A 114,386-nucleotide genomic window follows, 5' to 3' on the forward strand; every position below is an offset into this window, starting at 1 on the left:
TTGGTGAATGGCATGACCCTTATATAAAATATTAAACCCCAAATTTTGGAAGTGGTAATCTTGAAAATGACAGCTTGGAAGCTGTGTTCTCAACAGTCCCATCTGCTCATGGCCAAGCAGAGCACGCATGGAGAAAAAGAAATTGTGAATTTTGGATCTCATTAAGGGTCTGCATGAACGAAGAGGGTTTTTTAGAGCGCACGTAAGCTGACCACTTGTGCGCCTTCAGATACACTCCAGTGGCACTGCTGTTGCTTTCCACCAGCCTGCTACAGGCAGAAAGCAGTGCTGTCTCAGCTGAATAATTAGAGACAGTCCTATGGGCCACATGGCCTGTGAGTGCTTGAGAGATGAGGATGTCCTATGGGCTTTATGACCCTTGGGTGCTTGAGAGGTGAGGAGATCCTGTGGTCCATATGGATCTTGGGTTCTTGAGAGGTGAGGAGATCCTGTGGTCCACATGGATCTTGGGCGCTTGAGGGGTGAGACAGACATTAACATGTCTGTTAATGAGCCCATCTGTGGGGTACCTCTTGGAGTTGTGGTGGTTGATCTTTGTCCAGGGGAAGTGTGAGCTTTTGATGGCTTTGCAGTCCTTTGCAGAAGGAAGGCTGCCAACGTGGGTTTCTTCCTTCAGACTGATGCGGCAGCAAGCTAGAGTAAACTGGACAGAATTAGAGGTTACGATATTCTCAGATCAAGCAGAGCAAGGGTAGGTTAGTGTGGTAATGAAGTTCATGGCATCGTTGGGGCTCAGGTGATGCTGTCTAGGAACACTGGCTATCTCCAGGAAGGCAGCGCCAAAATTACCAGTTGATGGTCCTCGATGTTACTGCCATCGCAATGGAGTTAAGTTTTACTTCATTAAAATAGCTCTTCCAGTTGCACACTCTCCCATTTCTATATTTAAATTATCCTTGATGCAGCATTCCATTTAGACCACTGGAGAACACCCTTTGAAAACGGCAGTAGTTATGGAACTGTGGTTTGTTTTTCTTATTTATTAGATGATAATAGTCTAATAATGGCCTTTATAGCTTTCTAGAAAAACACATTTTAATTTCTGATGATGTGTTCATGTAGAAGATGTGCGAGGTGGTGAACTAGGCACTAAGAAGGTAATATGAGACGTGGATTTTTATAATGCATCTACTAAGAGGAACGTGGCACTAGCCTCTATTATTTACTGTAAGTGTATTCCTTGCAAATAATTTTTTTTTAAAGTAGGGTATTAATTATTCTAATGATTCTCTGCCAACACATAGCAGTGTGCAAACAAATAGTGCATTGACGCCACAAAGCCTACCTGATTTTAAGCGCCCGTTTAAATAACTTAATATGTTTTTCTTCTCTATATATTTTTGAGAAGACTGTGAGCCTGCCCAGGCCATATTTGTGTTGTAAAACAGACTTTATTGCCCCGTTTCCCCAAAGGAATAAATAAAGTGACCTAAAACTTGTGCCTGTGTGTGCGCGCGTGCATGTGCGTGTTCTTGATCTGCTGTGCTGACCGAAGGTTTGCAAAGGGATGCTTCGTGCAACATGAACTGGGTGCTAAAATTACTAATACGCAGCTGAGAGGTGTAAGCTGGTACGTAGCTGCCCAAAGAGGCGCTGAACAAGGAGGTAAAGTTACTCGTTATAGGGAAAACAGTGCAACTCATGTTGCGGCAGGATTTGGGTTTGTCTCGCCGTGTGAATTTTTGTCACTAGCTCTTTGTTTGTTTTTTAATTTAAGAAAGGACTGAAAAAGTGACATAAGCATATGTGTACATGCTGTGTTTAAAGCCAGCAATCACTGACTGCCAGTACAAATCTGCTCTGATGGCTTGGGGGAGAAGTAAATTGTAGGGAGAGTAAAGCTATTTTTGACCAGCTATTTGAGCAGCATGCTTTGCTTTAATATTTATTTTTTTTTTTTTAATGACCGAGCTGGTAGTTAATCATGACCACTCTGCAGTTAAACAGAAAATTTGAGGATGGTTTCCAGCAGTAGTACTGGTAAGCATAGGTGCAGGTGTTAATGTCAAAACAGCTTTGCGATAGCTGGGGCGAGAGTGTATGAGCAGATGAAGAGAGAAGAAATTGCTGGTGGGAAACCTGGTGTGTTTTCTGGCAGAGGCACAAATTCTGCACCCCACACCTGCCCGGCACCAGGCAGGGGCTGGCAGGGCTCTTGCTCCTGTTGGGGGACGTAAAATGGATGTATCCTGTTGCTGTTCTATGTCACCACGTCACGCCTCTGCTGCACACGTTGCTCTCCTCCTACAAAACAAGGAGGCTGGACAAATAACATCTCCAGGCAGGTCGGGCTGTGTAATTGGGTGGACATGGTGGGGCTGTCGGGCTGGAGCCAGCCAGCTGTGTGGTTTTGTAGCTGGGACAGCCAGACCGTGTACGCAGGCTGGTCCAGCTCCTTGCCTCCGCTTTGTAGGAGAAGATGGAAGCGGATGGAGCCATCTGTTTGCTAAAGACTGTTGTAAGGAAACATCCAGTGGCTGCATAGAGCTGTCTGGTGAGACATGATGTGGGAAGTGTCCTAGTCTTACAACTGAGCTCTTGCAGTAGGAGCTGGAGCATGGAACTAGGATGATGGCACGTGAAGTGGGACAGGGAACTGGGTTTTTTGGCTCTTTTTATGCGTTTTTTTTGGGGGGATTTTTGCAGTTCATATGAACTCAGCTTTGCTGGTAAGCTTCATCCGTAGTCAGAGTGCCTTATGTTAACAGCAGGCTGGTATAGCCCATGTGTGTATATCTATATATATGTGTGTATATCTATATATGTGTGTGTGTGTGTGTATATCTATGTGTGTGTGTGTGTGTGTGTGTATATCTCCGGGGAGATCTTATAACAGCCTTCCAGTACCTAAAGGGGGCCTACAAGAAAGCTGGAGAGGGACTTTTTACAAGGGTGTGTAGTGATAAGACAAGGTGCAATGGCTTTAAACTGAGAGAGGGTAGATTTAGATTAGATATAAGAAATAATTTTTTTACAGTGAGGGTGGTGAGGCACTGGAACAGGTTGCCCAGAGAAGTTGTGGATGCCTCATTCCTGGAAGTGTTCAAGGCCAGGTTGGATGAGGGTTTGAGCAACCTGATCTAGTGGAAGGTGTCCCTGCCCATGGCAGGGGTCGTTGGAACTAGGTGATCTTTAAGGTCCCCTTCCAATCCAAACCATTCTATGATTCTATATATAGATATACACACCACGTCTTTAGAGTGGTTTTGTTGGCCTGTACTTCTGGTACAGTTACATTGGCCAAAGCTGTAGGTGCAGTGAAGCTCTAACATGGTCACACACACCAGCAGACAAAACAGCTGTTAACATCACATAGTTTCCTAGATGACCCCTTTTAAAACTCCATGAGGAAGAAGATGCTTTTTGTTAGTGTAATGCCTCTAAAGCATGGGTAGCCTGTTAGACTGTGCGTTCTGAGACAGTTTTTAATAGATTCTCCTGGTTTTGCTGGGATAGAATCAGAGAATCAGTTTTCTGTTCAGAAAAGAGACGTTTCTAAAGCAAGCTGCATTTTTAAGACGACTGCAGCACCCGAGTCAATGAGAACAAAGTTGATGAGACACTTTGGTTTAGTCTGTAGCCAGCCATGGTATGCAAGTATCCATAGCCATCAAGGACTTTTCAACTTATTTTTGCTAGTGACCCAGATGTCCAAGAACCTGGGGGGGAGCGTGGCCAGGGTGATTGACACCTGAATTGGCAAATGGCTATTCCATAGCATGTAACGTCATAGAATCATAGAATCATAGAATGGTTTGGGTTGGAAGGGACCTCAGAGATTATCTAGTTCCAACCTCCCTGCTATGGGCAGGGACACCCTCCACTACACCAGGTTGCCCAAAGCCTTATCCAACCTGGCCTTGAACACTTCCAGGGATGGGGCATCTACAACTTCTCTGCGCAACCTGTTCCAGTGCCTCACCACCCTCTGAATGAAAAATTTCTTCCTTATATCTAATCTATAGATATAAGGAATCTATAGATATAGATATAGATATGAGTCATACTCACTATAAATTGGAAAGTTTTTTGGGGATGGCTCTCTTCCTGGATGAGAAGGTCCCTGGAGGATCTCATCCATCGTTCTGCTCCCGAGGCCTGTTGTCTCTTCTCTGGGATTGTGGTTTCAGAATTTTCCTGCTCTGGAATCACTAGCTGGGAATGGGCTGGACATTGGTCAAGGGGTGGTGAGCAATTGCACCATACATAGCTTGTCTGTATATAATATTATTATTAACATTATTATTATTTTCCATTTTATTTCAATTATTAATAGTTCTTATCTCAACCCGTACGTCTTCCTTCCTTTTCCCAATTCCTCTTTTTGAGCAGGAAGGGGTCATTGGGTAATAGAACCGCTGACTGTTGTTCGCCCTGGATACAGGCTAAACGTAGACATAGATATAATGTTCTGTATATTTTTTTCATTTAGGGAAAAGTTCGAAGGAAGTGGTCAGCCATTATTGCTGTAACAGGTCTGAGCTGCCACACCAGTGATGGTCCCTTCCCGCTGAGAGCTGGTCCTACTACCCTCTGCTCTGTGGGAGAGCCCAGCTTAGAGCTGCAAGCCCTTGCAGTTGGGGAAAGAAGGCTTTTTGGACCTGGGCAGCTCCACAGGACCTAGCTGAACCCATGGGCTGACCACATCTTTCCCTGGTGGAAACAAGAGGCGATACTGGGGAACGAATGTGACTTCTAGGGGGTTGTAAAGACTTTGTTTGCACTGAGACCACAACTTCACTTTAGGCTGATTCAAGTTTTGTGACTTATTTTTCAGTCTTTGGGCACCAGAGGCAAACACTTCTATAGGGTCAATTTACAATGTAGTGACTATAACTGAAGAGTTAATGTGGGAGCTACCTGTTAAGGTCTTTTCATATTTCATATGTTGACATCAAAATAGCCATTATTTCTCTGTCCAGATTGGCGTTTTAGGATAGATACAGCAGTTCCCAAGTGTGTACCGTAAGTTCTGGTTATAAACTGGGAGCAGTTGACACATGCTTGTGAGATTACTGGAGGGCTCGTGTTGGACCTTGGCTCTCATCAGTGACTACAGTATTCTTGCACAGCGTGGGGATGGTACAGCCCTGCGTTTGGGTTTGGTGGGCTGCCACTGAACGTGATTTTGAAGATTTGCATTGACTTGTGACGGTGTCCTTTGTTGCAGACCAATAAAGCTAAATGGGTCCAGTCACTGGAATGACTCCAGATAAGAAAGCTGAAACGCCAGGAGCTAAAAAAGCTGCAGGACTACGGCAGTGTCATGGGATGGGAAGCTTGCCCGATGCAGGTGATGCCGGCAGGCCGAAGGCCACTGTGGTGGACAGAGATTCAGCAGATGACGAGCTCACAAATTTGAACTGGCTGCACGAAAGTACTAACCTTCTAACAAACTTCAGCCTCGGAAGCCAGGGTCTTCCAATCGTTAGCCCCTTATATGACATTGAGGGCGACAGCGTGCCGTCCTTCTCGCCATCCTGCTACCAGAACCCTGAGAAAAAATCCTCCTCTTCCAAACCCCCTTACACTTTCAGCCTTCTCATTTACATGGCGATCGAGCATTCCCCCAACAAGAGCTTGCCAGTCAGAGAAATCTACAGCTGGATCCTGGAGCGCTTCCCCTACTTCGCCACGGCACCCACCGGCTGGAAGAACTCGGTCCGACACAACCTCTCCTTGAACAAGTGTTTCCGAAAGGTGGAGAGAAGCCATGGCAAGGTGAGACCTGGAGGGAGGGAGGTGGATCAAGGTTGAAATTCAGGGGGAAATGGAGAAGAGTCTTGTTCTAAAGGACTTTTTGTTTTGTTTTGTTTTGTTTTGTTTTGTTTTTTCCCCTCCATGTCCTCTAACAATTTATTTTTGACTGGAGATGATTTGGAAATGTCACTTCTGACAAGTCACAGGATGGCAAAAGTCTCTTGGTTTCGTTATTTTCCACACCAGTACAAGGCAGTCCTTGAGCTAGCTGTACCTAGGGCTAGCTGTAGTGCATCCTTTTTAAAGCTGACTAACTATTGCAAAGGATCCTGTTTCCATTTAGTTATAATTTTGTTAGTCTGCAATACCCAGCCTGAAATTTCAGACATCTGTCTTAGGATGTCTTTTTGCTGAAGCTTCTTAAACTGATCGTCTCTCAATTTTCCCCATGCTGAAATTTCGGTGTGTGTTCCTCCTCCTCTGCTTTTCCAGCACGGCCATGGCTACGACTGCACTGGGAAGCAGAAGAGATCGTGGGATGCCAAGCAGCTTCCCTGCTGGGCTAGCATGGGTGTTGCCTGTTCGGGTGCAGATGCGGTCTTCTTTCTGCAAGGCGCAGGCACGCTGTATCTACGTGGCTGAGTGTTTCTCAGTCTAATAGCTGAATATTAAACTGACTGTCTCACTTGCGATCTCCTTTTACACTTAGCACAGCTCTCGCTTTCCCAAAACCATCTTAATTCCTGTGTTTAATATGCTGTATTGCTTTAACCGCTGTCATAACGTAACAGCATGTGTCTCTGCATGGTGCAGAAACCAGCTTCACTTCTTAAAGTCAAGGATACTCTCTTCTGTAAAAATTCGTTCTTCTTCTGACTTGTATGATTTTACTAGTGACTTCCTTCCACCCTCTGTCATTTCTCATCCCATTTCTCAAAGAGCCGGATCTGACTTAAATAAACCAACAAACCACATACCAAAAGTCAGCAAACAAATCCCGGAGCCCTATGTTTGGAGGTCACCCTAAGTGGTAACAGGTTTGTTATCAGAAATGCGTGCAATGCCTGGCGTGCTTGACAGCCTCTCGCTGTAGATAGAGGTCCTGGAGCTGAGCGGGCATCGGGAAGGACTGCCTTATACTGGTGTGGAAAAATAACAGAAAATAGGGGGAATGGAAGAAAACTGTTTGCCAAAGTTCAGCTTACATCTTAACATAAGCTGTAGTATTAGAGCAGCATTGAGGCTGTTACTGCTCTCAGGAATGGAACGCGGTTGGCATGGACAAGGCCTGCTCTGGCTGAGCAGAACATAAAATATCCTTGAAATGGGAAGTAGAGTGGTACGGAGGTACCACGGCTCATCCCTGTTGTCAGGGATAGAGAGGGACTGGCAAAGATAACCGCGTAGCTGCCATCAAGGAAGATGGATCACAACTGCTGCCTCAGCAATGATGGTGAACTCATGTCCTGAAGCTGAACTTTGCTCATTATAATGTCATTATAATACCAAAACACATCGCCATCTGAAAAGCTGCCCGCCTCCAGGCTGCGACCACCCCTCACTGAGCATGCGCTCTGAAATTCTTCTAGTCTGTAGCTTTAAACCAAAGCGAGGAAAATTTATACCCATCCTAACAAAGGTATGTGTGACTAGAGTCGTTCAAGCTCCACTGAAAGTTGAAAAAACAGTATAAAAATGACTTAAGAGAAGGAGGGTGTTGGAGGAAGACCTCTATTAGAATGTCTGGGACCAGCTGATAGACTGGACCTCTCTTCTCCCCCCCATAGGGATGGCTGTTGGGTAAGAGCTCTGTGTTATGCGCGCTTAGTCACTAACATCTTGCCAGCTATTCAGAAGTATCCCTCATCAGTTCTGTTTATATATTGTTCCAAACCTGGTTGTGCAGTCAGTATCTTCTCACCGGCTGTCTTTGAACCTTTATCCCATCGTGAACATCTGTAATAAAATTTGTTTATCTATAAACATAAGTTTCCAGAAACTCCATTAATTGATACAGAGAATATAAGGGATTTGTCCCAGTGTCGCTGCCTGTGAGGGTCCCTGAATAGGTTAGGTGATCACCCTCCGACCTAGCGGAGGGATTTGTCCAGAGGGATTTGTCCCGGTGACGCTGTTAGTGTAAGACTGACAGGCCGGTCAAATTGCAAAGGGTTCGAGGAAACCCCCCTTCTCCTTAAACAGGGTGTGGGTCAGGTATAAGGGTTTTGTTTTTCTTGGGAAAATGGCAGGCTGGTCAAATTGCAAAGGGTTCGAGGTGGCCCCCCCTTTCTGTCCTCTGTCGGCACAATATCGAGTCTTACCGTGGCAGCTGGTAGGACTGAGTGTCAGCGCTTCTCAATATTCCTGCTTGTACATTAGGTTGTTAGGGTGGTGTTTTCCCAAGCAGCAGCTTTGCCCTGAAAAAAAAATTTCTTTTTACTGCTGTGTTACAGTTATAAGTTACAGCTGAGACCTGCCGAGTGTTAGGACGGGCTTTTAATGTGGCTCCAGGTGCTGTCACGGAGTAACGGAGACACTGCAAGCTGTGCCTGTGAGAAGGATGGGGACCTGAGCCGCGACTGCATGCTGCCGTGGTGGCAAAGGTGCTCTTAAAGGACTGGGTGGCTCTGTCTGGGAAGGGAGGCATGAGTTTTGGAAGAAGTGGGGCAGGGGAGGGAGATCTAAATCAGTGTACGAGTTCCTGCTGTCTGTGGATCCACCCTTTAAAGCTCAGCCGTTTCCAGCCTGGAAACTCTCACTTTTGGGAGTTAACCAGTCAAACCTCGTGTCTTGGCGTGTGGGCGGCAGGAGCTTGAGACTGCCCAGTCCTCTGCTCACCTTACCCTTAACCGTGGTATTTTTGGGCTCAGAGCAGCTGAAGGAAAGCCAGAGGATGGCTTCCTGCTAGATGTGACACCTCTAGCAGGAAAAACAAAACTTGAGTAGTCACCACCGCTACCAGTAAGGTGATGCTGATGTGCTCTGTCAGCATTTTCCCAAGGCTCTAGAGACACCACAACTCTAACTCTTAAGAACAGAAACTACATTTACCAAAAAAACCCCACCCCATAAAAGCCCCTCCCGAAACTTTGCTGAAGCTTCCCCCTTTCCAACACACAGTAGTTAAATCTTTACCCTTTGCCCTGTTTAGAAAAGGACCAGCTGAGGGTACCGCTCCAAATTCTTTCTGCGAAATAAGTCAGTGACACATGCAGACTCCTTGGGGGATGATGGGAATGCTGCAGACCCCTTTGGATGAGGTCCTCAGGGGTCATCACTTGCAGCGAGCGGCCGTAGGTTGCAAGCTTGTCTTGCTGATTATGTTGCCTGTAACCATGCGCTAACAATGCCTCTGGGTGCTTCTCCGAGAGGGCAAGGTAATTTTGTATTTTCTCCCATTTTTTCTTTGTTAATGGCATTTTTATTGTGTCTCCAAGGGAACACATAGTCAGCTTTCTTCTACCCTGAGTGCCCGTGGAAGCAGAGGTGCCTATGGCATGTTGCGTGAGAGGAGCATGTCCTTTTTTGTAACGTAAGGGTAAGAAGGGTTTTAAAGCCCTTCAAATGAATCCAGGCTCTCGTATTGGAAAAGTACAAATGTCTGACAGGAGGGGAGGGTCTGTGCCCACCCCCCATCCCAGGGCAGGCTGTTTTCTGACACCTCCCTGGCTGTTGCTGTTGGCCATCAGCTACAAAATCATCTCGTGGAGCTCTGGCAGCAAAAGTAGGAAGAGTCCTTCTTCATGTTTGCCATAACACTAATGTTTTGGTTTGGGCTTCACGTTTCGAAGTGAATCTCCTGATTTTTTCCCCCCTTACCCACATGAGCTGGCGTTGCAGGGCATTTTTGGGACCCGTGAACTGGATTCATTTTGGCTGATGTGCATCTGGAAGAAGCTCTGCAGGACCATGCTTGCTGTGCCCTGACCTGCTCCCAGGCGTTGTCCGCAAGACCCTGCCGTAGCAGATCTGGTGTAAAAAAACCTCTGAGGCAAATGCAGGTGATCCCCTGGCACCATCTCTTATGCTTGGTGGAGCTGTTTCCACCAGCTGCGCCACACCGTGCTGCAGACGTGGCTGTGGATGGTCATTCTGTTTGCACTATATAGAATCATAGAATGGTTTGGGTTGGAAGGGACCTCAAAGATCACCTAGTTCCCACCCCCCTCTCATGGGCAGGGACACCCTCCACTACACCAGGTTGCTCAAAGCCTCATCCAACGTGGCCTTGAACATATCCATATCAGCCGGCCAAATACCTTTACCCTGCCTGTCGCAGCAGGCTGTGGGCATTCGGGAGTCTGGGGTGGCGTTCAGCAGAGTGAGGGAAGGCTGTCCTTGCTTGAATCGCTGAAAAATATTGCACGTTGTGGTTTTCTTTTAATGAGTCAAAGGGCGCTGAAGGGAATTTTAAGTGCTTTGAGATGTCTTATGTGCCAGCACTGCAGTCGAGAGGAGGAACTTCTCATGCCATGGAAACAGGGTGTATGTATGGCAAATCTCTGCTAAAATATCCGTTACCCTTTCTGTATGCACATATTGTGATGCTGCCGTATCTAAGTGGCCTGTCAAGCTTTACACCAGGTGACAGACTTACGAGCTGAAATACCCTTTCTTATTAGAGTTGCAGTTGAGCTCATGTCCACAGTCATCCAGACAGACGAGATTTCACTGGTTCCTGGTAATGATGGTTGGTAGCTGGAGCTGATGGAAAGCAAGGAGACAGTGCTGGAGCTGGTCCCTGGGACACCTGCTTGCCTTCCAGCATACCCACGGTGGCCCTAGTGCCCCTGAAGATGTATGTGGAGGTGTGATTGTGGGCTAGCAATCCTCAGAAGGTATTGCTAATGCTCTTTGCATCTTAAGTACTGTCACACAGCCGTGGGGTTGAGGGGAGAGAGGTCTACAGCGGGATATTGCTTTATTTGAGGGAGCAGTGTCTGATGTACAGCATGGGAGGACCTGAAGTGAAAAGCGGTTTGGAGTTGGAATCCCTGAAGAATCTCCCTGCTCTTTGCTAGACTTGTTTTTACAATCATGGGTTTGGGGATTTTTTTAGTAATTGATACCGCTGGGGAAAAAAGGTGCGAGGAGGCAGGAGTGGCATCTGTGTCAAGCATCGATTTGGCATTCCACTGCTCACGTGGATGTGGGCCTGCCACTGCCTCCTTTGGAGGTCGAGGAGGGACAGGGCTTGAATATCTTCCAACAGATCTCCCTTCTTCTTGGTAGATATGTGCTTTAGGGTTTTTTTTCCCTTCTTTTAGGGTTTGTCTTTTTTTTTTTTGACAGGAGATGATGGTAAACAATCTGCGTGGCTATTCAGATATTTAGGCAAAGAGCAGGTCTCATCTACAAGCCTGTAGAGATAGGAGAGAGATGTCTGTTAGCTGATAAACCTCTTGGTGAATATACAATGTACCTCCATACAAAGGCACAATATTTTCTGGTGGCTCACCTAGCTCAAGTGGAAGCAGCTGGTGAGAACTGTCCATACCTGATGGAGCCAGGGCTCATGGAGGGCTTTCTGCAGCTGGTCTGGTCATACTCGGTGGTCATACTTCACTGCTAGCAGAGGAGGGACTGTGGTGTAGTGGTGGTAAAAGTAAAGGACAAGGCTGCATCATGGGGGGCATCTTGTTTCCAACTCATGTTGCTGTAATCAAGCCCCAAAATGCTGGGGGCTGGAAACTGACAGTTGTTATGAAATAGTCCAGTGCTTCAAAATGCAGGAATTGTTTTCTTTCCTAGTTTTCTTTATTTGGCTAGATAAAATCCTGAAAGTCAAATGAGAAATGTTAGAAAGGTGCAGAAGAGATGATAGTCAGATCAAAAAATCATCTCAGAACTATTTAACTGCCCGCTCGTTTTGAGATGGAGAGTCAAAGCAGTCGGGTGGCTGCTCTGAATTGGCTCTGGAGGGACGTTTCAGTAGATGGTAAATAAAAGCTACATCTACATTTCAGCTAGCACATCAACAGTTGCCCCATTGTTGACATGAAATAGTAACCCCCGAAGGCAGTTTAACGTTTGGGATCGCCTAGGCTTTGCCTCTGCTAGGAGAAACGGCATAGTCTGTTTTTTGTTGCTGTGGTTAGACTGCTGGTTTGTTTCAAAGCTGGATGTATCTGTGTTTTCCGGGGTTTTCAGCTCCAGTTGTGTGCGGCTTTGCCCCAACGCGTGGCACTAACCTCAGGCCTGTGTTGGCTTTCCGCTGTGTGTCTTTGCTAGGCAGCAGATGTGAGCTCAAGGGTGCCCACAAGCAGCCCCATGGGCATCATCTCTTTTGCCCAATGTCTGCTTTTAGTACAAATAAGAGTGGGTGGAACTGTGGTTTCGCTTTACACCTAACCCAGTCTTACTACCCAAAGAAGTCATCACCCTGTTTATCGCCTCTTGCATTGGACTGAGTGTCTGCGTGGCTTCAGGATGTGCCTCGGATCAGCTCTCGCTGTTGCAATACTCACCCAAAATATTATCAGGGCAGCAAGCTGGTCGGAGTAAGTGGCTAGGAAGATGAAAGAAGGAAACTAACCCCATTCTGGCTGCATCCCACAGATAGAAAGATCTTCGCGTTCAGGTGTAGAGCTGCCCCATCCTTCTGCCATGTGCATGACCACCCCTGTCACATCTGTTTCCCCTGGAAAACTCTGGCGCCACTAACCTGTAGAGCTGTTAGCTGATCTATCAGATCAGTGATTATAGAATTGTTTTAATTTTTCCTGTTTAATTTTCCTCTTTATGTTGCAAGAACTATCAGGCTTGAAAAACAGTTTCTTTCTTTATATAGCAAATATATGAAGAAACCCTTGAGGGGAGCAGGAGGTGCTTTATCTTGCTTAACTTTTGGCATATCAAATGTAATATCAAGAGTGGCTAGCACAGCAGTGCTTACATCATTGGGTGCATCAAAAATACGTAAATTAGGTCTTCAGATTTTGAAAAAGTGGGAGTAATCCATTTTGTAGCTGGGCATCCGGCAAGTTGTTCTGACAGGGTGGTGTAAAGTTGAATGAGCGTGTGGCTATATCTAAGCAAAGAGAAAGGCACTTTGGTTTCTTACTTAGAAACCTGTTAATCAACAGGCTGCTGATCAATTCACTGGTGCCTGGACAGACACTTGAATTTGCAGCTGTCTTTAACAAGTGTATAAATAAGGTTTACAGCTTTTAGTGGAGGAACACGAATGGAAATGGAGCTTTAGAGGAGGGGCTTTGGAGATACTACCCAAGCCGCAAGACTGGTGCTTCCATACCGTGTAACGAGGGTCTCGGGACCATGCACTCAGTTTGGGAGCATCCGCTTTCCATGCAGGCGATGGAGCTGCCTGGGGATGATGTACATCAGCTGCACAGCGGTGGATGCCTACACCATTGCACTGTGAAGCGTTTTGGGAATATTAAATTAGAAATGATTTTAACAGCCTGGACCCTGGATGTTCTAATTTGCCGTACTTCCTTCTTGCAGGTGAACGGAAAAGGTTCATTATGGTGTGTTGATCCAGAACATAAACCTTATCTTGTCCAAGCACTGAAAAAGCAGCCTTTTCCTGCAGCACTTGCATTTTATACTCCGCCGGCGTCACCACCAAGGTAGGTGAATTTTCTCATCCGAGTTCGGCACGTGGTTACATTACTCCAAAGGAAATGCCCATGCGGATGTTGATGTGCTGTTACTGGCTGCTGCCCGAGGGAAGAATTTGAGTGAGGCTTAGATGAGACCGGCTAGGCAAGGTGGGGAGATGTAATGAGCTCAGGCTTCCCAGACAGCAGATCTGGGGTTCGTGCCCTAGTCGTCTTCGTAACTGTGGGAGAGTTCAAAAGAAGGAGGTGGAGGTTGTGGTGAGTGCTTACTGGTGAGCCCTGTTTTTCTGGAGGGCAGGCAGTCCCAGGAGCTGGAGCAAAATCCTCCTTCAAGCACAGTTCACCGGGACTGATTTAGGGTGCCTGGTGCTGTTAGCTTGGAAAGAAGAGTGTGTCTTCTCCTGTAAGTCACTCTCTTGTCTGTATATAAAATGTATATATTCTAGGCTGTTGTCAAAAACAATCAACCCTTCTATGATCTGAAGTGCTTAGAGAGGCTGGACTGAGTGTTTTTCTCCAAGGCTGTTGAAAGCATTTTGCAGCAGGGATGGGAAGAACAGCCTTTACCATAAACATACTCTGAGGTGGAGGATGCAAGGCTTCTGAAATCAGGGCTTCCTCGTCTGACACGTTTTAAGATTAGGCAATAGATTTTTGAGAATTGGAAGTCAACGTCATGTCTCCTCAGTAGAGGAAGAGGAGTGGCAGCTGGGTCAGCCTGTAGAGGTGGGACGGAGAGGAGCAGAGCGCAACGCGTTGCTGTTGGTGAGCTCAGTTGTTAGGCAGGCACATGGCCAGTTTATCTAGTTCAACAAAGAATTTGGGTGAGATGAGAGATAATTAAGGTCTCTGTACATTGCCCTATGCCTTAACCTTGCTGTGAGGAGTTTCTATAACAAACGGGATGAACTGGCATTACTGGAGCAGAATGTAAAACTGATAATGTTGAGCAGTCATCTGTAAGGATCCAATAGATGTTGACCCCCTGTGCAAGCCTTAGCTGTCTGGCAGCGGCTGAAGGCATGGCCTGGGCTCTTCTAGGTGGGCTTGTAACCTACGAGGTGTAAAAGTGGTTTCTGACTTTCCAGCCCTCTTGAGCCATAAAGGGTCATCTCGGATTTGAATGAGCCGGGCAGAAGTGTCCTGTTTTCCAGCTTCGTGTTGGAATGGGAGCATTACTAAAGCAACCCTGAAGCATTTAAGTATTAAGAAATAGTGGAATTGGAAAGTATGAGATGGCTGGTGGTACTGTCAGGCTTTGTTTTATGGGAACGAAGATTGTTGAAACTACTGTAATTAGACTCCAGACGATAATGTTTTTACAGGTATTAATGTTTCTATGTAAGGGCATGGACTTCTGTTTTTCAGTACAGCTTGAGTGAAGATTCAGTCCTTGGAAGCTCTGTTAACACCCTGTCTGTGTTAACACAGTCAAACTTTACAATCTAGCGAATAATACAGATGGGAAGGGACCTCTGGATGTTGTCTATCTCGCCAGAGGAGCAGAGGATTAAGACAGACTCAGCCTAGAGCAGGTTGTTCAGAGCCTTGACCAGTTAAGCTTTTAATGTCTCCAAGGTGTTCAAGATTAGTCCAATGATACAAGCATTGAAGTATGATTTACCTGGCTGGTATAAATCCAACGCACGGAAATTAGGTGTAGGGAAGGAGAGATTTTATCTGAACGCTAAAGTACTCACAAGATCAGGACTTCAGTTTGAAGCTGTTGTTTTCAGTAGGTTTTTTTTCCTTCACTGAAGGACTAGTCACACTTGCCAACAATCACAGTTACAGGGAAATCCTGGTCCTAATGAAGCCACATGGCAAGATTCCTGCTGACTTCAATACGTGAAGGATTTTGCAGTGCTTGTATTTATAAGGACAACAAAATAAAACCAGCATTTTAAGATACTTGACTTCTCCCTAATGAAAGGTGAATTACTTTCCTTTACTGATAAAAAACCCCAACATTTTTATGACTCAGTCATACACAGAAAACCAGAAATTATTTTCCCTTCCATGTTTCAAAATTCTTGGATTAGATTTAAATTCTAGCCTAATTTTGGGGAAATTAGGCCAGAGTTAGGCAGTCTTGTGTGTGGAGAGAAAGAGAAAGCCCAGAGGTGCAGCTGGAGAGAGGCTGGAAGAACTGTCCAAATTTATCTTCAGAGTGATGCTAGAATTCGACTGCGAGAGTCTCTGAATTTTTCTGTGGGAGGGCTTGTGTTCATAATTATTTTACATTGTGTTCACTGGGATTATACCTATCATTCAGCAGCATTTTAAAATAAAATTTAAGGTGTTAGCTTTGAGCAGGAGCTTTCCAAAACTGTAATCTGTGTCTAGTTACACTGAAACCTCTATTATCATAGATGATTGGCATGACTGGTGCGTTATATTCCTGCACAGCTTGTTCAACAAGTCGGTGCAAGGCCCCGAGCTGCATTCTGTTTCTAGTACTATGTGTATTATGCCCCTAGGCTCTGGGGACTGCCATGGTCCTCACTTTGCAAATACCTTATGCCTATACGTAGCTTTTCTTAATCAATACTAAGCATTAATTTGCTGTAGGAAGGCTCTATGTGGATATGATACTTGAAGGAATTGAGCTGAAACAAAGCTGGTCCTTACCTGCCCTGTTGCTCCTGGGCTCTAAGTGTCCCTATATAAGCTAATGTTTTGTTCATGTGTATGTTTTACTTACTAAACAATATGTGTCTTTGCTTGAAATCCAGCCTTTAGGCAGGTACATAAAATCCGTAGAAGTTAGTATCTCTTGCCAACAAGACTTTTATTTAGTGTGTGTGTTTTGAGGTGTTTTCCAAATGCTGGTGATGGTTTATAGTGCTACGTGGACCATCAACCAATGTGTCGAGCCATCTACTGAGGGCAATAGAAATTGTTTGTCCACCAAACTGTAGTGTGTGGGTTGGTTTTGTTTTTACCTTTCTATGATGGCAATATGGTGTCTGCTGTGCTTTGTACAAATCGCTTGGTTAATTAGGGCTTGGCTTTGACCCGTTGAATTTCTTTTCAGTAGGTCAGCGTCCCCTCACTACCTAACTTCAGTCCTGCAGCAGAATCATGGCCGATCTCTCAAAGGTAAACATTTAATTTTCTTTCGCTCTGCTCCCCTGGTTTTAGTCGCAAGCATGTACCGAAGCCCAGCTGATGTTGTGTGTGGACCAGCTCTGAAGGGCCTACTAGGTTGTGAAAAAAAATGATGTAGTAGAACACATGCTCATTGTACGGGCCACTTGTCTATTACGTTTAAATCCATAAGATGAATTTCAAGATGTAATAGGGGCCATCTTGTTGTGCCAGCAAGGTATTTAGCAGACACATCACTCCTAAAAAATTACCTCCATAAAGAATTAATAGTTCAGTAGAAAACCAGTCTGAAAGCTACATATCTCTACAGTAGTTTTATTAGTTACCAAGAACTGAGAGCAAAAGGCAGTAATATTTAATGTACAAAACTTGGGCATGTGGCCAGAGAAGTGCCTTACAGTTGGTTGTTCAGTACAGGTGGGTGAGACAGCATGACGGGATTTGTGGGGAAACTGGAGTGACGAGTGTACTGCAGATGAGTATTTCACAGCTGCGTTGTGCATTTCACTCACTTGCCAAAAAGTTGGGCACAAGCTGTTGTTACTGCCAGTGTAGTTATGCAGGAAGACCCAAGTTTTGGATATTAACCCAGATAACAGAATAAGCCTCATGACGTCTGTTTAGTTTAAGGTATCACCTTAGAAGTTGCAAAATGTTCGTTTTAACTCTTGGGAGAGAGGAGTAGGATGCATTTAATTTATGGACTCAGAATACAGATCTCGATAGCGTAGGCTGCAGTGCTGCTTCTCAACCAAGTATATCCCTCTATGTTTCCTGCACAAGTAATGAAGTATATGCAGGAGAAAACAAGTCATGTCCACAACCAAAAGCTTTTATGTTGTATAAATGTTATTTTAACTGCAGTCACCAAAACTTGGTGGAGAAAGATTGGATTGGACCATGCTCAGGATGTTACTGTGGATGAGTGATCTCTTCTAGCCATGGCAGGAACTCAGTAGCACAACACATTTCCCTGTCTAGCAAGTTAAACATAGTTGTCTGTAGATGATGTTTCAGAAGGTGCCTGTCCCTCTCTGGTTGTCCCTGCAGTAGCCTGCACTGCTGTTGAGGCAGATGTTCTGCACTTGTGGACCTGCCCGAGGGCTGGGTGCTGGCAGCAGGATGCAAGCTGAGCAGGGGATGGCGACGTAGCTATGCTTGGGCTTTTGTAGCAGGGGCAAACCCAAAGCGGTATTGCTACTGAGAAAGAACATAGGCTTGGAGAGGGGGGTTGCTGTTTATTTTCACGGAATCCCTGCTGAAGTGCAGCATTGCTGTCTTTCTGGTGTCCCCTTCCTCATCCCACTGGGATGTACCTATTCTTACAGGTTTGAATGATTGTTAAAGTAACAAGGACTTGGCCAGAATTCTGTCCTATGGATTTCCACTATTTGCTTTCCACAAGGAAAAACAGCCAGCCAGGTTCAGATTAAAAAAAAAAAAGGAGTGAATTTAAGATGGAAATCCGTTTTTCAACGACAGTCAAATGCAAATGGAAGTAGCAACAACTGTTGAACAGAAGATGGTTACTTCATTTTCCCATATAGAATCATAGAATGGTTCATATGTACTTTCTAAAAAATTTTCTTTGTTTTAAAACATTTTAGTAGGCCTTGGTACCAGAAGGGAGCTAGATAGCATGCTAGGATATCACAGCATTGCTTTTGAAGAAGCCTGTTGAGTACAGGTCTTGTTCCTCAGCAATAAAACTTAATCCACCAAAGGCTTGTCCTTGTCAAAAAGAAAAAAAAAATAAAAAAGGACTGAAAAGTGAGTCATGTTCGATTTTTAAAGGGCTGATTCCAAGAAAAAGTGAGCATGTGTTACTTTGTTGTAGAGAATGGTTGTTGAAGCTCTCTCAGATGATAATTGCCATGCATCCAGACAGAGGTTCTATGGTGGTACCTGGCTGGCAAAGCAGCATCCTTGGCTGGCTGGCTGCTGCAGGGCTGCTACATCTGGGATTCTCAGGGCTTCTTAGAGAAAAATCTCCCTTCTCTGAATGATTTTGCTGGTGTGTCCCGTGCCAGGTTTGGAGATTAGCAGTCTGATGCTAAATATTCCAGTTTGCTACACCGGAAATGCCCAAATAATGACGTATATCTGCTCTCATTGAATTTCTGCATCTCTGTGAACCTGGTCAGCATCTCCCTGGCATTAGAGGCAAGCCATTAATGTTCCCGGGGTTGCACAGGGCAACTGTTGTACAGATGAAAGAATTCCTTGTAATAAGATGCTTCCTCAGCCATTCTGCTGGGGAAGCATAAATTTGGGAAATACTGCTCCATGGAGGAGAGCAATCGCAAAGGAAGCCAAAGCACGTTAACGGTGGCACAGAGCACTGCTAAGAAGTTGCTGCAGAAGTGTCTCTCCTATTTCTTTGGGGGTACTAACATGCAGAAATGCTCTTTGCAGGTAGTAATTCTGTGTTGCATTAATGCTTCCAATTGCTTGTCATTTTGACAAGATGATGCTTATATACCCACATCATATGTTAAAATAAACTGTCTGTGATAGCAGATACGGAATGGGAATATTTCACTTTCTGATTATGTAGAGTGGAGGAAAGTAACATCAATGCTTTTTTTCTTTCTTTTTGTCAATTGGGTACATATGACTTGTAAATTCAGGGGTTCTATTGCTGCCAAAGACAGACAAAACAGAATAAAAAAATAATCTCTTGAGTGCAATGGGATAGACCTTAAAGTATGCTGGTTTTAAAATGACAGAAAGTGAAAACAAGGGGAATATGTATGTTTTATAACCTGTGTTGGAAACAGCAGATCAGTGCCCTTGGCATATTGGTACAACATTCCCAAGGTGACCCAAATTTCAACTTGGCCAGGGATGAAGTTAAGAGCAGTTAAATAAGATAAGGAAGCCAAACTGACAATTCTGCAGTCCTCCCTCCCACTATTAACCCTCCCCTCAAATTCAGTAGCAGTTAATGCATATGATGGGACGGGGGAAGAAATGCTATCAAAAATTACATTGCTGATGTTTCACTTCAGCAACTCCCACCCCAATTCCAGTTCAGCCCATTCTGCTCACTGCCAGCACCTTCCACATGTGGTCTTCCAGCTCCACTTCTCCACTCACCACTCATATGTACATGCATACATATATATATGTACACCTCAGATGCGGTCTTTTGCTCGGACACACACAGGTTCTTGCAAGAGCTCACCGTCTCTTTGCTCCTCTTGGGCCTGATTAGTCCACCATATATATATTTAGTCTTACATATTTCTGTCCTGTATAAGGAAAGGAATATATAACCTGTCTCTCCTTCATCCGTAGCTGAATTGAGCAAAGGAAGACCTTGAATTTCCTCTATGGAGCGTGTCCTGAAATGAGCAAGAAAGGCGTACTTGTTTCTTTTTCTTTTCATCTGATTCTGGTTAGCAATGTCACTCTTTGCCATAAAATCCTCAAGATGCCCTTTTTGAGGTGTAAGGAATCCACTCCATGCAGCGAAGGATGGTGTTGAACAGCAGTGCTTTTCACCGTAGCCAAAAGCAACGCGGTTCACCTAAACCTTTTAAAGAGCCTACGTATTATTTAGATCCCCGTGCTTTCTAGATCGAGCTGTCCAGCACCCTCTCCCCCGCTATTGTCTCAATTTCTCCCGTTTGACTTGCTGTTAGTGTGAAAAATACTGCTGTAGGAGAGAGGTGTGCCGAATTAGTGCTGCGTTAATGGGCGCATTCGTTCCTCAGCCTTGCTTACTCGCATCACCAGGGCCCGTATGAAGCTGCTGAGATGCTTTGCTGTGCTGTACGCGTAGTCGTTCTCTCCCAACCGGTACAAAGAAAAGCCACTTGTTGATGAGCATAGCAACAGCGTCGTCATACGAATGTCTAATTAATGTAGCTGATTCTTGGCTTCAGCTTTGGTAAGTGCAATGTGAGAATTCAGCTGTTGAATATCATACTTAAGATATGAGACTCTTCTGTAACCGTAGTGCGCTGTATGAGAGCCGTGGTCTGTCTGAATTCGTACACTTTTTTTTTCCTCCCTGCTCTTCATTGTAGGCCAATATATGCAGATATATATTCTTGCAGATATATGTTCTAGGGACCTCGTTTCGTTAGGTGTACCTGAGATGTAACCTTTTGCTGCTTCTCCTTCACAGAATCCGATATTGATGCTGCTACTGCAATGATGCTGTTAAATACTTCCATTCAACAAGGGATGTTGGACTGTAAGCATAAGCCATTTTACTCTGTTTCTCTTCTCTACCCAGTAGCTAAATGTTTTCTCTGTAAAGTTTCAGGAAATGAGTGTGGTCTAGTTTCCAAATAGTAAGAGCAGTCAGGAAGCAATTCTGGTTTGATTATTCTCTCTGCTAGCATTACAGAGTTTTCTAGAACCACCCTTCTTTTTTTTTTTTTCCCCAGTTACTTTTGTTTTTTTTTCTGCAAAATTCTTCCCCTGCCCATTCTGTGCTAGATGGTAAGAAGACTTTCTTAGCTACTCCTCTGTTTCTCCAGCTCTTAGTTGTGATTAGCTGAAAACCATTGTCCTCTGTGGATGACAGTAAACACGCACAAGATATTACGGCTCTTAAATGCTCATGTTCTGCTCACTCTGCAGTCAGCCAGCCATAGCGTGCTCATTTTGCAGGTGATCTCATTGGAGTATTTGCTTACTGACAGGTCTTGTTTTTAATAGGTGAGAAACCTCAGCCTCTGAAGACACCCAAGAAGAGGAGTTACGGCAGCGCATTCAATCCTCCCAGTTCCATAAATTTGCAGGAGAATGATTCTGCGGCCATCAATATCGATCCGAAGGAGGATCACAACTACAGTGCCAGCAGCATGGGTTCCCAGCGCTGCGCATCTAGGTCCAGCGTGTCTTCCTTGTCCTCCCTTGATGAGGTGTATGAATTTATCTCCAAGACCAGCCACGACGGAAGTGATGGCAGTGAAGGATTCCACAGCGAAGTGGATACAGACGTTGACTATGAAGATGATCCTCTTGCAGACAGTGGCTATGCATCACAACCTTGTGTAGATACCTCTGAGGAAAGCCAGCCTAGCAACAAAGCACTTGAGGAGTTATGTCAAGAAATTGATGAGGAGTTGAAAGAAGCCGCGGGGTCTCTGCTCCACCTTGCTGGCATCCAAACGTGCTTGAGTTCCTTAATAAGTACTGCAAAGACCCACTGTCACAAGCAAAGGAAAAAATAGTATGTTTGTCAGTGTTGAATATATACATATATTTTTTTTAATTGTGGCAATACTCTTCTACTTTTACCCTTCACAAGGGAGATCAAAGCCATAAGAGGACTCATTGCTTTTTTTATTTTTGGCGCTAACTGTAATTTAGCCATTTATTTTTAAATCACTGCCTGAAAAGAAAAAAAGTTATTTAAACTTCTCAAATTAGAAGAGATGCATGACTTGTGAAAACCTGAAAGCATACTTCTTAATCATCACTTTTTATTTTTTTTTTCTTTTTAATAGTTGATTTTATTTTTTTTCCCAGAGATATATTTGTTCAGATGCACATTGTGGATCATATTTACGTCTCTGCTGACCCCATCTGCAGAGGTGAATTTTGCCATGTCTAAGGGCTCTGACTTCCATGTAAAGGATTGAAAAGAAGGAGAAAAAAGAAACGAGGGTAAAAAAATGGTCCTGGCCTTGGTTGCCTCCTCCCACTCATCCTCTCTTCGCTCTTCTGAGAAAGATCCCGTGGAAACGCTGGTGAAGCAGCTCCGAGTGGCTGCAGTTTTCATCCCATCTGACATAGCGGCTGAAAACCTGTAGCACTCCAGGACCTGCTTTTAGCAAGATGCTAAGTACCCCCTGGAAGAGTGGGGATAAGGAGTAGCTGAGGTGGGCACCACCCACAGTTTTGGTTTGTTTTTTTTTTCCTTCTTCTCCCAAATCTGCTGTGTGCAGGTCAGATTCCTGAAGGAAAATGGGGGAGGGGAGGGGGTCATCTTAAGACGTATTGTCTTTTTTTTATTTTTTTTGAGATGTGTGTGTCCTTCTCATGCAGATGCAGGCATGCATACATGCACCTTGGACGTATCCAACAGTGGAAGCTGCCACCTGCCAAGTTTGATGTTGTCCTCGTGTTACCACCACGGTTGAATATGTGGTAGCTGCATAGCTGCGTAGTCCTGTGACGTCTACCCTTCTGCTCCCCTGTACTGATTCGGGAGGCAAAAAGGAACCCAACAGTTGATGGTGGTGACAACATGGAGGAGGTGGAGGCTTTAGCTGGCTAGGTGGTGAATGGCTGCTGAAAAGGGAACGACTTGACCCCTAATCTGAGACAAAATGGAATGGCGTCCTTTTGGATCAGTGAACCCTGAATTACTTTTGGAGTTTTTGCCCCTTACCCCCAACGCTCATTGTTTTTTGTCTCATGGGCTGTCTGGACCTTTTGTCTCCCAGATCACTGTGCCTTGTGCTGTGTGAGTCCTATCAGCCTCCTGCTGCATATGGGGTATCTAACAGGCAAGGCCAGGCTTTAGCCTTTGGATGTACATCGTAGCTCAGGAGGACCTCTCTGTTTCGGGAAGAAATTCCTTCACAATTCATTTTTGCAATAAAAGAATCTCTTTATAGTTCCCAGACATCCTTTGGCCAAAAATGTTTTAGTGGTATGGTGAACTTCTTTCATCTTTTTTTTTTTTTTTCCTTCTAAAATCAGTGGTGGTTGCTTACATCTTGTAGATTATGCCTTTTTTTTTTTTTTTTTAAGTTTTCTGTTCCAAAATAGGTAAGCAGTCAGAGTGGGTTTAACAGTACTGTAAGTATAAGGATGCCTTAAGTATGTTGCAGAATCATATACAACTATCAAAGGTCATCTTTCCTGTTTCCAAAAGGCAGCATGATGTGCCATAAATGTTCTCGCTAACACGTGAAGCTATTGCTTCTAGCAGGTGTTGGGCAACCTGACTGAAAATTAGGAGCAGAGCCACCTAGGAAACCAATGTCCACTGTTTTGGTTGTTGAAAACAGCGCTGGATTGAGCCAAAAGTTAACTTTTCCCTAACGGGGTATTTTTCTGCCTATTTGGAGGCCTTTCTTCGATCAGTGTGGTTTTTTGGTTTTGTTTTTCTTTTTTTTTTCCTCATTTCTCAGTCTTTTCATGAATACTGCCATAAACTGTCTACTTTAAATATGAACACAGCCATGCTGCTGAAGGTCTGTTGCTCTGAGGGCCTGTTCTAGTGCCTCTTGAAGACAACAGTGGTGCTCCCGCTGACATAATGGCTGTTGGATCAAGCCTGAAGTATTTGAGGTTCTTTCTGTTTTGGAATTTAAAGCCAACATTCTTTTTTTTTTAAAGCACAAACACTAGGAAAAAAGTGGTGGTGGTTTGTTTTTTTTTTTCCTTTTTCCAATATTTCAGTTTTAAGCATGATTTGTTTTATTTCTTGAAAGGGAAGAAAAATACTCTACTGCATCCCTGCTTTGTGTGAACACCCATTAGCCTACACCCATAGCAGGGCAACATGTGTGCAGACCTGTATGTCTTCTGGATATCACAAGTGGTGCATTAGCCAATTAGATCTGATACTGGATGTGTTACTGATGGATCATAGGGGTAAAACTCGCTATTTAAAGGAAAATTAAGACGCAGTGGTTGTTAGGATTTTGGGATGTGGAGATGTGAATGCTTGGTGGAACCGCTTTTTGCTTGCGGGTTGCTTTTGTACCTTGGATGGTAAAACTGTGAAGGGCAGAGTTTGTGTCAATGCAAAAGTGAGGATTCAGCCACACAAATTTTGTTAGCAGTCTGGGATTTTGCTCGGTGCCGTGATTTCAGTTGCACGCTGTTGAAGAGGGGTGCTGCCTGGCTCCCGCTGAAGGTGGTTGCACCTTTTCTGTAGCTTCCAGTGAACGCTGGATCAAGGTCCAAGCGTTCTGGAAACTGCAGTCATAGTCGGCTCCGTGGTTTGGTTCTGTTCTGAATCATTTTTTTGCCTTGGATAAAATTTGAGAAGGTTAATACTTACTAGGAGTGTGGCTGTGCCACTGTTAGCCCTGAAGTTGGTGATAATGACTTCAGCATTTCTGAAGGGATGGGCTTGGGATGCTAACAATGCATTTAATTACCATATGCAATGAGCAATAAAACCATACTAATGAGAAGTTAACATTGAAAGCTGCGTCCATCCTTACAGCTTTCAGCCTGGGAGAACTGGAATTGTGGAAAAAGAGAAGCAATTGCAGGCTTTCCCCGGGACACAGAGCGGTGTGGCAGGGCCACATTCTTCATGCTTTGCTGTCTTCCCTCTCTCCTTCTGAAGGAGCAGGCAGCTGATCTGTGCCCCTGACCTATTCCACCATGTTGTCCCATGCCTCTGCCCGCGTGTTTTGGCAGGCAAAGGCCGCCAGCTCAGTTGCGGAGCACTCCTCTTGGTAGTGGGAGAACAGCTGCCCTTCCATTCGCTTTTGTACCTAGCATTGGGTTTGGGTTTGTTTGGCACCTCAGTTAGAGACCCTGGTGTATATAGTATAAATGGAGTATAATTAAAAGTTATTTTGATTGTTGGGTTTATTTTTTTTTTAGTGACATATGTAAGATGTTCATGCCAATGGTTGACTCACTATATTTTGGCAAGAAAAGTATTAATGAAACACATTCAATACTTTAAATACAGTGAAGTGGTGTATGAGACTCATGTACAAGGGAGGCTGCTCTGTTCAGGATAAATCTGATGTGAATACTGTACAAACCTGTATTGGCCTTTCAGATTCCAATATTAAATTACTGCTTTTGCAAAAGTCACATCAAACGTTTTAAAATCCAACTGTAAAATGGAAGTTGTGTGGTTTGCAACTTTTCATCAGCCTGGAAAGTAAGTACGAGCTTTGGTTAGAGCAGAATACGCTCATACACGTTAATAATGGTGTAGTCAAAATATTTATTGAAAAGAAAAGGTAGAATATTTTAAATGTTGCACCTGCCATTATATCTTAAAGCACATTCTTCACACCTCACTGCCAGTGCCATTATCAAGTCTGTTTTATAAATGTACATTTCTTCAAACTAAAAAGTGCATAATTAAAAGTATTATGTTACTGCCATATAGTGATACAGAACATTTTATAATTGCCAATTCATTGTAACTATTATTTATTTAAAAGTGAATTGTAAGAATGCTTTCTGATCAAATGAACCAGAGTTGTTTTAAAAACGTTCCCATTAGCTTGTTTCTAAGGTAGCATAAGCAATGTCCTTGGGTTTGTTTAGAATAATTTTGCCAGTAGGTGACCAATTCTAACCCTTTTCCTCCGGTTTAGTCCTTTACCCGTTTTAAAGACGATTTACAGAAGTTTAGTTTTTTGTATGCTAATCTCTGTTAATTAAAATGTTTATAAAGTTTATTTTTACCAAAGAGATGCAATTCATTATGACAAAATATTGCAGAATAAACTTTGTTTTATAACATTTGTGACTTTTCTGCCCACATTTTTCATTCAGATGATCAAAGGGGCTTTTCTAAAATAAACAGCATTGCAAACAGAAAGCGCTGTGTTCTCTCTTTATCTACAGACCCTGGTCTCAGATGATGCTCCAAGTCCTCTGCCTTGCCATTAAAGTCTCTTCCACAAGACTAGGCTAGTGTAAAATGCCAAATGTGTAATTCATTGTAGGTCTTGGCTTGATTAAATCTGTTGCATGCATGTGCAAGTCATCTGTACAGTAACAGAACCCTATCAATCCATTGTAGGATTTGCTTACAGTCAGGTTCCTCCGTAGCTGGCCCATAATATTTGAAAGCATCTTATAAAGGCCAAGATTTCACCCTTTAAACCTGGAAGTCGAGGTATGTTGTGACATCTTGGAAATAGCTGAAATGCTACTGCATACCTTTAGCCTTCCTGTGCAAAACATTCGTTTAAACAGAAATAAATCTTTTTCTGATGAAACATCTATGATTATTTACAGTCCTGTATCCGTATCGTTGAGGCTAAGTTGCTTTATATGATACTCAAAAGATCAACAGCGTAGTACAGGACAGGTTATGTAAAAATGCGTCCCTGGATAAAGCTGCATAGGTCTTGTTTGGTATTTTTTCAGTATTTACTTTTCTTTAGATATGATTTACGGCATCTGTCGGGTCTTTATAAATAAGGCCTTATGGAAAGCACACAGGTGGGAACATCCCCCTCTTCATTAGCAGGAATTAAATACTCCCCATCCCACTTTCCACTTGTCTCAGCTTGCTGCGCCCAGGCCAGCTTTCCCCTCAAGTGCACACACATGTGTGTGCCCTTCCAGTGCCTGAGACACAGAAGTACCAGAGGGAAACAAGATATGACGTGATGCTTATCTCTCTTAGAAGCAGGCATTGGTCCATCTCATCTGTTTTTATTTTTTCCACCTACTAGTATCACTGGATTAAGTTTCCTCCGTAGGATCTGATGGAAATACAGTTTTGTTTGCAATACTTTAAGTGATCTGGTAGATTTTAACAAAGACCTGCCTTCATCACCGCATCAAATAATACTTAAATCACAAACTACAGAATGTATGTGCACTATTAATATCTTTGATTTAGTGTTCATCTTAACATACTGAGCAGAGAACAACTGCTCTAATTAGTTTGGACAAAATCACAGCTATGTATCATATGTTAATGATATATTTCTAATTGTTATTCACTATATTGTGTTAAGAGAGCCTTAAGTTCGTTGTTAAATTTCCCAAGAGTGTTTTTCTCTGGTACGACTTTGCTGGAAATTACCCTCTGCATGGAGCCACAACTCTCGAAATAAAACATTAACTGAAGCAATTACCCACTTACACCAGCTGTATTTTAAGAACATTTGTTGAGGAAATACTAAATAAATTAGATTTATTTTGCAAAAATGGCTGTCTAAATTTGACACAGAACATGGTTGTATTTGACACAGATCTTGATTTCCAGATACCTCGAAGTCTTCTTTGTTTGAGCAGTCTGAGTAAACAGACGATCTGGCGTGCTTAGAGGTAATCACACATGAGTATTAGTCTAGCAATGTTCCTGTGAACTTTCCCAGCCTATTTGGACATAGAAACTCTCTTCCCTGTTTCTACCTGCGAGAGTTCTTGCACCAGAGACGGCAAAGCAATACCGCCTCTGCTCGAATTTTTGAGTCTTCAGATCAGCTGGGTTTCTTGTTCTCCATTTTCTTCCAGAAGGCTCTCCTAAAAGCTACTTGCTCTTACAGTTATAAACTAAGATTATTAACTACCCTTTGCCAGTGGTAGTTTAAACAGCTCTTCATTAAACATCGGAGTGTTTGTTTTCCTATTGCATCAGTACAAAAGCAATCATTTCCCTCCTTAGGCTCTTGACTTATTAAACAAACCAAGATTATTTGGTTTCTGTTTGGAAGACATGATCTTCATTCCTCTTAACAACTTTTCTGTACATCAGTTCCAGTTTGAATTCAGCCTGCTGGCACGTGCATGAGAAGAGCTATACTCTTGTTCAGTGCTGGTGCTTTTTGTAACCTGCCGTAATACCTTCCCTGACTTTGAAGCACCACTCTTGCCTGGTATGTCCTGGGCTTGTCATGGCCTTTACCACAGCCATATACAGTCGACTAATCCAGTTATCAACCAGTATGTCTATGCCTTTGTTCTCTTCCTATCCCTGCCAAACGGTGAGACCTCAGTTGGCAGAAAAAGTTGGTAGTTCATGACCTGGAGCTGGATTTAGTGAGAACTGGCCTGATCCTGACTCTTCGTGATCTCTCATGGTAACCTTCCTGCTCACCAGGAACTCCTTGTTGGCACAGCCTGTCCAAATAAAGGAAGAATGACAAGATTTTTCAGCCATGATATAAATTTCATCAATGCATGTTGCCATTCAGCTCATTTTGCTGTTACCTACAGGGTTGGATTTTTCGGTTTAAAACAATGAAGATAGATCAAAAGTGTCTTTACCACATGTCTTAGTAGGAGACGCTACGTTTGCGATCATCACACTTCATTGGAGTCATTGGAATGATTACCCTCAACCAAGCACTCGTCTGTGCACTTTTCAATGTTCAGATAAGGACATCTAGTTTCTTAAAACTAGGTATGTTTAGCTAAGTGTTGCTATTATGTTGGTTGCCATAGTCTCCATTTCCACAGTATCTTGATTTTCCAAGCCCTAATGGGCAGCATACTAGATTGGACTGAATACCTAATTTCTGTATCCATTCTGAAGACGCTGGTGGCTGTTAAGCACTTGAGTATTTTCATGTCTAGAGAGGCAGGTTGGTCCCTATCAGACTGACCTCAGAAGCACTGATGTACTTACGTGCTTTGCAGTTGGCAGGCAGGTGTTCAGAAAAATCTCTGTAGGTGCCTATATCAACCTTTACACAGCATCACATTTAAAAATAGATTTCATGCCTCTAAGGCTTATTTTATTTAATTAACTCGGTGTCTTGGCTTCTTACTAAGATCCAGTAGGTTCCCAGTTGTTTTAAATGCTAAAATTAGCTCAAGAAACTAAATTTTCAGTTGTTTTAAGTAAGAGTACCTTTTATTCTCTCTCATAAGCTTTGTGCGTGTTTTCTGAACTGCTGGTGGAGGTTTCCATGCTCTGAATACACAGTCGGACCTCTGCAAATTACAGGCATTTTGCTTTTCTTTTGGCTGGGAGTAATTTGAAAAGATTAAAAATCCACCTGTTGAGTTTCGCTACGGTGCGCTGGCCGAGATGACCTGCTGTTTCGCGTAGAGCCTGTGAGCCCTTCCGTGGGGCTGGTAAGGCGTAGGCAGAGCTGAGCCATTTCGAAAGAAAAGATGTTTCCTTAAATCTCCGAGTGGCTACACAAATCTGGGTATTAACTTGAGTGCGATTGTGCTGTATGCTACCTTAAAAAAAAATGATGCTGCCGTCCTGCATGATGTCACCTTGACCCAATCATAACCCATTTTCTGTGAGCATAACGTTAACTCCCCAGAGAAGCATCCGCTGAGTGACAGCAGCATCCCATGCAGCCGTTGCTAAGCGACAAGATTCGGCTTTCAGCAGGATCTAATTTTAAAGTATTTAACCCTAGATCTGTCAAGGCTCATTATTTCCGATGTGGTTGTTAATCCCTACTTGTTGGTGTCCAACTTCATAAATACCCTGTTTCTGGTAGTGTTGCTGTTTTATTTACCGTATATAGTGGCTCATAACGAGGAGAAGCATAAGCACCCCAGGTAGATCTTGATACCAAATTTCATTCTAGTCCTGATCTATACACAGAAATTTGGGATGCAATGAGAGGTGGAAAATAGTGCATTGTCATCCTGTGAATCTTCCTTTCTTTACTGGCTTGCACCTACTTTCTCTCTAAGGAATGCTGGTTTTCAAATGAATGAATGCTTATAGATGGGTAGCTGGCAATAAAAATTAAGCTTTAGTATTTAATTTTTAGTAATATTATGTGCCCTAGCTGAATTTCATCTTCTTACCTAAAACCATTCCCATAAACTGCTGTCATTTTGAAATTTAGGATTTTTTTTTTTTTTATACTGGAAAACTTTTAACTCTTTTAAAACATTACATAGAATATTTATTGTGATGTTCCATTGAGTATTTTTTTAAAAAATAGTTTGCTACATTTTATTTCTTTCTAAAGTGTAGAGGCCTGGAAGTCTAGTCCCATATTTTTTTTTAAAAAAGAAAACATTTCTGACCAACTGTGTCATTCCTTGATTAATTACTACACGTCGCTGTAAGTGCACTCAAGTTCACTACTAGCTTGTTAAAGGTATGTGATATTTCACTCAGTTGCAGCAATGCTGCTTTTACTGGTCAATATCATAACCACATACAAAAAAAACCCCACACACACTCAGAACTGGCCAAAAAAATCCCCCATAAAATGTAGTAAAATAAAAAAAAATTAGACGATTCGTATTTTTAAAAATGCTAATACAGTCCATCTCAGCCTCGTAATCGCCCCTAAGATTCTTCCTCTTCCCATTGTTAGGATTCAAACCCGACACCGCGTTGTTCCTCACGCTGTTTCTCCTTTCCAGTTCATACTAATCCGCAAAGACAAACCTGTCTCCACTGAAGCACTTTTCCCAGCAGCAGTCAATTTGATCATAATACTCCCCTGCTGCCTTTCGATCCTCCCAGGGTGTCCCCCCTTCCACTGCTTCGAGTTCACGTTTCCCACTGCCGGGTTTGTGATGTACAAGTAACTGTTTATCGCCTTCTCCTTCTGCACGGCATTTTGTGCCTTCTACCCGAGCTCTGCCAATGATGAACCCTGCCCCACGTCTCCTCCATCCCTCTTCTTTTCCATAACAGTCTTTATACACCAAAGACCTGGCTTTATCTTATTCCAAAAGTCCAAATTATTTTTGGAGGTGCCACAATCTTTTTAAAATGAAAAAATCATTTACAAAAAAATCTTGATTAACAGGAACAATTCTGATTAAAATGTTTCCAGAACTACTGGTAAATCTTCCAGGCCTCTCTCCTGTCTCTGCTCATGTGTCTATCTCCGGAGATTTGAGAAAATTAAGACAAACCCAAGCCATCTTTGCTGCAGGTAACAGCTCCTGGTTTATTGATGTTACTTGCACGGGCAAGTCAGGACTTCTTTCAAAGGCCTGCAAGTCTGTGTCCACAACTGGTGTACGTGAAAGAGCATCCACTCCTCACTGTACCATCTTTATAACGCTCCTTCTCAATTCAGCCTTTTGTCTCTCTCTATAAAAACAGCTAATTTGTCTCTTGGGGTCTAATGCACACTGCTTTTATTTTTCTTTCTCCAGCAAATGTGCAGGACTGTAGAATCTGAGTGCAGACAGTCTTAGCTGGGAAGCATTTCCCAACTATGGCCCCTGCAAGTGTGAAGACAAGAAAAGCAGGAAAGAGGCGGCAGAAGATGCGTAGACCTTCAACAAAAGATGGCAGGGCTAAGCAAGATGTTTCATTTTCCTGGAAGAGGGGAAATTCCACATTCCAAAAAAATCAAAGAAACAGAAACTTTCTCAACTGTTACTAAGTTCTGCTGTTTTATGGAATGAGTATCAGTAAGGATTTGCTGTGAAGATACAGAAGTTGCTGCTGTTGCACCAAGGGCTGGTACGTGTAGTACCTGAGTGGAATGTGAGCTGCAAAGTCAACTCTGAATTATCACAGGCAGCTGCCTGCTCAGTTTTTCCATCTTCTTGTTCTCAGCAATTTCTTTGTACACAAAGGCACCACTCCCCCATCCATGCACACACCCTATAGATGACTCAAGCCATTTATCCTATGGGCTGGGAAGGGACGTGAGAGACAGAGAGACTTGTTTTCGTTTCTATTTTTAAATGCTATGGAAACATCGAAATTATGATAATGACGACTACAAATAATTAAACTGTTCTGTGAAGTATCTGTATATGCATATACTTTTTTTTTGAGTACTTGGCTTTTTTTTTATTTTATCAGAACAATCAGAGTTTGAAAGAGGTGAAAGGTTACATATAATAAATGGTTTGTTACAGAGTCACCATGAGAAATAATGAGCGCGTATCGTGAGCACATATCCTGCTGTTCATACTTGCCGTTGCTAAGATAACAGAAACAAAACACCAGTTTAGGGTGTTTGCAGCTTCCGAGGATGTGGTTATGCGTTGCTTGTGATAGTCTGATGACTAAAAATGGCTCCCCTCCAATCATTTTTGAATTTTTTCTGGATCTTAGAAACCCTTTTGTTGTGAATACTTGAGCATGTAAGTGATGACAATGAAGCTTATTTTCCCAAAGCACAGAAAACATCGTGGATGATCCAAAATATATTCTTTGTTTATTTCTCTACCTGCACCTATTCACAGGGTATATGAGTACATGTTCTGACTAATCAAACAGAGAGGAAGGCACTATTTGAGGAGGGAAGGGAGGATAAAAGAGCTTGAAAATAGAGCATAGCAAAACAATCACTGCAATTCTTAAACAAATTATTTGTCTTGAGACAGCATCTAAAATTCAACGCTTGTTACACCAGCTGCTGAGCACAGACATAAGAAAAGGACAGCCTCTGTTCCACTGTGTATCCCTTGCTCTCCATTCTCCCCCATGAAAGCCAACAAGACAAGCAACAATGCGATGACCCTTGTAAGGGATTTCTTTGCTCAACACGTCATGTTTTAGCTTTCATTAAGTTCCGCTGCCGTAACACGTACTTATATTCATGTGGATGGATTTGCAGAAGGTAGTGTTTTGGGGGTCCTGTAGCAACCACCCCACACTGCTTGGCATTCCGCTCACTTGACTTCTCTCACTCTGAACTTCTGATGACAGGATCAGTCCTTTGCAATTACATACTGAGTCACTGACAAGGAAGCATTAGGACACCACGCTGCAGCAACACGCATTGTCTGCCTCTCCGGTGCAGTGACTGGAAAGCCTTGCTCTCTAGGGAGAGATGAGTATTAAGAAAGTGCTTGTGAGGAAACAGCACAATAAAGACATTTTTTCACAGTTGAAAATAGGGGAAGTAACACTGCAGCTGCAATGACAAATCAAAAAGACCAATCTGAGAATTTCCTATAAGAAAGTTAAAAAAAAAAACAAAAAAAAAAAACAAAACCAAAAAATAAGCCATATAACTTTTGTTACCTGCATGTTTGGGGAACTTTGACTCAAAGCTATTCACCAAGTACCACCATGAAATGGTGATAAATTACAACATTATATGTTCCTAACATTACAGCGAATCCAGAAGAAACTGGGTAAGAGACAGGACCACTTTAAAATACAAAAGGCTGGCTTGATGCTTAAAATACAATGAAGTAGAGTTGTTCTGATGAGCCTAGAAATCCTGCAGTCAGCTCTCAGCTTTACAGCCTTCAAGCAGTAAAAGCACCCATCTTTTGATTCACTCCATCCGCTTGTGTTTTAAGAAACTGGCATTACCTCCTATGATAAATGCTCTACGTATTGTACATTTGGATTTTGCATTCTGGATGGACAGATGCAGGCAAATAAATTCTGTGTTCCTCCACCCTGAATGCTAGCTGCCCAGTCAGGAACACCGTTGTTGTCAGTGGGAAAGCAATTCATTCTGCTACAACTAGGCACTGTAATTCCCTCAGCTCCCTTTCCCAGCTTTCAGCTGTGAAACCTCTCTGCCAGCATTCACTGCACCAGACATAAAGAGAAAAATTTTATCACAAAAGCATCTTTGAACACAGCACAAACCAGGACTACTGTATTTTGCAAAGTATGTTCAAAGCATTTCAATCTAACATTTCATGAAAGACATATCCTAGAAAATGCAAACCTAAAAACACAGGCTTAGAATCAACTGTAATATTCCAGTATAAAATTTACTGCACGGACATGTGAGGACATACCATGCCAGGTATGTTGCTGTTAACCCTGGTTTGCTGAATGGCAATTGCAAACTCCCTTTACTTCATCCAGAACTTCTGTAACAAATACAAAATGGAGTGGAAGGAGTAGTCTATCATGGCTCTAAAGTTAAAAACTAGAGCTTCCTTATCTCTTATTCCAGTATTGCTATTTAAGCTCTTCTGGTCATGCAGAACAGCAGCAAGATCATTTTGATGAATATTGACAATAAGTATTTTGCTTTTTTTCCCCTTTCAGACTTCCTAAAAGTGTGCAATTTCTGTTCTTGGCAATACGGATCAGTGACCTGTCCTCCAACATTAAGACTTGCTGTGGAGACACAAATATATTCACTAATCTGGCCACCATATTTAGTGCTTGCCAACTCCACCACCATGATAAGCAAAAGAATAGCACACACCATCGAAGCCTCAAGACTAGGGAAAAGGATTAGCTTTCATTACAGTCACCTATATCTACTCCTACTTAAGGGACACAAAGAGAAAAGGAGGTACGAAAAGGATGATTTAGTATCTCTAGCACTACCTGCTACCGAGGAAAGGCTATGAAGATACCATCCTGAAATCAAGTGGAAAAACTGATACCATGGAAACTGAACAAAAATAATAATTTGCTGTTACATCTCTACCCTAGACCAGGAAGCCCTTAACCTGCAGATCACCAGAGCTGAGCATATACTGGTTAAGCATCATCACATTTTTGCCTTATTATTCTTTCCCTTACACATCTGTTTCCAGTTATTTCGAGAAACAAAATCCTGCATTGGCTGGATATCTGGCAGGACCAAATACACCTATTATGACGTCTTCAGATTCTGCTTAAAGAGCGCTGATGGTGTACACACATTTAAACGCTCAGCAAATCTGAGGATAAAGAAGAAGAAAATGGAAGATAATTAGCACAGTCTAAGCGATCTCTAAAGGAGGATCCCTGAATGGTGGAGAAGCTGAAAGGCGGCTCTGACACAAAGGGACCTACAGGTTGGGGGCAGCAGAGAAGGGCCCTCCGCGGGAACCCCAGGGTGCAGATTCTCAAACTGACCCCCAGACTGCGGAATTCCAGTTTCTGCAACCTGAGAGCAGACCGGTAGCACTGCAGTAACGATGTACCCGCGTCCCCCTTCGTTAGGAGCTACGGCAGGTTAGGAGCCACTGGAGGTTGGATGCGGGAGGGAAAGCCACGTGCTGCTGACGACTCATCCCCTCCCTGCCGGGCGAACCGCGGCAAATTACCGAACTGCCTTTTCTTTCACCCCTTCGCCCGTGCATCCGCAAAAAACGCGTTCGCCTCCGTTTCTGCGGGCGTTACACGCACCCGCCGCACGCCAGGGGAGCCGGCCCTCCAGCAACCGCCCTCAAACATCGCCGTCGCAACCGGGCTGACCTCCGCCGCCCGGGGCGACCGCCCCGCGCCGCCGCCGCTCTCCCGGTGCCGCAGGCCCGGGACCGGCGCTCCCCCTAGCGGCAGCCCCGCCTCGGCCGAGGATCCGCAGCCCCGCCTCGGCCGAGGAACCGCAGCACCGGCCCGGCGCTCTGCCCGCGTCGCCATCCGCCGACATGTCCCCCCGCCCCCGCCTGCCGCCCGGGCGGTCGCCGGTGCCGCGCGCGGACGATGCTTTTTGGGCGGGGCGGAGCCCCGTAGCCTCGGGGCCGCGCGGGGCCCGGCGGCTGTTACTATGGCAACAGAGGAGGCGGGGATGGCCTCATTGGCATCACGTGGCCCGGCCCCCCCCCCCGTGCGACCCCGCCCTTCTCCGTGCCGCCATCTTGGAAGTTGCGTCAAGATGGTGGCGCCGGCGACTTAAGCTCCGCCCTCCTCGCCCCGGCGTGCGGGCTGACGTCGTGACGTTTCGCGTTCCCGCCGCTTGAACCCGGAAGTGCGTCTTGCCGTCGCGGCTGTGCGGGGCCGGCGGCTGCGTTAGCGCCGAGCCGGCGGCGGGGGGATGGCGGCCGCCGCGGAGCTGCAGGGGAAGTACCAGAAGCTGGCTCAGGAGTACTCCAAGGTACCGGGCGCCCGTCCCCGGTGCTCCGCGAGCGGCGGCCGCCGCCCTCCCGGTGGTGCCGCCCCTCCCCAGCCGCTCCCTCAGAGGAGGGGGCCTTCCCCGCTCGGCCCGCGGAGCCTGCCCTGCCCGGGGGGGCCGGCTGCGCTGCCCCGGTGGGGCGGCGGGGCCCTGGGCTCTCCCGGCTGGCTGGGCTGCCCTCGGCGCTGAGCTCCCGCCGGAGCGGGGGGCTGGGCAGGACGGGAACGCCCGTGTTATGGTAGCTTGAAGCGTTTGGGGCGCGAAGGCTGCGTGGTCTGGAGATGAAGGAAAACTCGGGCGGACAGAGGAGATGCGAGGTGGCAGGTGCCGGGGAAATTCCCGAGTGCGGGCTGGGCGTGCTGGCTTGGGGAGCAGAGTGGTCTGGTTTGTCAAACATCCGTAAGGACAAATGATGGGTTCAGCTGTGCCAAGGGAGTGAAACCAGCAGTGCTTTCCCTTGGTTCTCCGCTTCCCAGTCAGGTGTGAGCGTTTGTTGAGGTCTTGGTCTTGTGTCTTACCTGTAGACTCTGTTTGCTTTGGCTGGTGGACGTGGGAGTTCAGTGGTGTTAGTGGTGCTTGCAGTGGTGTTGCAAGTCTTGGAAGTGAGGACGCTTGATTCCACACTTGCCTTGTGGTCTGTTCCCATTCTTCAGGTACCTTAGGTTTCCTTTGCTTCTTATTTCTGTTGCTGCTTAGCAGAGTGTTTCCAAAGTCTTGTGGCCCGTAGCAGAGAATGCCTTGTCTTTCCAAGGTGCTTGAAATGATTTCTTGAATGGTCGAGCATTGCTTAATGCAAAACTCTGTTATTGTTTCCTCACTAAAAGGAGGAGGAGACCGTTGGTCTTGAATGGCGTAGCTCTTCAATAGCCTTGGAAAAGAAAGCCAGCACTTTATCTTTGTGTAGCCCAGTGTCAGAGTGTTTGGCACAAGGCACTCGACTGTATTTGACACCTTTCCCTAGGTTATAGAACGAGGCCTCTTTAAATACTATTCTTTGTGCAATTGCTATAAAAAACCTCTACAGAATCTAAATTGTTCGCAGGTGTTATTTTTTAATGCTTCCACAAAACCATTTTAAGAAAACTGAATGCATTTTGGAGCCTTGTAGGTCACAGAGTTTGTATTTCTTGTTGCCTTCTGCAGTGGCTCTGCTATACCTTGAAGATTAAAAATGGCTCAGAATAAGGTAATTGAGGGACTTTGCTGCTTGATTCCTGAATGAAACTTTGCAACATGGACCTTTTGGCTATAGCTTCTGGAAGTTCCACCTGCTGGATCCTCTTTCTTTTAGTATCGTGGTGTCCAAAAGCTTTCTTTGAACTTCATCTTGCAACTTTCAGCCTGTGATGTTTCATTGGTTATTTGTGGGAACTGTTTTTTGGTCTTATCCCACTTCTTGTGCAACATCTCCAAAGCCTTGTGGGATCCCCTTTGCAGAAAACTCTTCTTTTTGTGCAAACGATGGGTGGTTCAATTGACTGTTTGTTGTGCGCAGGTGGAAATGGAGAGTAGCCCTGGGAAACCGTTTGCCTGTTCACTTAATCATGTTGTGGAAACTGAGGAGAGAGGTAGACAAGAGCTTGATGACTTGACTCATGAAGTGCTGAGGGAGGTACCTGCTGAAGGATTGCATTCCCTCTCAGTTCACAGAGCAGTCCAGAAGAAGGATGTGTGTTTTCAGACTCTCTTCTTCCTCTCAAGTTGAAACTCCTGGCTTTCTCACACAACTCTGATGGAAGTAGTAGTAGTCCAAAGGCTCTTTCAACTTGTGACAGCCTTTGGTGTATCACGACTGAGCTAGTTCACTCTGCATTTCCTCGCTGCACCTGATGTGTTCCTGCATTAGTAGCTGTGGCAGAAAAAAGGCGTAGAAAACTACTACGCTGCTTTTTTTTTTTTTTTTTTTTTTTTGCTAGGGACACCCTGTGCTTGGAAGCCTTTCTGTGCTGCTCTTGCAATTTTCTTCTTATGCCTTTGTGATGCCTGAGCAGCACAGTGGGAATACTGCAGGGGAAAAGCCTGTGCTTAACAATGTCAACTGACTTTTGACCTTTCGAAGTAAATATATCGAGTCATCAGACTGAAAAGATTAGCTGTTGCTGTTTTATGTTGGATCTTGCCTTTTGCATCTGCCAGAGGTATTCCCAAACACTGTGCAAACCCTTTAATTTATATCTGCAACGGCTGGACTCAAACATGTCAAACAAATGAAAACTGCCATTGAAGAAACCAGGATTCAAGCAATTATCAGGGAAGGGAAGGATGGAACTGTCGGTATCCTCATTGCTGCAGGGTAGAGGTACTCTGTGAAGTGACTGGGAAATAGGTTTCTTGAGTATCACTTCCCACCGCAGTTATTTTAGCTCAGATTTGTGAACTACATAAGTCTTAGAGGGCTTTTTCTTCTGTGCTTTTTATGTGTCTTCACAAAGTGTTTGTCAAGCTGTCTTTGGATCATCTGCCGCTATGGGTAACAAATATTTTTGCATTAGAGTATAGTTAAGCTCTTCTTGAGTTGATACAGATTTTGACTTTATTGTGAGCCCTGCTTATGTTCCAGAACCAGTCATGAGCAGTCTTGGGGAAAAGAGAGGAGACAGAAATAGCATTGAATACGAGTAAGAACTTGGTCAGTCAAGGAAGAAGTTGTAACTTTTCCATATTTGTTCACTGCTCTTCAAACCTTATCTATATTTAAGTAACTAATCCTCCGAGATACTTATAATTCTTATGAATATTCAGATGGTAAACTAACTTCTTGTTTCTTGGCAATTCAGGAGATGAATTGCATGCTTTTTTCAACCTGGAACCACCACTCTCTACCTGAACAGAATGCTTTAAAAAGCATGCACATCTGGTGCTCTCATAAGAGAATATAATGCTTTATACACATTCTAATGAATGGCTTTTATTTATTTCTTTGTCTTGCATAGTTATTGACATCTCTTATTTTTCAGCTTCGAGCTCAGAACCAAGTACTGAAAAAAGGGGTTGTAGATGAGCAAGCAAACTCTGCTTCTCTGAAGGTAATCTCTCAAAATTGCTTGTGTCAGATGTATTAAGCTGTGACAAAATAGATAAATGAGAGTATTTTTTTACTCAAGATGTCGTGATTAAAAGAATAAAGAAGGAACTTGATTTAGTAAAAGAGTTTCTATGTGCAACTGTTCTTCATTGTTCTCTACAGGTGCTGACTTTGTAAAAGTGGAAGATTGCTTCTTGATGATTTAATTCTGTACTTATAGAATGAAGTTCTTACTTCAGGGTGATCTGTGGGCACCTTAAGAAAGTGAAATCCGTTTTTTAGTTTAAAAGAAATAACTTTCTGCCTCTTCAGTGTTCAAATAATGAAGAAAGCCATTTTTTTTAATGTGTTGTCTTTTTTTTTAATGTTATACTTCTTATTAAAGGCATGTGTGAGGGTAAGTGTGAAAGTTCTAACATTAAACTTTTTGGTCATTCAGGAGCAACTGAAGATGAAGGATCAATCACTGAGAAAACTGCAACAAGAAATGGACAGCTTGACCTTTCGAAATCAGCAGCTTGCCAAGCGCGTGGAGTTGCTTCAAGATGAACTTGCGTTAAGTGAAGCGAGGGGCAAGAAGAACAAGGTATGTGCTAAAAGCAAAAAAACTCGCTTAGCAGATGTCTGCTCCCCACCTGTCAATGTCTTATCCTCATTTCTAGCAGCAGTTGCTTTGTGTTGAGGGTCGAGCTGTATGTTTTTGTCAGAACTTGTGTTATTGACTGATGTTGGTGAAAATACTCACAAAACAGATATTGATACGTATAATATATGCGAAGTAGTTCTGTGCTCTTCTTTCTAGTGCATCAGCTAACTGATACTGAATCGTTATCTCCCTTTCCAGATATTTAATAAATGTTCAAAAAGCTGAGGAAGATCTTGCAGATCTGTGATTAATCTACTGCTATGAAGAAAACTTGCTGCTCCTCACTTCCTATCCCTGCCTCCTTGCTTTGTAACTTTGATGTTGATGGTTAACTCTTCAGTCTATGATTGTAGCTTTTCTAGTCGACTTGTAGATAAATCTTGTCAAATGCTTTGAAACCTAAATTTTTAGCTAGTATTTCTTATGTCACGTCAAAATGACAGAATAATTTCAGTACTGAGACCTTTTCTGTGCCCAAATGCTTCCTGATTAAACCTGTTCTTCCTGATTAATACCATGTTCTGTCTAAGATCATCCGTGTCTTCTGTAACTAACGTCAGAATTCCAGGGGTGACGGGTCTGAACTTCAATAATTCTCAAGCATCCTTTGCTCCCTTCCTCTTAAGAGGAAACCCCTCTTAATTACTGTCATCTTTTCTTTTTGATTAGCTCCCAAAATGCTGTAGCTCTCAAGACTGAGATTAAAGACACTGTCCAACTGACTGGTGATATGATCATCTTCCTTACTTTTTCCCTAAACTCTTCTGCATTTTTTTGCTATTCAGTTCCTTGACAAGCACAGTACTTCTGATTTACATTATTCATGCACCATAGTAGATTGTTCTTCAAAATGCAGTTTGACCCTCTCTTCTTTTATTTCATGTAATGTAACTTATTGCTTCACTAGACATGTTCCTGAATTTTGAGGGACCTCAGTGTGCCTTGAGTAGCTGTGCAAACCTTTGCTGCTGAATTTCTTTCCTTTTTGGCTGTCAGAATGCACAGTTCTGTGTTTTTGTTTTGTTTGCCTTTTTTTTAAGTGTTTTTACTACCTTTTGAATAAATTCCCTTTAGTTTTAGCTATGGAGCCTCCCTGAATACATACGTTGTATTGAACATAGAATCATAGAATGGTTAGGGTTGGAAGGGACCTCAAAGATCATCTAGTTCCAACTCCCCTGCCATGGGCAGGGATGCCCTCCACTACACCAGGTTGCTCAAAGCCTCATCCAGCCTGGCCTTGAACACTTGAACATACCCCTACTAAATTCCATGTCACTCTTATTTCAGAGACTTGCCATTGAGGGACTATGTAAATTGCATCTAAAACTATTTAGATTAAGGTTTGGATAGATGATCTGTGTCAGACTGCAGTCCTTTTAGAAGGTGGAGAACATATGTTCGTATCTCAGGTGTTGCAGTTCATAGGCTGGCATCAAATGCAGAGGTGGCCTAGCTGTCCCAGGCATCTCTAGTTCAGTGTTATGTTTAAATGTAAACAGTCTCCTTTTTGTTTATTGGTGGTACTACCTTTGTTCAGTAGTGTGGTAGAGCAGAGAAGCAGTGTGAGATTCACTGGTGGTCTCTGAGTGTTTTGTACAAAATGGGTGAAAAACAAGGAAACAGTTGGCAGAGGGATGTCTGTATTCTCAGGGTAGCTGGCGGACAGCAAAGACCTGTCTTTTTCAGTGGCACCTTGTGCTACAGCCTGCCATGGGATAGTGCCCTTTCAGTGACTATTCCTGATTCCTGCTGAGACCAGACCAGCTTACACCTGCACACTTAATGGAGATAGATACACCTTACGCACAGCTCCCAAACCCAATGAGCTCGTGTGCGTAGGGCTTCATATCACCGACTGCGTGGAATCGGACAAGATTCAAAGGATGTCAAATGGACACCTGCCCATACAAGCCATTTCGTGTGTGTGTGGATGTGGCACCTGAGAATGAGTCTCTATTGAATCAGCATTCTACCACTGTACAGTAACAATGGTGTGAAGGAAAAAGCACTTTTAGGCTTGTGCTGTGTGCAATATGCATACTGTTTGATATATTAGTCAACATAAGTAAGATAAGTTCTCATGTGACTCTGTTGGGGAATGAGTGATGGGAAGTGTTTTCAGATACTTGGGGATATCCACAGAGACTTGGAGATAATGAACATGTTTTCTTTCTTTCAGAAAAGTGCAGAATCCTCATCTCAGTTGAGTCAAGAGCAGAAAAGTGTCTTCAATGAAGATCTTCAGAAGAAGATTGAAGAGAATGAACGACTGCATATACTCGTGAGTTAAACGCTTTTAGCCTTTCTTTTTGATTCAGAGAACTAGTCACACAGAGAGAAAATAAAATGCCATTTGAAAACTATGGGTTTAGAACCTTAGCTGTATGCAAAACAGATTAAATTGGTTAGCTTCTTTGTAAAGGTGTTCACTGGGCAAATGAGAAGGTATTTTGACTTCAGATTTTTAAGACATTATGAGGAATAACTCAAAATACATGTGTTTTCTCATTTAGATTTTTAACTTTTGGTGACACTTAACTACTCTACTGAAAATAGCCGTATAGTTGGTACTGAGTGGAAATTTCTTTTTAGTTCAGTAATTGTTTCAGAATTGCCTTAAACCTTAAAATATTTTCTGCAAGTTGCCGTAATTAAGTCAGGAATTACTTTACTGAAATGGAATGTGTTTCACTTTGGTTTAGAGAACTTGAGAAAAACCTTATGGCTCAAGTTTAATATTTTAGGTGTCTACTATTAATCGCCAATCTATTTAAAGAATGCTTGATACTATGAAATTTTAATGAACACAAAGTACTTTGTTCCTATATCTTTTATTTGTAAATATCAACATAAAACTTCTATTTGCCTGAGAACTAGTACTTGTTATTAACCTGGACTGGCTAAGTAAATTGTTGTAACTGATGGGACTAGATTCTGGAGTGAAATGAAGCTTTTGTATGAGCTCTGCTTTTCCTCTTCTAGTTCTTTGAAGCAGATGAGCAGCACAAACGTTTAGAAGCCGAGCTGAGAACGAGACTTGAGGTTTTGGAAACTGATGCTGCCCAGCATCAGGCTGTGGTGAACAGTTTAACGAAGAAATACACGGACACTATAGAAAAGCTGCAGAATGATAAAGCCAAATTAGAAGTAAGGAGTTTTTCTCTTACTTTCAAGTTTGAAAAGTTTTGAAATGAAATGTCTTGCTGTGTCAGTACTTACATTGTGAGATTATCTTCTTGCATAAAGATCAAGTCTCAGACACTAGAAAGAGAAGCAAAGGACTGTAGGCTTCGAACTGAAGAATGGTAAGTGTTTTTATTTAATATAATGAAAAATTGATATAAAGAAATAACTGCTATAAAGATTAACTGGATTATTTTTAGAGAATAATACATTAAAAAAGGGAATTAAGAAAAAAAGACTTTGATAAAACTCAAGAAACTGAGCAACAGCACATTAACATCAAGAACGTGCAGGTCAGACCCCTTTTCCTTCTGCTGAGTACGTAACTAGACAATCAATTCCACAGATTCAACTTGTAGTAAGAGCAGTTTTGTCACCAAGCTCTTTTACATAGCTATCAAGTTGATGAAAACTTGAATTTATTTGTAATGGAATGCTATAAAAAAAATAAACTACTGAACTTGTATGAGACAAAGATAGGTGAATTTTCACAAAGCTTGGTTAAGGTATGCTGAGACAACTGGCTGAAAAGAGTTTCAAAAATCCTCCTCCACCTGAAAAGCTCCTTGAACAATTGTTTTTGCTTCAGCTATAACACACTCAGCTAGAATATTTGGAAATTTTTGTTGGAGAGACTGTAGTGCTAGTTTTGGAATACCTTTCTTGTCTTGAAGACAAGTTGTAGAAAATGGGAAGTAGTTGAGGACTGTGGGCCAAACCAAATTAGGATGCACTTTTCTGATAATTTTTAAGGTGCATTTTTTAAAGCGTGCAGTATAGATCTTTAATGTAACGGGCTAAATGCATAGTGAATGATCAGATGAAGAGTTCCTTCTTTCAAATGGTAACCTTGAAGTATGTATTTTAATTATTTTGATAGATGCGAGGGTACTTGAATTCCAGTAACTCTTATCCAATATAGGTCAGGGTTTCACTAAGAATGACTTGCAAAAGAAGATAAAGCTGTTTTGCTGCCATTTGCTTTTTTGTGCTGTTTGAAAAACAGTGTAGTCTTAATCTGCCACTGTTCGTTTCAGGGCTTATCTGTCATGTTCTATGATGACTGAGTAATTAACATTATTGTAAGAAATTATCCCTACCATTTAAGAAGGGAGGCTTTCTTAAATAATAAAGCCTGACGCTTCTTTATTTTAAACACTGAAATCAGTGTTTCATGAACACACGACCAGAAGATGTCTTTGAGAGCATTGCTCTTCTGTTTTCGCAACACTTTCAGGGGAAGGGATCCATTTGCCTCTGACACCCACGCTTTATTCAGGAAAGCCAGGGCATATGAGACTTGACATCCGTCATGCCTTGAAAATTAAAGGGCAGAATGTAAACTGAAACATATCAAACTACTCGTTTGCCATTCCTTTATAGTACTAAAAGGAAACATCCGTACTTTCGCAATTTGTCTTTGAGTTGATTTTCTGTCATGCCCAATGTTGCTGTGGTTCATGCTGTACAGTTTCTATGCAGTTTTGGAGCTGCTTTTCAAGAAAAATGTTTGTTAATATGCATAAACTACTTATTGGCCAGTTTCTTCGTATCCTACTTGTCTATTTTAGATTCTTTTTCCTTCCTAGTTCTGATAAATCTCCATACATCAGATGTTTTTGTAAAAAAAAAAAAAAAAAAAAAAAAAAAAAAAAGTGGGGTGGGGAACCTGTCACTTTGACACCTTCCCCCCACCCTTCACTGTATGTGCAGGAGTTCTAGATGTCAAACAGGAAGCAAAACAGTGAAGAATTTGGGGGCCTAAGTTGGGTAAGGTGTGGAATTTGGTCTGAATCAATATGCCGTAATCTTTGTTGACATATGTATGTAATGCTGGAATATGTTACTGTTCATCTCAAGAATCTATGCTTAGGTTTACATCTATATACACGATGAAATGCAAGTGAAGCAGATATAGAGAAAAAGTGCTTGAGAATGCACCAGAAATATAATTGCCAAGTCTTGTGGGAATGGGCTGTATCATAGCAGTGTTTAAATGGAGCTTTGGAAAGCTCGTGAGGTATTTCTAATAGTGATGGGACACAGATAACAGAGTTATCGACAGCTCACTACTTGCATAGTTGCATCAGGTATATAGTAACTAATTTAAAGGCCTTTTGCATTCCCATTCCAATTCCAGTAGAAAGAATACCTTCTTATAGCTTATACAATAATTGCAGAATTGGAAAGTAATGTAAAAATTAACTCTGAAGTAAGCTGAGCTTCTCAAGAACTTAAGATTTACAACAGTTTATTGCATCTTTCACTGCATTTGTTACAGGTTAAAATACAATGTCATATATTAAATATGACATAAAGGAGGAAAAATTATTCCTGCTGTCTTATTTCTATCCGACTTCTAGAAAGAGACACCTGTACACTCAAGGGATGCTTATGGTGAGATAAGGTGGTGGTGATACAGATTAAATTTTAAAGGTTTACAATGTGTGTGTGTGTGGTTTTTCGTTTGTCTTTCTATTATTTAGCCAGCAACAGTTAAAGAATCTTCAAGCAGCTTTGGGCAGTAGACTGGAAGAATCTCTATGCATAATCAATGAAAAAGTACCTTTTAATGACACAAGTACGTATTGCCTTGGTCTGAGTTTCTCGTTTAATTTTGGATATCCATCTGGAGGAAGTACTACTTATGAGTTAAAATGTATTAGCTGTAAGAAGTGTTGGACATAGGAACTTGGAGGTAATTGTAATAAGCATTCATAATACTTGTCACAATCTTGTTTAGTGATCTTAAAATAATCAAGTTTTTTATATATATGTGTAATGAAAATTAAAACTTTTGAAGGTTTTGAGTAATTGGCTCAATTGGCACTTGTCTTAAGTGTTGACAATATTGTAAAAGATGAAGGAACACTGTCAATTTACTGGTTTCTGCACAAAGATTTCTTTAGTCACTCATCTCAGCATTATTTTTGGCAGAGTGTATTCAAGAGTTATAGTAAGTTAAGATGGGGATGAACTAGTGGATGCAGAGATGTTGACTTAATGAGGCATTGCATCAGTAATGGTCTACACTTCCCACTGTTAGTGGGAAGTCTGTCAGTGTGCCTCATGTCTGATCAGAAAACATGCAGGCAAGTTCTTAGCTGTGGTTTGCCTCAGACTTGTTCATCTTTTCAGGGAAAAAACCCTCTTTGAATTTGGGGACTTTTACCTGAAGCATCCACTTTTAATTTCTCTTCGTTTCCAACTGCTACTAGATAAACTGAAGAAGTGCAGAGGATACCATGAAGTTGGGAGTGCTCAGCCTTTGCATTGCTTTGGTACAAGAATCATAGAATGGCATAGGCTGGAAGGGACCTTAGAGATCATCTAATCCAACCTCCCTGTCATGGGCAGGCATGCCTCTCAACTAGATCACATTACTCAAGGCTCTGTCCAGCTTAGCCTTGAACACCTCCAGGGAGGGGGCATCGACAACTTCTCTGGGCAATTTATTCCAAAGTATTACCACCCTCCTACTGAAGAATTTCTTCCTAAGATCTAATTTAAATCTGTTCTCCTTCAACTTAAACCCAATTCCACTTGTCCTATCAGTGGACACTCTTGTAAAAAGTCCCTCCCCAGCCTTCCTGTAGGTTCCCTTCAGGTATTGGAAGGCAGCTATTAGGTCCCCCCAAAGTCTTCTCTTTTCAAGGCTGAACAATCCCAGCTCCCGCAACCTGTCCTCGTAGCAGAGGTGCTCCAGCCTCTGGATCATCTTTGTGGCCCTCCTCTGAACACGCTCCAACAAATCTGTCTCTCTTATGGTGGGGACACCAGAACTGGCTGCAGTATTCGAAGTGGGGTCTCACAAGAGCAGAGTAAAGGGGGAGAATCACCTCTCTGGACCTGCTGACCACGATTCTCTTGATACATCCCAGGATGCGGTTGGCCTTCTGGGCCGCATGAGTGCACTGCCAGCTCATGTTGAGCTTCTCATCTATAAACACTCCCAAATCCTTCTCCAGATCAGTGCTGTGTACTGGGTGTTTTTGTAAATAACTTGAACACGAGGTTGTACTTGGGCGGGCAGCAGTCTGTGCTCTTTTGGCAGTGAGACTAGGAGGACCTGGAATGTTGAAAAAGCTGAAGGTGGTGGAGAAGGAACAGAGAAGAGAAAACAGGCTGTTGAATTTCTGTTAGGTTTTATTGGTAGGTTTTACATTTTTCATTCAGTTTAAAACTTTGATGACAATGTTTTGAATAGCCTTAGGTTCTCTAAAAGCTGGTCTGGCGGTGTGCTGCAGGGGTAAGCCTTCCAAGTGCTCCACTGGGTTGCCAATCCAGTGAATCTTGGCTTTGAAACACTGGATCATCTTCACTTTAGGAAATGTTGAGTCTCATACAGCGCGTTATGCTTAGGTGTTGGTGCCTCGAGTTGACATCCTTTCCACTTCTTTCCCCCTTATGAAGATCACTTTGCCTGGCATCTCCTGCCTATTTATACTTCCCTGGCTTCTTTACCTGTAAAAAAAAAAAAAATCAGCTGGTTATTGTTGTGGTGAGAGCTTAAATGCAAATGATTTGTTTGTCTGCTCACTCAGCTGCCATAGCATAATGTTTTTGCTTGCGTGGAAAACACTCCAAATAGCCGACAGATCTTTAGTGGTAGAAGAATGAGGAGAAAGTCAGGAAATGTTTGTCTGCTGTGGATTCCAACTGTCTTCCTATAGGCTCTGTACTTGGTTTTAAGTGTACCTAGCAGCTGGCTTCAGTTTCAGGAACAATCGAATGATGTTGACTGCTAAGCATGATTTTGAGAGTAGAAAGAAAACAACTTTTCTGAAGCATTTCCTTACAAGTAGGATGTGGTAATTTTGGACAGAGGTGTTGTTTTTTGTTCTGAATGCAACTACCTCTTCCCATGTGTTACTTGCCGAATGTGAATGATACAAAAGGAGTAAGAAACTGTAAATTTTCTTTACGTGTAAATTTTAAATTAAAGTGGTTATTGTATTTAATTGAGGACGGATGTGATCCCTTTTAAATCTATAAGACTTTGTAAGCTATTCTCTAGTACAAATATCCCTCTACCTCTTTATAAATTGTTCCTGCTTGTAGTTGAATAATAATTCTTGTTGCTCTGTAACTGGAACAGAATTCTGAAATATGTGGCAGGTCCATACCATTCTAAATTATCAACAAATCAAGTACATGCAGGAGTTGGTGGTTTTTGTTTGTTTTGGTTTTCTTTTTTAATGTGCAAGCCATTTAAAAATACTTTCATCTTATTTGACAGTCCCTGGAATATAATTGAAATTCGAAGACAATCTTGAATTCTTTAAGATTCTTAAGAATCTTAAAATCTTTAAAAGATTTTTACTCTTGTTAGTGGTGTATACTGTTCTTTTGAGCAAGAGGATTTTCCTCTTACTGATCAAATCCGGGGTGTTTCAGATGGTTAAGTTTGATTTACAATCTGAGGCAAGCGTGGAAGTACTTTCTCTCCACCTAGTCGTAGTAGCGGTTCTTAAGGGAGGGTGTTGCGGCCTACTTTATTGAAGCCAATTAATTAATCTTTTTAATTAATGTTACTTAAAGGAACTGTAACATTACTGCAATGAAATTTTATATTTTTTTAAAAATCGCTGTTTACCAACAAGGGTCTCTTAATAAACCCCACGATTTACTATGTGCGTATAACTCAATTTTTGTCCTGTAGGATGTAATCGATACAATGCTCTGAATGTACCATTGCACAACAGAAGATACCAGGTAAGCACTTTTTGTGGCTTCATATGCAATTTTCTACACAGATACTGATAAAACAGTTGTTTTAGTGACCCGAGATGGCAGAAGACAGCCTATCTTACTACTGTCATGATGTTCCAAGAGAATTTCTGTCCACAGAGCCTCTCTGCTTTTCAAAAGGTAGTCTATACTGCTCTTAGGTTGAGGAGTCAAGTTGTCTGCTCACCTCACTTCACTAGAGCTAGTCATTGCCTACTGGCTGGTGATCACTGTAGGTCTCAACTCAGGCCTGCCTTTCTGAAAAGAATGGCAAAAACGTTTAATGTTTGTTTCTTGTTAAAGTTATACTAAATATTTTTTTACTATGCCAACCGCAGTAAGTCAGGACTTTACATGTCATTTTAAAATTTGGTCAAAACTACCTTAGTTTAAAGGTCTTAAGCTTTTTGTTGGGGAAAAAAAGTAGTTTTGGTATCTTAAATTCCTTTGCCCTCCAACTGAGCTTCTTCAGTCACATCACTTGAGCCTCAAAGAACGTTTGCACTTTAACTTGGTCATCAGTGTGTATGCTAAACTACCACATTAGTTAATGTTACTTGTCGCTAGCAATAAGGAATAAATAATGTATGTTTGAGAACTCTGCATGGTTCACTCACATTTTATGGGATACTTCTTGCCAAAACACCTCTTACTTGAATCCAAATCACCCTTACTAATTTAAATATTATTTTTAAAAAAGGAACAGTTTCCATTCATTACTGTAATTTTGACAATTTCCTTGGGAATGTGGTTTATTCAGTATTCAAAAAGGAGCATTAGTTTTCTGTCAGTAGCTAAATATATTAAGGCTTTTTGCAGTAGTAAACCAGGTATCTTGTTGCAGTCAGTATTTCCCTGGCCTTCATGGATAGAGCTCCATCCACTGCGCTTAGTGTTTTTTCTCTTTTCTTCTATGATATGCCTCAGACCTTCAAGTTGGTGCTTTCAGACATTCAGATGCCACTGTAGAAAGATTTCAAATAGCTGCCTTCTCCTTCAGAAGTGCCTATAAAGAGACCTTGTTCGTAATATGCCTGCTGTGAGAACAGGTGACCTGCTGCCCATTTTTTTTGATGGAAGTGTAGTCTTAAATCAGCCTGTTGCTGAGTACTGAGAAAAATCTGAATAACTATGTGGAGAGTTTCTCCCTCTCCTGTTTTCTGCTAGCACTATGTCAGCCAGCCTCATGCTTCAAGATCTGCAGTCTTGAAAATGTTCCAGAACAGATTTTTATGCCTGCCTTTGCCAGTGGATGCAAAATGCTAGTGTATTAGCACAGGCTGCAGTATAAAGTACAGCAAAACAGTAATATTGTCTGTTTTCCTCCCTTGCATAGCTAATTAACATACACAAACTGAGTGTGATGACTGAATTAATTACTCACCATTGTCCCTGATCCATAGTCAAGTGATTTAACTTGATTTAGCACTTCATTGAGACATTAGGAATACATCTCTGAAGGAGAAATTATTCTTGGCTGAAATGTGACTTTAATCTTATTCTCTCCTCCATAAATCACAACAGAGTGTGGATTTCTTCCCTGTTACCTTTGCTTTTTCAGAATGTTCCTTTTTGGATTAAGTTCTTGGATACCTCCGTACTTCACTAAACCCACAGAATAGCCTTATTCATAAGCAGCAGCTTGGTTCTGTCCAGGTGGGAGAATAAGAATTGAGTGTTACTGATTAGAGAAGCAGACACCTTTTATTCTAGGAGAAAACCTAATTGGTTTTCACTAGTTACAGTTAAGTTTTCTTACAACCAAGTAAGAAGCGAGAAGAACTGAGCCGTTGTTAGCAACTGGTCTGTTGACCTCTACAAATCTTAATTTCAAAGATGGTTTCTGTAATTGTACTATTAACCTCTAAGTGTTCTTGTGGCCTGTAGTTTGAGAAATGCAGCAAAGGCAAAGCATCATCTGTTGTATGAAATAAAAACGTACTTTGTCATCAAAGAAAAACACGCCCTTTTAAGTGTCATTGTAGTTTATTCACAAACTGTAAAAATGACGTTAAAGGTAAATGCTGTTCATTTATGCATGTTCGCAAAAATGTTCATCCCAAATGTGTTTTGGGATGAACTGGTAACAAGAAAGAAATGGTTGATAGCAATTTCTTGTATCCATTCAGTCACAATTTTCTTTCTTATTTAAATAGGTACATACCAAATATAATGACTTTATAACTTTCTTTACAGCTAAAGTTGCGAGACCTTGCTGGCCAGGCACTAGCTTTTGTTCAAGAACTTGTAACAGCTCTTCTGAACTTCCATACATACACTGAGCAGAAGGTACAGATCTTTCCTATTGATTCTGCAACAGACACTATATCACCGTTAAATCAGAAGGTAAAGCTTACAGATTTCAGCTACAAGTATATTCAATTATGTAGACTTTTATGAGTGAATAATGTCATGCAAACTTCTACCAGCTTTACTGGAATGCTATGAGTGTGTTCCTAGAGGCAGCCTCTCATGCCTGAGAAGTCTGCTCTGTTGGGTGAATTCTCTGAATGTGCTCTGCTACAAGAGCAATATGACAGTCAAGTCAAAGATTTTGGTACTAAATAAAGGGCATTTGTCAAAAGTTCAGCTAATTATTTTAAAATAAACAAGTATTGCACTGCTAAATAGCTGATTGTCTTAGTTAAGGCACTGGAACATGGGAGATGTTGAGACAGAAGGTTTTGTGTTTAACTGTGATGTGAAATGAACTGCATGGAGAGTAGGCTTATGAAGGAGAGAACTTGGACCCTGTTCCGTTGTCAAAAAACCAACTTTATAATCGGATTTTGTGCTCTTTGTGTAAAGATCTTTCCTGTAAGTGTTCTGAAACCTTTAAGTTTGTAAGCACATTGAAATTATTACAAGAAACATGACCTGGCTCTTTCCTTGGAACTCCATGGGAAGACTTTTCTGAGAGCATCCTTCAGAGCTGTTAAGCTGCATCTCTTGACTTTTTCCGTGCTTCATGGCATAGAAAGAAAAGAACTTTGTGCACAAGGATTTGTGTGGTGATGCATATATGTATGCTTTGGAATAAAATTGCTTGAACATCAGTTGTTGACTTCATAGTTCAAGTGGATCTATGTGCATTTAAGTTGCTGGATGACTATCTTCTGATTCAGACTGCAGTTTCAATTTAGTAGCTTGTAGGGCTCATACTTAAGCTACTGAGATGGACATGTTTTGCGCTCATCAAACAGCTGCAATGCATGTAGTGGCAACATTAATGATCACAAAACTTTGCTGTTCTTGGGAAGACCTCCCTTAATCTCTTTGCAGGCAACAAATATGCTTGTGAATATGTTTTTCCGCTAGAGAAATCCCACTCTATTTACCATCTCAGTTGTTTCAACTATTTGAATCAAAAATACACTTTTACAGAGGTTCAGCATAGATCTTAGTTTGAGAACAGCATTTTCTTGCTCCTGCCACCAGTTGTACTCAAAATGGCACATCCTTCTTGTAAAAAAAACATAAAGCTTTGTCATCTTCCAAATTCTTCGAGGCAGGAACTGTGTCTCCTTGTTTGTGGCCCAGTGTGGTGACTGGATTCTACAGACACTACTGCAGTTTACACAAAGGGAGTAAAATCAGGGTTCTTAGACATCACTTCTCATGCATTTTTTTCCTTAATATCCTAGTTAACACTTCGTTGCTTTTCAGTGGAGAAGTGCTTTCACACAGCTGAAATGTGCAGCTTAATCAGAATTGTAATTTGATTCTCCTTTTCTGATAACTGACTCTGATTCAGTAGTTCAGGCTTTGTTTGTTGTCATAATTATGCCACTTGTAGTCTGCCCCATTGTGTATTCATGACCTAATTGCCTCAGTGCACTCCACCTCTCAGGGCTTTGGCAGTGACTTTCCAGCAGTGAAGCATCTTTTATCACTCACTGAAACTGCTGTTGCTCCTGTATTTTTGACTAATTTATCTGTTTGCTTGGCAAGTGTTCTCAGTGTGATCTTACTTCCTCCACTGAGTAGTTCAAAAATCTCCCCTTAGTGTGGTACAGAAATGAGGCAAGCGTCAGGTAGTGGCTTGGCACACTTGCACTGATTTATTTTTCCCCAACTTCAGGTCTTGTCTGGCGCTTTCGAGCTATTTTCCCCACCAGACACTCAAAGTAGATGTGGACAATTCCCTTCCAGGTTCAAGTATTCCTTTTCTCTTTAAGTATTGGATTGCTGGGTTCTGCTGGGTCTTCAGCATTGTGCCGGATAACTCCAGTCCCCTCTCTTGCAACACAAGTCAGGAGCATTCTGCATGTGTTATTTCTTCCTCCTTAGATTTAGGAATTTTCCCTAATTCCATCAAGATTTGTGCATGCATGAATGAGAGCTTGGAATCTCTCTTTTCTTGTTAACACTGTGCTACTGCACTGTAATAATGCAAGAAAAAATTAAATTTTCTCATACCCTATTTGCCTGGGATCTTTAGCTACTATTGTGGTATAAATAATCAAAGGTGAAGGTATCTTTCTGTGGGAGTAAAATAAGAAACAAGATCACTTTTGACTACCTATGTCAATCTGTGGAGAAAGGTTTTTGTAATACTGCGGTATGAAAATTGAAAGCTGTTGGTATTGTTTTGTTTTGATTGTGTGTAAAAGTAAACACCTTTGTTCTCAGGCATACTTTTTTTCTGAAGGCAAAATTAGCCATAGAATTTACTTAAGCAATTTTTAGCAGTCTGGCAGTTCTGTGAGGCCAAAGTTTCATAATTGCCCAAACCTGTCATAGTTCTTGAAAGTAAGAATTCTGCCTTTGATTAGCTACTGCTCCATGCTTTGCATTTGCGTAAGTGTGCTTTGACCCATGTTGAAAACTGGACTGGATATAGACAAGGATTAAAACTGATCTCTTGCTCTCAGTTTTAACTCAGTTTAGTTCTTCAATGCTTTGCACAGCTGTGCAAATGTTTGTGCTGATGCACAGAACAAGGACTGATAGGTAAACAACAGCTGGGAGGAAGGTAGGGTAGTTATTCTGGTGGCTTAATGGTGCATGGATCTAGCCTTAATTTGATGGAGTTGAGCAAGGAATGCAAGAACGTTTAAACTTACAAAGCAGGGGTTTGGTGTGCTGTGCATGGCAGTTAGTGAGATAGGGTGCTGTGGCAAAGCCCTAGGTGCAGTTTTGCTGGGACTTCTATTGTAGCCTTCACTTTCCCTCAAGGTGTGTGTGTGTCCTGTAGAAGAGGTTGCTGTGCCTCACTTGACAGTTATATCTTGTTGTTGGCGTCCTGGGGATCATTTAAGATGACAGGTGCTTTGCTAAAGTGGACCGCTCACTTTTTAACTTGAAGCAGTTTGCAAGAGCCTTCAGCAAGCACCATTTTAAAATCTCTCTGTACGCAGTTCTCGCAGTATCTTCATGAAAACGCTTCGTACGTTCGCCCTCTGGAGGAAGGAATGCTCCACTTGTTTGAGAGTATTACAGAAGATACTGTGACAGTCCTGGTGAGTTTTCCTTTTTTTCAGTCTTGAAAAAGGCTTTTACAGAGCAAACGTACTTATGTGTTGTTTTTCCTTCTAGGAAACAGCTGTGAAATTGAAGGCCTTCTCAGAACATTTAGCTTCCTACTTATGCTTTTTAAGAAAGATTCTTCCTTATCAGTTAAAAAGGTACTTTTGATTTGATAGATCAACTTAAAGGGGCACTAAGTGTCAGGCTGACAGCATTGTCAAATCTACAACTCAAATATTAAGTCAGCCCTTAAAGCACTCTGGCTTAAAAGGCAGAACTTTTCTTTTTGCTTGCGGATTTTTGAGCCTTTAGGTTATGCGTGTTGTTTTCCTGCTGGGCATTAGAGCTAAACCCATGTATTTTAAAGCCTTTTTTCCCCTGCTCGCAAGTGAGACTTTAATGAAAGCTGCAGAGGTTTTTAATGTTTCTTAATGCTATTCAATAGCATTGATACTCTTCAGGTTTGATAGACTGAAACTGTTGATTTCTTGAGCCTGTCTGAAGACTATTTATCATGCACTAAATATAACAGCATAGTAAAACTCAGCAGAGTGCATATCCCTTCTGTAGTGAACCCACTCTGTTCTTCAGAGGGTTGAAGGGAGGTGAATTATTAATGCAAAGGACTGCTGAAAAAGAGGCTTTGGATTAAGGAAGAAGCTTGTTTTATGCCTTTTTTTGTACCTGTTATCCTGCTTCTTGGGAAGCAAAAGGCAAATTGTATGTAGTGGAGGAAAGAGTCTTTAAACTGATGCAATCAATTCCTTGCTGTGAGTGTAAACCATTCCTGGCTTGTGACTGAAGCTCCTAAGAGTAGGAATTGTACATGCATGCGGTAGTTTTCATGTATTGCTGAATTACTCTGATACGTTAACCTTTCTATAATACATTTCTAGTCTATTGTTGTATTGGACTGGAGGTGTAGAGAACACTAGTTATATACTCCAAAACTAATGTATTTGTTTTTTTAAGATAATTGTTCACTTTTTTTAAAAAAATAATTCATATATTCCTAGTTTGGAAGAAGAGTGTGAGTCTTCTCTTTGCACAGCTGCTCTAAGAGCTAGAAATATGGAGCTGCACAGAGACATGAAAAGGTTGACTGCAGTCTTTGAGAAGCTACATACATATGTTAGTCTTCTTGCATTACCAAGTAAGTTCCAGTTTTGGCTCCGTTGGTTACATTGTGATTGGAAAGTATAGTTTTCCTTTCAGACCAGTTTAGAAAAAAAACAAGAACACCCAAACAAAAAAAACCACACAAAAACCAAACACCAAACAAACAAAACAAAAAAAAAACAGCCAACAACAAAAAATACACATAAAAATTCCCACTTCCGTGGTAGCGAAAAACAAGGTTAACACTACTCCTTAGGTACGGTTTAAACTATGGGTCAACTGAGTTCTGCAATATATTCTGTCATAGTGGACCCTCTTTGATTGGGGCTGGGAGACCAAGTGTGCTGTAGAGTGTATCTTTAATGCACTGCACTATCCCTCCTGGAGAGTCATGGGCATGGTGCAGGCCTGGAAATTACCAAGCAGTCACATGTACCACATTCTGGATAGTTATAGTTAACCACAGAGGGGAAGAAATGACTGTAGGGTTTTTATAGTGTGATTGACAGTATGTCTTTTGTCATCTCTTAATCATTAAATTGTTAATAAACTGCATTTTATTACTAATTATCACTTCCAGCTCCTCCTGTTCATAAAATCATTAAACTACAACTCACAACTCTCATGATAATGACTAAATAAAATCAGGTAAAACCTTTGTGTGTATGTGTGTGGGGAAACTATCTCCAAATGCATACTTTAAATAAGAGGAAACAGTCTTGTATAGCTTCAGGTTATTTCAGTCTTCACTCTTTAGAAAGACCCAGATGGTTCTTCCTACAGCAGTGAGCATGTAAATCTTTCTGTATGTGTAATTGCTTTTTGAGACAGAAACAGTTGATATTTGTAAAACCTGAATAAAGTTTAGGAAACTTGGAAGTCTTTTACCTGCCTACTCTGGCAAAATTTTTTATATGTGTGTATATATATATACACACATACATGTTTGAAGGAGAAATTTAAGTAAATTAATCTCTTATGATTCTCATTCTCTGTGCAAATATTTCTAGTAGGTTGAAATTGGATTATTTTCAAAGCTAACTCTCTTCATTCATGGGCAAATCCTAGTATTGTTTTTTTTCCTTTCTGTGTGGTACTCATAGGTACAAAACCAGAAGGACTTCTTAGGACAAATTACAACTTGGTGTTTACAAACATTGCTGCAAGTCTTCATGGATTTCATGATGTTTTAAAAGGTGAGAGTACAGGAATATCGTTCTCTTTCCGCTCTGCTTCTTTCTGTTTAACACAGCACGCATGTATTCTCTCTGTAACCGTGCTGAAAGTGTAATATGTGATTAATCTAGTTTGTTTTGCCTTTAGAAACTAAGAAACTAAACCTACTAACTACTTGTTTTGGAATTGCATGCTTGTTTTTCACTCCTCCGTTCTGTTAGCTTTGTTCTTCTAAGTTGCTGGAATATTTCATTGTGGTGCTCTAGATCTTCCTGAGCAGTATCGCTTTACTTTTTGAACTTCATTGCTCTAGTGGAACTAGCACACAGAATGGAATGCCATTAAATGTACATATTTTCCTATGCCTTTTGACCTATACCTGCCTTTAACATGGAATTTTTCCTTATTATTTTTAGGTTGATTACTATTTTTATCATGAATATATAACCAAAGCTTAGAGAAGTCTGTCTTCTTTTTGAAACATAACTTCCTTAATGAAAATAGCTTACCTTCCCTTTGTCCGAAGAACATGAATACGTTATGTTTGCAGTGAAGCACTGTTTGGTTAAAACTCGGAGTTTCAAAACGGAAGTATCTGTATATCCTTGAATTTCTGTACCATGTAGCTGTTCCCAGGGAGAAAATAATCCGTATAGGTGAATTGTTTTAATACTAGTCAGCTGTTTAAACATTAAGCTTTTATAATTTTAAGCAAAATTGGGTTTTTTTGTTTCTTTTAGGAATAACATTAATAGCACAGGCCCATTTTGTAGAATCTCTGTTCTAAATAAAGAAAAACTGTATTAGAGATTTTTACCTCAAACAAAATGAGACACTAAACCAAGAGGTTTGTAGCATAGATTAGATAAGTTCAGTGATAAATACCTTCTACCTCTTAATATAGTCACTATAACATAAAATCAACCCAACTTATACTTTAACAAAAGAAATATAGAAAATAGAAGTACTGAAGAAAACTGTCAGTAGAATTCATTAGCTAGCAACAGATATGTTGTGCCTAACATCTCACATTCCCATACTCCAGAATGCTTGATTTTATCACTTCTCCCTTCCTTCCCAGCCCAAACTAATTTCCGACTGCTTAAGCTTGCTACAATTTATAATTTCTAATGGTGATTACCTGGGATTTCTCTATTCTGTAGCAGTAATACTTTATTGTAAAATATGTGCAAAGTGTTCACTTGTCAAATAAGTAATTATTTTTAATTAGGCCAAGTTGAGAATGTTTGTTCTTACGTGATAAATACTTGAGTCATTAGATTTTGGTGCTGTTGAAATTAATTAGTGTATTTAAGCTAAGATAATAAGTGTATTTAAGTCACTATTGTAAGTGACTTTCAAAAAGTTTGGTGGGTGTGGTGTGTGTTTTGTTCGTCTTTTTTTCTACTCCCTCTCTGAAGATTGTTCTGTTAATTTTGCCTGAAATAATATTACAATATAGGAAGTAGCATTCTAAACTTCTAGTAGTCTTTTAGATTTGCTCTGACAGAATTAGAATACTCTTCCCTTTTAAGTCAGATACGCTGAACACTCAGATACTGAACATGACTGAAAATTCTACTTTTAAGTGTCCTCATGTAAACATTTGGAAATGGAAAGTATACTTGTGAAATGAAATGCTAGTTCAATGTGAGCTGCGGTCTCCTATATAGCTATGATTTTTGGGGATACAGAGAACACTTAAATATAGACATTTATTCTGCCTTGTGTAACAGGCATAATGTCTGTCCTTAATGATCACAAGCAGTTGTCTAAGGCCTTACCTCTTCTTACTGAAGAGCTAAGAGTATCAGGACTAAAGTTTTACACAACTTGGAGGGGAGAAGCATTTGAAGCCTGAGGTCATAAGCTGAATTTGAAAATGGTTGCTGAAATAGACAAAAATTGTAATTTGGCATAAATGTTTTTTCTTTTTCTAGATATTTCCAAGCACTACAGTCAGAAAGCTACTTTAGAGCAAGATGTTCCAACTGCTACACAGAAACTCGTAACTACAAATGACTGTATTTTATCCTCTGTTGTGGCTTTAACAAATGGAGTGGGCAAGGTAATGGATATTTTTCTTTCAATATAATGCTCTAACTTGTACAAGTTTAAAAAAAAAAAAATCGTAGTTGAATGATTTGGAAAATCTTTGTGCTTCTGATTATTAACAAGCTATAGCATCAGGTTTGTTCTAAGATATTTTCAGGCTGCAAGTTTAAAAACAACTGAATGGGTGATAAAAGTAGATACTGTGAAGAGCATGCTTTGTGTTAGTAAGGTCTAAGTTATGTGAAAGAGCCTGTAGCTTGTTTGAAATTTTTGTTGTGAGTACCAGTTTTGCTAAGTACTTGTCTTTCTCTTGAAAGAGCAATTGCTCTGATGAATCTTTCTGGTCAACTTAATTCAAAAAGTGGCTTTTCTTGATGTGCCTAGATTGCCTCGTTCTTTAGCAACAACTTGGATCACTTCACTACTTCATTGAGCTATGGCCCTAAAGGAGGAACAGAGTTCATCAGCCCTCTTTCAGCTGAGTGTATGCTGCAGTACAAGAAAAAGGCGGTCGCTTACATGAAGTCTTTGAAGAAGGTTTGTTCAGCTAGCATGCTTGTACAGAGAAAGCACAGTTCTGTTGATAGCTGGTTATGCCAAAGAGAATACAAACTAAGCATTTTCAGTATTTGGAATGGATGAGATTCTCTGAAAGAGAATCTTTGGCTGAGGAAATGGAACCCTTACAGCAATAATGCTATTGAAAAATTTAGACAGCATAGTTGCTGTCACGACTGAGGGTATGTGCCAGTTTTGCCATTACCCATTTCCACTAATTATTTCTGTGCCAAGACTCCAAGGAGAAGAGGGTAGTGGCATATTAAAATTTCCTTCCATGTTCACCAGGAATATGGAACGAATGACATCATATTCTTACACTTGTATTCACTGAAAGACAGTGGAGAGCATCAGAAAAAAAAAACAAAGCAGGTATACTGGAGAAAATGTGCTGAACCAAAGGGTTGAACACTACCAGATCTCCCTTTTGTCTCCATTAAAATTAACAATTAAGTGATGGTGTGCTTAACAGTTATTAACTCACTTTACTGCAATGTTTGTAAAGTGGACCTTAAAATGTGTTTGATCGTTAATTAACATCTGGAGTTTTCTGAGCACTTTTTAATCAGGTGTGCATTTTGGGGTGGTGTTTTTGTGAGCTCAAGCATTTTTTTCGAAAGACTAGTAAACACTTGAAAGGTGTTTTTCTTCCTTTTACTAAAGTAAGGAGGGCAATAAGAAAATAGAATACATATTCTGATGTACTGTGAAACATGTTTTGAGGTTTCTTTTATCCTTCTGCAGCCTTATGCAGATTCAGTGCCTTATGAAGAGGCTTTAGCCAATCGTAGAGTTCTTCTGAGTTCCACAGAAAGTAGAGAAGGTCTTGCACAACAGGTATTCTGGTATAAATTTTATTAACATGTATGATAGTGTATTTTATAAAGGTAAAATAGTATCAAGTAGTCTCCACATATTTACATGTGTAGTTGTTTGTACATATATATGCATATACTGGAGCTTTAAAATTAGACTCTAGATGTCTGTCTTGAAGAGTTTTGAAAGTAAAACTTACCCTTGCTAGGCTGAGTTATCCAAGACTTGTTCTCCTGTGGTTATAAGAGACAGGCAATTTTTAATAATTCAAATAAATGCAAAAGAAAGACAAGAATAAGGCATACTGAAGTATACATTTCTAATGCTATGTACTGTTTTGAGTGCTTTTTTTGGCCTATGCAGGATTTATTAGCACTGGTTAAGAACAATGATTGTTCTTTTCAGTTAGTCATTAATAGAATACAGTTTATCATTATTGCAGTGTGCATATTTTTTTTTTCCTGGAAGGTGAGGCAGGGGGAGATTAAATGGTATTTAAAAGGCCTACACAGTTTGCCCATATCCTCATATGAATGAGACTAACTGATTAATACTAAAACTTCTTTATTAGCTTGAATGCTTAGACTGTGCTTGAGTCACCATCATTGAACTCTTACAGAAGAAAGGCTTCAGTGGCTTCTTTTGTAGTGGCCAATATTCAAAGTGTATTAGTAGAGATGAGATGAATTTCAACAGAAGCGTGTGGAGTGATATGATGTGTACTGTTCCATAGTTAATTTCTTATCTGGACAAGTGGCTTGTTCTGTCTGTGTGAGGTGGAGCAGCTGGGAGGGGAGAGATTGTTTGTCTTTGTATCATAGAACAAGACAATGCTAGTGTCAGGCGCACATCTTTCAGGTTTTCATAAAATTCTTCCCTGCTTTGATTTTTCATCTAATAGGATGTTGCCAGTTCTATGAGCTGTAACTTTGTGATGCGTATTTCAGACTAATTAAATAACGGTCATTTTTGGCACGTGACCACAGTTAAGCGTACAGCTGGAATCAGTAGTTGTTGACCTGCTGCATTATTTGTTAGCTCACTTAAGTCATAGTTTAAAATAACACTGTCTTTAAATGTTTCCTTTGTGTGGCTTTTTTCCCTTGTGTTCAGTAACCTGGACTGTAAACTTTCCCTCTTACAGGTCCAGCAGAGTTTGGAGAAAATTGCAAAACTTGAACAAGAAAAAGAACACTGGATGTTGGAGGCCCAGCTAGCTAAAATAAAGCTAGAGAAAGAAAACCAAAAACTGAAGAACTCTCTTAGTGGACATTTAGCTGAAACCGTACAAGAGCATTCTGTTTTGCCAAATGTAGCTGACCAAAAGGAGACCACAGAAAAGAGGGAACCTATTAAGAGTACTAGTCTGGTAAGTGAGCTTTTTCCTTCAATAAAGAAAAATCCACTTTATTTACTAGTAGTACTGTTTGATCAGTGAAACACTAATAATGAAACCTTTTGACTGTGGTGAAATGCAGTCACATTTGGGCTCCTTGTATTTGGAAAGCTGCTTGCTAATGCTTTCTGCAGAGTTTGGAATTTCTTGGATTTTGAGACTTTTTTCACTGTCTTTAGTATCATGGAGATGTTTTTGTAGTTCTGTACTTGTATGACTGAGAAGGAAATAATAGATGCTTAACTTCTATATTTTTCTGATTCTGTAGTTAAGAAGCCTTGCAAGTAGTATATATCTCAGGTTGCCTCTGAGTTTCCAATACTTTTTTCATCTCCAAGTACACTAAAGCAAATGGAAGTAGGTAGTTAATATTTTTAAATGAGCTATAGGATTTACTACAGGTCAGTTTACTATAGCTAATTTTAACTTGAAGCTATTCAAGCTTTCAGTGTTCTCTGGAGTGCTTGTATGTAGCCTTCATAGATGCGTACAACTTGGGTTCAGCAACTGCTTTGTATATGACATACATCTGTCTTTGCTCTTCTATGTTAGTAAATGGCTTTTTCCTGTTTATTACTAGTATTTAAAAGGGCTTGGCCTTTCCTTTGAATTTCCACTTCTGAAGTGGTATTAACAGGGATGTCATCTGTAAGACATAATCAGTCTACTCAGCTCAGCACTCAATAGAATTCTTTTTTTTTCTCTTTTTATTCCTGCCCACTTTCCTGCTCTAGGATAAAAATGACCAGTGGATGGTTTTGAAATCCCCAGTTTTGAAGTAAACTGGCATCTCAAGTTTGATCCTGTATTTAATCTGTTAGGAGTTTGAAGAGAAGGGCTTTTTCTGGCCACAATGCTTAATGTAACTCACAGGTCAACATATTGCATGAATATTTCCCATAAACCTAAATCTCTAGTTCTGTTGAGACCAGAAAAAAAACCCTGTGATTCTCTAGGAAGATATTCTTTCATGAAACTAGTTATTGGCATACACCCTCTGCTGGAGTTCTGTCAGTGCTTCACACGGAGATGTCAGTGTAATTTACTAGTCAAAGTGGGAAGAAAAGAATTCAGAAGGGACTCAAGAAATCCAAGTTGGCTTTCTTTGCTCTTAAACATGAAAAGTAATGTTTCAGTGTACTAACGTACCTCTGAGTTAGTGTCATGTAGTCAAGCAGTTGCATGATCGTACGAGCGAGCTGCATCTTGCTGCTTTAATTGCGTTTTCCCTGTGTACGTCTTAAGGCAAAGGGTATGTTGGAGAGCTCATGTCAGCTTTAATTCCACTCAAGGCGTTTGTGTATATTATCATCCTTGTTTATGTTACAAGTGGAAGTACTTAAATTTGGTTTTAGCTTTAACTATTGCAAGATTTTTTTGATTTAAAGTCCTATGCCTGAAGCTGAAATGACTTGCAGCTATGGTATCTATTTTTGTAGTTCTCGCTTAAGTGTATTTTCTTCCTTGTTCCAGATTGGAATGTTGACTGTAACTACTGATAATGAAAAGGTAATCTGTTTTAAACATTGTCAAAGTACATCTGGTAAATACTTCAATTCTGATTCTGTTAAACTTATTCCAGAGGTCTAATTACCAAGAATACTGTAGTGTAATGGCATGAGTCACCCATGTAGTCTCTATACTGTATGTTCAAGTTTGAAATGCATGTATTTTGTAATTTTCTTCTTCTTAGTCAACTGTTATCTTTTATTCATGTAAGCAATTTGGAGTGGTGTGAGCTGTGGTCCAGGTCTGCTCTCTGTAATTTGAGGAAAGCATTGGTCTGTTTGTATTTCAGTAACCCTAACTGCATACCAAGCCTCAGTTCTTAACTGTTGAGGGAAGGGTTCAAGCTGCAAAAGAGTCACTGACTGTAGTGCCTGGTGTTGAACACTGAAGTACAGTCTTTCCCAATCCAGAGGTCACACCAAAAGAAACTTTGAACCAGCTGTCACTATATGTTAACTCTTTATTTAGCACTGCTATAGTGTAACGCTTGCCCCAACAGAAACTTAGCAGAGTCAGTGCTTTCCCTGTTCTGATACTGCAGGGAACCGATGTGTATTTTAGCTTGCACCTTGTTTTCTTCTGAAGGTATGATTAACAAGGGAGTGGAGGCCAGATAATAACTGATAAGAGTTCTTAAAAGCTACCGCATAGTGCTGAATTTGAAGGTAATGACAAGTCATGTGAAAGCTGCCTTTAGTGGGTTACTCTGTAACTTATAGTAAACTGGCAAGTTGTGGTTTTGGTTTGGTTTTTTTTTCTTTAAAAAGTTAAAATGTCTAAAGAAGCTTCTAGAGCATGCAACACTAGAAATAGTTCTGACTGTTGTGAGCTTCTGAAATTTAGTTATGCAAAGGAATTCTTCCTTGTTGGGAAAAGCCAGTAAGTTTTTTTATGTCGGTGTAAGCAGTCTACTTCTGCAGTGGATTTACATCTTTATCAGATGTAAAATCAAGCTAACTTCTTGTATCTTCAGTCAGTTCTTTGTCCTTTAAGGAAGTCTGACATTAAGAGTCATCATCAGAGTGACCTGCTGTAATTTGTCTATTGTGTTTGGGGAGTTTAATGCTTTTGGGTAGAGCAGCCAGGCCTCAGGAGGGAAGGAGTTAAATCAGTACAGAGGACAATGTTGTGATGCAAGTATTCAGTCTACTAAACGTAAATATCTGTCTGCTTAAATTTTTGCTATACCAGGCTCCAGATGTCGAGTCTCGTGAAGACCTGATAAAAAACCACTATATGGCAAGGATAGCAGAACTTACGTCTCATCTGCAGCTTGCTGACAGCAAATCAGTACACTTTCATGCTGAGGTGAGAATGCAGGCAGTGTATATACTGAAAACAGTAAATCTCTTTTTAAACTTTCCACAGGCAAGTGTTGTGACAGTGAGTTTAAATTATGGAACATAATGTTTCATAAAAATCTGTTCCTAGAATACGTTTTTTGGCTGTGGTCTAGTATGCATAAAAATGGATACTGTACAAAGACTTTTTAAAAATATATCCTTTGGTAGCCTTGTCTTGAGTGGATTAAGAAGTCTAATGTGTGTCATTTATAGCTTTGTTCATATAAGCTGAAGCAGCTGGCTTTAGTTACCAAGCTAGTTTTGACTTAATCTTGAGGTGATATTGATGTCATTCAAAAGTATTTTGAGTGTATCATGAAGTGATGAAAACAGCTCTCCTGAGAAACTGGTTCTTAGGCATAAGTTGTAGTTAACTTCAAGAATTTACGGAACGATTCATTGTATCTGAAGTTTCCTGTTTTCATTTCAAATGATGAGGTAATTTTTCCTGAAAGTAGTGGCCATTTCGATTTGTGTAATTAACTGATATGGAGTAGACCAAAGCTTCAGGCTGACAGAGCAGATCATCTTAAATATTTTTTTAATGGCAGATGACATAGTATGGAGGAACCATCTTTGATATTTGAGCAATGAATGAAGCGAGTTTCATTTCCTAGTAATTATGTGAAAAATATGATATTTAGAGGATTGGCAATATAGTAATTGTGTAAAATTAAACAAAAAATTAGTGTTGACTATTATGTTACCTTAGCATTTAAAAATGTGCACAAGGTCTAACTAAGTTTCTTGAAATGTAAGGATTACAGAAAGATGGAAACACCCAAAGCGATCAGTTAAAGATAGTGCAAGGCAATACTCTGGAACTAACTTTCCTTCCTTCTACCTTCCCTGTTCTGTTCTGATTGACAGTGTCGAGCACTTGCCAAAAGACTGTCTTTAGCAGAGAAGTCCAAGGAATCACTCACGGAAGAGTTGAAACTAGCCAGTCAAAACATTAGTAGATTACAGGCAAGTAAAATGTTACATACTGTAATAGATGCATTTTTTAATTGTGTGTAAGGGGAAAATGGAAAAGGAAAATTACAACCATGGAGCGTGGTCATGCCTTTACTAGGTCCTTAGTTATGTGATGTAAAAACTCTAATGGTACGTAAAGAAGAGACTTAAATAATACACTTCAAATCCCAGGTATAAGGTGGAAGTGGAGCATGCTTGCAAGGAAAATATTATAGTAGCCAAGTCTGTGTTATAGCACATTTGATGTCAAGGCTTTTTATGAAAATGTTTTTTGTTTTTTTAATGTCAAAAGGTGTGGTTGTGTGACAGGTTTCAGATGACACACTGAATACTTAATCCTTTCTAGCACCTGGGACTGAAAGTCTTAGAAATGCCAGGGTGTTTTTTAAAGAGACGGATAGCTTAATATCAAGCAAAAATAACTTTGGGGTAATCTTTAAGAAGCTGTTGTTAACAATAGATAATAAAGTCTTACGCAACATGTCTTGTGAATGTCCTGTCCCTTTGTGCTCCCTGGGAAAGGAGCCAATCATAAAGCATATATAAATATAAATTCGTAAATGCCTTCATGTTTTCTTTATATTTAGTTAATATTTTTATTGCTCACCTCTCGGAGATGGTGAGTGCCTAAAATGCTCCATAGAGGCAGTGAATATAATGATACACACTTAGAAAAATTGTTCATAAACACAAAGTGCTCTTTTGAGTTGTTCCTTTAACAAATTCCACGCTCAATATCGAACTCAGCACGAGGTGTTCATCTCCAATTACATCTTAAACTTCCTAAGAAAAGATAGCAGGCGCTCCATTTGTGTGTTTAGTAGTCTGTGTAATATTGAACCATAGAATTGTTTAGGTTGGAGTGGTCCTCTGAAGGTAATCTGGTCCCCTCCTTTGGTCAGAGCAGAGAAAGTTCAGATCAAGCTGTTGAATTGGGAGTTTCCTGTACAGCCACGCTGGCTTTCTGCTACAGTTGCTCCGCTTCCTTAGCATTGGACTGTTCTCTGCTCTGTCCTTGATCATTCAGCTTTCCTGAGCCCCTTTAAATTTCAGGGCAGTTTTACCTGGGATCTTGCCAAGCAGACCTTGAAAAAGCCAAAATTTACTCTTCTTAAATCGAGGGTTGCTGTAATTCTACTATTCATCTTGCTTACTTCTCTCAAGATCTTAAATTCCACTAACTCATGGTTGCTGCAGACAAGGCTACCATTGGCTTTCACATCCCTGACCAGCTTTTCCTTATTTGTGAGTAACAGGTCTAGCAGAGAGCATCTCTTAGGCCTATTGATCACTGGTATCAAAAAGTTCTTTACCACACTCAAGAGAACTGAATTGCTTGTGTTCCACCTCATTGCTCTTCCAGGAGATGTCAGAGTAGTTAAAATCCTTCATGAGGATCCAGGGTCTGGGGTTGAGAGATTTTTTTTTTTAATCTGCTTGTAGCAGTTGCCTGCTATACCACCCTAGTTTTTTCCCCTCTGATCCCTACCTATGAGACCTTAGTTGTCTTCCGATCACTCCTTCATGTAAAGCATGATTTCTCATCTTCTATCCTGTCCTTCCTAAAGTGTCTGTATCCCTTCATTGCTGCGTTCTAGTCATCCCACCATGGCTGTCTAATCCCAGAGGGATCATAGCTCTGCAACTGCATGTGAGTTGCTGATTCCTTCAGCTTTGTACGCCATGGATGTCCATGTAGATGCTGTGCTCTGACCTAATAAACTTTACTTGTTTCTTGACTGGAAGCAATGTTGGAAGACTTAGCTGTTAGTCTTTTATGTAAGCCATAAAAATTTATGAAAGAAACAGAGCAAAAATAAGGGGAACAGACCATGCATGAGACTTCAGGTAAAAGAAAATTAGCTATTGACTTCCTTTCCTAAAGTGATTTTTTTTTTTTTTTTTTCCCCGGTGGTTTGCCTTAATTACAGTAAGCTACACTCTTGATGCTGAATAAGTGGAGACAGAAGTTGACTGCTTTGCCAGTTGTTGCTAATATTCAGCAAAGGCTGCTGGTTGTTTTTCTCCCTTAGGATGAATTGATGACCACCAAGAGAAGTTATGAGGATCAGTTAAGTATGATGAGTGACCATCTCTGCAGTATGAATGAAACCTTAACTAAACAGAGGGAAGAAATTGATACACTCAAGATGACTAGTAAGGTAAGTTGCCCGGTGTTGGCATTAGGCACTGGCTGCAGTTTGGAGGTCTGTGGGTTGTATTTGGCATTCCTGCAGTACTACTACCCTTTGACAAGCCAGTTCACAAGCTATAGTTCTTACTCTCAGCCAATTGGAAAGAGAACCCCAGATGTGGTCCTGCACGCTTGAGTGAAGAAAAAATTCTTGCAAAACATACATGTGGGGAAGAACAAAGACTTCATGTCACTGCTTCAAAATAGGCTTTCAAAGTGTACCCTCTGATGGGAGATCAGCACCTTTTTTTGTTTATACATGGTGAAAATGGAACTATTTGCAAATCCAGCTAGTGATACTGGGTGTTTATGATTAACTTATTAATAGGAGTGTCCTTTCCGTGCTCCTCTCTCAGCTGCAGCATACTCTTCTTGGCAGCTGTTCTTCATCTCTGTTTTATTGTGATATTCTAGCTTGTCTGTCTCTCATATGTAGGAATGAAAAGGTTGCCACTTACATCCTTCTGTGAACTTAAAGTGCACACTTAAATTCTTTTCTAAGGAAGGAGTCTACCCTCTTATCAGAAACAAGCTTTTCATTTAACGATGAAAAATACAGAAGTCTGCTGTTTTGAGCACTCAGTGATTAAACCATGGTATATCTTACTCTGATGGTTCTAGGGAGGAGCAGGTGTTTGTTGTGAAGGCCTTTACCCTTCACTTGTCTGGCTGTGAAACTAATAAACTAGCATTATTCTCCTTAACTGTGGAATGCATAGAAGCAGGCTTCACTGGAGAGTTAAAAAAAAAAATGTGGATTTTTTTTTTTTTTTTTTTAAGGTCCCATGATGATGATTTTTATTTTGTAGTGTACACTCTTGCCCCTACATGTAGAACTGTTTTTCTTCAGATGTGAGTGTTTTGACTTGGCATTTTAATCTTAAAAATTACATTTTGGTGTATAAGCTCTTGTGTTTTTTAGAGGGAAGCTCTTGGCTGCATACTGACCACAACACTTCATGTTCTTATGAAATGTTTTCTGGAATTTTTCACTTGTCATGCTTTTAAGACAAAGTGGTACTCGCTCTGTAAGGAGGTAGTTCAGAATCTCACAACAGCAGACACAGGTTTTCAAATGTTAGGAAATGTAGAAGGCGATTCAGTTGAAATCAAAATGGTATAGTTAAAGCCGTTATCACTTGGAGGGAGTTGGTGGTTAGCTTAAAAACAAATGTTGTCGTAAGGAAATAGGAAGACGGAGAATTGCCAGCAAGTAGCTATTGCCCAAAGTTTATTTTAAACTACGTTTGCTTTGAGGAACTGTTGCAAGTCAAATGTGAGTTGGCTAGCTGTAGAACAAATTCTTTTCTAAAGTAGGAATAGTCTGTATAGAATCATAGAATTACATAGGCTGGAAGGGACCTCAGAGATCATCTAATCCAACCTCCCTGTCATGGGCAGGGACGCCTCTCAACTAGACCAGGCTACTCAAGGCTCTGTCCAACCTGGTCTTGAACACCTCCAGGGAGGGGGCATCCACAACTTCTCTGGGCAATTTATTCCAAAGTCTCACCACCCTCATACTGAAGACTTTCTTCCTAAGATCTAATTTAAATCTGTTCTCCTTCAACTTAAACCCATTTCCCCTTGTCCTATCAGTGGACACTCTTGTAAAAAGTTCCTCCCCAGCCTTCCTGTAGGTTCCCTGCAGGTATTGGAAGGCAGCTATTAGGTCCCCCCCAAAGTCTTCTCTTTTCAAGGCTGAACAATCCCAGCTGCCGCAACCTGTCCTCGTAGCAGAGGTGCTCCAGCCTCTGGATCATCTTTGTGGCCCTCCTCTGAACATGCTCCTACAGATATATGTCTCTCTTATGGTGGGGACACCAGAACTGGACACAGTATTCGAGTATAGACCAAGTTAAAGTTCAATTTGTTTTGGAACACAGCAATAGGGTGGGGGATTGATTTTAATTAGGCAATTGTCCTGTAAGGTTTATATTTGAAATACCACTTAAGGGTGAATTATGATTCGATTTGCCTTCACTACCCTTACAATGCTAGTCGTGTTAATACAATTGAGTGTCTTGGGACATAACTCCAATGTTTCTTCTCTATAGGCTTCAACTGAAGTAAAGTGTTGTGCTTGTTTGAAATATCTGGTGCTTTCCTTTGTTATGCCTGTAAAGAGAGAGGGATTTTCAGAGCAAGCAGTTAAAAGCTTCCATTATTAAAAGCCTATGGACTGTTTATTTTCAGTTTGACTGTTCTTCCTTGTTTACTGTAGGCATAAATTATCAGACGTCAAGATTTGTTATCTGTCTGGATTTTCTTACCTGAATTATATGTTCTCTTCACTTGTTTCTTGTTGCAGGGAAATTCTAAAAAGAACAAAAATCGATAGCTTACAGCTAATCAACTCTCTTCAGAAGCTGCAGCTGCACAGGATGCAGATAGTGAACGTTCATTGTCCAATTCCTGTTTGTTCCAGGAAGCAGAGGGTCTAGTAAAAACTGATTTGGTGCTGTAAATGGCTTTAAAATATTTAGAACTTGTAACAGATAAAACGGAATTTAATGTTGGCTCTAAACCAGGAAATAAATATACACTCTGTGGATAATTTATATAGTAATTATCTTCAGTTTTTACTGTGCACTTTTTAAAACCAGGTTTTAATTTCATGTAATAACTTCAGATTTTGTATCTTTTCAAATATGATCATGGATTAACAAATTTGGATCAGTGCAGTAGTTGTCCGTTTTTGAGTTATATGGTAAATTGTCAATGTGTATGTTCCTTTACCCCTTAATAACAGTTTAAAAATTAGTTTTGAGACTTTTTTGGCCATGCAAACTGTGCAGTTACTGTAAGTGTATTATTCCTGTTCTCAGCCCTTTTTAATTAATTGGAATTGTGGCTTTAAATGATTTCTATAAATTCACACAAGTAAACGGGATCATAATTTTATTTTAGACTGCAATAGTGGAAAATTTTGCTGCCTGTATTTGGCACTTTGAATTTTAAAGTGAAGAGCACAAATAGCTGAATTGGGATACTTCTATGAAATTGCTTTAAGCCCTTACTTAGGCGTTTTGTTTACATGTATATGTATATATATTGGTTGAAATAGCTGTTTAAAGCTAGAGGAAATTGTGGTTGTAATTTGCCCCAAAAGAGTGAACAGTATGTGTGTAGAATAGATCAGATTACTGTGCTCTCTGACAGTAAAGAATGTGAAATATGTAGAAGATTTAAACACTGAATTTGCAAAAAGTGTTCATGGAATTAAGTCCTGATGTGATGGATTCACTGGGGGGGGGGATGCACATGGCTTTTCCTGTGTTTTGGGAAGTTTGTGAACTTTAGACCTACTAAGGAATATTTTTTTTGAAGTGAAGTCTAATACCACAAGTTTTCACAGCATTGATTTTTTTTAAAAAAATTTTGTTTGTCTGATGCTGTGCTGCTCCACACTTTACACTGATCTTCTGTTCGGTAATTTGCATTACAGCACTTACTTGTCCCATGAGGGTTTACTCTGATATCAACTGTGTCGATATGTATTATTAGTATGTAATAATAAAATCAACTACGCAAAACCGACTTGACTTTTCTTCTTAATTCTGCTTATACCCAGGTTGCACAGTGTGATATTGTGGTGAGATGTTAACAGCTATTCCTGGCGAGGTGAGCTTCAGTAATTGGACCAGTCTGTCTACTCTTAGTAGTGCTTCTTTTTGAGCCAGGCTGCATTTCTGTACCTACTGCTGCAGTGTGCGAAGTATACAGTCCATGTTAGCGTTTCTCACCTTCTTGTCTGCTCAAAAGCAAACAAGCTTCAGATCTCTATCGATCGCAACTGTGGAACTCTTCTGATACAGTTTTTCCTTTTAATGACAAAATGGATGTGGTGATGAAACTGAAGAGGAGGGAGAGGATACGGGCAGAGCCCGCATGATTTCTTACTAGCATCATGTTGAATTAAAAACTACATGGTGGTGTTGATGAGGGCTGGGAGGTGTTTGCTTTCTCTAACCATTTTATTGAAGCAGATAGAATCATAGAATGGTTTAGGTTGGAAGGGACCTCAAAGATCATCTAGTTCCAACCCCCCTGCCATGGGCAGGGACACCCTCCAATACACCAGGTTGCTCAAAGCCTCATCCAACCTGGCCTTAAACACCTCCAGGGATGGGGCATCCACAACTTCTCTGGGCAACCTGTTCCAGTGCCTCACCACCCTCGGAGTGAAAAATTTCTTCCTTATACCTAATCTAAATCTCCCCTCTTTCAGTTTCAATCCGTTGCCCCTTGTCCTATCACTACATGCCCTTGTAAAAAGTCCCTCTCCAGCTTTCCTGTAGGCTTCCTACTAGAAGTACTAGAAGGCTGCAATAAGATCACCCTGGAGCCTTCTCTTCTCCAGGCTGAACAGTCCCAGCTCTCTCAGCCTGTCTTCATAGCAGAGGTGCTCGAGCCCTCGGATCATCTTTGTGGCCCTTCTCTGGAGTCAACCGGCTAGCTTGTGCTTATCTGCTATTAAAAAGCTGAAGCCTATCTTCAACATTGGAGTGAGGAATTAATCTTTGAGACAAAGTTTTCCAGAAATATGAATTTGAACTACATATGAAACAATCTGCAGATTATTATAGAATGCACAAAGTTTGGGCAAAGAAATTATACTAATACTGGAATTAATGCTCAGAGATTTACAGTGTGAATACTTGACTTCCTAGTTGATTAATCAGGAAACTAATGACAAACTTTTGTAAAATAGGAAAAATCTCTATTAAAATATGATGTAAAACCAGGGTTAAAGAAAAATCCTAATGCCAGTTAATTTTTTTTAATGGACACTTAATTGTAACACAAGTTTTTAAAGCATTTTTAGAGTGCTTAATTTCTTCATAATGTTAGGCACCTCATGGATAATCTGTCATACTAATGAAGTGACCAATTCAGGTAACAGCACTGTTTCCTGTTAATGGTTTTAATAACTAGGTCTTAAAAAATTCTTTCTGAACTCTGTTTTAAACCTATACTAACACTTCCAAAGATTTCAGAATTTTTAACTATCCTAGATTTCTGAAAATGCATCCCCAGTATCTATTCTGCGTGTTCAAAATAAATACTTGATATAACCAAAAAGGAATTTAATTTCAAGATCACCCTCTTAAGAACTACCACTTCATGAGTTTTGGAAGTGCCCAAGAAGCACCGAATACATTGGCAATTTTAAAAAGCCTGGAGCTCTTAGAGGTCAGAGATTTCCCTGCCTGAGAGATTAATTTCTAAACCAGTAGTCTTAGGCTGACATCATTGTAAGCTGCCCAAGGGTGTTATCTCGTTGGTCTCATTGTTATATATATATATATAATTATACACCTGTGATTTAAATACTGATCATCTCAAGTGTTGATTTAAAAATGCTGTGTGTCATGTCTTTTGCTGATTCCTTCAGGTGCATTCTTAACCAGGTTAATTTTTCCACTTATACTGGTGCCAGGAACTTCACACCAGATGTGACCTAGTGGGTGCTCAAAGCAGAGCATCAGTATCAAAACGGAAACACTTTGCTTTCCAATCTTTGTTGAAATGCATTGGCTATTTACAATCTTTTTTTACCAAGCCGGCTTCACTTCTAATTTGTACTTGTAATCCTGTTGGTCTTTGTATTCTACCTTCCCTCACTGACAGATGAGTGAAATTTTTGGTGGGGAATGGTCTTTGGTCCAGCATGTTTCCTTGATGCTGACTTTGGGCGCAGCAGCGACCTGTCACTGTTCAGCAGTGCTCACTACACCTCTGAAGAACAGATTTGCTCTGACATCCAAGGCATCAGTTGCAAACAGGAAAGGAAATAAACTTTTTATCCACGTCACCTATCATGAGACTAGAGAAGTTTACTGGCTTGGTTGAGCAATGTGAATGTTTGGTTGGTGTTTTTATATATATGTCCAACAATACCTTAAACTTTGGAGAACCATCTGGCCTTGTAAACTGGGCAAACCTGTTGTTCTTTCATACAGTATGTATCTAAGGTAATTTGAGAGCACTATCTTAGCAACAACAGGGTCATAATAAAAATACAGCTTAGTGCAGTAAAAAATTGTAATTGCTACCAGAGTTCTGATTACTTCCTCCCACAAAGGCTAGATGCTGGTCTATTAAGGCTGCTTGTTCTTACTCTGCTTTTTTTTCTTCTTTTACTACTTGCAGTATTACTCAGCAGTGAATTAAAACCATGTTTGTTTAGAAGAGGCCGTGTTTGCCCTAATTCCTGCATATTTCTTTTAATGAGAGAGCTAGAAACTTGCTTTAACTATAATTGTGTCTGCAGAACTGCTAGCTTTGGTTACAGACGGGGACAGAGAAGAACTTTTTGGGGACCTTTATAAACCAAGGCCTGATTTGGGCTATGAAATCCACCACATGGAAACTTGCCTGGGGGCAGTTCTCATTGTCTGCCTCTGCTGTGTGTGTAGGCAGCTTTAGACATGTCAATGCTCATTCAGAATCACTCGGCTTCTTACGGAAGCTTCCAGTGCGAATACTTGCATGGCTGCAATACCAAGGTTACGCAGCTGAGCTGCAAAATAAGAAGGGTATGATTCTCGTTGGGCTTAATTTGCATGGCAAGCTACCATGCTAACAGCCCTACAAGAATATTCGTTTCAAACTTTTTATGTATGAAATTGCTGGGATAACAGTAGAAATCATACTTTATCTGTACTAGTTTTAATTCCAGTTCACCCTGTAGGTCCAAAACTTTATAAACTGATGAGATCTTAACTAATGAAGTAGCCTTTGAAATCCAGGCCTGGTGTCAAAATCGTGTTTATGGTCTCCCACAAACAACACAGCTTGGTCCTGAGAAGAGTTAAAACTACAAAATTAAAGAGTCCAGGTAATTTCCAGTCACTTTAAGCACTATGGATTCTTTCACAAATTGTCTTGGAAGCTAGTCTGTGGTGGCATGTAGCTTCTTGCAAATTTCCTCCATATAAAGTTCATTGGTTCTGAAATGAGTATGGAGGGACCTTCAATCATCACACACACCCCTTTCTACTACCAAAGGAATCTTCATCCTTGTCTGCCCTCCCCCTAAAGCTTCAAATTACCTTCTCCGACTTGAAGACTTCCATTTGTGCTTGAAGAGTAAGCATGGTACACTTTATTCAAGAAAGATGATCTTTCAAATTGTCAGTCTTTTGCTGGTTTTGGGCAAGTAAACCCTATAAAATACTCTTACACTTAAATGTAAAGGCTAAATCGTAGAATTGTTTTCCGCCTGAAATCGGCGAGGTGAGACCTGTAGTTCTTATGCAGCGAAAGGTTTGCTTGTGTGAGGCTGGATCCAGCCCTATGTTAGTTATTTCATTCAGTGGATGTACATCCACTCCTTTCTTTCTCCCAAAGGAAATCTGGCAGCTTGTCTGTTCCAGAGGCTGTGAAATATTGACAGATTTCAAAACTAAATGTGTCAGCCTCCCTGACAAACAGTCAGTCAAAGGGCAGATGCGTTCCTATCGCTTTCAAACCAGCCAGCAACCAGCTAGAGAGAAACTGGCTCCATGAAATAAGAGCTGCAACAAGTTGTTTCCCAAAGTGCCGCCTGTGAACATGCATTAATGTTGGAGGCTGCACCTCAAGCATGCTCTGCCGCCTCCAGAAAAGGAAGAAAAGTATCAGACCTGTGAGGCTGCAAGTCTTTTCTTTATGCCACAAAACCCCGTGCTGGTGGTCATTTGACCGGCTCTGGAATCGCACATCAAACTGCAGTGGGGCTTATGTTAATATGAGTTATGAGCTTGAAAAGTCTGAACTGAGAGCTTCAGTGCAGTGTCATTAACTTCAGTCTTGGGCATAAGGAACAGCTCTACTACTGGAACTGGTGCTGCACCCCGTACGTGCCTTCTACTTGGTGACTTCCAAATTGCGTATAGCATGTGCAATGTCAGACACAGCAAATACTCACCTTGGAGGGCAAGAATCAATTTTACTAGCATTTTTTTTTGAGATCTGGAAAGTCTGCTCTATTTTCAGTCCAAACAAATAGACACAAACAACTTTCTGTTAGATTATTGGTCTAGCCCAGGAGGTCGATTGCATTTGAAGCCGCCAAGCACTCAATCTCTCACAAAAGGAACACAACAAGTATGCTAAATCTCTATAACCAATTTATATGTAGTGAATATGCTAAACTTGTGAGGGGTTTTTTTAATAGCAATAGTACTAAGTGAAAAATTAATTTATTAAATGAGAGAGAAGAATTTGACTCTTGCATTTTGGTTTGAACTCTCAGTGAAGATGGACTTTGCCTTTTAGCAACAAATTTCTGCAAAGTAGTAGAGCAAAGAGTTAAAATTTTAAGTCTAGAAACAAATGCTCTTCTGTCTCCAGTTAAGAATATTTGGTTCTAGTAAGATATGAACTGACAGGTTTCACTTTTGACAAAAGTCAAAACCAGTAAACATTTTATAAAAAGGGTAATATACTGCAAATCATGTTAAGATTAGCATAATCAGCAACATAAACCGACTTTGTTAGTGTTGTAAAATATTGAATGAGTTTAGTAACTGCCTGTAGCAATATATAATACTGTATCTTTATGTGAAATGCTCTTCAAACTGTATTTACAGTAGAAATAATAGTTCTAATTTGTTCTGCATATGCTATTCATTTAATTTATATTAAGGACTTTTAAATCTCAGTATCAGTTAGATCCCCCCCACTGCTGTTTGAGTTTGCGTTGCACGGAATTATTTTGGAGGAAGCACAAATGGTGGCAGAATTTACTGGTGAATAAGTGTCTTATTGAAAATTCATACACTTGTCTCAGCAAAGGAAAAATACGATCTATTTGTACAAATGCTGACCTTGATAAGGAGATACAAGAAATGAGTACCTTTCCAACTTAACTTAAAAATCATTAGAAAGGGCTAATGCGAAAGGTAATGGGCAAAAAGATGCATTGGATGTTGTGAAGGAGTACATAAGTCTGAAAGATTCATTTTGGAGTATGTAGAAATTAGAAAGTATTTCTCATTTCCTGGCTTTTTGGTGAAACAGGAGGTATTGATCCTCCAGTTCCCTCTGCCAAGAGGATGAGTGTGTCCTGGAACAAGGCAGAAGACTCACTGGGATAAAATTCCAGAGGGAAGAAGTTGGGATCAGGTTCTGGCATCTCCAGGGCTATGTGCTGGGATGAGGGTGGCATGCTGAGCTACCTGACCCTCTGCTTGCCAGGGCTGCTGCTTTATGATCTGAGACTGGAGGCCTTGGGCTGGCAGTGCTGAAGAAACACGTTTAAAGAGAGAAAAATTTCGCGTTACAGATTAAATTATGGTGAAAAAATTCCAGGCTATCAGAAGAGAAGACCACTACCCTTTCTCTCCTCTCTCCTGTCTATGTAGGAGATCCTCAAATCCTTCCTCTGTGAACCATTGCTGTCCCTTACACGTTATTGAGATGGAAACATGAACAACAGCAAGATTGCATCAGAAGCTGGCAGGTAACAAGCCCTCAGGTGAAATTATGTATTATCAATGTAAATTCATTAGGGGCATAATTTTAACAGCCAGTGTCTTACCTGGTTTGAAATGATAAACACTCATGAACGAAGACTCGGCTAACTATGTTGGGCACTGGATTTATTTATTTTTTTAAATTAAGATAATAAAGATCGAATTTTTTTAAACCAAGAATGGCCATTTTTTTTCCTAGTGCAATTCTTGTAATGGCATTAAGCTTACAGAGGAATTTATTTGTAGGGAAAACTGCATTGAACAGTTCTATTGCAAATGCAGACAGCCAGAGCCTGAACAGTATTTCCCATGTATGAAGCAAAGAAGTAGCATTGCTTAATTGCCAGAGAAAACATAAGAAAACTTTTCAGAGAAGATAAGCAGGACAAATGAAAGCAATTTACAAAAGCACATCGCTCCTTATTCTCTTTAAAATACAAGGGAAAGTTCAACAACACTGAAAAGCAGTGGAGCTAAAATGGATGGATGAGGCTTTACGAAGAATTTTGGATGCATTACACAAGGAACTGGAGCTATCATGGCTGTAAATGAGCTATCGCTGCCATCAATAGCTCTTCGTGTGGGCAGTCTGAGTATCTGCAGTCCCTGGCCACTCTGCTCCATGCCCCTGGCAACGCTCTAGAGGGTTTTATAGGTGGTTTCCCTCTCTTCCTCTTCATCCTACCCGTTCTATCTACGTGTTATGTTGTTTAGGAGCAGATTTTCTGTGTGGTACCATGTTAACTCTGGTAGATGCACTCTAAAGATGCCCAGCGTAACAGATTAGAAGGAATTTCTATTACTTAAGATAATATGATTGTATTATCCTGTTGGTAATTAAGCCATTTTCCAAGCCTTGTGCTATTTGTCTTTGGAGGAACTCCTATCTCCAGAGGATCTTTGAAGCATGAGGTAACCTATCTTCTCTTGGAGCTGGGAGGTGTTTGCCCTGAGGAGGCTCTGCAGAGGGTGAACAGAGGGCAAGACTTGGCCTGGACTTGGTCTTCCCACATTGCAGCTTGGTCTTTCCATAGATGGTCTGTTTTTTAGAAAGGCTTGGCAATTTTGATGTCCTATCTTGAAGAAAAAGAAGTGATGCTTTACTGAGATCGGCAGGGTGCTGTGGGAAATGCTGTCCTTCAGCGTCGACAGAAATCTTTCTGTCTTTTCAGAGCCATGGGTCATCCCATCTCACGCTATTGACTTTACTGGAGCCTGGCTCAACATAATTTCCAGAAAAGCCTGTCTGCTTTTGCATGACTTTCTGACAACATGTAAAACAGTCTCACGAGCTTCTCACCCCATGAAAAGTCAGCCTTGGCTCACCTCAGTCATGTGGTGGAGTCTTGTATCCTCACCAGAGGCTGTCAACATGCTTCCTCCAAGCCTGTTCCCCAAGAGGTCCCCATTGCCATAAAATCTCTCAGTCTTTCAGTATCTTGCGCTTCCTCACCCCTCTTTGACTTTAACGCATATTCTCTTACTTTTGAGGACAATAGTAACAGATTTTTCTGGCTGGTTCTCCACTCATAAAGTTCTTTCCCAACAGTTGAATCTCATCTTCAGTAAAGCACAGGTACTTTTTTTTTTTTCCTTTAGGTGTTCCTTTCCAAGGGCATGAACATTTGGACACCAAGAAATCCTTTGCATTTTTTTGAGAGTACCCTTTCGGAGATAGGAAGATTGGCACTCCAGAGAAGGAAATGGCTACCCTTACACAATCTAGAAAATCACGCTGGCTTAAGATCTTATAAGAAACCAACAAATTTATATATCCAATATAAGCTAAATGGCTGTGGAGCTCTACCCAGGCTTTCCAGCCAGCTCAGCGCTGCCAGAGAGACATCTAGGAAGGCTGGATGACTGAAGAGGGTCATCCTGCATTCCTTGTCCTCATTAGAGGTGTGAGGCTCCTCCAGAGGAAATTCCTTTGGAGGAGAAGTCAGCTTAGGAAGCAACAAATTGAAGCTCTTCCCAGGAAGTGGTGTCTTTTGTGCTCTCTCCTTTGGGCCATCAAAGACATTTTCTATCCCTATTCTTGTCCATCTTCATAGGATCTTAGAATTACTTAGGTTGGCAGAGACCTTGAAGATCGAGTCCAACTGTTAGCATTGCCAAATCCACCACTAAACCATGTCCCTCAGTGCCATGTCTAGACCTCTTTTAAATACCTCCAGGGATGGTGACTCCACCACTTCCCTGGACAGCCTGTTCTAGTGCTTGAAAACCCTTTCCATGAAGAAATTTTTCCTAATACCCAATCTAAACCTCCCCTAGTGCAAACTGAGGCCATTTCCTCTCATCCTATTGCTTGTTACATGGGAGAAGAGACCTACACCCGCCTCGCTACAACTTCCTTTCAGGTAGTTGTAGAGAGGGAGGAAGTCTTCCCTCAGTCTCCTTTTCTCCAGACTAAACAACTCCAGTTCCCTCAGCCACTCTTCATAAGACTCTAGACCCTTCACCAGCTTTGTTGCTCTTCTTTGGACAGGCAAATTCATTTCCTTTCCTCTCGTCTGGTTGAGGAATGAGCACTTGCCCTCTCCTAACTTTAAGAAGGGAAGGACAGGTCTATCGGTGCCCTATAGACATAGTTATGACCAAACACACACACAAAATTGCTTTAACTGTATTTCCTAGTAAGAAACTTCCCTCAGCTCCTGTTACCACTAAAATGAAATCTTGTTTTCATCAGGCATTTTCTTCCTTTCTTTCTGCGTTTCATAGGCTTCACAGCTGCTTGAGCAACCTCCTTACTTCTCATTCACATGAAAATCAAATTAATACACTTGAAGAGTACCGCAACACTGTTTTAAGTGAAGAGCTTGGTAGTATTTAACGCATATACAATCATAGAATGGGTTGGGTTGGAAGGGACCTCAAAGATCATCTAGTTCCAACCCCCCTGCCATGGGCAGGGACACCCTCCAATATACCAGGTTGCTCAAAGCCTCATCCAACCTGGCCTTGAACACCTCCAGGGATGGGGCATCCACAACTTCTTTGGGCAACCTGTTCCAGTGCCTCACCACCCTCAGAGTGAAGAATTTCTTTCTTATATCTAATCTAAATCTGCCCTCTTTCAGTTTAAAGCCATTGCCCCTTGTCCTATCACTAGATGCCCTTGTAAAAAGTCCTTCTCTAGTTTTCCTGTAGGCCCCCTTTAGGTAGTGGAAGGCTGCTAGAAGGTCTCCCCAGAGCCTTCTCCAGGCTGAACAGCCCCAACTCTCTCAGCCTGTCTTCGTAGGAGAGGTGCTCCAGCCCTCGGATCATCTTCGTGGCCCTCCTCTGGACCCGTTCCAGCAGCTCCATGTCCTTCTTGTGTTGGGGACTCCGGAGCTGAACGCAGTACTTACTGCAGGTGGGGTCTCACGCCCCCAGAATTTGCACGCGTGTCACTTATCATTAATAAAAGTCGGTGAAAATCAGCCCTGAGGATGTCATATGGTATTATGGGAATTATAACACGGGAGAAAAATTGGGGGCGGGGGCGGGGCGGGGCGGCGGGGCGGGGCTAAGCCCCGCCCCGCCGCCCGCCCCGCCGCCGCCCCCCGCCCGGCCGGTGTCTGCCGCTGCCTCTGCCGGCGGCGGGCGGTCCCCCACGGCGGCGACTCGCGGGTAAGGATCGGGCCCCGGCGGCGGCGGGGGGGTGGGTGGTGGTGGTGGTGGTGGTGTGTGGAGGGGCGGATGTCGGCCGGCTCTGCCCCGGGGGAGGCTGCTCCCGGGGACCGGAGCGGTGGCAGCGGGTCCCCGGGGCGCGGAAGGGGCTCCGTTAAAAGTGGAATTTTCCTGGTAGTGGAGGCGCAGACAGAAGTCCTGGCTTGAACGGGCCGGTGATGGGGCTGCTTTGTTTTGGGTTTGAGAAGAGGATTTAAAAAAATAATAATATTTAGCTCCTTTTTCTTTTTATCTTTTCGGGTTTTTTATCTTTTTCTTTTAATCTTTTTTCCAATATGTTTTTCTTTTTTTTCCTCTTTTTTCTTTGCTCTTTTCTCTTTTTCCTCTTTAACTTTTTTCTTTTTTACTTTTATCTCTTTTTCCTTTTTTCTTTCTCTTTTTTCTTTTTCTTTTATTCTTTTTCTTTCTTTTTGTTTTCTTTTTCTTTCCTGTCTTTCTTTTTTCTTTTCCTGTTTTTCTTTTTTTCCCCTGGTTTTTTTTTTTTTTTTTTTTTTTTTTCCTTTTTGTTTTCCTTTTTTTCCCTTTTTTTTTCCCCGTTTTTCTTTTCTTTTTTTTCCTTTTCTTTTCCTTTTTTCTTTTTTATTTTTCCCTTTTCTTTCCTTTTTTCTTTTTTTTTCTTTTTTTTTTTCTTTCTCCTTTTTAAAATGTAAAGTAGAAATGGTGAAAATTGTATGGCTTGCGTGGGGTAGTCGGGACTTTGAACCACTGCGGAAATCAATGGGGTTTGGTGTCAGGCATCCTGCAGGATCAAGTTCTCATGACTTCTGCCTTGTTAGGGAGGAGACTGAGGCGAGCAAGAAGTTTTTTTTTATTTAATACTTGAAGTGAAATGAATTCCTGGAGCCTTTCTCATGTTTTCTAGTGGTTCAGCTGATGATGTTAAACTATGTGTGTAGGCTCACAGCGTTTGCAGTCATTGCTGCAGAAATCCCTCCTGCACATACAGCAAGGCGCAGAGCTTTGGGAAAACAACCGGAGCAGATGCAGAAGGATGTGCTGCACAGGGGCTGAAGTGATTAGGCTGCACTTACCATATATTCCCTTAGAGCAAAGCCTAGAGATGGTATTTCAAGCCTATCGTAGATGAGAAAGAATACAGAAAGTTTTCACTTTCTGGTTTTAAATAAGTACTGACTGAAGGAGTGACTTTCAGTAAGTTTGGGGGTTTCTTTTGAAAGATGTAGGTGTTCTGATACATGTGGCAAATAAGAGCACTGCTGAAGTGTGCTAGGAAAAATGCTGACTAAGGTGTTTTATGGGAGCCCAGTGAAAGTTAAATTAACCAATCTACACATACCTTCCCCGATGGGGATATTTTTCCTCTGAGGTGGAGCACGCTAGAAACTCTCACTGATTTCTCCGCAAGCAGGGCTTAAACTTTTTTGGGGAGAGTGCTAATGACTGTCTGGGGAAGAGGCAGCAGAAGTTTTGGAGCCTGAGGCTCTTAAACACGAACTATTCATTTTGCTCTTAACTCATTTTTCCCTATCTGGAGGCTGAGACTCTGCTACGTCTGCAAGAGGAAAGGAAAAAAGGTAGCTGAAGACAAAACATTGAGTTGCCTGGTTTAGTGCACTGAAAGCACACCTGCAGCGAGAAAATATTACAAGAAAAGATAAGCTGCTTTCTTGACTATATGTATGAGCAGAGGAGAGCTTAGCACTGCACTCTGTAAGTAAATGCAGTCAAGCACAGAAGTAGTTTGTACAACAGAGAGCGTGGCTGGAGATTATACTTAACTGATGTTGGAGTGGTAAATCGCACCACTGGGAAATTCCGCCCGGAGGCAGGGATGAGGTTCTTGTTTCATGCTCAGATTCGATTATTCTCCTTCTCCTCATCTGCTTCTGCACAGGTAAAGAATGTTATTTTCTATCACTTCAAAAATTATTGGATTCGTAGGCTTAATGGCCCAGCTTTTTGATATCGCTGCCCAAATCCAGATCTCTAAGTAGCAAATTAATGTCAACTTCTAAGTTTTTCTGTGTGTGAATGTTAACTCCAACATGAAAGGCACCCAATTACATTAATAGTGATGCACTATCATGGACAGTGTTTTTTACTTCTTCATGTTTTGGTAAACAAGATTCCTCTAGACCACCACTCTTTCTGATGTTTTTCATTGGTGTAAGTATGAGCTGAAGTCTTTTGCTTCAGAAAGCCAGGCTGCCCACATGCCTATCTTAAAAAGCTTTTGGAGAGGAACCCAAAAGAGGCTTTTTTGGGTGACTGCGTTATGAATTGTACTTTGTGACGTGACTGTCATCAGTGGCTATTAAAAATACCTCTATCCAAATAAACAAAGAAGGAATAAGTTGTGACTCTTTCTCGTTAGTGCTGGTATTCTTACAAGGCTTTAGGGCAGGGAGAACGGGAGTATCCTGAAGTTGAGGCGAGAGTTGGTCTGTCAGAAGACATTACTAATAGCTGTCAGGCAGTACTTTTCATGTTTAGAAGAGCTCTGCAAATCTTACATCATCTGTTAATCTCCAGGAAGGTACTTGGTGCTTGTTTACTGGGCACTAAAGCATGAGGTAGATTTAAATGTGGATTTAAAAGCTGACTCTGAATCAAAAAAAAAAAAAAGCGAGTGTATTCTGTTGTACAGTGACTGTGCTAAATATAGTATTTTCATAAAAATCCTTAATTTTTATTATTCACTGCAGAGATGAGTGGCAGGAGTTTTTGCAGGGTACTTTTGTGCCATGTATTCTTTGTGGCATTTCATCCATAGCTTCCCTTGGACACTGCAAACACTAGCAGAGGACCAGGTTTAAATTTCTTTCTGACCATGACCGTGAGCCAAAAGCATTCAGGCCAGGTTTTTCCTTTTTTTCTTTTTTTTTTTTTTTTTTATCCAGAGGCTGCTTAATCCTAAAAAAAAAAAGAAAAAAGCCTGTTGATTTTACAGAATTGGAACAGCCACCCGTAACTGCATTTCTGCTGCTTGGTGGCATATTATAAATCTCTTGCCTCTGCTCAGGGGGAGGAGAGAGGGAGGGGTTTGGGATGTTAAATTTCTTGCCAGAGCCCTCTGCAGCGCTGCCGTGACCAGGATACTTTTGTGGGATGTTTGTGTGTTCCTATTAATAACATGTTTCCTAAACATAGTTAAAAATTGCTTCAGTAGATGCAGTAACATTCCATTAACTTAGTGACCCGCAGAAGTACTGTAAATAAAAATAGATTTGTTTTCCTCTCTCTTCCAGGCCAGAGCACTATGCTGAGGGCTTGTTGGCTTATTTTTTTTTTTTTAATTAAAAAACCCACTCAACCTTCTGTACAGTGAAATGTCAGCTAGTGTCAATAAACAGTTTACATGAGACTCTTCTGCAACTGTCCATTGGCTCTCCGGAATCTGCCTACGGAGCGTAAGTTATGCCGTCACTATGGTGATGCTGAAGAGGAGTGTGATTCAGAGAGGATAAAGCAGGACTGGCTGGGTAAACTGAATGGGAGCGGGAACAGAAGCACCTTTCAGGGGTGCACCCCCGCTACTCCCCGCAGCTCGACAGGCCGGCAGCCTCCGCCTCTGCCTGCCCCATCCTTCTTCTAATCGGGGGGTTTCATGTGTAGGAAGAAGAAGGGCCCTGTGGAGAGGTGTGTTGTATACATGAGAGGAACACGTGTATACACGGAGAAGTGAATTAAAAATGATTTACATATCTTGTTTAACCAGATAATAGGGGGAAATTAAGTGCAAGAGCACGGAGAAGTCAATCAAAAGCCAGTCTCCAGCTACAAACTGTTTAAGGATCACAGGCTTGCAACCAGCATTTTCTAACATTAAAAAAAAAAGTTTTTCCCAGTCCACAGCTACATGTAAATATTTGCTTTCAGGAAGATGCAATCACATCTTGTGCACAAATGATGTGTCTTAGAAGGCACAGGAAGGAAGGAAGAGAATGAAAACTCTGAGTCATTAACATTGATTTGATCTTGCTTTTATTATTTCTTCTAGGAAAAGAGAGTTTTCTTCTGTTAAAGATGTTTGGTGCAACATTTTGTGGTTTAATTCGAGTTAGTAGAAACGTTCCTGCTGCTTTTGATAGCAGATTCCATCCTCTTGAGGTTTTTCTTGACCATCCTCTATTTGCCAGCAAATGGGGCATGATCATGGGTACACCACGTGCTGCCTCCTCAGTTACCAACCTGCAGTCCAGAGATCACAGAATCATAGAATGGTTTAGGTTGGAAGGGACCTCAAAGATCATCTAGTTCCAACCTCCCTGCCATGGGCAGGGACACCTTCCACTAGACCAGATTGCTCAAAGCCTCATCCAGCTTGGCCTTAAACACCTCCAGGGATGAGGCATCCACAACTTCTCTGGGCAACCTGTTCCAGTGCCTCAATACCCTCAGAGTGAAGAATTTCTTCCTTATAGCCAATCTAAATTTCCCCTCTTTCAGTTTAAAGCCATTGCTCCTTATCTATCATTACACACCCTGGTAAAAAGTCCCTCTCCAGCTTTCTTGTAGGCAATCTTAGTACCTTTAGGTACTGGAAGGCTGCTATAAGATCACCTTGGAGCCTTCTCTTCTCCAGGCTGAACAGCCCCAACTCTCTCAGCCTGTCTCCATATGAGAGGTGCTCCAGCCCTTGGATCATCTTCGTGGCCCTCCTCTGGACTCGCTCCAGCAGCTCCATGTCCTTCTTATGTTGGAGGCTCCAGAGTGGAACATAGTAGTCCAGGTGGGGTCTCATGAGAGCAGAGTAGAGGGACAGAATCACCTCCCTCAATATTCTGGGCACATTTCTTTGGATGCAGCCAGGATGCGGTTGGATTTCTGGGCTGCCAGCGCACATTGCTGGCTCATGTTGAGCTTCTCATCAACCAGCACTCCCAAGTCCTTTTCCTCTGGTTTGCTCTCAATGCCCAGCCTGTATTTGTGCTTGGGATTGCCCTGACCCATGTGCAGGACCTTGCTCAGAAGCACATGCTATCAGACATACATTACTTTGACCTGGCACAGTCTGTCACCTTCTGAAACAGGGAATCCACCCTGTGAACAGGAAAATGCTGGATGTTTGAGGCAGGACACTTTTCTGAGTCTCTTCTGGAGGAACTGACTGAGGAGTTAGAACTGATGGACCCGAGAAAGATGCTTAGACTTGGGTTGAGTACTGGTGTTTGCCATTCTTGTGGTTAGACCATATGATACACCAGAGATAAGAGCCTTTTGTTGTCGCTTTTGTTACCTTTTTCTTTTTTAAATAACAGATTATAGGTGTACCTGTTTCTGGTACCACTATAATTATTCAGAGTTGGTGGTGTGATACCAGATGTGATTGCATCTTCTTGAAACAAAATAGTTATATGTAGCTGTGGATTGGGAAAACTTTTTTTTTTTTTTTTAAGTGTTACAAAGTTCTGATTGCAAGCCTGTGATCCTTAAATGGTTTGTAGCTGGAGATTGGCTTTTGATTGACTTCTCTGTGCTGTTGCATTTATTGATTTGTATGTTTTGTAATATGTCTGCATCCTGGCTAAGTCACAGCAAGCAGTGTAGGAACTGCTGCATGTAACTTTATAGTTCCCTTCTGGTGAGTGAGATGGCCTTAGGGTAAGAGGAATACTATTGGGTTTTGCAGCTCAGTGCTTGGCTGTGTGCACTGATGGAGAAACTCTTGAGTAAATTCCAAGAGTGGCTTCAGGTCTCCATTCCGGGATCTTTCCCAATGACACTTAAATTAGCTTTCTATATGTTTGTTTTATCCCATGCCAAAAGTGACATTTGTGATAGTAAACTCTGCAAAAAAAGCCTGGAGAGGAATGGTGGTGCAGATCCCAGGTGACTGTGTTGCAGTGATTTATGAAAATCTCTCAGTTCCTCTAGAAAGCATCTTTGGCATGTCCCTGTGAAATCCTATGGGCACTTCCACTGAAAACGTTGTCTCTAGGCTTAAAGCCTTGATTTCTGTTCCCAACTAAGAAAATTGTGAAGGAGCAAGCTGGTCTGACTCACCTGCGGTGGTGTGACCGCTGCAGTGGGATGAAGGAGGGTGTGGGAATCAAGGCTTACAGTAGATGGGGAAATGGGTTGAAGCTGACCATGTTACACACAAGATCAGTCATGCATGCTGGTTTGTTGTCTTTTTGAGGCAGCTTTGAAATGACTTCACCTCTGAGTGTTAGCGAAGGTCTCCTAGAATGGATCTAGGTGCGAAAAGGAGTTTATTTACAGTGCATAGCTGCTGAGGTTTGGGTGATTATTCCATGGTGGAGATGGGAATTGTTTTGAAAAGCCACGCTAAATTTTCATGGAAACTGGAAGGTCCTCACTGTCTGGCCTCCTTCTGTTGTGAGCAAGAAGAGCTACCTTTTTGAGGAAGACCCCCTTCAACCACAGCCCAGCAGGCTAGAACAGTTATTAGGGATGTGAATCTGGAAAGTAAGCGTTGCCTCTGCTCGGGAATGTACTGTGATGTGTTGTGCTGATGCCCTTAAAAACGTTAATTTTTTCACGCTTGCGCACGCAAGTGCCAACCAGTTTGTTTGTAACTTCGCCTTTGAGTCAAGGCAGAGGCGAGTAATAGCGCGGGGCGTTGGCACGAGTTACGCCTGCCTTTGCTCTGGGGACGTGCGCGCTGTCAAAAGCTGAACGCTTTTAATTCCTCCAGCTCTGGGGGCCAAGAGTAAGGAATTCCAAATTAAACAGATTAGCCGCAAGCTCCGAACTTCTCCCAGCTGTGCCCATGCCCCAGCGAGCGAGCAATGTAAACACAAGTTCACATTACACTTTGAAGTCGGTGTATGTTTTTGACTGTTACACCAGTTCCCTATTTTCTAAAAGTAATGAAATGAGTAATGCAGTGGGAGACTTAATCTCTGTATATATCCCAAATACAAGCGAGAGCCAAGAAATTCCTATTTCTTGTCAGTTTTGCCTTTTGCTTATGTTTATTTCAGAGGTATAAGTTGGTGAACTGTTTTTTTTTTTTTGGTCTAGGAGATATCAAGCAGAGTTAAATGAAAGTGCAGCCATATGTAGTCTCAAAAAGAAATTTGAGGCAAATCAACATAAATCAAGCAGTATTTTATGTAGAAGGTATTCTTCGAGTTTTTTGCATAGTTAAGTAATAAACAAAACAGTGAGACAAAGAATATGGTTGTAAAATGCAGAGATAAATCTGCCATATTTTACTTGGATATCACAAGGGCTTACAAACATTTAGAGTATTTTATATACCATATGTGCTTTATTGCTTAAACTGCAGAGAATTTGTACTTTCCTGTGAGACTGTTACACTTTATGGCAAAACGCTTGAAGAATTGCCTACATATTTATACAAGAAACGGTAACAACTCATATGGTATCGTTACGGGACAGCTTTGCCACAGTGTGCAGAGTTTTGCCTTAAATTCCTGTATAGCCTATGTGCAACGGATGACGTTGTTCCTGGAAATATAATTGATGTGTAGTAGTGTGTAGGGTCCATAGTCATTCTGGAAGCGTGGAAACATAATGTCCAAGCGTTGTCCACAAATGAAGTAGCTTGTGTGAAGAGCTCAGCTTGTTTTGAAGGGATTATTTAATTGTTTTGTCACATTGCGTGTAGGTAAATCTGCTTTTTTTGAGCTTGAAACAATCTGTGAGGTTGATATCTGCCCAGTAAGACCCCACCATGAAAGCGGCACATGTAAGATACATGCCCAGATGTTACAAAGAGAATTTAGAGGATGTGTAGCTTAATAGTTTTGAAGCCACAGTGGCCTTTGGAGCTAGAGGCAATAAGGAATGTATTTATAAAATTATGCTTTTCTGTGTATATTGGAATGTGAGTACTGCCTATTAAACATTGCGCTTACTTGCCTTATGCTTAGCAGAAGGGAGGCGTTTCCCTGCCATTCCCCATTAGATGACTCCATGCTCCTCCAGTATCTAAAAAAAGTGTTTAAATCCAGAGGGACGTGCTTGAGGGTTTTGGTGCCAAACGTTGGGGAATACCCTGGGAGTGAGATGCTCGAGGGGTTCGGTCACACACTCCGCTAGTTCAGATGCCGCGGAGGAGGCGATGCAAGGCCGTTCCATCAGGGTGGTGGGGGACGTTGCTGGGTGACACGCCAGCACCCTCAGCTAGCTGAGGATCAAGCCGTATCTGGATTAGAAGTACCCAAGTCAACACCTCTAATTGCACCTTGGAGCGAGGAGGAAGTTATTATTACTTTTTGATTGTAGGGAGAGATAACAATATCCCCCAGCAAGGCACAAAAGTTGAACAGTTTTTCCGCTGCAGATTGGATCTGGGATTTTCGAAGCAACAAAGGACCCAGTAATAGCTACAGCCTATAAAATCTCTCCATAATAGGATAGGATTTCTCTTCCTTACATCCTCGAGGTATTAAAATGAAGAAATTAAGCTGCTACTACTGGTGAGGGACTGAGTTAATCTGCGAAATGGGAAGATTGTTTTCAGGCAGAAGAGGATGGATTGAGATGAGTCGCAGCTTTTGGGTTCACTGGAATTAATGCATTTAGGATCAACTGTTATTTCAGCCAGCTTTTTTGTTTGCAATTTCAGTATTCTAAAAATGGTATTTCCTGTCACATATCTGAACGAGATACCACACGTGCTTGTAATTTAAATGTTACTGGCTGCATAACATATGTGGTAGTAGAGATCAATGGCATCTTGTATTGTTTTACTCTTACTCAAAATGTTTGGGTTATGTTTACATGGGTCCTGTGGGATCTTTTTGGAGTCAAAATACATCTATCCTAAAGCCTGAGTTTATTGCCGTTTCACAGAAGAGTGTCCTAATTTTTAAGGAGGAATTGGGAGCACTTTTTAGAACAATAAAGAACTCGAGAGAAAAGATTAATTTATGGTGCTGTGCAGATGTAAAAGCATCAGAGAATGAGCTACCTAAAGTAGCATGAGACTATAAATGTTTTTTTTTCTTTTAAATACTAGATGAATGATGCTGCCCATAACACATGAGAGGGTGCATTTCCTTTTATTAGCATGACATTATAAAACCAGCTTTTAAAGATCCATACACTTGGATTTTTTCCCTCCATTCCTAGTAGTCAGTTTTGGGGCTCAGTGAGCAATAGTAGGGGAACTGCTGTCTGTTCAACACTTACTTCTTGCATGTGTGTTTTTGTTAACATCATTATTATTTTTTTCAAAAAACACATTTCTGGGAAAGTAATGAAAGGTGAAAGCTATAGCCTCTGACAGATATGTGAAGAGTATTGTAACTACAGATGAGAGCTCCATCTGCCAAAGTAATTTGCTTCATAGACATTTATTGACTGAAGTTGAATATTTGGCAGGTGAATGTCAAACATCTTTTGTTTTGTAAGGAAAAAAACCTGCCGAATAATCTGTAACATCACGTTTTAAAACGTGAATAGCAACAGATGTTGGAGAAAAAAAAATCAACATCTGGAAACAATAAAGGATGCTGAAAAACTAATGAGAAAGGGAAACAGGCTGCAGAATGTGTTCTTTACTGTAAACAACATATGCATTACTTATGTTCCCATTTAATGTTTTCTCTTTCACGTGTTTTGCGATTTGCCCCTTCGGCGTGGCTGCGGTCATACCGAATAGCTGTGCCTTGTCGGGCTGCTGGACTCGCCGTCCTTTCCGCTGAGCTCCGTGCCGTACCCCTGCACCATCCCCGGAACGCCGCCGGAGAGAAAGGCATCCTCTCCCCGCACTCAGCGTGGTTTTCTCTCTTGCCTGCTGTCCCTTATCTCTTGTAAATGCCAGAGGAGTTTTATACCGGCAGCCTTTGAGGCTGCTTCCTAATGCTCTGTCTTTACCAGCGTGCCCCACAGTCCTGGCTGTTAGAGAAAGAACCACCACGCTCCGAGTTAGCCTCGCGTAGGCTGTCGTTAACAAATGAGGCTTATTGAGATGAAAAAAGGTCTGAAACTTTGAAATTTCCTGGTCTAGAAATAATCTATCTGTACTGCTGAACGAGGAGTGTCGGCAACCAGAGGGAAAGGAGGAGAAGGGTGTGGAATGGGAGGAAAAAAACGATGACCAAATCGGAGACCAAATAGCTGTGATTTTTCTTTCCATTGCTACACTTTATTTGATGAAGTGATTGTGTGGGTGAAGGACACACTGGTAGTTGTGTGTGTCTGAGCGATGACAGTCATTTGTAACTTGTTTGCTCCTTTTCTCTCTCTCCCTTTGTAAGTGGAGAGGAGAGCGCTTATAAAATAACTAGCATAGCGCAAATATTTTTACTGAACAAGAAGGTCGAGAGTTCAAAAAATAATGAAGGACCAGAGTTGTTATCCATTGCGAGCTCTTGTTTGCTCGGCCACGGAGCGAGCAGGCTGTGCCACAGGTTATGGTGCTTTTCTAACAGCTATAAACTGGCCAAGGAATAATGGGGAAACGATAAAAATACTGAGTGGTAGCGTGAGATTTCACTTGGCTGAACTTTGGCATCTCTAGAAACGCGCTGTTCTCTAAACACTACAGATAAAGAATGGCTTTGTGGTTACGCGATTATCTGCTATTGTGCCATGCAATTAACAAACGGCCTAACTATGGCTGTCTGGGCATGAAGGGGAATGGCTTTGTTATCTAACCTTAATTAACAGAGTAATGTGTGTGCAGGTGGTTTTGTCTGTATGAACTCTGCCTGCCTTGTGCTTTCAGGCAAACGTGAATATGTTCTGACATAACAATAACAACTTTTTTCAAATGCATGATGTTTATCTGTGCCCTGCGGTGCTTCATTGTACTCGATTCCTCCTCAGTCATTAGTGATTATTGCTCGTTCCTTCATCAGTCAGGAGCAGTGGGGAGGAAAAACTTTGGGGATGACATCTCTGGCATGTGGATGTAGCGAGCATTTATGTTCCAGTGCACGATTTAAAACCATGAAGGCAAGATTATTATTTACTGGTAGCAGTCCTGCTCTGAGGACATCTAGCCGACCCCTTTACCAAAGATGCTTTGTTTGCTAAAATGTAGTTAATTAATTGGTTTAAAGACCTGTACTTTTTCCAGGCCGCCAGCCAATTCAGTGCTTAGCAGATACATTTCTTGTTGCTTGGCCTTGACTTGCGTTTCACCAGTGTTTTATCTCTGGTGGACACTCGTAGTCTACCCTTCAACAGAGATGTATTGCTCATCCTTAGGAGCAGCTCCTTTTTATAAATAAAGCCTAATGCTTTTCTACCTGGCCTCTAGCTTTGCTCTGATGTGTCCAGTCCCTAAGAGCATAAGTCAGAGTTGAAGGAACTGACATGAAGCGATTCCTGCCCAGGTCTGGAAAGCGTCTGAGAGCAGTCTGCGCATCCCACTCCTGGCAGGAGGCACCTCCGATAGCAGCATGGAGAGGGTGATGAGTCACGAGCAAGTTCTGGTGGCTGCAATACACTCCCTGCCACCTTTCGCCTGGGGATGCTCGTGTAACTGCCCTGTTGCCTGTGCCCATCGCGCAAGGGGAGCATCTGCCTGCTAACGACGTCAGGAACTGGCCACTCATTGCACACATTGTCTTGGTGGGATGGGTGGCCCCGATGGCTGTAGTATGTGTACCTTTGCTATCAGCACTGAGTTGCTACAGCTCTTCAACAATGAAAAAAATATCCTCCCACATCCTCCTAATTTTGTTCTTGGAAACAGCTGCACCATTCTGAGTAAAACACTGTTTTGTTTAATGGTGGGATGGAGGGGAAACCTCATCTGGAGCAGAGGCTAGTGCAGAAAATCTGTGTTCACGTTACAAGCTACAGATAAGTGGTGTAGTAGGAAGTATTATGCAAGTGGTCCTATACAGCTGTGGGACTTCCTGCTTTCTCTGATCTAGAGGCTGCATACATCAGATGTTCTGAAGAGCCCATAAAGCTTAGATCTCCCTTAGATCCCCAGCCGGGGAGAGTGGTGGGGATTCATGGGGAGTTTGTCTGTTTCTACATGGCTGTTTCAGATTATACATGTAAAATACAAAGTACACTGGATTTGTGAACTGCAGGCACATTTTAGGCTTTGTGTCGTTTTAATTTTATAAAGGTTGGGTTTCTTCGTTTTGTCTTTCGAGAGAATTTATTTCCCTTCATGTCTGTTGTTTCTTCGTAGATGGTTTGCGGGTGATACATGTGCAAGTGCCTCACGTTTCTCCTACAAGATGTGTTCCACAAATCCAGCAAATTGGGTCACCTTCGATGACGAGCCGCTCTTCCAGTCGCCTCAGAAATCAATTGATAATCAGAGTAGTTGTAAAGCAAATGGCCTTAAACTGAATCTGTCTAGTGTGCACGAGTCTTCAAGTAGGTCATCTTCTACAGGCAGCACTCCACTCTCGTCTCCTGTAGTTGACTTCTACCTAAGTCCTGGACCCCCCAGCAACTCTCCACTTACTACACCTACCAGAGACTACCCAGGAAGTCCGTGCATCCCAAAGCCTGGGATTCACATGCTTTATCCCATCCCTGAATGGCCATCAAATGTTAACCTTCTTCCATCAGCTGGGATTTGCTCATCCCTAGCCTCACAGAAACTGAGCAGCCTTCCTTTGAACACCTTGCCTAATGACCAACCGGTTAAGACTTCGGTCTCCAAATCAACAGGCGAAGGGAGCCCTAATCTACCAGGAAGGTGTGAGGACTTCGGAGAGTCGCCGTTGGCACTGGAACGCTTCCCGTACTTCCAGAGTGACTGTGCTTTTTCCAGTCCTTTTTGGAAGGAAGGATGCTCGCTCAGCATGTCACCGGCTAATGTTAGCACGCACAGGAAGGACAAAGCGCTCGACAGGAGTGTCTGTCCTCCTAAAGACAAAGAAACTTGCCATGATCAGAAGAGCCTTAACCAGGGCTCCTTCAGCTACATCTGCGAGAGGCTTGAACACCTGCAAGCTGATAGCTGCGACGCCGCGGGAAGCCCACCCATCTCCAGCACTCACATGTGGCACAAGCTCTCCCCCGCCATCCCATGCAGCCTCTTCAGGAGCCGGAAAGCAGATGGGTGGCCGTTCATGCTGAGGATTCCCGAAAAGAAGAACATGATGTCGTCTCGGCAATGGGGCCCTATTTACCTTAGTGTCCTAGCTGGAGGTGTACTGCAGATGTATTACGAAAAGGGCCTGGAGAAACCTTTCAGGGAATTCCAGCTGCAGCCACACTGTAAGCTGTCCGAACCCAAATTAGAGAGCTATAATGTCTCGGGAAAAATACATACTGTGAAGATCGAATGCGTGTCTTACACAGAGAAAAGGAGATATCATCCCAAAGTAGAAGTGATCCATGAGCCAGAGGTTGAGCAAATGTTAAAGCTGGGCACCACGGATTATAATGACTTCACCGATTTCCTTGTAACAGTTGAGGAAGAGCTTATGAAACTTCCTACCATTTCTAGACAAAAGAGGATTATGAAGAGCAAGAAATGACTCTGGAAATAGTGGATAACTTCTGGGGGAAAGTCACTAAGGCAGAAGGAAAACTCGTAGAAAGTGCCGTCATCACGCACGTTTACTGCTTGTGTTTTGTGAACGGAAGTGCTGACTGCTTTCTAACCCTGAATGACCTGGAGCTCCAGAAGAGGGACAAACGTTACTTCGAGAAGGAGGAGGAGAATAAATGGATCGATATTCTTGATTGCCAGTTCCATAACTGTGTCAAAGCACAGGAATTTGAGCAATCGCGAATTATTAAGTTTACACCTCCAGATGCCTGTAGGCTGGAACTGATGCGTTTCAGGACACCCTATAATGGCCCAAACCTTCCCTTTTCTGTGAAGGCTCTGGTAGTCGTTCAGGGGGCATACGTTGAACTTCAGGCTTTTATAAACATGTCTTCAACTGCTCCGATTCCAACACGTTTACCCTCCGTGAAATACTGTGAAAACGTTATGATACGCTTTCCCGTTCCCACGCAGTGGGTCAAAGCACTTTGGACCATGAACCTCCAAAGGCAGAAGTCCCTAAAAGCAAAAATGAATAGGAGAGCGTGCCTTGGCTCTTTACACGAGATTGAATCCGATCCCGTAATACAAGTCTCGGTTGGAACAGCAAAATACGAGAGTGCCTACAGGGCTGTTGTGTGGAAGATAGACAGGCTTCCAGATAAAAACTCAAGTAAATAATTTGTGCTATAAAATGATGGGCTGAGGTGCATACCTTCACTGTTTTTATGCTTGTGTACCTCCATCAGCTTCCGTAGTTTGGGTTTTCATTTGTGTGGTGGTATTGGTAGAAGCTGGAGTAACCTTTTGCGACAAAGAGAATATAGCCTTTTTTTATAAAGCATGTTCTCCTAACTTGTTCAATGGAGGCAGATGTATTATTGTCAGTAATTGTAAGAGGGTGGTATCGTGGAAGTGGATCTTATCATTCTGAGTAAACCTCAAATCCATAGTAAGAAAGAGCGAAAGGTTTATGCTTTACACACGCCAGCTAAGCAACGGTGGGATGGGAAGCAAACACCAGTACGTGGAATTATTTCACCACCCAGTATCACACAGTTAATAGAAAAGTTGGTATTGTAACTGTTGGCGCCTTGGCTTTCTAGCATCATTTAAGAAACCATAGATGTGACACATAACTGGAAGGTATTGTGGTCAAAGTTGCTGTAGCAAGTTGAGTGTGTTTTGCAAAAGCTGTTATCTATTACCTCCTTTGTGCGTTTGTGTGTTTAGATTGTATGTTTGTGGCAATAACTGCACTGACAAAAAATACCTCTCACTTCATTCCTTCTTCTCTCTGGTGGTACCTCACTAAAAACTTGCAGGAATAAACCCAGCTAAATTTATAGTCATGCATGTGGGAGTTGTTAATTTCCCACTAAGTGAAATAGTTAATTTACCTTAGTTTAATGGAGAAAATAAGATTTTTTGGGGGGAAGGAAAATACAAATATATGGTTCTAAAACTCCAATTCTTAGTTACGTTACCAGATTCATAGCCCTATATAGCACTTTTCTAAAGGCATAAAAATTCTTGAGGAATATATTATCCTCTTTCAAGTTCTGTAGAGTGAAAGCACTTGATCCTTTCCTTGGATATGCACCATGTGTATTTGAGGCTTTGGGGATCTGTGTAAGACAAGCGCATCTTTTAAAACATTTTGCCTAAAATATCTGTAAAATCTGTACTTTTAAGAAGGGAGTAAGTGGTAACAAACAGATTGGGCTAGTCTTGTAGTATCTTAACAGTCTGGACTAACTACCTCTTTAAAATGTCCAGAAGAGATTTAATCTCCTCAAGTCCTAGTTTCAGGTATGCTAGTACTAAGTTGACATAACCACTCACTGGTTCTGATGGCTAGAAGTGTGTGCAGGCTAGAAGTGTGTGCAGGCAAGAGTTCTCATTCAAAAATTATTAAAAAAAGAGTAAAGGCAAAACTTCTGAGGATATTTTTTTTTTCCCTAATTTTTCACTAATTGTAAGTTATATTTAATCTGACCTGCTGTTTAGGTAATTACGACTTTTTTTGTTTTTACAGTTTCATGTTTGAATTCTCATTGATATTTCAGTGACAGAAAGAACAGATTGACAGAAAAACTGAAGCAGGAGCAAATGAAAAGGGAATATTATCCCAAGCCTATATATGAACTAGATTGCTTTTGGAAAACAGCATTTGAAAGCATCCGACATTAACATGCTAATGTGGCAGTTGTGAGAGGATGAATTATCACATGGCTACTGGCAGGCTAGGGCCAGTATTTTTACTAACGGTGCTGCATGGAATTACTGGCCGCTTTTTCATGCAGTCTGGGTCTTGCTCGGGCGATGCGGTCTCTCAAACCTTGAGCAATTTTGCCTTCCAATTTCTATCGATGCGCACCGCGGGAGGAACAGCACAAACGCCGCTGTGGTCAGATTCAGAAATGACATCGCGTTAACGCCATCTCTGGTTTTCCCCTTCTTGTGCTTTGGAAAAAGCTGTGGTAGGCTTGCACCTGTAGCTAATGCCATATGGTTCCTCTTGAATTGGCTGAGCCCTGCCTTTTTCACACAGCTTGTTATTTGGATATCTTTCGTTCTGCTGGGAGAGGATGCTGGTGGCTGCCAAGCAATGGGCAGCGGGAGAGCAGAGGAGACGCATCGGCAGACGGACCAGCACAAGGCAGGGAGCCAAGCCAGAATTAATGATATGGGGAGAGAAATGACAGAGAGAGGGAAGATAAGGGGAGGACAGAAGGGAAGAGTCAGATAGATTGGAAATGGACAGGCAAGGCAGAGGAGTTGATGGGGGAGACATGGGAGAACCGGTGGGTGGAAGAAGATTCTTCAGGTCTTCAAAATCTGTAGATGGGTGTGTCATGCACCCTGGGCTTCAAGGGTTCTCACTGTGCTGCTGTGGCCCATTTGTTTTCCCGAGGCTTATGGGACTGAGTGTTTGGGTAGCTTTTAATATTCTTTGCTATTAATGCAGGTTTGCTTTTGCAAAATCAAGTCAGCAATTTAGTCAGGCAATTTTAAAGATTACCAGTCTTCCGAAGTCTTTAATTCCCTGCAGTTCATTCACCTTAAGATTTGATGCGCACAATTAACTTTGGATTTATGTTATTTGAAAGTAAGAACTGTTTTTTTGTGGCATTCTACAGCTTTATATTATTTTCTACCAGTAGCTTAATCTTTTGACATTTGAATAATTCCTCTGGCTGAGATCTGCAAAATCATTTGTATCCCTGAAACGTTCATGCATTTGAAAAAACGTTTTGGTAGTAATACTGCCCAGTCAAATTTTAAACTTCTCTATCAAGTTTTCTGTACACAGTTAAGAGTTTAAAAATAGAGCTGTCCCAAGGCATGCCAAAAATCTGGAGGCAGTCAAACTAATAGAAATATGTAAACTTTCATAATACATTTACCGCAGGGAGAAAAATGCTGAGGCTTTTGCTTTCAAAAAGCCTTGTCCAAGGCTTCTTAAAAGAAAAAAGAAAAAAAAAAAACAGAAAGGGGAAAGGAAAGGTTGCCTACAGTTATATTGTGACTCAATTTATAGACATCAAAATATGTTAGTATCCACTGGATTCTACTAAAGTGCTTCCTTGGAAGAGTGCTGGCCAAGTGAAGCCTATGTGAGCTGTGAGATACCTCAGATTTGTAAAAGCTGCTTATGCTTATTCCAATGTGTAAATGGAGGTTTTGGAGCCAGAGTGTTAACATTATTTAAAAAATAATGTAGACTTTGAAGGGTTGATTCAATGAAATCTCTGTAAATTGAGCCTATGTTTGTGAAATCAGAGCATTTTATAAGGAAATGTAGAACACTTTATGATTTCAGCGCTGCATTGGGGCCAGTCTTTGCACTGGAGAAACTGTATGCACCCATATCGCCCAGGGAGCTGGGGAGAGACTAGACTTCAAAACGCTGTGTTTTAATCTCTTGCTGTGTAAATTTGTGCCCTGTGGTGTTTCCTGCTAGGACATCTCCATCCTTAGGCCGTTGTGTAAAGCAACTGTTCTTCAGCTGATTGTTTCTCCTTTTCTTCTGCATCACGGAGCCACACTGAGGAAGCAGTGATTAAGCAACACAGAGAGATGGAGGCAGGGGAGCTAGTGGCTGCTGGCAGCCTTTAGCATCTGAGTGTGGACTCAATCGTGGGAGGTGATGTGGCTCCCAGCAACCTTCAACTGCTGCTTCTTTTGTTTTCTAAACTGCCTAGGTGGAAGCTCCAAGCCCTGACTTTGTTAGGTTGGCTCCATCCCTGTCCAGTCACCTCCTTCTGGCATCAGCACCATTGCAAACGGCTCCTTGATGGTGGTACCTTCCCACTCCCCTGTTTCCTATGCATTTCTCCTAGAAGGTTGAATAAATGCACCTATTTAGACACAGCTGCAGGAGCCGTTAACTTCTAACAATCCTAATGTAAATCTATTCTTACTAATCGTTGATGTTTTCATGTTCAAATAAGACTTTTAGAACTAGACCTAGTTCAGCAAAAATAAGATTACTACTTAACTAAAATAACCAGCAGTTTTTTTTGGCCTAAACTGCTTGGCTCCAGGAGCCTTTCTCAGATCAAGGTTACTTGAATGCTACTCATACAGGTGAATAAGGGATGAATAGTGTGAGTAAAGGCAGCAAAGTTAGATTATTAATTGTTTGTGAAGTGCTATGTGAATGCTAAATGGTAGTTTGAATCTAGCTTCATAATTTTACTGCTTTGTTTGTTTGTTTTGGCTTTTTCGTTGTTATTCTTCAGTGAAAGAGAGCAAGAATTTGAAATATTTTTAGGAAATAAGAGCCAAATTTTCAGATGTAACATGGGAAGGACTTATGTCTCTGAATTCACAAAAGTCTTAACAAGTTGCCTAGACACCTAAACCCCAGAGCGTCTGTCTCCTGAGTTAGCTAGTAAAGCTCAATTATCTCCCCAAATTATGTGGTTGCCTTTCAGGAGTGATTTGATTCCATCAAGCCAGACGGCCGTGTCTCCGCAATGCCCGATGGGCCACGTTTTGAATAACTGGGCTCGCATCTGAATATGTCATCTTAGCTTCCACTGGGCAACTGTACAGACTTACACTATGCCTGCTTCATCCAACGTGTCTTTCCACACTAAAGCTTTTCTCTTTTCTGACTGACATCTTGCTTATTCAGCATTACAGGTTTTTTCCTGCAAAAGGATATTGTACATGCAGCCTCTCTTTCTTCTTCTAACTCCAGTGTAATACAAGGCCTGGGAAACAATATTTTCATGGAGCAGACATGACAAGGACTGGCCAGTTTTAGGTTAAAACTAAGGCAGTGGTCACTGTCTTCCAAAGTGTTGATTGATCACTTTGTTGTCTGACAGCCAATGGGAAGAAGTTGCTCCACGCTCCTACCACAGCCCAGCAGTGGTCAGAGGAACTTCTCTGCAAGTGAAGTGGTGAGTACGTCCTTCTGACAGTGATGTTGATACAGGAGGTGGATGGGCTGGGAGAACCTTGTGTTTTGGGAGTAAGTAAAAGGGTCCAGTGGAGGCTGGTCCAGAGGACCTAGGGCAGTAGCCTTACCCAGATCCCAAAACTATCATCTCTGCCTTTGCAGGTTACCATCTAGGGGAAAGAAAGGATCCCAGAACTCATTGGATCTCAACACCAAAACCACCTTATGGGTATGGGTTAGCTGGAATATAAATACAGTGAATTTTTTTAAGTGCTATATGGTACTGAACCACAACTGTGCCATGTCTAACACAGGATCCTTTAGCCGCAGGCCAAGAGGAATGGCCCATTTATGCCTGGGCTCAAGTGAACATCTACCATCCAACATTTACCATACCTGACCAGGAAAATTCCAAGCAGTGGTTCTTTCAGGATTCCCTTTCTCAGAAGACAAAATAATTTTCCAGACAATTCCCATTGCTACTTGTTTCTCCATAGGCCTCCCTTCCACAACAGGAAGATGCTGAATTTGATCTCCAAAAGCCCTTAGATCTACACCCTTTTCCTACTACCACAAATGGACTCCACACAAGATGCTACTGCTCTTGGACAAACCCATTCTCCTCAGATCCTTGGTCAACCATAGCCCCAGAAGAAGAGCAAGATGCTTTTCTAGCTGGGGCATGATGTGCCATCTTAGTATTGCAACCGCTGCTTGAAGGATCCTTCACTTGTGGCTGACATCGTGCACTCTGCGCATCCCAACCCAGCAAATAGCACAAAGACCAGATCAAGTAAGCGAGTTGCCAAGCTGCGTCCTGGCACCACCCCTGGAGAGTGGAGTAGGTCCTAGGAGCCATGAGGAGCACAGCTTGGGTGAGTTGTGGTACCACAGATGGGATGACGTCTCACAGTTTGGCTGTGGAATGGGGTGCTACTTCTTGTCTCCTTCTCCACTGGTGTTGCTGACACCACAGCTGTTGCTGGGATGATGGCAGATTCAAGGATGGAGAGGCCCACCCTAACAGGGGGCTCGTTCCACCATGCCCAGGCAGTCTGGAAGAGGGACCATGGAACAAGAGAGCGTTAATGTAGGACAAATGGGCTTGGACACAGCAAGAGATGACCAGCAGCAGATCATGGACAAGAACCACATCACAGAGTTATACAGATCCGCCTGTCACTGTGTACATCAGCGACGAAGTGCCAACTCCTTTTCACTCTTGTTTAGTCCTCCTCCAACTTCCCTCTCAAGGAGCTGACAAGTGGTTGTAATATTTGGTTGCACACTCCTCTATTTCAGTAATAAAGTCCCTAATGTTACAGTTTTCCTGTCTCTGTGTATTGTATTACTGTCCTGAGACTTCAGCCACACGCCGCCTGCCCCTGCCATTGCGCTCCTTTGCCCAAGACCTTTACGAGCTTGCAGACTGGGTATCATCTTTGTGCTTTAGTGCCTTGAAGGACCCTGTCCTCCTGCTCAGAGGTGTGAGTAATGTCTCGCACGTGCCAGTAGCACTGATTTAGCACAAACCACAGTCAGCATCTCCTACTCCCCGTGACGCCAGCCTTGCCGTGTAGCTGTGTGGGTGAGTCTGAGCCCGACTCATGTGCAAGTGAACTAAGCAGTAGGCTTTTACATAAAAAGGAGGTGACAGTATTGCTGCTTTTGGTCATGTGTGGTGGTTTTCGTTTTTAACGCGTGTAAAGCGTTGTGCCTGGACTGCTGCGGCAAGCGGATTGCAAAGTCTGCAAGGAGGGGTGAGGTTTTTCCATCTGATCTCTCCAGCCTGTCCTGCTCGGTTTGGTTTCCCTCTCTGTATGCCGGCTGTGGTGATGGGCATTGCTGGGCACCTACTTCTCCCCACTCACCTTAAAAGTGCTATTGTACTGGGCGTATTTAGGGGAGCTTCGTTTCCAAAGGTCAAGACCTACACACTAGTTGCAGTGATCCCTACCAGTCTCTTCTATGGATCTGCCCTTGCGTTTATGAGTGCAAGCTGTATTACCCCTTCTTACAATTTCTGTAACTGGTTCCTCAAAAGCATGTATTAGAGCTGTGCTTTGGTAGAAGGAAGCAGTGAGTCCCATGTGGGGAATGCTTGCAGGCTCTCCATCATGATACACATTTCTTTAAAGACACCTAGAAGACTTCACGGCCAGTGTTGGATACTCTTTTACCGTGCAGGACTCTAGCTGTTGTGTTTACAGCATTGTTTTCTGAAATCCAGTAAGGTTTTATATGAATGTTACAAGTACTTATGTAAAAAAGCAGCTTTTAGGGTAAGGATTGAATGTGATGTACTGCTGGAAGCAAGCCTGCAGGGGATGCTTGTAAATCAACCACAAATAGAGTCCAGATGGTGAAGGAATGCACTTGCCCAGTGACATGCCCTTGTCTGAAGTGGTGGCTGTAAATGCTGCTGTGTTTCTGTGTGCGTGCCTTTGGGGTCAGCTGAATGGAGAGGAACGCTTGCAGTCAGCAAACAGCTTTTTAAGCTGCTGATTGTTGTTGTTGTTGTTATTAAATGTGGAAAAAAGAAGAGGGAAGAAAGAGTTGGGGACCTCTCCCATCTGAAGTTTAGGGGCTGGTAATCCAAAGGACACTTCCTATTCCTTTCTCCCATCCCTTACCTTTTCTTCCAGGCAATCAAGTTTTAACTGTGCTGTTGAGTGTAACAGCAAGGAGAGGAAGGGAATTATTAATTATACTAATTATATAATTAGTCGAAAGGAAAACAAAATAAGTGTTTTAGTGAGTATGACTACGACAAGCATGAATTTCATGCTCTTTAAGCCTTGATTTTTAGGGACCCATTGACTTTATGCCAGACTGAAATCTAGAGGACAAGTTATTGAATTAGACTTTGTTCTGGTGAAGTCAGAGACAAGTGTGACAGAACTCTGCTCATCAAACTGCTCAAACATAAGTTATCTCTTAAAATCAGAATTGACTTGGGCAAGCTGTGAGGCAGGTTGCAGGGAAAACCTGCAGACCAGAGGATATACCCAGCCCAAGGCTCCCAGGAGCACCAGAGATGCAGCTTTTTTTTTATTTATTTTTGCCTTATGAAATGCCCATGAGCCTGTGGATGTGGAGTGTTATAGTGACTTTTCCCACTGGATGGATAAAGCTCAGTGCATGTTAACTCCGTCTTCAGTATTTCCTTCATTCTGATATGAAATTGATTCCTGCCACCGGAGAAAGCCAGTGCATAAAGAATGGGACATTTTTGCCTGAGCTTTGAGATGCCATTCAGTATAAAGGACGAAAACCAAATATAAGCTGCCAGGCTTGCCTTTGACAAAATACGGCTCATCCTTTCTCTGCTGCCTTTTTTGCCTGCAGCCAAATTGTAGTTAGTTGTCTATGCTGATGCTTAAAATCCTGGAGAGGAGGGGAAATGCAGAATTACTAGTTTTTGCCCTGAAGAATTTGGAGAGACAGCTGTGATACAAAGGATTCCTTTCTGTATTATACTGCTTTCTTGCACACAGTGAGCCTGCTGACCTTGGGTTTTTTTTGGAAAGCAGGTTCTCCACCCTGGTGTTCCTGTGTGCCAGGAGGAGGAGAAATGCTTTCCCCTTACTATTGCTACACATAAGAAATGTGAAAGCAAGTGATCCCTAGGATCCAAGGCTGGATTAAAGTAATTTAGAATATGCTGCAGTACAAGGGCAGTCCTCCATGACTCTGCTTTATAACATGACAGTTATTTTAGTAATACTTTCGTTTGGAAGAAATCAAGTGTGTTCTTTTCCCGTAACAAAACCAAGCTAGAAAGGGAGTCCAGGTAGCCCTTATCCTGGCAGCTGGGATATATCTTGTCTGAGCAGCACTCTGAGCTGCGCCTTTATCTTCCTGCCGTAGACATACTGTAATAAATGATGTTACACAAGATAGCTGTAGTACTTGAAAGAAACACTCCAGTAAAATTCCTACAGCAGAGAGCTCTGGAAAGGGTGGTAGACACGGGGAGGCATCTCTGCCTTGGCTAAGCTGGGGCCTTCCAATTTTATTTTTCTATCAGAGAAAGAAATGTATTTTAAAGGAGAAGTGAGATTCTTCCCTAATAGTCTGAATTTAGCAACCAATCCCTACGTTTGTAATATTCTTCTCTTAACCAGAAGCTGGAATGATCTGGTAAATCTTGTGCGAATTAATTTGTGGAACTGCAATGATTGTGAAAAGTGTGCTGAAGCAGGGAAAAAATGAGTTAGGGACCTCCTTATGCCCAAGTAGCAAAAGATCATAGAATAATCTTGTATCGTAATGAGAGCTCTGCATTAATAAAAGATGGAGCTGTGCTATCTTGCCAGTAGATTAACCTTGCACTGTAAACGAAGAAAAGATAATTAACTGGTGGTGTTTGCTTTTTCCTCTTTTCCAAGGTTCAGATCATCCACACAGCCTGTCTTACAAACTGGAACTTGGGTCAGACCAGGAAATACCGTCTGACTGGTATCCATTTGCTACTGTCCAGTTCGTCGTTCATGATACCTGCGCCTCAGGAACAGAAGTCAAGTCACTGGGCATAGAGAGCGATGTGCAGCCCCAGAAACACGTGGTTCAGAAAGCTTTTTACAATTGCCAGGTATTTTCAGGGCTATATTTTCAGTGTTTTCCTCCTCTTCTTCCTCCCTGCTCCTCCACGCAGTGTTTGCAAGGCGAATGGGCTTTATATTCTAAACATATCTTGCATGCACTTGTGATAATGACTTTGAGCAAAAGAATCATTAAAAAATAATTCCTTGTCTGATCAAAGAGGATGCTGAAAAACAGAGCTGCAAATGCACCGTTGTTTTTCCTTAGCTGAACTATTTTTAGAAGTAGTGGTTTTGAAATCAGTTGGGTCTGGAAATGTTTTGATTCTGTGTCAAAGCTTTTGTTCAGGCCATTGCTGCAGTTCACACTTTGCAGTTCACACTTTCAGTGCCCAATTATTTGATAATTCTACCTGTGTTCTTTTTGTGTTTGTTTTCTAACTACAGGTTGAAATTGAAAAGAAGTGGATTAGGCTTGATGGAGAAGATCCAGATAAGGCTGGCAACTGCCTGATGCAGTAAATGAGGACAAGCAGCACTGTCATAGGATATTCGTAGGAATTAATTTACATAGGAAATTCTATTGTTAGAAGAAGCGCAGTGACCTAGTTTGGGACAAACACGGTCATTGAATTTTTTTCTTTTTTTAGTGCTTTTGGGTTTGATTCTGCAAATCAGTGCTGGCTTGACTGGCCTGCGTTCAAGTAAACTTCCTGTCATGGGAATAGTGGTATGAGTAAGGTCTCCTTGTAAAGCGTTGCAGGATGTGAGCACTTAATTGAGTGATCGTATATATTATTTTCCTGTTCGTATCTATGACTTGGGAATGATCTCATACTCCATATTGAAACCTAATGGCACTACTCAAAGAGTTCATGTCACTTGGACATACAATATTCAGCAATAAAAACTGCCAGAGCACTTATGTGCAGACCAGCATCTGTGCAAGGTCCAGCAAGAGCAATTACATTTTTTAGTGGTGTTTGAAAACCGAAGTCCCCCATGTTTCTGCTCCCTCCATATATGTGAACAGAACAAGTCATAATATTATTCTCGACAAGAGCCTCAATTAATGAGTTGGAAACTGGGTGATTTCATTAGTAAAATGGGAAAAGTTCCTCCGCAATAATATTCTTCTTTTTTTTTGTGGCTGCGAGCGTTTCCTCCCCAGCACTTTATAGGTTTGCTCAGAGTAATCTCTTGGGCAAAAAACCATATGGCAGATGTGATTGAAATTTCTGTGCCAGCATTAGACAAATCTTTTTCACTACCGCAGCAAGCAAGACAAGGGGCGGATCCTGAGCAAGCGTAAATCAGTCCAGGCCCATTTCATTTGATGAAGCTTTGAGAATTTACACCAGCGGAGGGTTTTCCCCAGAAGCTGAAGAAATGGCTGGTTGCTGCCGTTTGCTGTAGGTCTCCTTTAGGATCCAAGTTCCAGATGTTGGCTTGGAAACTGCAGGAGCTGTTGCATTGAGTAATTTTTAAGATAGAGGGCATGTCTTTCCATGCATGGGAAGGGACATGTTTTCATGCTGCTGGCTCTAAAGGCAGCATTTTCTGGGGGGAAAGAAGGCAGGAATAGACTATTGCAAGGGAAGTGGAGCTGTGACGCTTCAGCAGGCAGCTTCAGCTACTAAACCCGCATCAATGTGTTAACTGTATTTTCAACAAATTATTGGCATGTAGGGAAAGGTTTTAATGCTTCCCCTCAGTCATTATCCGCTTTATTATTTTCTGCAGGCTGTAATTTCAAGTCTGAAAAAATCTGATAAATTAAAAAAAATGCTCCTGATACTTTTTTTTTTTTTTTCTGTGCTGCAGTTTTCCTTAAATTATCCTTACTTCAAACTGAAATTAGTGGAGAACAAAAATATAGTAATGCACTAAGGCTCACTTTATATTTTGTCCCAGCTTGTAACTGTTTATATGAACACTGTGTGGAAATCCAGATAAATGTTATTCCCCAAAAGTAGAAATATGTGGGATATACACTGAGAAAATTGCCAGTCTGAGGAAACAGAAGGCCATAATATGAATCTAGTTCATGACAATAAACTTTTCCCCCCATTTGGAAGCTGAGAATGAAATGAGTAGTAGATTCTATAGTAAGTCCTGAGGGCAGGTTTTTTATGGGTATTGCATTGCCAAAGCCCCAAATAGACTATTATGGTATTTTGGCTTCTCTATATATCCCTTTTTATTAGCAGATTATATTATTATAAATCTAAGCAAGTGTTTGAGTGTAGTAGTGATCCAAATATGTCTCAGCTGTTGCGTCCTCCATCCGTGTTTTGACTTGAGAAGCCATTAGCACCTTCGAGTCATGTTTGGTTTGTTTTGTTCATATTTAATTTTGGTTTATGTATCTCTCAGCTGAACTAAGGGGCACGGTGTACGCTAGGGCAAAACATTTATACTTAGCATCACGGCAGCGCTCTGGAATTTGCTGAAGTCCCTGGTTATGCTAGAGCTACAGTATCTGTTAACCTCTTTGCTCAGCAAGGTAGAGGAAGCGAAATGCATGTTGCAGATACCTGCACTAAGCTTTGTCTGAGGCTGACTTGTTTTGATTGACGTTAACACAGCTAATTCAATAAATCTGTTAGCAATGGTTGTTGTCCAAACCCTTTCTTGCCCAGCTGGCCCATATTTTTCTGTTTTTAAGGGGACAGCCAGGCTGTTTTTAAGGGGACAGCCAGGCTGTTCTGGGACTCTTTCACCTTAGCATCCCCATTTGCAGCGTTCCTCTCCTGGGCACCAGGTATGGTGGTGTTACGGGTCCTGCAGAAGCCACGGATCCTTTTCTGCTGTCAGGTGTCTGCTGTATCTTGGGACGTGTTGAAGAAACCTGTGTAGCTTTGACCCCTCAAGAGATGAGCTATTGTTTTGGATAGCCCAAGTGATGAACAGCCTCATTACAAGTCTTCTTTCCTGCTAGCGAGTCTGTATTACATCTGGTATGATGCAAGATCATTCAGTCTTACTGAACTCGTTAATGTAAAAAGGTCAAGCTACAGCTTTATCTATGCTGCAGACTCTTGGATTTCCATCTGAGGCCTGCAAGTCTTGCCATTAACTTTAATCGGAATTGGATCAGGATCACAGGGAATTAATTCCACAGAAATATTGCCACACTGAAAGAAAGTTGCTCTGGTTAATGCATGGCTTTCAGTTTAAACCTGACAATTAGTGCAGCCTAAGGCTGAGTAATTACCCTGTTCAGTCTCAAACTGATGTTTGTATGCCTTGCTGTCAGAATACTTAAAAATAGGCTGCAGTTTAATGAAAGAAAGTTTGGGTTGTCTGACTTTTTCCCTCCCATCAAATTCTAACTTCCTATTCTATCGCAACATGCTAAAGCAGAAACACCCTGGCTTCCCCTTTCTCATACATCTGCATTCTCTGATGTCCCCTGAGTACAACCTACTGAACAAATATTCTCAATATTTAAGACTCATTTGCTAACATTTTCTATGAAGGCTACAGCAGGTGATAGTGAGTAAACATACTGGCTTTGATTCTTTAGAAATCTGGGCTATAAGTAGCCTAACTGTAATTTGGGAGGGGAATGGAGAGAAGGAACTGTTGCTATAAGGTATTGTGATGCTCAGTGTCCAGCTAGCAGAAGGACTGGAGCTTTAAATAACCCGTGAGGTGCATTGGCATTGTGCAAGGAACCGGGTTTCACATGTATCTGATCTCTGCTTGCCCGCAGCTAGCGCCTGCAGTCGCTGAAATTCTTCCAACTGTTTGGGTCACTTGAGATGCTGACGCTTCGCTGACATTTACTACGGCCAGTGTTTAGATATTATCTGTGTTTCCTTCACAAAGGATCAGCAGTGTTTGGGATATTTTATATTTCAAACAGAAATCAATGAGAACAGCTATTTTTATAGTGTGTTTGCCTTATTTACAAAGTGTCGTATTTGCTGAAACCGACAAAACTTTATCTTTGCATTCGTCTTTCTCATACTAATTGTATTACTGTAGATAAATGGCACTTGATGTAATTTTGGATTCAAACACCCATTGAAGTCAATGGAAGTCTTTTAACTGACAAAATGGGATCTGCATCAAAGTCTCTAAGAACAAAGGAGAGGCAAAAAAAAAAAAAAGAAGAAGAAAGAAGAAAGGAATAGCGGTAATGGGCAGAAAAAAACCACTATTGAAGATTCTCAATGCTAGTAAGTAAGCAACCTGCAATGCTTGCCTATTCCAACCAGAAAAGAGCACCAAAGAGAGGAAAAGAGGTGTTACTGAGTGTCAAAGATGAAGCTTTGCAGTGATTGGCAATGATGGTCTGGCTGCCCCGGTGTAGCAGCTCTCAAGAAATTAAGATGATGATGCACTCCATTGAACATGATGCCAAGCTGCTGTCATCCTTATGCTTCTTGGTTATTTTTTCTCCATATTCCATATTAATTGTCCAAAAGTACCTTACATCTGAAAATGTGTTTTCATGTGTTGCTTTTAGTAGCATTTGTTTTACTTGATGGACTTCTTAGCTGCAGTACTGGTATCCACACCTCTATTTTTGATTTATTTGTCTTTTTGTTGACTGAACGCAGAAACTAACTGTTGCAGTTAGTAGTTCTTAGCTGTAATTTTGATAAATCCGAAGCAGCGCTGTTATTCTTAATGGAAAGTTTAATTTTATTTGAGTCTTTTGTCAGTGTAAGTGTAAACAGATCATGCTGATAATCTTGTAATAACACTTTGTAGATTGCATATTGATTAAAAAAATAAAGTTGTATTTCAAAGTAGCAGTTTCTTGTTCCCTCACTGGAAATTTGTCAACCTTGTTTTACATTTACTATAATTAACTGGTTGATCTTGTATCATTAGATATTGCAGTTTATTAGAAAGAGCAGTTCTGCTCTGTTTGTGAGTGGGGGACATCACTCCTCATTTTAGATAAAGCTAGTTGCAGAAAGCTGAACAATGCACTATATTCCATTGATGATAATTTATGGCAGGCCCTTTTCCTGCCTTCTTTGCATAACAATAGTAAGCGAAAGAATAACTGCTTTTTCCTGTTGAGTACTTCCTCCAATCTCTCTGAGATATTTGAATATAATGTAGCAACAACTATTTAAGACTTCCACAAATGTCAAAGTCTGCTCTTGAAATGAGCTGTTGCTAGGGAAATAGTGAAACCTCTGCGGGGAAATATGGGAATAAGGCAGAGGTTTGTGGGGCAGCATTCAAATAATGGGCTTAAAGTACAAAATAACCATACCACTTGTCCTGTGCTGCTGTCTCTGCAGCAAACCAGTCAGTTATTCTGGGAAACACTGAGAAATACAGTTAACATGCATTTTCACTTCAATGGCGTTGTATCCTTCAGTGAGCACCTGCAAATGGAAAGCAAGTATCCAGCAGAAGTATAGTACCCTTCCAGAGATTAAACAGTTTTCAATGTTTAAAAGTATCAGTGAACAATATGATTCAGGTACATGAAAAAGTGAGATGGTAAATTGCTAGAACACAAGTAAAAACATGAAAACATTCATTTTTGAGGCAGTTTCCTAGTACGTGCTAAGCCTAGTATGTGCTATTTTATAGCCCTGTTCTTTCCTTAGTAAAAACAACCCATAATTTTTTACAATAGCAATCATAACATGTTGTAAGTGATGTTCACGCTCCCTCCTTAGTCCTTACTGATAGAAATAAAAGAAAAAGCATCAGTTCAAATTCTGCTTTGCCATCCAACAAACTCCAGTGTGATAAGGTATTTCTGGTTGTGGGTAGGTACAGTCTAGCATTACATTGCATTGTGATGGCATTTTGGTTTAGTACAGAATAACTTTCTCTTCCATTTTCATATTCAACAGTAAAAGTCTGAGAGAAAAACATCAGAAGTGGGGATATGTTGGGAGCGGAAGGGACCAATGCCTGAGTGTCCAGTGGTGGAGGTAAGAGAGAGGAGGCAGGAAGTGGTCAGGGAGTTGGCAAAAGGGCAGTGGGCAGAGGTCGTTTGCAAGGGCTAAGGAGAACTGCTGCCTCTCTAAGTCAGGGATAAGTTTACCTCTAAAAGGGACTGAAACTGGAAAGCAGTGAGGAACCCATGCAGAGAAGAGCCTTCAAAGAAAGCTATTGAGAACGAAGTTGCAAGTGGCTGCGGGGGGAAAAATGAACTGAATGCTCTCCTGGCTGGTGAGGGGGAGGAGTCGGGAGCAGCTGAAGAAGGGAGGACACAGGCAAAGTCACCAGAGACAAGCGAGGTGGCTGTAGGACTGATGGGGCACAGTGAGAGATGCCCTACCTGAACAAGCTGAGCTGGTGCCTGCTCGTGGCATGGCACAGAACAGGGCAGCGTCGTGCTGTGCAGCTGGACCTGCTTTCATACAGTACGTGCTGCCATTACGTGCCGAGAACACTCGTTCAATCTGTCTTGAGCATCCCTGCATCACACCCGTACAGCTGTCAGTAATGGTAACCTATCTTCCCGGAGAGGAAGACCTTGCTCATGTAAGGGACCAATGACACAGTCGTGCCATAGGAGATGCAGTGAAAATATCAAATAAGAGCCAGCAATGGAACAGAGAAGATTTGAAGCAAGAACGTAGGTATTAGCCTGATGATACCCAGAGGGAAGCTACGGCTGTAACCTTGTTGGACTGCTCTCTAGGGAGAGACCTTTGTCTGTCATCTGTAATACTGAGTAGATTTTACTGTCTAAATGTAAGTACTGACACCAGGATTTAGATGCCTGTTCATCTGAAATGGAGGGAGCCATCCACTGCCTGGAGAGAAAAGGTGAAAGGCTGTTTTAGTCTCCTTCAAGGAAAGGCATAGCATGCTAATTGAAACTGTTTCCACAGAGCCATGGGAACAACTTACTGAATATTTTTGCTGCTAATTGTGTGGTCGATATTGTCAAAATGAGTGTGCAGTAGATCTACTCAAAAGTAGAGTTGGGAAAAAAAGGAGTGAAAAGGTGTGTACAGACAAGTATTAGGACAGAAAGAGCCCAAACATGTTTGATCAGAAAGGCAAGCTCAGGAAGATGACCCTGAGCAAACATTGGGGTCCTCACATAAATGCTTCCAAGACCCAATGTGGCAATGCAGCTTAGTCTCCATACGTGAGTCATTCTTTATTAAACTGGTATCAGTTAGGCAGTAAAAAGGAGAACCTGACCGCTAAGCTGTGCTTCACCCTGTCTCCCAAAGTCACTTGCCGGGTGATTCTAGTGGTATGCTTGGTGCTGCAAAACCCACTGCTGGTGAAAGGGGCCACTGTGGTTGCGCAGCTTTATTGCTCTCCAAATTGCCAAACGTGAAGTTAGACGGAGCAAATTGGCCTTGGCCAAAACATGCTGCTCTGCTCTTAATTTAACTTCACACTGAAACTGCTGGACTTCAGCGATTGTCTGCTCGACTGCAGACTTCCAGCAGCTAACCCAGCGAAGGAGGAATGATGTTTCTGGCATTTACCCTGCCACAGCACCCTGCCTTGGTGTGGTTCTGCACGCCCCTGTAGCTAGTCCCTCTCCACTGGAGCTGGGGAGCCCAGGAGCTGGTTAAGTGGCAATTACAGAGAGGTGAGGAGGAGGTGGGAATTCAACCACTGATGAAGGGGGGTAAAACAAGATGGCAGGGAAGGGGATTAGAGAGCAATGAAGGCAAAGGCAGTAGAAATGAGAGGAGGGAGCTGGACTCAGGCATTTCTTGGGGACACAGGGCAGGAGGCTGGGGTCTCTCTGGGGAAGGGGGGTGCTATAAATATCTGTATGTCATACCCAGGGAAACACGGCAGACAGCAAAAGAGATGAGGGAACAGGAGATGAGAACTGAGCTGGACCAGGAGTGTGGTAGAAAACAGGGATAAGAATAAGGACAGTAAAGTGGCTGGTGGCTGCTGTTTCCCTTTGAGGCTTCCTCTCCACATAAGGCATATGTATCAGGGTGAGCACTTAGGAGAGGTGAGGCTTATTTCATCCTTAATTAGGCTTACTCATACTACACAAGTCTCTGGGCTTATCAAGGAGCTGAGATACACAGTACTTTTCAGTATATTCAATCCATCAAGACTGCCATTTTTATATAGTAGTTTGTACAGGTTGGAGCCCTTCTTATGCCACCCAATGTCCTGAAAATTTGTCAATAAATTGAAATAAGGGACTGTTATTTCTACGGTTCCTCTAATAAAGTGGTTTAAATCAGGTAAAAAAGGAGAGGCCCTTGAAGACACAGGAGTCTCACAAGATAAATGAAAGAGGAACAAATCACAGGTTCCAGTGTTATCTGTCTCAGAACTCTGATGAAAATGATGGAGCTTATAAGAAAATCACGCTGTTAATAAAATTGGTTATGAGACTAGAGTGCTGTATATCTATGAGTCAACTGCTGAAAACAAAGGGAGCATGTTAGAGAATATCTTTAAAATGAAATTACAGTTCTGCCCGTGTCAAGGCATCTCTATGAGGACCACCTGGATTTCGCAACTGGTTCCTCCCAAGAATGATTACATCTACTTGGGAAGAAGGGCAAGATGGTATTTGTAAAATATGTCTTGAGAAAGAATTCTGCAGTCCTGCCGTTAAGCAGCCGCGTTCCTCTCCAGGAGCAATGCTGGATTTAAACAGAAGAGGGCATTCATTACCAAGCATCTGAGTTTGCTGAGGGCTCTCCGTTTTTAGAGGGAAGGTATTTGAAAACAGTGTGTTTTTTGTTTTTTTTTTTAAATGATTAATTAAGGTTCATCATCCAAAAATAAATCTTCTCTAGACACCATGTACAGAGAGGAGTATAAATAACTACAAATTAAAACCTGCCCAGTAAACGAATGTTTGAGGTGCCCTTAAGCAGCACTATCCCAAATGCTGACAAAACCCTGAAAAATCAGGAGGGTTTGAGGAGTGTGCTAATCTTTCCAATAGCCTGGCTTCTAAAACTCTTGTGAGCTGTTAGAGAGAGTGCAGCGGGGAAAGCTGGATTGGAAGCTGAACCAAGACTGATGAAACCTAGATGCTGTTCCTGACTGCCATTAGTGAGTGTGGGCAAGATATATGGTGTGTCTGTGCCTCAATTTCTTAAGAGTGGGGTTAAATGTTAACAAAATCCATAAGAATGAAAATCACTACAGGGTTGCACTTTTTACTGCAGGATGCTGATATTAGCTTAAGATCACCAATATCAAAGCTAGCCGGTCAGCATGAGTAATGCTATTCACAGATATTTATATAGTTTTTTCTTGCTCAGAGATGCTTTAATTTTTTCAGTGTACACAAAGCTTTGTTGTGCTGTTCAGTGGACACACGGCTCACAGTGCTTGGATGAAAAGACACCTTCTCTAGGAATTTGTAAAAGACCTCAGACGAAAGTGTTAAGTGCCCTGGTTAGCAGGAAGCGCACTCCGCAACCTCTCTGTGCAGCTTGGAAAGTTGTAGTCCCGTTCCCAGTTTTTACTTTCTCCCCAGCAATACTTATGTACTGTCAGTAGGCTTAGTCTGATGTCCCATGCATGGAGGGCGCTGACACATTGACCTTGGTGACAGAGCTTCAGCATTCACTGGCCATAGGAAGGGTGTAATTTACAACACACAGGGTATGCCCACAGTGCCTTGTGCTGGTGGGATGTGCTAGGTATATTCAAGTACAGAGACACACTATCAACCTGAAGTGCAAATGAAGATCATTTGCTTTGGTCTGCAAATTTTCATGTGGACACAGTTAAAGTAATCTGACCAGTATCAGAGACAGTTGAGAAGTCCTTCGGTATCAAGCTCCCCCACCTCTCTTTCAAGTTAGGCATAGAAATTGTTCCAATTTCAAGGCACTTTGTAATCCCTACATAAACGAAGGATGGTAGAAAGCAGGGAATTAATTTATAAATCTTTCTGCACTTCCACCTTTCTAAAACTGCTGTGCAGTATGCTGGTAGATAGATGGCTCTGCATCAGGCTTCTCTCTCTCGTGAATAAGTCGCAGCCAGCTGCAGGATCACCACCTGCAACCTTCAGGGCCCCGATGAGATCCTAAAGGCTGCAACTTATTCCTGCTACCTCTGCTCACACAGCAGGGCTAACCAGGTGAGAGAAGAATAGTGATGCTCTTGGTATGCACTATCCCAGACAGTTTCAAATGAGCACTGTGCTTTAAAAAAATACCTTTTATTATTTAAATTATTCTATAAGCAAAGCAACATGGCTCGCCTTTTCCTCCTGATGATGCACAGCATACGGAACAGCTGAATATGCAATTGCTGTTTAATTCAAGACCCAGACAGTGTCATTAAACATATTTTGTTGCAGAGCAAAATTACTTCAATAGCAAATTGCATTTGTCTCACTCGGGAAAATGCAACTTACAATATTATTATGGATGGTGCTTCGTGGTCTTTTTTTTTTTTGTTGTAGGTGTTAGTCTAGCTATATAATTAAAGGTCTGTCAGTATTTTCATTAAAATCTTTTCATTTTTCAGGATGTGTAAGCCTGCCTTAAAAATTAAGGCTTAAAGGGACCGTTTCCTCTTCTGCTAAACAGCACTGGAACTAAACAGCTAACTAAAAAATGGAAAAATAAAGGGAAAGAAAGGAAAAAGACAATGTTTCTAGTTTCTCAGAACCATCAGGGCAACACCAATCCACGTACAGACAGAAGATGCATAAAGACAGAAGATGCATAAAGTATATACTCTCCTACATATATGGGATTAATGAACATTTTTCCAGATGAGTAACTGCTAAATTGGTAAATCTCTGTATTAACATATGAACAGATTGCTGCAAATTTGAGTAGTTGTACCAGATTGCCGCTACTTAACTGGTAGCTTCAGCTATCTCCCTGTTGATGAGGTAATAATGACTCCAGAGTTTATTAGAGCAAAATAATCTGCTTTTCCAGCCAGCTTTTCTAGGTATGCTTTTTGCACTACGGTGCAGCTGTGGTTCTCCAGACAAAGCCTCCTTTCCCCCACGATCACAAGCCGGAGCTGCAGC

At 41.7% G+C, this 114,386-nt stretch overlaps 3 protein-coding genes across 8 annotated transcripts; all 3 read left to right on the plus strand.

Moving 5' to 3' along the window:
- The first annotated feature begins 5,205 nt into the window (after nt 1-5,205).
- FOXN2 (forkhead box N2) lies at nt 5,206-21,618 on the plus strand. Of its 2 annotated transcripts, XM_086630095.1 has the most exons (7): nt 5,206-5,742; nt 13,189-13,313; nt 16,342-16,406; nt 18,446-18,512; nt 19,046-19,047; nt 20,551-20,619; nt 21,090-21,618. In XM_086630095.1, exons 1-7 carry the CDS (start codon nt 5,206-5,208, stop codon nt 21,605-21,607), a joined length of 1,383 nt encoding a protein of 460 aa, XP_086486221.1. In that variant the 3' UTR covers nt 21,608-21,618. The 2 variants fall into 2 exon arrangements, with proteins under 2 accessions (XP_086486221.1, XP_009976867.2); XM_009978565.2 differs by lacking the exons at nt 18,446-18,512; nt 19,046-19,047.
- Nucleotides 21,619-35,655: 14,037 nt separating this feature from the next.
- PPP1R21 (protein phosphatase 1 regulatory subunit 21) lies at nt 35,656-70,479 on the plus strand. Of its 5 annotated transcripts, XM_086631782.1 has the most exons (22): nt 35,656-35,740; nt 38,716-38,784; nt 39,223-39,369; nt 41,612-41,713; nt 42,415-42,579; nt 42,679-42,737; nt 45,102-45,196; nt 48,278-48,330; nt 50,542-50,691; nt 53,706-53,807; nt 53,884-53,972; nt 54,831-54,967; nt 56,037-56,129; nt 58,050-58,177; nt 58,549-58,701; nt 59,467-59,559; nt 60,683-60,907; nt 62,408-62,443; nt 63,635-63,751; nt 64,657-64,755; nt 66,798-66,926; nt 69,270-70,479. In XM_086631782.1, the coding sequence occupies exons 1-22, from the start codon at nt 35,681-35,683 to the stop codon at nt 69,297-69,299; spliced, it is 2,331 nt and encodes a 776-aa protein (XP_086487908.1). In that variant the 5' UTR covers nt 35,656-35,680; the 3' UTR covers nt 69,300-70,479. The 5 variants fall into 5 exon arrangements, with proteins under 5 accessions (XP_086487908.1, XP_086487909.1, XP_086487910.1 ...); XM_086631783.1 differs by lacking the exon at nt 62,408-62,443; XM_086631784.1 differs by lacking the exon at nt 59,467-59,559.
- Nucleotides 70,480-92,207: 21,728 nt separating this feature from the next.
- Nucleotides 92,208-103,960, plus strand: STON1 (stonin 1). Its single transcript, XM_009978386.2, is given in 4 exon segments — nt 92,208-93,432; nt 93,435-94,151; nt 103,286-103,488; nt 103,886-103,960. Coding segments are annotated over 4 exon segments (2,220 nt in total).
- The last annotated feature ends 10,426 nt before the right edge of the window (nt 103,961-114,386 follow it).

This window comes from Tauraco erythrolophus, chromosome 2 (assembly GCF_009769465.1).
Source record: "Tauraco erythrolophus isolate bTauEry1 chromosome 2, bTauEry1.pri, whole genome shotgun sequence".
Taxonomy (NCBI): Eukaryota; Metazoa; Chordata; class Aves; order Musophagiformes; family Musophagidae; genus Tauraco; species Tauraco erythrolophus.

Excerpts from the sequence above, each read along its gene's own strand:
- FOXN2 (XM_086630095.1), top strand. The coding sequence starts at position 5,206 with ATGGGTCCAGTCACTGGAATGACTCCAGATAAGAAAGCTGAAACGCCA. Across the intron at positions 16,407-18,445 it reads TCATGGCCGATCTCTCAAAG|GTTTGGAGATTAGCAGTCTG; the intron begins GTAAACATTTAA and ends GTCCCGTGCCAG. Across the intron at positions 20,620-21,089 it reads TCAACAAGGGATGTTGGACT|GTGAGAAACCTCAGCCTCTG; the intron begins GTAAGCATAAGC and ends TGTTTTTAATAG.
- PPP1R21 (XM_086631782.1), top strand. The coding sequence starts at position 35,681 with ATGGCGGCCGCCGCGGAGCTGCAGGGGAAGTACCAGAAGCTGGCTCAG. Across the intron at positions 41,714-42,414 it reads ATGAACGACTGCATATACTC|TTCTTTGAAGCAGATGAGCA; the intron begins GTGAGTTAAACG and ends TTCCTCTTCTAG. Across the intron at positions 59,560-60,682 it reads GAGAAGGTCTTGCACAACAG|GTCCAGCAGAGTTTGGAGAA; the intron begins GTATTCTGGTAT and ends TCCCTCTTACAG.